Below are 113686 nucleotides of genomic sequence, written 5' to 3'. Positions count from 1 at the left end.
CAAAAAAAAAAAAAAAAAAAAAAAAAAAAGAATGAAAGAAAACATATTTATTTCTTTTTTCAATTTATGTGTATTTTTTTTTAGCAGTTACTGTTAGGATATACATCCTTATTAAATTGTTTGGACATAGCTACTTATTAAACAGAATCATTAGGTATTTCTTTTGGCTTAAGAGTTACTGTGAAAAAAATTAGAGACACCAAAGGCATTGACCAAGAAAGGTTGGGAACCTCTGCTGTTGTGACATCTTAAGTTTTAGCTCCTTTTTTTTTTATTTTGGTAAAGTCTGAAAGTAACTTCTCTCATCTAGAATGTTTCAGAAGACCAAGTTCGCCCTCTAGAGGCAAAACAGTGGTCTTGCTACTGAAGGTTTATACAGGTATTTTTGATTTTTTTTTTTTTTTGGAGACGGAGTCTCGCTCTGTCACCCAGGCTGGAGTGCAGTGGCGCGATCTCGGCTCACTGCAAGTTCTGCCTCCCGGGTTCACGCCATTCTCCTGCCTCAGCCTCTCTGAGTAGCTGGGACTACAGGCGCCCGCCACCACGCCCGGCTAATTTTTTGTAATTTTTTAGTAGAGACGGGGTTTCACCATGGTCTCGATTTCCTGACCTCGTGATCCTCCCGCCTCGGCCTCCCAAAGTGCTGGGATTACAAGCGTGAGCCACCGCGCCCGGCCTTTGATTTTTTATGGTAGTTTAAATATGCATGCACATACATTTTTATATCTTTATATAAACTAACGTTCTATGATATTTTCTTACCATAAGTCTCTGAAAAAATTACTGGTTGGGTAATTATCTTTGCTGATATGCTGTATACCTTTAATCTGCTATTTTCATTTTGGAAAACCAAGACCTCACATTCTCTTTTTTTTTCTTTTTTTTTTTTTTTTTTTTTTTGAGACGGAGTCTCGCTCTGTCGCCCAGGCTGGAGTGCAGTGGCATGATCTCAGCTCACTGCAATCTCCGCCACCTAAGTTCACGCCATTCTCCTGCCTCAGCCTCCCAAGTAGCTGGGACTACAGGCGCCCGCCACCACGCCTGGCTAATTTTTTTGTATTTTTAGCAGAGACGGGGTTTCACCTATTTTTAGTAGAGACGGGGTTTCACCATGTTAGCCAGGATGGTCTCAATCTCCTGACCTCGTGATCCGCCCGCCTCAGCCTCCCAAAGTGCTGGTATTACAGGCGTGAGCCACCGCGCCCGGCCCCTCACATTCTCTTTTTTATATATGTGGTATAAAAACTTGATGAGTGGGCCGGGAGCGGTGGCTCACGCCCGTAACCCCAGCACTTTGGGAGGCTGAGGCGGGCAGATCACGAGGTCAGGAGATCGAGACCATCCTGACCAACATGGTGAAACCCCGTCTCTACTAAAAATATAAAAATTAGCTGGGCGTGGTAGCACGTGCCTGTAGTCCCAGCTACTTGGGAGGCTGAGGCAGGAGAATCACTTGAACCCGGGAGGTGGAGGTTGCAGTGAGCCAAGATTGTGCCACTGTACTCCAGCCTGGCAAAAGAGCGAGACTACGTCTCAAAAAACAGCAACAACAACAATAAAATTTCATGAGTGGTCAGGAAAAGAACAGTTCTTTTTTATTTGAGAAGAAAGGGTAGAGTTGAAATGTAGTTGCTGCTTCTGCCTCTGTGGCCCCTTCTCTGATCCTTTAACTGATGATTATTTCTCTGTGCCACTTATTTTAGTTTTTGAACTTTCCAGCTATGTCACAGCTATTAGTATATGTTTTAGTGCCCTTTTTGTGGTTATGTTTGTTCTCTTGGAGGCATTATGTATAGTCAAGTCATTTTTCTTCTGACCCTTTTCCACCTTCAAAATATGTATCAGCTGGGTGCGGTGGCTCACACCTTTAATTCTAGCACTTTGGGAGGCTGAGGCTGGTGCATCACCTGAAGTTAGGAGTTCGAGACCAGACTGGCCAACATGGTGAAACCTGGTCTCTACCAAAAATACAAAAATTAGCTAGGTGTGGTGGCAGGTGCCTATAATTCCAGCTGCTTGGAAGGCTGAGGCAGGAGAATCACTTGAACCTGGGAGGCGGAGGTTGTAGTGAGCCAAGGTCGCGCCCTTGCACTCCAGCCTGGGTGACAAGAGTAAAACTCTGTCTCAAAAAAAAAAAAAAAAAAAAACAAAAAAAAACAAAAGTATTACTTTTACCATGTGATGGAACATGTTTCTACCTCTTGTTTTCTACTATCTCTGCTTCAGTGTGTGTCCTCTACTCCCTATTTGTCTAATTTTGCTGTCCTCTTCCCTGCAATTCTCATTTTTCAAAGTGGGCATGATTTTCTTTTTATAGTAATGGTACATTTACAATTTTATGTCTCTGTTCTAACTTAGAAACATTTTTTCAAAGCACTGATTTTTGAATTCTCTAGAAGATTATGAATATAAAACTGTATCTGAGATCCTTTACCATGTATGCTTTCAGATAGATGTTATTATGTTTGGAATCAGAAACCGAAAGTGAATGTAGTATCAGTAAAGCCATGAGGAATGTTAGGACACTTCTGTCATGTTTTGGGATAGGGTCTTAAGCTCTTAAGGCTTTAGGAAATGAAGAGATAGCTGGTAATTTAGGTGTAAAAAACTGCTTGGAGAAATGATGCCTCACTTGCTTTTTGAATGGAAAGCAGTAAGATTTATTAGGAGATTAGAGTAGTAGAAGTTGTCGATTCTTTTAAAACATTTTTTGAAAAAAAATTTTTTTTTTGGTAGATGGGGCTCACTATGTTGCCCAGGCTGGCCTCAAACTCTTGGGCTCAAGCAATCTTCCCGTCTTAGCCTCCTGAGTACAGGGCACTACAGGCGCACACCACTGTGTCCTGCAGAGTTGCCATTTTTTAAAATACATTATTAAACCAAACATTTCTTTAATGGAAAGACATCTGTAAGATTACACACTAAGTAAAGAAGAAAAGATTTAATTTACAAAGTTTTTGCCGGGTGCGGTGGCTCAGGCCTATAATCCAAGCACTTTGGGAGGCTGAGGCAGGTGGATCACTTGAGGTCAGGAGTGCCATACTAGCCTGGCCAAACCCATTTCTACTAAAAACACAGAAGAATTAATGGCCATAGTGGTGCTTACCTGTAATCTCAGCTACTTAGGAGGCTGAGGCAGGAGAATCGCTTGAACCTGGGAGGTGGAGGTTGCAGTGAGCCGAGGTCGTGCCACTGCACTCTAGCCTGAGCTGTTTCAAAAACAAACAAACAAACAAAAAAAAAACCTTTTTAATCTATTATTAGTGACACAAATAACACATGATTATATTCTCTTTATAAAATATAAAACAGAATGATATACCTCAGTTCACTTCCACGTTTTTAGGCCTTTTAAAATTCATTTTTTTGTGTGGAAAACACGTAATTATTTTTGCATGTATATGTTTTGCATATGTGGTATTATATGTTTTTTTCTATTTCAAGAATGAAATGTCACCATATTTAATTATATAGATGTGTGTGTGTGTGTATATATATATACACACACGCACACACATCTATATAATTTAACTTTACATGTTTTGTACCTGTAGCTTTTCAGAGATACGTGGGTTCATAAGTGAAAGGATATGTTAAATATTTTAAAACTTTTTTTATTCCTGCAATAACTTTTATTGCAAGTCTAATCAATTTTAGTGCTTTCCATGTTAACAGTAAAGAAACATAAAAAACATTTTAGGATTATAGCAAAGTCAAACTGACTGAAGTTTGGCATTTAACTTGATGATCAATTCCCAAATCACAAGAACATTGCTAGTATTACTTTTTGAGGATTATCACATGTGTTCTCTTGCAGATGTGAAATTCCGCTTGTGGCCTTTTGAACCAGTTGGTGAGCCATGTTAAAAATTGCATCTGTTAATTATAAATAGTATTTCAGTTAATATCATAGTTCAGTTGACCTGAGGTTTTTTTTTTTTTTTTTTTCTAAGTTAGTAGGTAAAGTTGGAATACAGCTACATGGTTTGTCTTAGGAACTCGAAACTGCAAGTGAGAATGATTTCAAATGAACCATGTTATATATAATTATTATACAATTGCATACTAGATTGAATATGCACTATTTATGCATATTTATGTCAAACTGATAATCTCTCAGTGAAACTTATCTTTTTTTGCTAGGCACTGCTTTTATATTGGCATCTTTAATGTGAAAACGAAATTGTAGTACTTAGATGATCAAGTTTTTCATCAATACACATGCCATTTTCTGGTAAAGTTTAAGTTGAGTGGTTGAATCAGTTTCACATAACTTTTGACAGGAAAGGAAAAAAGTTGTAAGATACTAATTTCTTAATAAGAGAGCTTCAAATTGTCTAAAAGTAGAATAGGTCACTTTCCTCAGTTAAGGCTTTGCTTTTGAAATTTTTTACAGCAGGAACAACATTATGGAAAGGACTAGCATACATGTGTTTTGTGAGCAGGAGTTAATGTTAAATACATAACACTTAGAACATGTTAGAGCTTAATTTTCTGGTTTCTGATTTTATTGGTATGTGTAATAGAATATTTGAAAAGTTTATTGGTTTTAATTATGCTTAAATATAGATATTCTTGCTGTAAAATTTGATTAAGTACTGCAAAAACAAAACAATTCTTTCACTGATGTTAAATTGTAGGGGGTCTGGACTGTGTTCAGAAATTATTCTTTAAAAATTTTGTTTTTGAGACAGTATCTCACTCTGTTGCCCAGGCTAGAATGCAGTGGCACAATCATGGCTCACTGCAGCCGTGACCTCCTGGGTTCAAACAATCCTCCCACCTTAGCCTCCCTGGTAGCTGAGACTACAGGTGCATGCCGCCATGCCTAGCTAATTTTTTTATTTTTAGTAGAGACAGGGTCTCACTGTGTTTCCCAGGCTGGTCTTGAACTCCTGGGCTTAAGTGATCCTCCTGCCTTGGCCTCCCAAAGTGTTGGGATTACAGGCATGTGCCACCATGCCTGGCCCGAAAAGTTTAAAAAATTGTTACACTCTTGCATGTTTTGTTTTCACCTTTGTTTACCTTATCTGTTATCACCTTGAAAAGGTAGTGAATAACTACATTTCCAGTTGTGTGTGTGTTGTTTATTGATGGTTGATAAATTATTATGCATTTCTATGTATAAATGGATTTCATAAAAAATAATTTGTGTGGTCTAAAGATTGGAGAGGTACTAGTAATATTTCTGGGCCTGTGCTTCTGGGAGAAGGGAGAAGTATGAGCCTAAAGAGAGAAGCCTAAATTATTAAAGAAAATTAAAAGAATAAAGATACGTTTTCACAAATTAAGCAGGGTAGAATTTGAGGGGACGTTTTTTCATTTTATCGGAAACAGAGACTTGGAAAGGGTTACATTTGAAAATACCCTGAATATCTATATTTGATTACAGGAATACTGTTTTGCTTATCAACATTATATTAAAAGTTGTATTCATCCTGTCTTTATCTCAGACTTGTATATTATGGCAGGCTTCAGACTAAACAAACAAGATTGTGCTAGTAACTTTGCAAAAATGAAGTTTACTACGGTACTCTTATATACCAGAAAGTGATGAAATGCATTGCCCCGAGACTGCAATTGAGCTTGAAATACAGGATGGGTTTTTTGTCTCCTAATTCATAGATCTGGAATAAAATTTATAATCTATAAAGACATCATAATCAGCTAAATCCTGTCTATCCCAAGCATAATGGTTTCCTCAGCTCTTAGATCAAGTTGAGTAAGAGACTCTCTTTATCTTGGGCAGACATGGTCTTGAGATAGTAGAAGTGGGGAGTTTTTCTGCTTCTGAAACATTATTCTGGCTCTCTATAAATTGTTCACAGCATATAGAAATAGAAGGATTTACTCACTAATGTGGTTTAACACTAACCCCTTTAAGGGGAGTGTTCCTACGGTCCATTGAACCTCAAAGTCAAGTCAGTTAATGGATATATCAGTGTATATATCAGGCAATTTTGGCTCTCTCCTTGTCTTTGAAGGAGAAGCTTCTATGCTACTATTCTTTCTTCTTGTCAATCTTCATATTTTATTTATTTAGGCAGCTATTCAAAGATTCTTGCCACCCTCCCTTTGAATCCAGTCCGATCTTTTCACATATTTCCCTCCTGGTACACTTCTCTGGTAAATCGCTTTTGCTACAAAACGCAAGGCATCAAAGTGTGGTAGAATACCATTCGCTGCCAATTCAATGTGTGACCATCTGATATTAGCAAACTCTAGGCTTTTTCTATAGCAGAACTTGAAGGACAGAATTCTTGAATTGATCTTAGATTTTCTGGCTTATTTCCATGAATTCTTTATTCAAAAAATATTATGTATAATGCAATAGGTATAATTTAGGTTCTTGGTGCATATATCTATATCTATATGTATATCTATATCTATATCCTAGCCTTTGAGTTATTTCAGTATAACTGCAGGGGACAAGGGGTAGAAGAGAATTTCGTATGTAACTATAATATTGTGTTGTAAGTGCTTTAGTAGAGTTGTGACAGGGTATGAGAGTACAGTTGAAAGAGTGATTTATTTTTCTCAGAGATGACATGCAAATTGTGTTCCTAAGTGTATCAGTAGGAATTAAGCAGGCAGACGAGATGGGGAAAGCCATTCTAGATAGAGGAAATTGAAAAAGCAAACAGGAATTAATAGGATCTGTTTAGCTAATAGGACAGTATATCAAAGATACAGTGTAGATGGTGAAGGCTCATTAGCCACGAGGCTAGAGAATTGGGTTTTATCTAAAATACTTTTAAATAAGGTACTGAGATATCAAATTTATGTATTAGAAAAATAATTCTGGAGGCATTATAGGAGCCGAATTAGAAAACAGTAAGGATCCAGCAATCCCGCTACTGGACATTTATCCAAACAAAAGGAAATCAGTATGTCAAAGAGACATTTGAAACCCCGTGTTTATTACAGAACTATTCACAATAGCCAAGATATGGAATCAGCCTAGGTATCCCAACAACAGATGAATGGATAAAGAAAAGATGGTATATATACACAGTCATATACTATTCAGCCACAAAAAAGAATGAAATCTTGTCATTTGTGGCAACATGAGTGGAACTGGAGGACATTATGTTAAGTGAAATAAGCCAGAAATGGAAAGTTAAACACCACAAGTTCTCACTTACATGTGGGACCCAAAAAAGAAAGTTGATCTCATAGGAGTAAAAAATAGAATAGAGGATACTAAAGGCTGGAAAGGGTAGGAGGAAGGTGGTGTTGGGGAGTGCATGTTAGGGAGAGATTTGTTAAAGGATAAAAAATCATAGCTAGATAGAAGGAATAAGTTCTAGTGTTTCATACCACTGCTGAATGACCATAGTTACCAATAATATACAGTTTTAAATAGCGAGAAGGAGGATATTGAATATTCCCAACACAAAGAAATGATATATGTTTGAGGTGATCGGTATGGTCATTACCCTGATCTGATCACCATACATTATATGTATCAAAACATCACTATCCCATTAAGTATGTAAAATTATTATATGTAAATTAAACAAATAAAAAATCTTAAAAAGGTTATAAAAAACGGTGGGTTTGAGGACAAGGTTGTTAAGATTTTTAAAATAATAATCTATTATTTTTATTTGTAAACACATTGAATGATTAGAACTACCTAGAGAATGTGTTAAGAATACATTGGCTCCATACATTGAGTTCTTAATGTCAATTTTGTGTGTTTTTAATTCTTGTGTTCCTAGCTGGTTCTTTTTCAAATCTGCTGTATCACTTTTTACAGTTTACTGTTCCCTGCTGAAATTTCAAGCTTGGCCTTTATCTCCTTGAATATAGCAAGTATAGCTGTTTCATATGTCTGGAAATTCCAGCATCTGGAACTCCTATAGGAGTTCAAATATTGTTTCTGCTAGTTTTTGCTAGCAGGTGATATCTTATCTCTTTGTGTGCCCAGTTACCTTTGCTTGAGTACTGGGTATAAAAACATATAATATTTGAGACATCATGTATGGAAAACAGTTTGAAGGCTAACATGATGTCATCCTTCAGAGATTTGATGAATGTTTCTTGGGCATTATATGTCTAGCTTTTGGTCCATTCATATGAGGCAAAACTCAAGTGCCAACTCTTTTGATCATTTTTTTAAATTATTAAGTTGTATAAGTTAGTTTGTGGTTGTTAAACCAACTTTGCATTCCAGGAATAAACTGTGATCAGTCACAGTTATTATTCACCTTGCATATTTCTGGATTAGATCTGCATATATATATTTAAATGCATATATATATTTAAATATATGTATTTAAATGTAAAAACTATGGCAGTTGTAGGTTCATAGCAGATTTGAGGAGAAAGTACAGAGAGTTCCATATAACTCCTGTCCCCACATACACACAACCTCCTTCACTGTCAGCATCCTGCACCACAGTGGATCATTTTTTACAACCAATGAACTTACATTGACACACAGTCACTCAAAGTCCATAGTTTACAGTATCATTCATTCCTAGTGTTGTACATTTTATGGCTTTGGACAAATGTATAATGACATGTATCTACCATTGTAGTATTACACAGCATAGTTTCACTACACTAAAAATTGTGCTGCGTGTATTCATTCTTCCTTCCCCCAATCCCCTGGAAACCACAGATCTTTTTCTTGTCTCCATAGTTTTGCCTTTTCCAGACTATTATGTAATTGGAACCAGACAGTATTTAGCTGTTTCAGGTAGGTTTCTTTCACTTAGTAATATATACATTTATATTTCCTCCATGCCTTTCCATGGCTTGATAGCTCATTTCTTTTTAGTGCTGAATAATATTCTATCCTCTGGAAACACCACAGTTTATTTATCCATTCACCTACTGAAGGACGTCTTAGTTGCTTCCAAGTTTTGGCTATTGTTAATAAGGCTTCTTTAGACTTCTGCGTGCAATTTTTTGTGTGGTTTTATGTTTTCAGTTCATTTTGGTAAATACTAAAGGAAGTGATTACTGGATCATGAGAATATGTTTAGTTTTGCAAGAAGGTAGCAAGATATCTTCCAAAGTGATTGTCCCATTGTACATTCCCAGCAGCATTGAATGAGAGTTCCTCTTGCGCCACATTTTCTCCAGTATTTGGTGCTATCAGTGTTTTGAATTTTGGCCATTCTCATAGCTGTGTGGTGGTGTTTCATTGTCTTAATTTGCAATTCCCTAATGACATATAATGTTGAACATCTCTTCACATGCTTACTTGCCATCTGTATATCTTCTTTGATAATATACAGGTCTTTTGCTCATGTTAAAATCAGATCGTTCAATTTCTTTTGGTTGAGTTTTAAGACTTCTTTATAGCTGGGCACAGTGGCAGGCGCCTGTAGTCCCAGCTACTCGGGAGGCTGAGGCAGGAGAATGGTGTGAACCCGGGAGGCGGAGCTTGCAGTGAGCCGAGGTCGCACCACTGCACTCCAGCCTGGGCGACAGAGCGAGACTCCGTCTCAAAAAAACAACAAAAAAAACTTTTGTATATTTTGGATAACAGTCCTTTGTCAGACATGCCTTTGGCAAATATCTTCTCTCTTTCTATGGCTTGTCTTTTCACAGAGCAGAAGTTTTAAATTTCAGTGAACTCCAGCTTATCAATTATAGTAGTCTCCCCTTATCACAGTTTCACTTTCCACAGTTTTGGTTACCCATGGTCAGCTGCAGTCTGAAAATATTAAAATTAAAATAAAAAATAAAAATATTTTGTGTGTGTGTATGTGTGTCTGTGTGTGCATATGGGAGTGTGTGTGTGTGTGAGCGAGAGAACACATTCATATAAATTTTATTATAGAATTTTGTTATAATTGCTCTATTTTATTATTAATGTCTTACTGTGTCTAATTTATAAATTTATAAAGTTTATAAAACATTATCATATGTGTAGGAAAAAAGCACATACAGGGTTCAGTATCAGGCATCCACTAGGGGTCTTAGAACATGTTTCCCAAGGATAAGGGGGGGACTACTGTATTCTACTTTTTATTTTTTTGTAGATCATGCCTTTAGTGTTGATCTAAAAGTCACCATACTCAAGGCCATCTAAATTTTCTATGTTATCTTCTAGGAGTTATATAGTTTTGTATTTTACATTTAGGTCTGTAAACCATTTTGAGTTAATTTTTGTGATGGATGTAAGGTCTGTATGTAGATTGATTTTTTTTTTCATGTCGATGTCCAGTTATTCCAGTACCATTTGTTGAAAAGCCTATCTTTGCTCCATTGTATTGCCTTTGCTCCTTTGTCAAAGATCAGTTGACTACATTTATGTGGGCTTATTTCTGGGATCTCTATTCTTTTCCATTGGTCTATTTGTCTGTTCTTTCACCAATGCCACACTGTCTTGATTATTGTAGCCTTCTGGTAAGTCTTGAATTTGAGTAGTGTCAGCCCTCTGACTTTGTCTTTCTTCAATATTGAAGTGGCTATTCTGGGTCTTTTGTCTCTCCATGTAACTTTAGACTCAGTTTATCATTCCCAAAATAATTTGCTGAGATTTTGATTGGGATTGTGTTGAATCTATAGATCAAGTTGAGAAAAGCTGACATCTAAATGACATTGAGTCTTCTTTTCTTTTGAGACAGAGTTTCGCTCTTGTTGTCCAGGCTGGAGTGCAGTGGCGCCACCGCAACGTCCACCTCCCAAGTTCAAGTGATTCTCCTGCCTCAGCCTCCTGAGTAGCTGGGATTATAGGCATGCGCCACCATGCCGGGCTAATTTTCTATTTTTAGTAGAGACAGGGTTTCTCCATGTTTGTCAGGCTGGTCTTGAACTCCTGACCTCAGGTGATCCACCCGCCTCGGCCTCCCAAAGTGCTGAGATTACAGGCATGAGCCACCGTGCCCGGCGAGTCTTCTTAATCATAAACATGGAATATCTCTTCATTTGTTTTGTTCTTCTTTGTTATCTTTCATTAGAGTTTTGTACTTTTCCTCATACAGATCTTGTATATGTTTTGTTAGACTTATACCTAAGTATTTCATTTTTATGGTAATGTGTTTTGAATTTTAAATTTTACTTGTTCATTGCTGTTATATTGTAAGAAAGTGATTGACTTTTGTACATTAGTCTTCTATCTTGTAAACTTGCTGTTATTGCTTATTAGTTCCAGAGGTTTTTCTGTTAATTTTTTTGGACTTTCTCCATAGACAATCATGTCATCTGTAAACAAAGACAATTTTATTTCTTCTTTCCCAATTAGTGTAACTTTTATTTCCTTTTTCTATTGCATTAACTAGGACTTCCAGAACAATGTTGAAAAGCAGTGGTGAGCGGGGATATCCTCGCCTTGTTCCTGACCTTAGAGAGACAGCTTCTAGCTTCTCACCATTAAGTATGATGTTAGCTATGGGTTTTTGTAGATGTTCTTTATCAAGTTGAGGAAGTTCCCCTCTATTCCTAGTTTACTGAGAGGTTTTCTTATGAATGGTGTTGGATGTTGTCAAATGCTTTTCCAACGTCTATTGATGTTTTATCATGTGATTTTTGTTCTTTAGCCTTTTGATGCAATTGATTAAATTAATTGATTTTTTTTTTGACATTGAGCCAGTTGTGCATACCTAGGATAAATCCCACTTGGTCATGGTATAGAATTCTTTTTATACATAGTTGGATTAGATTTGCTAATATTTTCTTGAGGATTTTTTGCATTTATGTTCATAAGAGATATTGGTCTGTACGTTTCTTTTTTGGTAATGCCTTTGTCTAGTTTTGGTATTAGAGTAATGCTGGCTTCATATGAGTGAGGAAGTATTTCCTCTGCATCTATCTTATGGAAGAGATTATAGATAATTGATACAATTTCTTCCTTAAATGTTTGGTAGAATTCATCAGTGAACCCATCTGGGTCTGTGCTTTCTATTTTGGAAGATTATTAATTATTGATTCAGTTTCTTCTTATGTTAGTTTGGGTATATTTCAAGGAATTGGTTTATTTCATTCCAGTTATCAAATTATGGGCATAGAATTGTTCATAATAAGCCAGGTGTGGTGGCTCAGGCCTGTAATCCCAGCACTTTGGGAGGCCAAGGCAGGTGGATCACTTGAGGTTGGGAGTTCGAGACCAGCCTGGCCAATGTGGTGAAATCCTGTCTGTACTAAAAATATTAATTTTCAAAAAAATTAGCTGGACATGGTGGCATGCACTTGTAGTCCCAACTCCTTGGGAGACTGAGGCAGGAGAATCGCTTGAACCTGGGAAGCGGAGGTTCCAGTGAGCCAGGATGGCACCTGGACAACAGAGCGCAAGACTCCATCTCAAAAAAAAAAAAAAAAAAAAGAATTGTTCATAATACTTCTTCATTATCCTTTTTAATGTCTTTGGGCTCTGTAGTGATGTCTCTACTTTCATTTCTGATACTAGTAATTTGTGTCTTCCTTTTTGTTTTCTCTTAGTTGTCGTGGCAAGAGGATTATCAATTTTATTGATCTTTTTAAAGAACTGTTAGCTTTTGGTTTTGTTGATTTTTCTCTACTGACTTCCTGTTTTCAATTTTATTGATTCCTGCTCTTTTATTTATTTCTTTCTGCTTACTTTGTAATTAATTTGCTCGAATTTTTCTTGTTTCTTAAGGTGGAAGCTTAGATGATTGATTTTAGATCTTTCTTCTTTTCTCATGTATTCATTCAAAGCAATACTTTTGCCTCTAATACTGTATTTGCTGCATCTCACAAATTTTTGTAAGTTGTATTTTCATTTTCATATAGTTAAAAATATTTTTAAATTACCCTTAAGATTTCTTCTTTGACACATTTTTTTTTTTTTTTTTGAGACGGAGTCTTGCTCTGTCCCCCAGGCTGGAGTGCAGTGGCGCGATCTCGGCTCACTGCAAGCTCCGCCTCCTGGGTTCACGCCATTCTCCTGCCTCAGCCTCCCAAGTAGCTGGGACTACAGGTACCCACCACCACGTCCGGCTAATTTTTTGTATTTTTAGTAGAGACGGGGTTTCACCATGTTAGCCAAGATGGTCTCGATCTCCTGACCTCGTGATCCGCCCGCCTCGGCCTCCCAAAGTGCTGGGATTACAGGCTTGAGCCACCGTGCCCAGCCGACACATGTGTTATTTAGAAGTGTGTTGTTTAATCTCCAAGTATTTGGGGATTTTTCAGCTGTCTATCTCTGTCAATTTCTAGTTTAATTTAATTGAGATCTGAGAGCAGACATTTTATGATTTCTGCTATTTTAAACTTGTTAATGTGTATTTTATGGCCTAGAATGTAGTCTGTATTGGTGAATGTTCCATGTTAGCTTGAGAAGAATGTTTCATCTGATGCTGTTGGATGCAGTAGTTTACAGATGTCAATTACATCCAGTTGACTGACGGTACTATTGTTCAGCTATGTCCTTACTGATTTTCTGACTGCTGGATCTGTCCATTTCTGATAGAGGCATTAAAGTTTTCCAGTGTAATAGTAGATTCATCTATTTCTCCTTGCAGTTCTATCCGTTTTTGCCTCATATATCTTGACCACTCTGTTTTTAGTTGCATACATGATAAGGATTTTTGTGTCTTCTTGGATTATTAACCCCTTTATTATGTAATGCCCCTCTTTATTCCTGATAACTTTCCTTGCTCCGAAGTCTGCTCTGAGATTACTATAGCTATTCTTGTTATCTTTGATTATCATTGGCATGGTATATCTTTCTCCATCCCTTTTTAAAAAATCTATATGTGCCTTTATACTTAAAGTGGGGTTTTTAAAATTTTAATGTAATTTAATTTAATTTTACTTTAAGTTCCAGGATACATGTGCTGACCGTGCAGGTTTGTTACGTAGGTATGCATGTGCCATGGTTGTTTACTGCACCTATCAACCCGTCATTTATGTTTTAAGCCCTGCATGCATTAGGTATTTGTTCTAATGCTCTCCCTCCACTTGTCCCCCCACCCCCTGACAGGCCCCTGTGTGTGTTGTTCTTCTCCCTGTATCCATGTGTTCTCATTGTTCAACTTAAAGTGGGTTTTTTTGTAGACAACACATGGCTGGGCCTTGTTTTGTGATACACTTTGGCAGTCTGTTTCTTCATTTGTTTGTTTTGTTTTATTTTTGAGACAGAATCTTGCTCTGTTGCCTAGGCTGGAATGCAGTGGTGCAATCATAGCTCACTGCAGCCTCAAACTCTTGGCCTCAAATGGTCCTCCTGCTATTGCCTCCAAAAGTGCTGGGATTACAGGCATGAGCCACCATGCTTGGCCTCTCTGTGTTTTAATTGGTGCATTTAGACCATTGATATTTAAAGTGATTATTGATATAGTTGGATTATTATCTCTCATTTCTGTTACTGTTTGTTGGTTGTTGCCTTTATAATTTGTTTCCAGTTTTGTCTTCCACATCTTTTCAGTCTTTAGTTTTAATTGAACATTTTATATGATTCCTTTTTCTCCCATTTCTTAGCATATCAGTTATGCTTCTTTTTTAAAAAACTTTTTTTAGTGGTTGTCCTGGAGTTTGCAGTACGTATTTATAGCTAAGCCAACTCCACTTTCAGGTAACCCGAAAGTGGAGTTTCATGTGTAATGCAAATAACCCTATAATAACAAGACATTCCTAATTCCTTCTGCCCATCCCTTTTATTGCTGCCATTCGTTTTACTCACATATGAGTGTACACACATGAGCATACATAATTGAACACATTATTAATGTTATTATTTTGAGCAAACTGTTGCTATGGTTTGATTGTTTATCCCTTCTAAAATTTACGGTGAAAGGCAATCTCCACTGTGGCAATATTGAGAGTGGGGGCCTTTAAGAGGTGATTAATTCTTTAAGAGGATTAATCTATTTTATAGGATTAATCCATTAATGGATTAATGGATTATTGTGTTATCATAGGAATGGGCCTAGTGACTTTATAAGAAGAGGAAGCAAGATCTGAGCTAGCATGCTTAAGCCCCTCACCGCATGATGCTCTGCATCACCTCAGGATTCTACAGAGCATCCCCATCAGCAAGAGGGCTCTCATTAGATGTAGCCCCTTGACCTTGTTCTTCTCATCCTCTGTAACTGTAAGAAATAAATTCTTTTGAATTTTAGGTATTCTGTTATAAGCAACAGAAAATAGACTAAGAAAACTTTTTTCTGTTAGATCAATTAAGAATAAGAAAAATTCTTGACCAGCCTGACCAATGTGGTGAAACTGTGTCTGGAATTGGTGAGTTCTTGGTCTTGCTGACTTCAAGAATGAAGCCACGGACCCTCGTAGTGAGTGTTACAGTTCTTAAAGATGGTGTGTCCGGAATTTGCTCCTTCTGATGTTTGGATGTGTCTGGAGTTTCGTCCTTCTGGTGGGTTTGTGGTCTCGCTGGCTTCAGGAGTGAAGCTGCAGACCTTCACGGTGAGTGTTATAGCTCTTAAAGGCAGCGCGTCTGGAGTTGTTCATTCCTTCCATCTGGAGTTGTTCGTCCCTCCCCGTGGGTTCATGGTCTTGCTGGCTTCAGGAGTGAAGCTGCAGACCTTCACGGTGAGTGTTACAGCTCATAAAGACAGCGCAGACCCAAAGAATGAGCAGCAGCAAGATTTATTGTGAAGAGCGAAAGAACAAAGCTTCCACAGGGTAGAAGGGGACCCAAGTGGGTTGCCGCTGTTAGCTCAGGTGGCCTGCTGTTTATTCCTTTATCTGGCCCCACCCACATCCTACTGATTGGTCCATTTTACAGAGAGCTGATTGGTCCATTTTACAGAGAGCTGATTGTTCCATTTTGACAGGGTGCTGATTAGTGCGTTTACAAACCTTGAGCTAGACACAGAGTGCTGATTGGTGCATTTACAATCCTTTAGCTGGACACAAAAGTTCTCCAAGTCCCCACTAGATTAACTGGACACAGAGCAGTGATTGGTGCATTTACAAACCTTGCGCTAGACACAAGGTGCTGATTGGTGTGTTTACAAACCCTGAGCTAGACACAGGGTGCTGATTGGTGCATTTACAAACCTTTAGATAGACATAAAAGTTCTCCAAGTCCCCACCCGACTCAGGAGCCCAGCGGGCTTCGCCTAGTGGATCCTGTGCCGGGGCTGTGGGTGGAGCTGCCTGCCAGTCCCGCGCCTTGCGCCAACAGTCTTCAGCCCTTGTGTGGTTGATGGGACCAGGCGCCATGGAGCAGGGGGTGGTGCCCGTTAGGGAGGCTCGGGCTGCAGGGGGGTTGAGGGGAGCTCGGGCATAGCGGACTGCAGGTCCTGAGCCCTGCCCCATGGGGAGGTGGTTGAGGCCCAGTGAGAATTCGAGTGCGGCCCGGGTGTTCCGGCAGTGCTGGGGGACCCGGCGCACCCTCTGCAGCTACTGGCCTGGGTGCTAAGCCCCTCACTGCCCAGGGCCAGTGGCACCGGCCGGCTGCTCCAAGTGTGGGGCCTGCTGAGCCCGCGCCCACCCGGAACTCGCACTGGCCTGTGAGCACCGTGCGCAGCCACGGTTCCTGCCTGCACCTCTCCCTCCACACCTCCTGGCAAGTAGAGGGAGCCAGCTCTGGCCTCAGCCAGCCCAGAGAGGGGCTCCCACAGTGCAGCAGTGGGCTGAAGGGCTCCTCAAGCGCGGCCAGAGCGGACGCTGAGGCTGAGGAGGCACCGAGAGTGAGTGACGGCTGCCAGCACGTTGTCACCTCTCAAGTCTCTGTCTGTACTAAAAATACAAAAATTAGCTGGGCATGGTGGCACATGCCTGTAATCCCAGCTACTTGGGAGGCTGAGGCAGGAGAATCGCTTGAACCTGGGAGGCGGAAGTTGAGGTGAGCTGAGATCATGCCATTGCACTCCAGCGTGGGTGACAGAGCGAGACTCCATCTCAAAAAAAAAAAAAAAGAAAGAAAAATATCTTCTTTCAGAAGAAATTCTTTTAACATTTTTTGCAAGGCAAGTCGACTGGCAAACAAATTCCTTAATAATTGTCCCAGAAAGTTTTTTTCCTTCACTTTTGAAGGATAGCTTTGTAGGGTACAGAATTCTAGGTTTGCAATTTTTTTTCTCTTTGCACTTTAAATATTTCACTCCACTCTTTTCTTGCATTTCTGAGGATAAGTTCATATCTTTGCTCCTATAGGTAGGGTGTTTTTCCCTCTGCCACCTTTGAAGATTTTTTGATCTTTGATTTTCTGAAATTTGAATATGATATGGCTAGAAGTAGTTTTTTTTTTTTTAATGTTTATCCTATTTGATGTTCTCTGAGCTTCCTGGATCTTTGGTTTGGTGTTGACATTAATTTGGGGGGAAATTCTCAGTCCATATTGCTGTAGATATTTCTTCTTCCTTCTCTCTGTCTCTCTTCTCCTCTCCTCTCTCTTGTTCTTTGTAGTTTTCCCAGTGTTCTCGGATATTCTGTACTTTTTTCCCCAGTCTTTTTTCTCTTTGCTTTTCAGTTTTGAAAGTTCTGTTGTCATATCCTCAAGTTCAGACATTCTGTCTCAGCCATGTCCAATTTCCTAATCAACCCATCAAAGGAATTCTTTATTTCTGTTCCAGTTTTTTTAATCTTTAGTATTTCTTTTTGATTATTTCTTAAAATTTTCATCTCTTACATTATTCTTGCATGTTGTCTACTTTTTCCATTGAAGCCTGCAGTGACTACTCATAGTTCTCTTTAAAACGAATTCTGGTTTGATAATTCCAACATTCCTATCATATCTGACTCTGGTTCTAATGCTTGTTTAGTCTCTTTAGACTGTGGTTTTTACCATTTAGTATGCCATATAAGTTTTGCTGAAAGGTAGATATAAATGTGGTGGGTAAAAGGAACTGGTAAGTAGGACTTTAGTAAGGTTGTGGTAAGGTGTGGGAAAAGGGGAAGCATTCTATAGTCCTATGATTAGGTCTTAATCTTTTGGTGAACCTGTACCTCTGGTACCTCTGGTACAGGTTCACCAAATGATATGCTTCATAGTGCTTCTCAGTTTTGTTTTTTTTCCCCCATTGACAGGACAGAATGGCCAGAGGGAGCTGGAGTTGTGTATTTCCCTTCCCCTAGTTAGGTTAGAGCAGGTTAGGCTCTGGTAAAATAGTTTCTCCCGAGGGCAGACCTTGTTAAGAACAGAATGTAAAGGAGTATTTCAAAATAATTACTTTTCCTCTCCTGCTGAAAGCACAAGGGGATTTCTTCCCCACAGTACTCACTCCGAGGACCTGGTAGAGTTCCTGGAAATAAAACTCACGAAAGTGTATGCAACTGGGTCTTCCTGGAGTTTTGTTTTATTTTTATTTTTTTCCTTTTTTAAATAGCTGCATACCCCCTGGAGTTGTAACACTCAGTCTTGTCCACACTCAGCCTCTATCAGTTTGTCATTTACAGTTTATGTTTTCCTACTCCAGCACTGCCAGAGGTTTCAGCTTCTGGGTTTCTGCTCTGCTAAGTTGTGATTCTTTATGTGTTTGTTTCTGCAGTTCTGGGGCAGTGGTTTGCTCTGTGGCTTCATGCCTCTGGTGAATCTAAGAATAATTATTAATTTTTCAGTTTGCTTAGGTTTTTACTTGTTAGGATGCAGTGGCAACTTCTTGAACTCTTGGCCTCAAAAGATCCTCCCACCTTGACCCCCACAAAATGTTGGGATTATAGGCATGAGCCACTACACCTGTCCTGGTATGGCAATTTCTAAGCTGTGTACATGCTGGAGTAGAAATCCAGAAGTCAGTTTGCTAATACTATGTTAGGGATTTTTGCTTCTATATTCATGAGGGATGTCAGTCTATAATTTTCTTTTAATGCCTTTGTCAGATTCTGGTATTGGGATAATACAATCATCATTTAGTAAGTTGAGAATTGTTTCTATTTTCTGAAATAATTTGTGTAGAATTGGTGTTATTTCTTCCTTAAATGTTTGACAGAATTTACCAGTGAAATAATTTAAGCCAAGGTTTCTCAACCTCAGCACTTTTGACATTTTAGGTCATGTAAATATGTAATATGTAATATGTAATATGTAATATTTACATGACCTAAATGTAAATATTGTGAGGGGCTTTCCTGTGAAATACAGGATATTTAGTAGTATCCCTGGCCTCTAGGAATTCCAGTAGTAATCCCCCTTCACTTCTCATTGTGACAACCGAAATGTCTTAGACATTGTCAGATATCCTTAAGGGGGCAAAGTCAACCCCAGTTGAGAATTACTGATCTAAGTGAAGTGTGGAAGTTTTTTGTTGTTGAGCATATTTTTAGTTATAAATTTAATGTTTTTCTTGACATCAGCCTGGGCTACTCAGGTTTTCTGTTTCTTCTTGAGTCAGTTTTGGTAACATGTCTTTCAACAGATTTTTATATGTCATCTATGTTGTTGGATTTATTGCAATTAAATTATTCATATTTTCTTATCTTTTTAATTTCTGCTAGGTATGTGATAGAAATGTGGATAGTGATGATCTCTCTTGCATTCCTGATTTTGGCAATTTTTATTTTCTCTTTTTCATTCATCAGTTTTACTAAGAGTTTATCAATTTTATTATGTTTTAAAAGAAACACCTTTTTTGACTGATTTTTGCTTCTCATTTTTTGTGTGTTCTGTTCATTGATTTCTTTATTATTTACTATCCACTTGCTTTGGATTTATTTTGCTTTTTTTCTAGTTTTCTAAGGTGGATCATTCATTTTAGACCTTTTATCTTTTTAATGTATTTTAAGCTACAAATTTTCCTCTAACTGTGCTTTAGCTGCATTCCATAAATTTCAGTGTTTTCATTTTCAATCAATGAAAGATACTTTTCCTTTTCTTTTGTTACTGCCTTTACTTATGATTATGTAGAAGTATGTTATTTTACTTTTAAAATGTCTTGGGATTTTACGGATGTGTTTTCGTAAATGATTAATATGGATGGTCAGTGTCTCAGTCCATTTTCCGTTGCTTATAACAGAATATTGGAAACTGAGTAATTTATAAAGAAAGGGAATTTATTTCTTACAGTTACAGAGGATGAAAAGTCCAAGGTCGAGGGGCTTCATCTGGTGAGAGTCCTCTTACTGATTGGAACTCTGCAGCGTCCCAGGGTGATGCAGGGCGTCATGTGGCAAGGGAGCTGAACATATAAGCTCAGGTCTCTTTTCCTTTTCTTATAAAGCTACCAGCCCCACTCTCATGATAATATGTTAATCTGTGAGCAGATGAATCCATTCATGAGGGCAGAGCCCTCCTGACCAAATTACCTCTTAAAGGCTCCGCCACCCCCACCCAGTACTATCACACTGGGGATTAAATTTCAACACCAGTTTTGGAAGGGACAAATAGACAAATATTCAAACCATAACAGTCAGACAATATATGTTATGCAATTTTAGTTTTTTTCAATTTATTGAGACTTGTTTATGCCCCAAATATAGGGGCATTACTGAACGTTCCTTGTGTACTTTAGAGCAGTGTGTATTTTGCGATGTTGAGTGAAGTATTCTATAAATGTCAGTTTAGGTCATGTTAGATGGTAGTGTTAAATTTTTTATATTTTTTAAGTTTTCTGCTTTTTCTACCACTAACTGAGAGAGGAGCGATAAAATCTCTACCATAATGTACTTGGTTATTTCTCCTTTCATTTCTGTCAATTTTTGTTTCCTGTTTTTTGAAGCTTTGTTTTGAAGTTGTCTTGGTGAATTGGTCCCTATATCGTCAATGATGTGTCCTTTTTGCTTTGGTAAGATTTCCTTTTATGAAGTTTTTATCTGACTTTATTAGCCACTAGGGCTTGTTTCCAGTTAATATTTTGCAGACATTTCTGTTTTCATCCTTTTATTCTTGTATCTGTCTTTATATTTAAAGTGGGTTTCTTATAAATAGCATATAGTTGGGTCTTGCTTTTGTATACAATCTGATACCCTCTATTTTTTAAATGGCATGTCATTTACTGTCATTATTGATATGATCAGATTTAAATTTACCATCTTGCTATTTCTTTTCAAATTATTTCTTCTGATCTTTCACTTTTTTTTTCTCCTGCCCTCTTTTGGGTTGAATGAGTATTTTTGTCACTGCACTTTATCGCCACTATTAGCGTATTAGCTTTGCCTTTGTTTTACTTTTTTGGTGGTCGCTGTTGACCAACAGTTTTCAAACATCTTAGTCTCAATCCCTTTGGATTCTTTTTTCTTTTTTTCAGACAAAGTCCGGCTCTATTGCCCAGGCTGGAGTGCAGTGGTGCAATCTCGGCTCACTGCAACCTCTGCCTCCTGGGCTCAAGCCATCCTCCCACCTCAGCTTCCAGAGTAGCTAGGACTACAGGCACATACCACCATGCATGGCTAATTAAAAAAATTTTTTTGTAGAGATGGGGTCCCTTTGGATTCTTAATTAACAAAAACCTCAGAGGGGTTTTGTTTATGGGATTATCAGTTATTACTATACCCCCAATTAAAACTGAAATGTTCAAATATTAATTATTTAAAAATCAAAAGAATAAAGCTATTATATGTTAACAAAAACAACATATTTGTGAAAAAGGACTATTAAAAAACAAGTAGTGGGGAGAGTGGTATTGTTTTACATTTTTGCAGATCTCTTTAATGTATGGTGTAAATGAAGGCTGGATTCTCGTGTCTACTCTTGCATTTAGTTTTTTGCTTTATATTGTTTTAGTAAATTTAAGTATATGAAGAAAATCTCACAGTTATATATGTGGTAAAGAGAAGAACTTTTTAATAGTCTTTTCAGATAATTGTGGGCATTCTTCTTTGATGCCACTCCAAAATTCATCAAGTGGTTGTTTCTTAAAGGTAAGTTATAGTGTGGAATCTGAAACCATATAATTCTGTTATAGAAAAATCCATTGGTCTTTCTTGCACTTTGCATGGATATGTATATTTATGCATGGTTTTATAATATCATGCATTGGTCATTTGGAAGGTATTGGTGCACCAGATATGTAGATCTTCCAAATGTTACAGCATTGCATTATAAAATATCAAAAAACGACAGTATTATCACCACTGATCTCACAAAAATCTAACTCTGGGAAGCTGTTAAATATATGGTGGCATAGGCCTGGGCGCAGTGGCCCATGCCTGTAATCCTAGCACTTTGGGAGGACGAGGCAGGTGGATCACGAGGTTAAGAGATGGAGATCATCCTGGCTAACATGGTGAAAACCCATCTCTACTAAAAATACAAAAATTAGCTGAGCGTGGTGGCACGTGCCTGTAGTCTCAGCTACTTGGGAGGCTGAGGCAGGAGAATCGCTTGAACCTGGGAGGTGGAGGTTACAGTGAGCCAAGATCATGCCACTGCACTCCAGCCCGGGCGACACAGCAAGACTCTTGTCTTAAAAAATATATATATAGGCCGGGTGCGGTGGCTCACGCTTGTAATCCCAGCACTTTGGGAGGCCGAGGTGGGTGGATCACGAGGTCAGGAGATCGAGACCACGGTGAAACCCCGTCTCTACTAAAAATACAAAACAAAAAATTAGCCGGGCATGGTGGCAGGCGCCTGTAGTCCCAGCTACTCGGAGAGGCTGAGGCAGGGGAATGGCGTGAACCCGGGAGGCGGAGCTTGCAGTGAGCTGAGATCATGCCATTGCACTCAGGCCTGGGTGACGGAGCGAGACTCCATCTCGACAAAAAAAAAAATATATATATATATGTGTGTGTGTGTATATACATATATACGTGTATATATACGTATATATACGTATATATATGTATATACATATACATGAAGTTTTTATCTGGATTTATTAGCCGCTAGAGCTTGTTTGCAATTAATATTTTGCAGACATTTCTGTTTCATCCTTTTATTCTTGTATCTGTCTTTATATTTAAAGTGGATTTCTTATAAATAGCATATAGTTGGGTCTTAGTTTTGTAAGAACCTTCCAACAGTGTACTGCTGTTACCTCCTTTCTAACTTTTGTGCTGTAAACTCCTTATTTACATTTGCCAGTATATTTCTGTATTAAATGACCAAATATTCTCTAAAACTTTAAGAAATGAGAAAACTGTCTTTTTTATTTGTCCATATTTATTATTTCTGGTGCATTTTATCTCTTTGTGTATATTCATGTTTTCATGTGATACACACTTTCTGCCTGAATAATTTCCTTGAAATTATATTGCTGTCTATTGACAACATATATACATACACACATACATAGTGGCATTTACAAGTTCGCAGCATTTTAATTCTTACTGAAAGGCTGGATTTTATTATTGGCAACACTTATTTTCAGTTGCTTTCCTTAAAAATCACTGGCACACTTCATCCTTTTTTGTTTGTTTTAATGAGCTTTTTATTTTGGAATAACTTTAGATTTACAGAATAACTTTAGATTTTGGAATAACTTTATTATTGTGATACTGAAAAAATAATACAGAGAATTCATAAATACCTCTCATTCAGTTTCTTCTAATGTTAGCATCTATTACCCTGTACATTTGTCAAAACTCAGAAAATTGACTTTGGTAGATTACTATTAATTAAATTCCAGACTTCACTTGGATTTCACCAATTTTTCTATTAAGGTCCTATTTCTCTTTCAGTGTCTAATCCAGAATATCACATTATATTTTGCTATCACAATTCCTTAGTCTCTATGGCCTTCGACAGTTTGTCATCTTTCCTTTTTTTAATGAACTTGACACTTTTGAAGAGTACTGGTCTATTATTTTCTACAGTGGTCTTCAATTTAGGTTTCTCTCATGATTTCCTTATGACTTGAGTGGGTTTATGGTTTTCTGGGAGAAATATCATGGAGATGAAGGGCCCACTTTGTCTAATTTTTAGAAAATGACTGCCACTGCAGTTTGCAGTCAGTTTTTCTTTTAAATAAAAGCAGTGTTCTTGAAAAAGAGATTTGTTCAGTTTAGAACTCAACTGTATTGCACAAGTGCTTTTCCTTTGCACAAGTGTGTAGTGGAGTTTTGTTTTTTTTTTTTCTTTTGAGACAGAGTTTCGCTGTTGTTGCCCAGGCTGGAGTGCGGTGGCGCTATCTGGGCTCACTGCAACCTCTGCCTCCTGGGTTCAAGCGATTCTCCTGCCTCAGCCTCCTGAGTAGCTGGGATTACAGGCATGCACCACCACACCCGGCTAATTTTTGTATTTTTAGTAGAGACGGAGTTTCTCCATTTGGTCAGGCTGGTCTCAAACTCACAACCTCAGATGATCCGCCCGCCTCGGCCTCCCAAAGTGCTAGGATTACAGGCATGAGCCACTGTGCCCGGCCCTGTACTTTTCCTTTTGTCTCGCAGAATGTTAAGATGTTTGCTCATATATAAATATTTAATACAATTAATAATTTTTACTGTTTTGTCACAGACATTCTTAAATGAATCTGGCCACTCCCCCTCTTTTTTTTAAACCTTCAATGCATGTCCTGAAGAATACAGTCATCAGTAGTGCTTATTGCTTTGATTTGTGACGGGGCACTGACAGTTTTTGTTTTTGAGACAGGGTCTCTGTTGCCCAGGTTGGAGTGCAGCAGTGAGCTCATAGCTCCCCACTCCCATGCGCATACAACCATACTTGGCTAATGTTTTTATTTTTTGTAGAGACAATGTCTCACTATATTGTCCAGGCTACCTATAGTTTTATTCAACATTGCTGAGCACCATTAGTACAAATGTCAATGCAGTGACAAACTATTAACACTATTAGGAATATAGCTCTGACTTTGCAGACCCCATGAAAGCATCTCCTGAACACTTAGGTCTTCTGATTACACATCGAGAAACTGCAACACTAGGGCTTTTATGATATTTATCTTTAATTTATCATGGTCTACCTTCAAATAACTTTATAGCAATTGAGTATAATGGAAGAAACTTACAACAGTGTACTGCTGTTACCTCCTTTCTAACTTTTGTGCTGTAAACTGCTTATTTACATTTACCAGTATATTTCTGTATTAAATGACCAAATATTCTCTAACTTTAAGAAATGAGAGAACTGTCCTTTTTATTTGTCTATATTTATTATTTTTGGTGCTTTTTATTTTTGTGTATATTCATGTTTTCATGTGATACATACTTTCTACCTGAATAATTTCCTTGAAATTATATTGCTGGTCTACTGACAACAAATTCTTTTAGCTATTGCTTGTCTGAAAATATTTTTATTTTGCTTTCACTTATGAAAGATATTTCCTCTGGTATAGGATTCTAAGTTAATAGATGTTCCCTCTCCATTTTTTTTTCCTTCAGCAATTTAAAGATTTTTCTATTGTCTTTTGACTGGAATAATTTTAGGGGGAAAGTCTTGTAATCCTTTTCACATTCAGTCTTTTCAACATAAATGCTTTTTTCTGGCTGCTTTTAAAATATTCTTCTTAACATTATATTTTAGCAAATAATTATGATGTCTTTTGGTGTGGTTTTATCTGTATTCCGCTTAGAATTTATTGAACTTCTTGGGTCTGTGGGTATAGTTTGACAACATTTCAGCCATTATTGTCTTAAATATTGTTCTCCCTCGTACCAAGACTCCAATTACACATAATTTAAGCTGCTTGATATTGTTCCCTAAAGCTCTGCTTATATTTCTTCAATTTTTTTCCCTTTCTTTGCTTAATTTTGGATAGTTTCTGTTGCTCTGTTCTCAAGTTGATTGATAACAGTGCTACAGTTTTTAATATGCAAGATCTGAAGTGAATATTTTACTGGGTGACATTAATCACAGATTAAACATTGCAGAAGAAAGTAAGTTCATTGATAATTTCTTAGTTATGGGATAAATTAGCTCCAAAGAAAAAATTACGTTAGATGTGAACTAAAAAAGTTTATAAATAAGCCATAAAAGATTCAAACTGATGCACAAGAAGCTTAACTTCTGGATAGAACAAAATCAAACATTATTCAGCCCTCAGCCATCCAAAATTCACAATGTCTTACATCCCACAAAGAAGAGACCTTCTGGGTTTCTCCTGAATGTTTTGTGTATTCCCAGTGATGACTTTTTATTCTGGTGGGTGATAATGTGAATAATTCTCACCCCTGGGTAAGCTCTGGGAAGTGTTTTGCTTATAGCTCCTCAGGTTATTGTTCTTTTCCCAAAAGTTCTTCTTTGCCCAGCTTTGTAGGGTTTTATTGTACACATGTGTAGATCAGTATTCAGCTAAAGATTCAGGAATACTGCTATGCTGGTTTCTGGAGTTTTTCCTTTTTTTTTTTTTTTTTTTGAGATGGAGTCTCATTCTGTCACTCACGCTGGAGTGCAGTGGGGTGATCTCGGCTCACTGCAACCCTCCGCCTCCCGGGTTCAAGTGATTCTCCTGCCTCAACCTCCCAAGTACCTGGGACTACAAGCACATGCCACCATGCCCAGCTAATTTTTGTATTTTTCATAGAGACAGAGTTTTAGCATGCTGGCCAGGCTGGTCTCGAACTCCTGACCTTAAGTAATCCATGCGCCTCAGCTTCCCAAAGTGATGGGATTACAGGTGTGAGCCACTGTGCAGGACCTGGAGTTCTTTCTTGATGGAGCACTTCCTTTTCTACTACTGTGTCCCCAAAATTCTAGCCCTTTGGCCTTTCCAAACTAACAGCCAAGCTTCCTTTGGGGTCCTCCTTCCTGCCCTGATGTTCAGTATTGCCTCCAGGCACAACAGTTGAGTGGTCCTCAGGCTTATCTTGTTTGTTCCCCCTTTGTCAGGGACTGCAGAGATTGTTTGCAGCAAGAAAGTTGGTGTGAGTTACCCAGTTCACCAAGTGGGAGTCTACCCTATGTCTCTGAAGAATTTTTTTTTTTTTTTTTTGCCAATTTGTATATACCGAACTTTTAGGAATGTAGATGAAAATCAGTACTTACTTAAATTTCCCATTACATCTTCAGATCACATGGAGGAGGGGAGAACTGAGAGAACAGTAGAGAAATGGAGTTGCTGATTGATGTTTATGCTGTGAACCTCTTGGTCAGAGTCCAAAGTTAACTGATTGTATGGAATATTCAGTTTTAAGAGCTCATAAATTTGCCTAAACCTGTTTGAGTTGGATTTTCTGTTATATATAATCAAAAACATCTTAATAAATAGCATATAATCTTGTGATGAATTTTGAAAGTACTAGTGTTAATATTTGATGATGATGATGATGATGATGATTTTTTTTTTGGAGACGGAGTCTCGCTTTGTCACCCAGGCTGGATTGCAGTGGCGCGATCTCGGCTCACTGCAAGCTCCGCCTCCCAGGTTCATGCCATTCTCCTGCCTCAGCCTCTCCGAGTAGCTGGGACTACAGGCGCCCGCCACCACGCCCGGCTAATTTTTTGTACTTTTAGTAGAGACGGGGTTTCACCATGGTCTCGATCTCCTGACCTCGTGATCCGCCCGCCTCAGCCTCTCAAAGTGCTGGGATTACAGGCAAGAGCCACCGCGCCCGGCCTATTATTATTATTTTTGAGAGAAGGTCTCACTCTGTCACCCAGGCTGGAGTGCAGTGGAATGATTATGACCCACTGCAGCCTCCACAACCTGGCTCAAGTGATCTCCCACCTCAGCCTCCCAAGTAGCTGAGGACTAGAGGTGCATGCCACCATACTTGGCTAATTTTGTATTTTTTGTAGAGACAGGATTTCACCATGTTGCCCAGGCTGGTCTTGAACTCCTAGGCACAAGTGATCTGCCCACCTCGGCCTCCCAAAGTGCTGGGATTATAGGCGTGAACCTCTGTGCCCAGCCGTATTATTTCTAATACAATTTGTAATTCGGTTTTTTTTTTTTTTACTTTTTATTTTATTATCCAGGAGTGCTGCTATATAATTTGTAATTCTGATTGCATTAGGATGGCATGTTTAATTTATTCAGCAAATATTTAAGTTATTTTGATATGGAAATCTGTGCTATTTTCTGATAAAGATGAGCTCATGCAATGTTTTAAAGCTTTTTTATTATTATTACTCTAGAAATTTACAGCACTTTTATGACAAGGATGTATGTGGAAAGTGCTAGAATACAACTTCTTATGTGAATGATGTTTGAGTGACGATTCTGTACAAAACTTATTCCTAGGTCAGGTGCAGTGGCTCACGCCTGTAGTCCCAGCACTTTGGGAGGCTGAGGTGGGTGGATCATCTGAGGTCAGGGGTTCGAGGCCAGCCTGGCCAACATGGTGAAACCCTGTCTCTATGAAAAATACAAAAATTAGCCGGGCATGGTGGCACATGCCTGTAATCTCAGCTGCTCAGGAGGCTGAGGCAGGAGAATGGCTTGAACCCTGGAGGTGGAGGTTGCAGAGAGCTGAGATTGTGCCACTGCACTCCAGCCTGGGTGACAGAGCAAGACTCTGTATCTCCAAAAAAAAAAAAAAAAAGCTCATTCCTCTTGTAGATACATAAATTATATTCTAGCTGCTTCATTTTGAGTTGCTTCATATATTAAATGTATACTTAGTTCACGTTTTATAAAGGACAGCTTTCATCAAACTTGGCTTTATCCAAACTTTCAGTGGTTTCCCATTTTGTTCATGATTAAGTCCAAATATTTTAGCAGTGAAAGGCCCTGTAATTTAACCCACACCTTTCTAATCTTATTTCTCATCATTTTTCCTATTCAGTGAGATTAATGTGTTTCCCTGATCCATGCCTTTGTTTGCTCCTGCTGACCTGTTCTTTTAATTTTTTCTGCCTATCAGTACCCATCATTTTTGCTCAGTTCTGATCCCACCTCTTTAGTAAGATCTTTGTCCGTCATCCACCATGGCCATGAGTGAGCTCTCATAAGATATACTTTATTTTTTGTTGTTTACAAAGCCAATCAACACTGGTTTCATAAGGTGAACCAAAAGCCCTTCATTTCTAGTCTCACTCTCCAGAGAACCTCTTAATACTTCCTTGATAATTTTACGCATATTTAAATATGTATTAGCTTATTTGGTTATTACTAACTTTGGCCACAATATTGGAGAACACAATTCTATAGGCTTAATTATATTTAACTTTGATTTTTCTTTTGGAAAGAATATTTCAAGAATGGTAGTGTATACTTCATATTGTATCATACAAGAAATATACTGTCTGGGGGTCTCTTTTTGTGATATTTAAGTGGATTGGGGATTCAGGCATTGTCAGTCTGATTTACCCCAATGAGCCTTTCACTGAATGATTTTATTAATCTCATTCTTTTAAATTTTCATCAGCCAGGCACAGTGGCCCATGCCTGTAATCCTGACACTTTGGGAGACAGGGAGGGAGGATTGCTTGAGCCCAGGAGTTCAAGAACAGCCTTGGCAACCCTAAGGAGATCCCATCTCTACAAAAAAAAATTTTTTATGTTATACATAGCTACTTTACTGCCTGTTAATATAGCAAGATAATAGATTGTTAAAAGGCAGACTCTGGAGCCAAACTGCCTGCTAGTAATGACCTTCAGCAAGTGAGTATACATCTTTGTGCCTCAGTTTTTCTCCACTGGGAGGGCCCTAACAGTGCATGGTTACACAGTGTCAGTCAATGTTAGTTGTTATTAATATATTGGTTTAAAAGTTTGATTTTGCTGTCTATGTGCTTGGCCTTTGTTTGCATGGAAAATGTTTTATTGGATACTATTCATGGTATTCTGTTTGGCAGTGAAACCAGGTTACCTTGTAGGAAAATAAAACACCATTGAAATTATAACAAATTTATTGTTTTTCTATAATTTTTAGTAAGAAAAACATGAGCAGAAAAGGGATTTATTACATTGGAGTTTGTAATGAAGAAAAGAGACATTGAACTTGATTATATATTCTGGATATTAGGAAAGAAAATTAGAAAAGACAAAAAGAAATGAGTGACATTATTGTTTTTGATTATGAACGGCTGTATGGTTCTTTGAGATGAGAGTTAATAAACATGAGTACACACAATCCTGAATAATTTGATAGAGGAGAAGTTTCTAAAAACCCAATGTGGTGATGCAAGGGAACTCTCAGATAAGCAGAGCATAGATATAGTAGATGGAAGGGAAGATGCAGAACTAAAGATGAATATGAAACTTTATAAACAGTGGCTGGAACCACAAGGTAAGCTGAAGTTTATAAGACAACATAAGTTGTTTTTTAAAAGTAATATCTCAATTAAGGTTAAGCTTCAAGAAGATCATCAAGGCCGGGCGCGGTGGCTCACGCCTGTAATCCTAGCACTTTGGAAGGCTCAGGTGGGCAGGTCACAAGGTCAGGAGTTTGAAACCAGCCTGATCAACATGGAGAAACCCTGTCTCTACTAAAAATACCAAAAAAATTAGCCAGGCATGGTGGCACATGCCTGTAGTCCCAGCTACTCAGTAGGCTGAGGTGGGAGAATCGCTTGAACCCGGGAGGCGGAGGTTGCAGTGAGCCGAGATCATGCCACTGCACTCCAACCTGGGCAACAAGAGCAAAACTCCATCTCAAAAAAAAAAAAAAAAGAAAAGAAAAGAAAAAAAGATTATCTAATTTTTAAGAGGTATGGAACTATCAGGTCTCATTTTACGATTGCCCAATTGAGTAAGGAGAAATAGGCTTTGAGTTGAAAAAGATGTAACAATAGTATTAAAATAATTATAGGCAATTGTAGTTAAGCAACTAAAAAGTAAAATATCTGACCACTTTAAGTGCATTTTATTTTCTTCATATAAATCAGTATCTTCTCTAGCCAACAGTGGACTTGCATAGTTCATGAAATCATTGAGTAATATTTGAGAAAGTAATGAAAAATATAACTAGTGCCTGGAGATGATCAGATGCTAGCTTGATTTTTTAGAAAGGAAAAAATGTGGGTACTGAAACTTGCAAGCTGGTAAATTTCGTATTGATCTTTGGCAAATTTCTATAAATAAATTTCAGAAGTTTGGGAACATTTATGAAAGAATACTTGAATGGAGAAATTTAAATGTGTTTACCATATATTAAATTAATTTATTTTAATTAGAATTATCAGGTTGGATGAATTAGAAGAATACTATGGAAAGTTTCTTAATTTTAGTGAAATGTTTGACAGTCTGTGGCTATATTTTTGAATAAAATGTGTTATCAAAGTGTTGTTTAAATTTAGAGTAAGTAGATCTATTTGTAATAGTAGATTGAAATCCAAAACTATCATTTCATTAGAGGTTGAATGTAACCCTTGAGAGGGATCTTCAGAGCAATACAGTGGCATTATCTGTATCTTGTCTCAACGTTTTAATCACTGATCTAACTGAAGGTTTAGGAAGTAGGCTTATCTGGCCAGGCGTGGTGGCTCACGCCTGTAATCCCAGCTCTCAGGGAGGCAAGAGGCGGGAGGATAGCTTGAGCCCAGGAGTTCGAGACCTGCCTGGGCAATATAGCGAGACCCCGTTCTCCTGAAAAAGAAAAAAAAAACAAAACGAAAGACAAAAAAAGGAAGTAGGCTTATCTACTTATAGATTATTCAAAGATGGCCTGGATAGCTGATATCATAGAAGGCAATTAAGCATGTCTCCCTAAAACTTTAATTAATCTAGTGTATTTCTGTCTTTCCTTCTCTTACATTTTGATACTTTGTATGTAATATGTATTTATAGTTTAGGTTGCTTCAGGAAAAAAAAACAACTTTTTTTATGTTTTGTTTTTAGTAGAGGTGAGGTGTTGACCCTTGCCCAGGCTGGTCTTGAACTCGTGAGCTCAAGTAATCCTGCCACCTCAGCCTCCCAAGTGCTGGAATTATAGGCATGAGCCACTGCTCCCAGCTCCCCTCCACCTCCAAAAAAAAGAACTTTTATTTTTTGTCTGCTTGATATTTTTACCAAATTATTTTTTGAATTGTATGTATCGCTCATTATAGCATAATATTTTTAATGATACAGATTTAATAATACAAGCTATGTTGGAGCAGTTTCTGCATAAGGTATGTTTTAATTTACTCTAGGAATATGAAGCACGAACAGGGAGGACCTGTAAACCACCACCTCAGTCTTCAAGACGCAAGAATTTTGAATTTGAGCCACTTTCAACCACTGCCTTGATTCTTGAAGATCGACCATCGTAAGTATTTTAGTGATAATCAGTAACATTGTTTATATTTTAAAGTTAAATTTAATTTTGTTCACTATTTTAAAAGATAGCGAGAAAGATATTGGGAAAGGATTTAATTTTTACAAAATTTAATCCCTGTTGTCTATTCTAAAACTATTTGGGGAGAATATATTTTTCTTGGGTTTTTTGTTTGTTTAGAGACAGGGTCTTGCTATGTTGCTCAGGCTGTTCTCAAACTCAAGTGATCCTCCTGCCTCAGTCTCCCCTTCCAGGATTGTAGGCATGCACTGCTGGCCCTAGTAGAGAGTATATTGTTGTTGTCTAAGACTTACGCATATTTTCTGGAGGTCTCTGTGAGTTAATATGCGAAACATAATAAAGTATTGGCTCTTTATGTCTGTTTCTATTTCAACTCTCTGCTCCTCCATCTTAACATGATAGGGCAGTTATTTTTCCTTTCTTGACATTTAGTATGTATTTAAGATGTGCTTGTCTTTGCCTTTTGTACTATGTAACTACTTAGGTAAGCAAAAGTTTTATTAAGGAAGTAAGAGTACACTCCCAAGAGAGGAGTGAGCTGACCCGGCTGGGAGCCTACTATTATTATTAAGAATACATTTCTTATTTATTTATTTATGTTTGTTTGTTTTATTTTTAATTTTTAATTTTTGAGACAGAGTTTTGCTCAGTCACCCAGGCTGGAGTGCAATGGTGCGATCTCAGCTCACTACAGCTTCCGCCTCCTGGGTTCAAACCATTCTTTTGGCACAGCCTCCTGAGTAGCTGGGATTACAGGCACGCACCAACATACCTGACTAATTTTTGTGTGTGTATTTTTAGTAGAGACAGGGTTTCGCCATGTTGGCCAGGCTGGTCTTGAATTCTTGACCTCAGGTGATCCACCCATCTCAGCCTCCCAAAGTGCTGGGATTACAGGTGTTAGCCACCATGCCCAGCCTAACAATACTTTCTTAATGCTCAGCAAAACATCTTAAATTATTCTTTTCCTGCTGTACATCAGAACATTGTCTGATTTATTATTAAACAAAACACATCCTAAAGCAAGACCACTTGGTTCTTAGCTATTTTTCTTCTCCTTGGGTTCTCTGGATCAATTCTTTTTCTTTTACTAGAATTCTCTCTCTGTCCCTCTCTTTCTTTTTCATTTAATTTAATTTGTAGAGGCAGAGTCTTGCTCTGACATCCAGGCTGTAGTGCAGTGGCACAATCATAGCTTACTGCAGCCTCGAACTCCTGGCCTCAGACAATCCTGCCACTTCAGCCTCCCGAGTAGCTAGGACTACACGTGCACACCACCGCACCTGGCTAAAGAATTCTTTCTCTCTGTTTTTTTTTTTTTTTTTTAATGTAAAACTTCCTAGCCTTTCTTGCCATTTTCCTAATCTGGACCTTTTTCTACCCATTTTCCTGATGAACATAATAAAAGAGTCTGGAGCCAAATAGAAGAGTGTAGAATATTTTTTGGACATTGCAAGAGAAAAAAAGCCGGACTTATTAAGTACATTATTCTTTTATTCTGGTTACATTCCCTCATACTAATGAATTGTGGTTGCAATGCTCCTCTTTTAGGATTTGATGAATATGTTTATAATCGTCTTTTCATTGTTTAAAAAAAATGTTTTAGAAACTTAGTTATGAGAACATGTGAAATTTTATTTCAGACTTGCTTCCAGGGATGAAAATGAACCAGGCCAATTCAAAGATTCCTTTCTTGGTGGAGACGTTTATAGGAAAACAAGAGTGGTTAGATAAACAAGAAAAGAATAACTTGTTAAAGATCTTTAGACTTTGCAGCTGTCAGCTGAATACATAGATAAGTTCCCAAAAGAGCTCTTGCTTAAGCTTGATAAAATTTATCTGAAATGGATTATGCTTTTTACCGGGAATGTTAATTTATTCCCAGAAAGCGTTTATGAAAATATCACTCAAAAAGTTCTGTTCTAGACAGTGTTGGGGACAAATCTTTCTTTACACCATACTCTATTTCATATCATATCTGCCTCTTTAGGTTCTGCCTCCATGCCTTTGCTCATGTTATTCCCCTCTCTTGGAAGGCTTTTGTCTTATTTCTACTTCTTACTTACTCAATCCTTAAGGATTAGGCTTTATCTTTTCTATCAAGTCTTTGGTGATTTCTTCAGCCTTCCGTTGTATCTACTTCTCTTGTACCTTTCTTGTCACACACAAACAATTCTTTGAAATAATGTTCAATGAAATTGGCTTGAAATAATATGGTAAGTACAATAACATTATGAAAAGAACTCAGTGTACAAAAATATATAAACAGCTGAAAAAAAGTACTTTTATTTTCACTCTCTTGAACTATCTGTAGTTATATTAATTATAATATATGTTATAGCTTTTATTCTGTTTCTGTGTGTTTGCTCCTCTGTAATATAGAGACTGAATTTGGTTTCTAGTGTTCCACTCAACACTGAGATGCTGTGGTTAATTAACAATTTTGTTCACCTTTTTAAATTTGAAGGGGTCTTTTTGGTGGGGGGAAGTTATTTGTATGACTTACATGTATGTAACTAAAACAAGCCAACAAAGTGTCTTCATGGTATTGGAGTATGAGGGTGTTTAATCACTTGTTTCTTCTTCTTCTGCTTCAACCAGTTGAAAAATAGATAATGGAGAACAGAAGAGAATGAAACCTTCAATTTTATTGAGTATAAAACCAGATGAGGGGAAGAAAACTGTACATGGGAATACGTGGGTACAACCTGAGTACTAAAGTGGAACTTTGTACTTTATCTCCCTCAGAATACTCTTCTAGCAGACTTGGGCCAGCTAACATCTACCTAGTTATAGCCCAAGAAGCTAGAACAGAGATCTGAGTAATCTTAGGTTTCTTCTGTTTATGGATGCAGGCAGGTTCAAGAGGCCTGTTCTGCTTTTGTGTCTTATCTACTGGTAATGCCACTGCTTCGACCATGAGGTGGCATCTGGAAGAAGATAGAAATTATTCTACAGCAGGGTTCCCCAAACCCCAGGCCACAGACTGATTCTGGTTAGGAACTGGGCTGCACAGCAGGAGGTGAGCAGTGGGGTCTAGACCATATGGGAGGTCTAGATGTGGGATGTGAGGTTGTGCAGAGAAGAGGTCTATTTAGATCTGCAAATTTCACCTTATTAAATAGAAGACTGGATCTCCTAAACTGTGCCCAGCAAATCATTTGCCATGACTTCTAGAAAAGAAACAGAGGAGCTAGGCATGGTGGCTCACGTCTATAATCCCAGCACTTTGAGAGGCTGAAGCAGGAGGATCACTTGAGGCCAGGAGTTCAAGACCAGCCTGTGCAAAATAGTGAGACCCTGTCTCTGCCAAAAATAAGCCAGGGTATGGTGACACATACCTGTAGTCCTAGCCTACTTGGGAGGATTTCTTGAGCCCAGGAGTTTGAGGTTACAGTGAGCTGCGATTGTGCCACTGCACTCCAGCCTGGGTGACAGAGTGAGACCCTGTCTCAAAAATAATAAAATAAGATGACAGAGATTGCAATTGCAAAAGGGATTAAGCTTCACACCAGTAGCATTTCATCTTATGTGAAGAGAAGGATCAGGCCTATTTGGTGGAAGCCAGTAGGTGGTTAGAAATCTTAAAGGCGGGATTTGTAGTTAAACTGGAAATGTAGGCCAGGCGTGGTGGCTCATGCCTATAATCCCAGCACTTTGGGAAGCAGAGGCGGGGGCAGATCATGAGGTCAAAAGATCGAGACCATCCTGGCCAACATGGTGAAACCCCATCTGTACTAAAGTATGAAAATTAGCTGGGCATAGTGGCATGCACCTGTAGTCCCAACTGCTCAGGAGGCTGAAGCAGGAGAATCGCTTGAACCCGGGAGGTGGAGGTTGCAGTGAGCGGAGATTGTGCCACTGCACTCCAGCCTGGTGACAGAGCGAGACTCTGTCTCAAAAAAAAAAAACTGGAAATGTGATTTCAATTAAGCTGTTTCTCCAATGATAACATGAAAATTTCTAAAGGTAAATGAAATACAGCTATCAATCAAGCAATTTTCTGTATCTTAAGGGCTCAGAGTCCAGTCAGAAAAACAAATCAATGTAGTAATTTCAAACAGAGGAACTTTAATAGAGGAATTCATTGCAAGGTTGTTAAAAGGACTACAAAAGCAAAAGAAGGGAATATAGGTTCAAAAGATTAATAATTCCAGAAAGGTGTATACTGCTCTGGGATGTAGAAGCAAAAGAAAAAAATAATATTACCCAGAGTCCAGTATCACTATTTACCTGAAAACTAGATTTATATTTAGCTTCTATTTTTTCCTGTGGTCTTATTTTCTTTACAGTGAATAAAGTTTTTTTAAGTATTAACATCATGAAAAGGGATATTGTAATTATTTTGTATGGAACTATATGGAATCCATCATTGCTTTTATCTTCACAATTCTTTGTAATTCTAGGAAGCACTTTATCTGAAATTTAGGATCAGTTAAATCCATTATTCTTTTACAGAAATCCAGAGAGGCAAGCAGAATAGCTTGTAAAAGGAAGTAAGAGAGACTTAAGGCTAGGATTTTGGAGTTAATAGTTGGTCCTATGACTTAGGTAGAAAGCAGCTTTGGACAGAATCAATTTGCAAGATTTAAGGCGGTTAGTATGTGTAGGCAATACTAGGAATTAAAAGATTCAATGGATCTGGATGTGAGGACTAAACTCCATGGATTTTAAATGTGGTTGGAGTTTGTGATGGCTCTTGACCTTTAGAGCACCTTCATTGATTTATTGGTATATGATTAAGCAATTACATTCAGCTACACATAAGAGACTCCCCAAATAGTAGCCTAAATATGCAAGAATTTAAGTATGTAAGTAGCCCAAATTAAGTAGTTCAGTGCTAGTATGGTGGCTCCATGCATCAAAGACAAGGGTTGATATCTTTCACCATATTCAGAAAAAACCTCATTTTCATGCTGACCTTATGCTAACCACAGAATGGGCTTGGGGACCCACTGGGCCCACAGTAAAAAAGACTGGAGCTAAGACTCCACTAATCGCCTGACCTCTACATACCTCTACTTTGACTCTGGACTATGGTAACATTTTGGGTCTCTTGCAATTAGTGTCAGATCAGAGCTGATATCCAGTAGTCCCTGAACGATCTGATTGTTTTCTTTTACCTAATGAATAGTTACCCTGGTAAAAGGCTGTAAGCCCCTTTGGGGAAGGCTGGGAGAAAGATTAATAGTATAAATTTTTGGTAGTGTACTGGAGTCCTCTCAAGGGGACCCATCATCTTCTGCATTCAAAGGATTCTGGGTCTGTAAACTGGCTCAAATCTGGGGAGTGATTCAGGGGCCATTAGTCTTCATGATTCAGGATAGACTTTTGTTCTCTTGACCTAGCACTTTTCTGCTTATATAGATCAAGTAAGAATGTAGTAGGCTTCTTTTTTTCACTTCTAGCAACACCATATCAACTAGCCAACACAATTGGTCTGTGCAAGTCATACTATTCTGTTAGTGGCTTTGACTCTGCTGTTCATTATGGTAATTCTGCTCGCCTTGCTTTGATGGTTGAGTGCTGCCACTTGGTCCCTGCCACCCCAGGATTCAATTATTCCCTTTGCATTTAGGTTTCCCAGTTCAGTGACCACAGTTCCCACTGGAAGGTCTGGCCTACAAAAAAGTGATCACAGAGTTCTTCAAGGATGCTGGGGCTTCCATCACAATTTCATTTCTCACAATTGCAGTGAAAAATATGTCATCTGTGCCTGTAATCCCAGCACTTGGGGAGGCCAAGGCGCACGGATCACGAGGTCAGGAAATCGAGACCATCCTGGCTATCACAGTGAAACCCCATCTCTACTAAAAATACAAAAAATTAGCTGGGCATGGTGGCAGGCAGCTGTAGTCCCAGCTACTCCGGAGGCTGAGGCAGGAGAATGGCGTGAACCTGGGAGGCGGAGCTTGCAGTGAGCTGAGATTGTGCTACTACACTCCAGCCTGGGCAACAGAGCGAGACTCCCATCTCAAAAAAATAAAAAGAAAAATATGTCATCTGTGGGGTACAATAGCTCATGAGTGTAATCCTAGCACTTTGGGAGGCCAAGGTGGGAGGATCACTTGAGCCCAGGAATTTGAGACCAGTTTGGGCAACACAGGGAGCTGCTGTCTCCATGAAAATTTTTTTTAAATTAAAAATAAATTTTTAAAAGAGACAAGTATGTTTTCTGGACCATCCCTGTGTAGGTGAGTGGGTTTTAAATGACAAACCTGTTCTGACCTTCCCATCTCCCTAAGCCTTTGAACTCCTTCCTCTACGTTAAACCAAAGCAGGTCTGACATTTCCACCTCACTCACTGTAGGCCACCTTTTGGTTCATGTTTTAGCCAATCAACCAACCAAACTATTAGAGCCCCTTTCTAATTCTCTGGGCTGTAGCATTAAGTACGGCATCTCTGCTTAGTGAGCCCATATAAATGTGTCCTGATTCAACTTTATCTTACGTAAGTCCTTGTTCCTTCCACCATTATCTTATACTCTTAGTGTCCATTCCCATACTTGTTCCCCAGATTTCTGTGTGTATAAATTTAAAAACTCTTTTGGAGTATATTATGCCTCCTCATGGGTCTTACTTTGTAACTCACCTTTAGGAGCCTGCTGAGTCCTGAGTTTAGTTATAGGCCTAGAAGCAAAAGTGTAGTAAGGGTAGGTCCTGAGGAGAATCATCATTGTCTTGCAGGGCAACTGCCTCAGGGAAGGCCATTACCATTTCCTTAGGCAATGCAGGGTTGATCACCTTTAGATGGTGTAGAGAGGCCTCTTCTACTGGCAAAGAAAATTCAACAGAGTTTAGAGGCTCAGTGTCCCCAGCTTCATCAAGGTCTTCCTATGTATCGCTATCTCAACTTTCAGGATCCCATTATTTCCCAAACACTGCCCTCACTTTAACAGTAGACACCTTGCGAGGCTGGGAGTTCAAATTTGTTGTAGGTTAGCCAGTCACGGAATGAGATTCTATATTTGATTTTCAGCATTTGCAACCTGCTGCTATAGGATATGAGGGTCCTCAAGGTGCATAGAAGCTTTTAGTCATTTATGTGGTCCTTTAAGGTGGGAATTCAAATCTCTGAGTTCATCCTTTTCTTTTTCTACTTTGTCTAATGACATTAGGAGCAACCAGCCAATCTCATATTTTTTAGTTTTCCAAATATGTTCAAAAGTAACATGTACATAGTCACCCAGCTTCTTGTTTCTTATTAGTGGTTGACTAGGAGTATCCAGTGGGGCTATTTTGCTAATCTCTGTTGCCAGGTCACACACCATGGACTACCAGTGCTCTCTTTACTACTGCAAATTTCCATGTGGTATCATTTTTCTTCTGCCTGAAGAAGATTCTTTTAACATTTCCTATTGTATTAATACTAGTCTGTTGGCAGTGAATTTTTTTTCTTTTGAGTGCTTTTAAGAATTTTTCTATCTCTGATATTCCTCAATTTGATTATGATATGCTTATTGTTTTCTTCATTTTCCTTCTCTTTGGGGTTTGTTAGGCCTAATGTATCTTTGCATTTGCATTTATAGTTTTCTATAAACTTTAGAAAAAGTTTAGCCTTTGTTTCTTCTTCTGTTTTTTTGTTCTGCCCCCACCCCCCTTTCTTCTGAGATGCTATAAATGTATGTTGCTTGATAGTGTCCATGTCCCATAGCTCATTTAGATGCCCTCACTCTCTCCCTCCCTCCCTTTTTTTTTGGTCTTTTTCTCTGTGTATTTCATTTTGTGTAGTTTTTCTATTGTATTTTCAAGTTCACTGAATTTTTTTCTTCTGCAGTGTATACTTTGCTGTCAGTCCCATCACTCTATCTTGTGTGTTTTTCATTTTAGAAATTGTATTTTTCATTTGTTACATTTTTATTTGGGTCTTATTTCCCTTCTCTTTATGTTCATACTCGCTTCTGCCTATATATATAAAAAATATATATATATATAAACCCTGATTGCCCAGAACCAGTAGAAGAATCACGATCTATGGCAGCTACAACCTTACAAAATGTATTTCTTTGGTAATAAGAGTTGAGGCTAGGCTCAGTGGCTCATGCCTGTAATCCTCTCACTTTGGGAGGCCAAGGTGGGTGAATCGCTTGAGCCCAGGAGTTCAAGACCAGCCTGGGCAACATAGCAAAACCTTGTCTCTACAAAAAAAAAAAAAAAAAAAAAAAAAAAATATATATATATATAATATATATATTATAATATTAATAAAATTAGCCAGGTGTGGTGGCTTACTACTGTATTCCCAGCTACTTGGGAGGCTGAAGTGGGAGGATTGCTTGAGTCTGAGAGGCAGAGGTTGTAGTGAGCCATGATCACGCCACTGCACTCCAGCCTGGGCAACAGAGCCAGACCTTGTCTCAAAAAAAAAAAAAAAAAAAGACTTGAAAGTCAAAATTACTTCTTGATCCACAGGCTGCAGAATGAATGTTGTGTCGGCAGGCATGAAAACAACATTCATCTTTTTGAACATCTCCATCAGAGTTGGTAACTAGGTGCATCGTTAATAAGCAGTATTGCTTTGAAAGGAATCTTTTTTTTTTTTTCTGAGTAGTGGGACTCATCAATAGTCTTAAAATATTCATTTAACTGTGCTGTAAACAGATGTCCTGTCATCCAGGCTTTATTGAGCACAGGTAGAGTAGATTTAGAATGATTCTTAAGGGCCCTAGGATTTTCAGAATGGTCCATGAGCATTGGCTTCAACTTAAAGTCACCAGTTACATTAGCCCCTAAGAAGAGAGTCAGCCTGTCCTTTGAAGCAGGCATTGACTTCTGTCTTGCTTAGAAAGTCCTAGATGGCATCTTTTTCCAGTAGAAGGCTGTTTTGTCTACATTGAAAATCTGTTGTTTAGAGTAGCCACCTTCATCAGTGATCTCAGTGTATCTTCTGGATAACTTGCTGCAGCTTCCCCATCAGCACTTGCTACTTCATCTTGTACCTCTATGTGTGTAAACAGCTTTTTTTTTTTTTTTTTGAGGTGGAGTCTCGCTCTGTCACCCAGGCTGGAGTGCAGTAGCACGATCTCGGCTCACTGCAAGCTCCGCCTCCCGGGTTCACGGCATTCTCCTGCCTCAGCCTCTCCGAGTAGCTGGGACTACAGGCGCCCGCCACCACGCCCGGCTAATTTTTTGTATTTTTAGTAGAGACGGGGTTTCACCGTGGTCTCGATCTCCTGACCTCGTGATCCGCCCGCCTCGGCCTCCCAAAGTGCTGGGATTACAAGCGTGAGCCACCGCGCCCGGCCCAACAGCTTTTTTTTCTTAAACTTCATTAACTAATCTCTGCTAGATTCCAGCTTTTCTTCTGTAACTTCTTCACCTCTCTCACCCTTCATAGAATTGAAGAGAGTTAGGGCCTTGCTGTGGACTGGGCTTTGGCTTACGCAAATGTTGTGGCTGGTTTGGTCTTTTATATAGACCACTCACACTTTCTCAGCAATAAGGCTGTTTTGCTTTCTTATCATTTATGTGTTCATTGATTAGCACTTTTAATTTCCTTCAAGAATTTTTCCATTACATTCTCCACTTGCCTAACTGGCTGAAGAGGCCAAGCTTTTGGCCTATCTTGGCTTTTTTTTTTTTAATTTCATTTTTATTTTTTGTGGGTACGTAGTAGATAAATATATTTATGGGATAAATGAGATACTTTGATACAGGCATGCAAGTGCATAATAATCACATCATCGTAAATGCAGTATCCGTCCCCTTGAGCATTTATTCTTTGTGTAATAAGCAATCCAATTATAATCTTTTAGTTATTTTTATTTTCTCGTTTTTCTTTTTGCTTTCCAAATTTTATGTTAGGTTCCAGGGTACATGGGAAGGTTTATTACATAGGTAAACTCATGTTATGGGGATTTGTTGTACAGATTATTTTATCACACAGGAATTAAGCCCAGTATCCAATAGTTATCTTTTCTACTACTCTCCCTCCTCCCACCCTCCACCCTTAAAGTAGACCTCAGTGTCCGTTGTTCCTTCTTTGTGTTCAGAAGTTCTCATCATTTAGCTGTCACTTATAAGTGAGAACATGTGGTATTTGGTTTTCTGTTTCTGCATTAGTTTGTGGAAGATAATAGCCTCTAGCTCCGTCAATGGTTCCCGCTTTTGTTCCCTCAAAGGACATGATCTTGTTCTTTTTTATGGCTACAGGGTTATTTTTAAATGTACAATTACATTATTATTGACTATAGTCACCCTGTTTTACTATCAAATACTAGGTCTTACTCATTCTGGTTTTTCTTTTTCTTTTTTTTTTTTTTTGACGGAGTTTTGCTCTTATTGCCCAGGCTGGGGTATAATGGCACGATCATGGCTTACTGCGATCTCTGCCTCCCAGGTTCAAGCAATTCTCCTGCCTCAGCCTCCCGAGTAGCTGAGATTATAGGCATGCACCACCACGTCCGGCTGATTTTGTATTTTTAGTAGAGATGGGATTTCTCCATGTTGGTCAGGCTGGTTGTGAACTCCCGACCTCAGGTGATCCGCCCGTCTCAGCCTCCCAAAGTGCTAGGATTACAGGCATGAGCCACAGTGCCTGGCCCATTCTTTCTATTTTTTAAAATCTATTAACCATCCCCACTTTCTCCCTGCCCCACTACTGTCATTCCCAGCCATAGGTAACCATGTTTCTACTCTCTATCTCCATGATTGCAATTGTTCTAATTTTTAGCTCTACAAATAAGTGAGAATATGTGATATTTTTCTGTGCCTGGCTATTTACTTAACATCATGATTTCCATTTCCATCCATATTGTTGCAAATGACAGGATCTCATTCTTTTTTGTGGATAAATAATACTCCATTGTCTATATGAACCACATATTCTTTTTTTTTTTTTTTTTTTTTTTTTTTTTTTGAGTCAGAGTCTCACTGTGTCTTCCAGGCTGGAGTACAGTGGCACAACCTTGGCTCACTGCAGCCTCCACCCGTGAACCACATTTTCTTTACCCACTTGTCTGTTGATGGACACAGGTTGCTTCCAAATCTTGGCTACTGTGAATAGTGCAGCAATAAACATGGGAGTGCAGATATTTCTTTGATATTCTGATTGAGTTTCTTTTGGGTATATACCTAGCAGTGGGATTGCTGGATCATACGGTAGCTCTATTTTTAGTTTTTTGAGGAACCTCCAAACTGTTCTCCATAGTGGTTGTACTAATTTTCATTACCACCAACAGTGTACAACGGTTCCCTTTTCCCCGTGTCCTCTTCAGCATTTGATATTGCCTGTTTGTTTGATAAAAGGCATTTTAACTGGGTTGAGATGATATTTCATTGTAATTTTGATTTGCATTTCTCTGATCAGTGATGTTGAGCACCTTTGAATATGGCTGTTTGCCATTTATATGTCTTCTTTGAGAAATGTCTATTCAAATATTTTACCTAATTTTAAATTGGATTATTAGATTTATCCCTGTGGATATATAAGCTTGAGCTCCTTATATATTCTAGTTATGATATTAATCCCTTGTCAGACAGGTAGTTTGCACATATTTTCTCCCATTCTGTTTATTGGTTTTGTTTTTGTTTTTTTGTTTGTCTTGCTGTGCAAAACATTTTTAACTTGATGTGATCCCATTTGTTCATTTATGCTATGGCTGCCTGTGCTTGTGAGGTATTAATCAAGAAATCTTTGCCCAGTCCAGTGTCCTGGAGAGTTTTCCCAGTGTTTTCTTCTGGTAGTTTCATAGTTTGAGATCTTAGAGTTAAGTCTTTAATCTATTTTGATTTGATTTTTATACATGGTTAGAGATAGAGGTCTAGTTTTATTCTTCTGCACATGATAATCCAATTTTCCCAGTATCATTTATTGAAGAGACTGTTTTTTCTCAAATGTATGTTCTTGGCACCTTTGTCAAAAATGACAGATTATCAGTAGATATATGGATTTGTTTCTGGGTTCTCTGTTCTGTTCCATTGGTTTATGTGTCTATTTTTATGCCAGTACCAGCTGTTTTGGTTACTGTAGCTCTGTAGTATAATTTGAAATCAGAAAATGTGATTTATCCAGTTTTGTTCTTTTTTTTTTTTTTTTTTTTTGAGGTGGAGTTTTGCTCTTGTTGCTCAGACTGGAACACAGTGGCACGATCTCCAGCTCACTGCAACCTCCGCCTCCTGGGTTCAAGTGATTCTCCTGCCTCAGCCTCCCAGCAGCTGGGATTACAGGCCACCACACCCAGCTAATTTTGTATTTTTAGTAGAGACAGGGTTTCCCCATGTTGGTCAGGGTGGTCTCGAGCTCCCAACCTCAGGTGATCCGCCTGCCTTGGCCTCCCAAAGTGCTGGGATTACAGGCATGAGCCACCACGCCTGGCCAGTTTTGTTCTTTTTGCTCAAAATAGCTTTGGCTATTCTTGGTCTTTTTTGGTTACGTATAAATTTTAGGATTGTTTTTTCTATTTCTGTGAAGAATATCATTGGTATTTTGATAGGGTTTGCATTGAATGTGTAGATTGCTTAGGGTAGTATGGACATTTTAACAATGTTGATTCTTCCAATCCATGAACATGGAATATTTTTCCATTTTTTGGTGTCCTCTTCAATTTCTTTTATCAGTGTTTTACAGTTGTTATTGTTTTAAGTAAAAGAAGATCTTTTACTTCTTTGGTTAATTCCTAGGTATTTAATTTTATTTGTGGCTATTATAAATGGGACTACTTTTTTATTTTTCAGATTGTTCAGTGTTGGCATGTAGAAATGTTACTGATTTTTGTCTGTTGATTTTTTATCCTGCAACTTTACTGAATTTGTTTATCATTTTTAATAGTTTTTTGGCAGAGTCTTTGGATTTTTCCAAATATAAGATTGTCTCATCTGCAAGGATAATTTGATTTCTTCCTTTACAATTTGGATACCCTTTATTTCCTTCTCTTGTCTGATTCCTCTAGCTAGGACTTGCAGTACTATGTTGAGTAACGGTGGTGAAAATCTGCAGCCTTGTTTTGTTCCAGATTTTAGAAGAAAGGCTTTCAGTTTTTTCCCATTAAATATGATACTGCGGGTCTGTTGTATATGGCTTTTATTATTTTGAGGTACGTTCCTTCTGTCCCCAGTTTTTGAGGGCTTTTATTATGAAGGGATGTTGAATTTTATCAAATGTTTTCTCAGTATCAGTTGAAATTATATGGTTTTGCCGGGCGCGGTGGCTCACGCTTGTAATCCCAGCACTTTGGGAGGCCGAGGCGGGCGGATCACGAGGTCAGGAGATCGAGACCACAGTGAAACCCCGTCTCTACTAAAAATACAAAAAAATTAGCCGGGCGTGGTGGCGGGCGCCTGTAGTCCCAGCTACTCGGAGAGGCTGAGGCAGGAGAATGGCGTGAACCCGGGAGGCAGAGCTTGCAGTGAGCCGAGATTGCGCCACTGCACTCCAGCCTGGGTGACAGAGCGAGACTCCGTCTCAAAAAAAAAAAAAAAAGAAATTATATGGTTTTTGTCTTTCCGTTGAGGTGATGTATCACATTGATTGATTTGCATACATTGAAATGTACTTACATTCCAGGGATAAGGCTCACTTGGTCATGATGAATTATCTTTTCAATGTATTGTTGAATTCAGTTTGCTAGTATTTTGCTGAGGATTTTTGCATCCATATTTCTCAGGGATATTGGCCTGTGGTTTTCCTTTTTTTTTTTTTTTAATGTGTCTTTGTCTTGTTTGGGTATCAAGGTAATACTGGCCTCATAGAATGAGTGCGGTGGCTCACGCCTGTAATCCCAGCACTTTGGGAGGCCGAGACGGACGGATCACGAGGTCAGGAGATCGAGACCATCTTGGCTAACACGGCGAAACCCTGTTTCTACTAAAAATACAAAAAATTAGCTGGGCGTGTTGGCGGGCGCCTGTAGTCCCAGCTACTCGGGAGGCTGAGGCAGGAGAATGGCGTGAACCCAGGAGGCGGAGCTTTCAGTGAGCTAAGATCGCGCCACTGCACTCCCACCTGGGGGACACAGCGAGACTCCGTCTCAAAAAAAAAAAAAAAAAAAAAAAAAGAATTCCCTCCTCTATTTTTTGGAGTAATTTGAGTAGGATTGTTGTCAGTTCAATTCTTCTTTAAATGTTTGGTAGAATTCAGCAGTGAAGTCATCAGGTCTTGGGCTTTTCTTTACTGGGAGACTTTTAATTACAACTCTGTAATTAAATGTTTTGTTTCATTGTGACTTGCTATTGGTCTGTTCAGGTTTTGTGTTTCTTCATGGTTCAATCTTGGTAGGTTGTATGTGTCTAGGAATTTATCCATTTTCTCTAGATTTTCCGATTTATCAGCACACAATTGCTCATAGTAACCACAAACGATCCTTTGAATTTGTGTGGTATCAGTTATAATGTCTCCTTTTTCATCTCTGATTTTACTTATTTGAGTCTTCTTTTTTTCTTAGTCTGGCTAAAGGTTTCTCAATTTTGTTTTTCTTTTCAAAAAACCAACTTTTTGTTATGTTGATCTTTTGTATTGTTTTCTTTGTTTCAATTTCATTTATTTGTGCTCTTTTTCTTTTTCTTTTTTTTTTTTTTTTGTTGTTGTTATTGTTGAACATGGTCTCACTTTGTCACCCAGGCTGGAGTACATTGGCATGAATATGACTCACTGCAGCCTTGACCTCCTAGGCTTAGGCCATCTTCCCACCTCAGTCTCCTGAGTAGCTGGGACTAAAGGCACGTGCCAACATGCCCAGCTAATTTTTGGGTTTCTTTTCTTTCACTAATTTTGGATTTGGTTTGCTCTAGCTTTTTTAGTTCCTTAAGATGCATTGTTAGGTTGCTTATTTGAAGTTTTTCTTCTTTTTTGATGTAGGCACCTATAGCTATAAATTTACCTTTTAGTGTTGCTTTTGCTGTATCTCATAGGTTTTGGTATGTTTTATTTCCATTAACATTTGTTTCAAAATATTTTTAAATTTCCTTCTTAATTCCTTCATTGACCCACTGGTCATTCAGGAGGATATTGTTTAATTTCCATGTGTTTGTATGGTTTACAAAATTCCTCTTGTTATTGATTTCTAGTTTTATTCCATTGTGATTGGAGAAGATGCTTGATATTATCTCATTTTTTTTTTAATGTTTTAAGACTTGCCTTGTCTTTAACTAAGGAAGCAACATATGGTCTATCCTTGAAAATGATGCATGTGCTGAGGAGAAGAATGCATATTCCGCCATTGGATGAAGTATTTTGTTAATATTCTGTTAGGTCTGTTTGTTCTATAGAGCAAATTAAGTCCAATGTTTCTTTGTTGATTTTCTATCTAGAAGATATGCCGAGTGCTGAGAGTGGTGTGTTGAAGTCTCTATTATCGTACTGAGGTGCATCTTTCTCTTTAGCTCTAATAATATTTGCTTTATGTACATGGGTGCTCCAGTGTTGGGTGCATATAGATTTACAATTGTTATATCCTCTTGCTGAATTGACCCCTTTATCATTATATAATGACCTCCTTTGTCTCTTTTTGTAGTTTTTGTCTTGAAGTCTATTATGTCTGATATAAGTATAGCCACTCTTTCTCCTTTTTGGTGTCCATTGGCATGGAATATCTTTTTCTCTACCTTTCTTTTCAGTCTACATATGTCTTTATAGGTGAAGTGTGTTTCTTGAAGGCATCATATCATTGGGTCTTTTTTTTTTTTAAATCTATTCAGTTACTCTATCTCTTTTGGTTGGAGAGTTTAGTCCATTTACATATTCAATGTTATTGGTAAGTAAGAACTTACTCTTGCCATTTTGTTATTTGTTTTCTGGTTGTTATGTGGTCTTCTCTTCTTTCCTTCCTTCCCGTCTTTCTTTTAGTAAAAGTGATTTTTTTTTCTGATGGTATGATTTAATTTCTTGCTTTTTATTTTGTGTTATTTGTCTTACTTCTTTTTATTTGAGGTTATCATGTGGCTTGCCAATAGTACCTTATAACCCATTATTTTAAACCGATGACAACATTGATTGCATAAGCAAACAAACTAGCAAAAAGAAAACTAATGAAAACTTTACACTTCAACCTCATCCTCCTGCTTTTTTTTTCACTTTTTGTTGTTTCTTTTTTTTAACTTCTGTTGTTTCTCCTTTTTTTTTTTTTTAATTTTTTTTTTTTATTTTGAGACAAGGTCTTGCTCTGTCGCCCCAGCTGGAGTGCAGTGCTGCAGTCATAGCTCACTGTGGCCTCTATCTCCTGGGATCAGTTGATCCACCCACTCAGACTCCCGAGTAGCTGGGACTACAGGTGCATGCCACCATACCCGGCTGTTTTTTTTGTTTGTTTGTTTGTTTGTTTGTTTTTTAGTAAAGATGAAGTCTTGCTATGTTGCCCAGGCTGATCTTGAACTCTTGGGCATGAGCAATTCTGCCATGGCCTCCCAAAGTGCTGGGATTATAGATGGGAGCCACCATAATGGCTGACTTGTTGTTAGTCTTTTTTTTTTTTTTTTTTTTTTTTTTTTTTTTTTTTTTTTTGTGGGGAGGTTTGCTTGCTCTGTCGCCCAGGCTGGAGTGCAGTGGCGCGATCTCGGCTCACTGCAAGCTCCGCCTCCTGGGTTCACGCCATTCTCCTGCCTCAGCCTCTCCGAGTAGCTGGGACTACAGGCGCCCGCCACCACGCCCGGCTAATTTTTTTGTATTTTTAGTAGAGACGGGGTTTCACCGTGGTCTCGATCTCCTGACCTCGTGATCCGCCTGCCTCGGCCTCCCAAAGTGCTGGGATTACAAGCGTGAGCCACCGCGCCCGGCCCTGTTGTTAGTCTTTATGTCTTATTTTACTGCCTATGTCTTGAAAAGCTGTTGTAGGTATTATTTTTTATTGGTTCATCATTTGATCTTTCTACTTAAGATAAGAGTAGGCTGGGCACAGTGGCTTACACCTGTAATCCCAGCACTTTGGAAGGCTGAAGCAGGTGAATCACTTGAGGTCAGGAGTTCCAGACTAGCCTGGCCAACATGGTGAAACCCTGTCCCTACTAAAAACAATACAAAAATTAACCAGGTATGGTGACACGTGCCTGTAATCTCAGCTACTCGGGAGACTGAGGCAGGAGAATCGCTTCAACATGGGAGGCGGAGGCTGCAGTGAGCTGAGATTGCACCACTGGGTATTGCTGTTTGTTATTCAGGGCCCAAGGGTTTTTTTTTTTTTTTTTTTTTTTTTTTTTGATGCAGTCTCGCACTAGCCCAGGCTGGAGTACAGTGGTGCGATCTCGGCTCACTGCAACTTCCGCCTCCTGGGTTCAAGCAATTCTCCTGCCTCAGCCTTCTAAGTAGCTGGGCTTACAGGCACATGCCACCCACCACACCTGGCCAATTTTTTGTATTTTTGGTAGAGATGGGGTTTTACCATTTTGGCCAGGCTGGTCTCGAACTCCTGACCTCAAGTGATTTGCCCGCTTCCACCTCCCAAAGTGCTGGGATTACAGGTGTGAGCTACCGGCCCAGCCTCCAAGGGGTCTTTAGTCAGCATGTGATGAATCCTGCCAGGACTGGATTCTTCCCTTCAAGGCAGCAGGTTCACTTCTATTCTAGGGTGTCTCTAGAAATGTCATCCAGGAGCTAGGACCTGAGATGGGGGCCTCACCACTGCCTGGTGCCTTATCCTACTGTGGCTGAGCTGGTATCTAAGATGCAAGACAAAGTCCTCTTTACCCTTCTTTCTCCTCTCCTCAAGCGGAAGAAGAAAGGAGTTACCTTTGGTGCTGCAAGCTTCACTGCCTGGGATTGAGAGGGGAGTGGTGTAAGCACTCCCCCAGCTGTCCTGTCTGGTGTCTCACTGTGTCATCTACTGCCCCAGTCCACCGGCTCTAAGCCCAGCATAGCATCAGGACTTGCCTAAGAATTGCAGTCCTTGTGTCCTAGACTATCTTTCAAGTTCACTTAGGATCCCAGAGCACTTTAACCTGCAATTGCGAGGCTTGCCGAAACTCAAGTTTCAGCTGCTGGGATGGGCGCTTCCCCTCTGGCTAGTGCTGTTCAAAATGCGCCCTCCATGGGCAGGTGCTGGCTGAGTTCAGCATGATTTTGCTTTCCATGTGATAGGGCAGCATTAAGTTCAATGCAAAGTTCCTCAGTCACTGTGTTGTTCCTCCCCCGAGTGCATGAGTTCTGTCTCCTAGCCAAGAAGCCACTGCCAGGGGTTGGGGGAGGGGTGGTGTTGGCAATTTAAGACTGTCTTTCCTACCCTCTGCAATGCCTCTTTCAGCGATATGAAGTTAAAACTAGGTACTGTGATTGCTCACCTGATTTTTGGTTCTCATGAAGGTGCTTATTTGTGTGCAGATAGTTAAAATTTGGTGTTCCTGCAGGATGGACAACTGGTGCAGGCTTCTATTCTGCCATCTTTCTTCACCCCCCTATCTTGGCTTTTGGCATGCCTTCCTCATTAAGCTTACTCATTTATTTCTGGCTTTGATTTTAAATTGAGAGATATGGGACTCTTCTTTTCACTTAGATGTCATTGTAGAGTTATTAATTGGCCTAATTTCAATGTTGTTGTATCCCAAGAAATAGGGATGCCTGAAGTGATGGAGAGAGATGGGAATGGTCAGTCTGTGGAGCAGTAAGACACACATGTTTGTCTTGGCACACAAATTTGCCATCTTATATTAGCACTGTGTGTGGTGTCCCAAAACAATTAGAATAGTAACAACAAAAATCACCTATCACAGATCACCATAACAGATACAATGATAATGAAATAGTTTGAAATATTGCAAGAATTGGCTAGGTGTGGTGGCTCACCCCTGTAATCCCAGAACTTTGGGAGGCTGAGGCAGGCAGATCACCTGAGGTCAGGAGTTTGAGACCAGCCTGACCAACATGGTGAAACTCCATCTCTACTAAAATTACCAAAAAATGTAGCCAGGCATGGTGGCAGGCACCTGTAACCCCAGTTACTTAAGAGGCTGAGGCAGGAGAATTGCTTGAAACCAACCGGGAGGGGGAGGTTACAGTGAGCCAAGATCGGGCCTTTGCACTCCAGCCTAGGTGACAAGAGTGAAACTCTGTTTCAAAAGAAAAACAAAAAAAGAAATATTGCAAGAATTACTATAATGTGATACAGAGACGCACAATGAGCACATTGTTAGAAAAATGGCACCCATAGACTTGCTTGACATTAGGGTTGCTACCAACCTTCAGTATGTAAAAAATGCAATATTTGCAAAATGTAATAAAGCAAGTCACAGTATAGTAAGGTATGCCTATAGTATATTTATAACAGCTATTTTATCATCCTTGTGTTATAATCCTATTATCTGTGACATTTTTATATTGTGACTGTTGATTAATTTTTCTTCTCATTATGCATTATATTTTTCTGCTTCACATCTCTGTTTTTATTGAATGTCAGACATTATGGTTTACATAGGTGGATGCTGGACTTTTTTATGTGTTATTTTAGATACTTTTTGGCTTTAGTCTGGTTTGCAGTTTTTTGGAAATGATTTGATCCTTTTGACCTAATCTTTGTTGGAGTGGTTCCAGAATAGCTTTTAGTTTAGGAGTAATTTGTCCTCACTACTGAGGCATTATTCTTCTAAGCACTCTACCTAGTACTCTTATCTATCAGGAGGTCTTTCCACTCTGGCTGATCTTGTGTGAACTTTAAGAATGTCCTGTTTTTTTTTTTTTTCTCTGGTGGTTCTTTCTCTGGCTGTAGTTAATCACACACATGCACAGGTCAGTACACAGCCAAAATCTTGAGAGGACTCTCTGCAGCTCCCTTCTTTTCTGGTTTTCTGGTTTATAACTTTTAGTTGTCTTGGACTCTCCAACTCTAAACTGTCTCCTCACCTTAGGAGGATTGATGGACCGCTGAGACCTGGAAATGTCAGGTACTTGTAGGGTTACCTTGCTTATTTCTTTTCTCCTAAAGATCACTGTCTTGTGCTGCCCAGTGTCTGTTGTCTGGAAACTATAGTTTAATATATTTTGTCAATTTTCTAATTATTTAAGGGGAAAGGGTAAACCTGGTTTCTTTTATTCCATTATGGCCTGAAGCAGAGGTCTTAACTTTTATTCCTTCCTCCTACAACCTACCAGATCAATTGACTAATTTGAGAAGTGGAGGTAGAATTTATAATTTGAAAATTTTTCACATACCTTTTTCCACACTAGCCTGTTGAAAAGAAAAAACTGACTCCTAAAACTGGACACTATTATGATTATATTTGGATAAGTGGTAATATACCAGTGTATTTCTTTTTGCATTTTTTATATCTACATCACTGACTCTGTGAAGCCATTGATTTAGTAAACCAAAATACGGTGTAGTAGTTACCCCTTATCGGTGGTTTTGCTTAAGGCAATTTCAGTTACCTGTACTCAGCTGTGGTTTGAAAACATTAAGTGGAAAATTCCAGAAATAACTTTTAATTTTTAAATTGCGTGCCATTCTGAGTAGCATGATGAAATCTCACACTGTCCTGCTCCATCCTGCCAGGGACATGAGTTCAGTTTATCTGCACTACATACACTACCCACCTGCTAGTTCACTTAGTAACCTTCTTGGTTGTCAGATCGACTGTTGGTGATACCACAGCGCTTGTGTTCAAAGAACCCTTATTTTATTAGTAATGCCCCCAAAGCTTAAGAGTAGTGGTGCTGACAATAAAGATATACCAAAGAGAAGCTGTAAAGTTCCTCATTTAAGCAAAAAGGTGAAAGTTCTCAAATTAATAAGAAAAAAATCATATGCTGAAGTTGCTTAGATCTGTGGTAAGAATCAGTTTTCTATCCACGAAATTGTGAAGAATGAAAAAGAAATTTATGCTACTGTTACTGTCGCACCTTAAATTGCAAAACTTACTGCCATAGTGCATGGTGTTTAGTTATGATTGAAAAGGCATTAAATTTATGGGTGGAAGATATGAACAAAAATGTGTTTCAATTGATGGCAACATATTGTGCTGGGTTAACTTAATTAAATTAAACTTTATCATAGTTATGTATGTATAGGAAAAAACCTGGTATATATAGGGTTTGTTACTGTCTGAGGTTTCAGGCATCCACTGGAGGTCTTGGAACATAACTCCTAAGGATAAGGGGGGACTACTATGTATGCAAATGATGGATGATCCAGTTTTTAGTTAAAATGTTGTCTTAAAACTCTAATTAGTGGAAAGCAGTTTGACAGTTTATTGTAAAGGTATATCCGCACTTACTATATAACCCAAGACTTTTGTTTAACTAAGGGAAATGAAAGCAAATGTCTACACAAAAACTTGATGTTAATTTTTGTAGTAGTTTTATTAATAATGGCCCCAATCTGGAAACAATCCAAGTGTCCACCCACACGGATAAATGGAATACTACTCAGCAATTAAAAGGAATACATTACTAATACAACAACATGAATGATTTTCAAAACTATGCTGAGCAAAAGAAGCCAGACATTAGTCCTTCAATGTAAACTAAAAACAAAAAAAGCCAGACACAAGAGTCTATAAAATTCTTGAAGAGAAAACAGATTAATCTATAGTGATAGAAATCAAAGAAGTAATTTTGTGAGGGGTACCACAAGGAAACTTAGTGGAATGATGGAAATGTTCTATATCTTGATTGGTTAGTTAGCTGCACAGGTATATACATTTGTCAAGACTCATCAAACTACTCTTAAAATATGTTTATTCATTTTATTATATAAAAATTGTATCTGAAAAAAGTTGACTAAAGAAAACTCTAGTAAGTGAGTTTAACAAATAACCTAAAAATATTGACCGAAATCTGAAATGGACTGGGCTCAGTGGCTCACACCTGTAATCCCAGCACTTTGGGAGGCTGAGTCAGGAGGATTGCTTCAATCCAGGAGTTTGAGACCAGCCTGAGCAACATAGTGAGACCCCCATCTCTATTTTTTTAATCTGAAATGTTTAAATATATACCAACTTATATACACATGACATAGAACTACACACACACACACACACACACACACACACACCCCACATATTAACAACCTGGATTCTGATTCTGTTCTAAAATGCACAGTTCTTTTCAGCCTTTCACTTCCTTAATGTATGAAATGAGGTTAGTTTAGAAATTCTTTGCATCTGGGTGTAAAAACAAGTAAGTTAGTAAGTTTAAAGTTAATCTTTTAAAAATTGTCTTGACTTAAGTAATTTTTTTTTCCAGAAATCTTCCTGCCAAATCTGTGGAAGAAGCTTTACGTCACCGACAAGAATACGATGAGATGGTGGCTGAGGCTAAAAAACGAGGTATAAAATTTAACTCCAAATGGTATAATTTTCTGGTTTTAATAAGATGGATGGTAAAATTCATCAAGTCTGTCTTCAAGATGATACTGAATTCTTTTTTTTTGTTGTTTGTTTTTTTTTTTTGAGACAGGGTCTTGCTCTGTTGCCCAGCCTGGTGTGCAGTGGTGCAATCACAGCTCACTGTAGCCTGACCTCCCAGGCTCAAGCAGTCCTTTTACCTCTCAGCCTCCCAAGTAGCTGGGACCACAGGCACGTGCCACCACGCCTGGCTAGTTTTTTGTATTGTTTGTAGAGATGAGGTTTTACCATGTTGCCCATGCTTTTATTCTCTACTATTTTTATAATTAAGTTTGTTCTAAAGGAGGAATAAAATGACATACCAAGATCATAGTTTTTCTGCATGTACTTTTACAGAATAGGAGGAATCTTGAAATTACAGTCATAAAACTTGGACTACTACTATCTTAGTTTATAAATAAAGATAATTCATGAATCTATTAATGAATTTCACTTTTTACCATTTTTATATTTTATAATTATTAATTTCTAATTATTTTATAATTTAATAATTTTAACTTTCTATATGGCTGTGAGAATATGATTTGAAACTCAAAATTTTTTTGTGATTTACAGAGTCTCTCTAGAGGCCCAATTGTGTCATTTGATTAGGCGCATAAAAGTATACTCTTGTGTGTATAAATTTACACATTCATTCATTCTCTTTTCCAACCAAAAAAATAATATCAGGATAATTTAACAGCGTTTATTTCCTGACAATTGTTATTTTGGGATAAACATACATTTTTAGAAGATATTACACAGCTGTATACATTTTTAGACTTAACATCTAACACCTTATTAACAACTGATATTTTTTCCTTTGACTTAAGTTAATGGAACATTATAATAGTATACAGTTCTGCTTTATGGTGCTATTTTGGAAATGAAGTTACTTCTTTAATGTTAAGTAAACATAGGATATATAAGGCTAGTTATATCGTTCTAGAAGGTATTTAAACATTAGTTGAGTGTATTTTACTATACAGAATTTGAAATATTTCTGACATATCCAATTAAGTATTTATTTATTTATTATTTTTATTTTTTTGAGACAGGGTCTTGCTCTGTCACCCAGGCTAGAGTGCAGTGATGCGAACTTGGCTCACTGCAGCCTCAATCTCCCAGGCTCAGGAGATCCTCTCACCTCAGCCTCCCAAGTAGCTGGGACCATAGGCATGCATCACCACGCCCAGTTAATTTTTGTATTTTTTGTGGAGACGGGTTTTGCCATGTTGGCCAGGCTGGTCTTAAACTCCTGACCTCAAGTGATCCGCCCACCTTGGCCTCCCAAAGTGCTGGGATTTTAGGTGTGAGCCACCACATCCAGCCTAAGTTTTTATTTTTTATTATGTATTTATTTATTTTAGAGACAGGGTCGCACTCATTGCCTAGGCCAGAGTGCAGTGGTACAATTATAGCTCACTGCAGCCTCGAATTCCTGGGCGCAAGCAATCCTCCTGCCTCAGCTTCCCTGGTAGCTGGGATTGCAGGTGCATGCCACCACGCCCAGCTCTTTTTTTTTTTTTTTTGAGACAAAATCTCACTCTGTCACCCAGGCTGGAGTGCAGTGGCGCAATCTTGGCTCACTGTGACCTCTGCCTCCTGGGTTCAAGTGATTCTCCTACCTCAGCCTCCAGAGTGGCAGGGATTATAGGTGCCTGCCACCACGCCCGGCTAATTTTTGTATTTTTAGTAGAGACAGGGTTTTGCCATGTTGGCCAGGCTGGTCTCAAACTCTTGACCTCAAGCGATCCACCTGCCTTGGCCACCCAAAGTGCCGGAATTACAGGCGTGAGCCACCATGCCCAGCCCCAGCTCAATTTTTAAAAGTTATTTTGTAGAGATGATGTATCTCTGTGTTGCCCAGGCTGGTCTCAAACTCCTGGCCTCAAGCAATTCTCCCACCTGGGCCTCCCCAGAGCATTGGGATTATAGGCGTGAACCATTGTGCCTGGCTCCAGTCAAGTTTTTATTAATTCTAAAATTTTTACTATATGATTACTATGTAAGATAGCTATTGGTACTGGATGATCTTAAAAGCATGGTATGATAGGAATAATATTGAACTGAGGAATCAGAAGGCCACAGCTTTAACCTTGTTTGATACTACCTTGGTGTGATACTCTGAACAGGCCTGATGTTAGTTTTCTCATGCGTAACGTTTGAGAGGCAGGTCAGCTTAATCAGGGCCTTGAAGCTTCTCTTTCATCATTTTTTTGTTGTTGTTGTTGTTGGTAAAGCAGTGGAACATTCTTCCAAGAAATCTTATATAGAATATAAATACATAAAACAAATAAAAGAAAGTAAAGATTGTCGGCCTGGTGCAGTAGCTCACACCTGTAACCCCAGCACCTTGGTAGGCCAAGGTGGGCGGATTGCGAGGTCAGGTGTTCGAGACCAGCCTGGCCAGCATGGTGAAACTCTGTCTCTACTAAAAATACAAAAAATTAGCTGGGCATGGTGGTGCGAGCCTGTAATCCCAGCTACTCGAGAGGCTGAGGCAGGAGAATTGCTTGATCCCGGGAGGTGGAGGTTGCAGTGAGCAGAGATCGTGCCACTGCACTGCAGCCTGGGCAACAGAGCAAGACTCCGTTTCAAAAAAAGAAGAAAGAAAGAAAGTAGAGATTGTTTACTTGGCCTTCTGCTTGCCCCCCAAGATGGTCTGAGGCATATCTGAAAAAACAATTTGAAAACAGTTTGGCTAGCTGGTCTCTGACATCCTCACTGGTTCTAAAATTACATGAAGTTTTGATTTATGACTCACTTTCCTCTGTATTTGAGACATCTCTTCTTCTGAAATTGTCACCTTTGATTTTCAGAGATATATTTTCTTCCTCTAACTTTTGCCTCAGAATCTAAGAGATGTACTGTTAATATATGTGTTTTGGGGGACATTTTAAAATTTCAAACCAGTAAAGTGAAACGCCATATTAGAAAACTTAATATACTAATAATGCTATTGACAAAATCATTTTGGAATGTCATGTGGGTTATGTCAGAAAATTTATAAACCCTTGTAGGAAAAATGGGTATTGGTTAGTTGCCCACAGTTGTTTGTTTTTTATATAGTTAATTCATAAGAAATTTGACTTCATAGATTTAGTGTAAATAGATATATGTGATAAAGTAATCTACTTAAATTATTTTTCTGACCTTTTATTCCACTTACTTTTATAGTAGAACAGGAGATGTTATTTTAAAATTATGTTAATAACTGGGCATGGTGGCACACATGTGTAGTCCAAGCTGTTCAGAAAGTTGAGATGTGAGGATTTATTTAAGTCCAGGAGTTCAAGGCCACCTGAGCAACGTGGTGAGACCTATCTCTAAAAAAAGAGAAAACAAAGAAAAGAAAATTATGTTGATCAAGTTCATTTACTTTCACCTTTTCCCTCCCTTTCTTTCCCCGTCCCTCCCTCCATTATTTCCTTCCTTCCTCTTATGATAATATTCTTTTTGAGAAAGTCTATTTTGTAGAGTTTAGGTAAATGGAGAAGAGGATTTTGATCTAGCTTGTTTGTATTGAAATAATTTTTACTTGTTTAAAACAGAAATTAAGGAAGCACATAAAAGAAAAAGAATAATGAAAGAACGATTTAAGCAGGAAGAAAATATTGCAAGTGCAATGGTAATTTGGATCAATGAAATACTGCCCAATTGGGAAGTAATGTAAGTAAGCAGACTTTTCCTAAATTCCCATTTGTCTCCGAAGATCTCATGTTTCTGATTCTGTATTTTTATTATTTCCAGCATATATTTTATGCTTTGGCTAAATTATACTATTAATTAATGCCTGAAAATTTCCATATTTGCGTCTGTGCCTTTGCTTTTATAAATCCCTCAGTGTCTACCACCTACTTCCCTTACTGAGCATCCTCTGCGTCTGCTAAATCTTTTTTTTTTTGAAACGGAGTCTCGCTCTGTCGCCCAGGCTGGAGTGCAGTGGTGTGGTCTCAGCTCACTGCAAGCTCCGCCTTCCGGGTTCAGGCCATTCTCCTGCCTCAGCCTCCCGAGTAGCTGGGACTACAGGTGCCCACCACCACGCCTGGCTAATTTTTTTTTTTTTGTAATTTTAGTAGAGGCAGGGTTTCACGATGGTGTCTGCTAAATCTTACCTATCCTTTGGGACCCAACTGAAATGCTAATTGATTTGTGAAACTTTTAATGTCTTTGGTTACTGTATTTTTTTTTTTCTTTCTGAGATGGAGTCTTCCTCTGTTGCCCAGGCTAGAGTGCAGTGGCACAATCTTGGCTCACTGCAAGCTCCGCCTCCCGGGTTCACGCCATTCTCCTGCCTCAGCCTCCCAAGTAGCTGGGACTACAGGCACTCGCCACCACACCCTGCTAATTTTTTATATTTTTAGTAGAGACGGGGTTTCACCATTCACAGGATGGTCTCGATCTCCTGACCTTGTGATCCTCCTGCCTCGGCCTCCCAAAGTGCTGAGATTACAGGCGTGATCCACCATGCCCGGCCTAATTACTGTATTTTCTTGATGCTAACATACCATCAATTGTAAGATGCACTATTGATGTAATAGCAGCTATTTGGAAAGAAAATATTAAATATATAAATGCATTAGAAGATGCATTTATTAATATTAAAATGATTTTTAAAGTGCTTATCTCATAATCAAGGAAATATGTATGATCTTTCCCTTATGTAAATGTCCCATCATCATTCTTTGAGACTAATATACTTATCTTGCCTTTGCATTTATTTATTTATTTATTCATTTTTAAATTTATTTTGCCAGCATCTTTTTTTTTTTTTTTTTTTTTTTTTTGAGACGGGGTCTTGCTCTGTCCCCCAGGCTGGAGTGCAGTGGCGCAATCTCGGCTCACTGCAAGCTCTGCCTCCCGGATTCACGCCATTCTCCTGCCTCAGCCTCCTGAGTAGCTGGGACTACAGGCGCCCGCCAACACGCCCGGCTAATTTTTTTTGTATTTTTAGTAGAGACGGGGTTTCACCGTGTTAGCCAGGATGGTCTCGATCTCCTGACCTCGTGATCCGCCCGCCTCGGCCTCCCAAAGTGCTGGGATTACAGGCTTGAGCCACCGCGCCCGGCCTGCCAGCATCTTTTTAATGATAAATAATAATTGTATATATTTATGTGGTACAGTGTGATTTGTTTTTTGTTTTGTTTTGTTTTGAGACAGAGTCTCCCTCTGTCACCCAGGCTGGAGTGCAGTGGTGCAAACTTAGCTCACTGCAACCTCTACCTCCTGGATTCAGATGATTCTTATGCCTTAGTCTCCCTAGTAGCAGGGACTACAGCCACCATACCCGTCTAATTGTTTTGTGTATTTAGTAGAAACAGGGCTTCACCATGTTGGCCAGGCTAGTCTCAAACTCCTGGCCTCAAGTGATCAGCCTGCCTTGGCTTCCCAAAGTGCTAGAATTATAAGTGTGAGCCACTGCACCCTATCGTGATGTGTTTTTTGAGGGGTTTTTTTTTTTTTTCAAGACGAGGTCTCACTGTGTTGCCCAGGCTGGGGTGTAGTGGCGAGATCACAGCTCACGGCAACCCCGACCTCCCTGGGCTCAGGTGATCCTCCTGCCTCAGCCTCCTGAGTAGCTGGGACTACAGGTACGTGCCAACACGTCCAGCTAAGTTTTGTATTTTTTTATAGATATGGGGTCTCACTCTGTTGCCCAGGCTGGTCTTGAACTCTTGGGCTCAAGCAATCTGCCTGCCTTGGCCTCTCAAAGTGCTAGGATTACAGGTGTGAGCCACCTGCCTGGTGCAATGTGATGTTTTGGTATATGTTTACATTATGGAATGATTAAATCAAGCTAATTAACACATCCATCAGCTCACATACTTCTCAGTATTTTGTGGTAAAACATTTAAAATCTCATTTAGCAATTTTGAAACATACAGTTCATTATTATTTATTATAGTCACTGTTCTATGTAAAGGTCACTAACACTTATTTCTTCTGATGGAACTTTGTACCCTTTGATCAACACCTCACCTTTCTCCACTCACTTTACTCCCCCCTCACCAGCCATAACCACCATTCTACCCCCTACTTTTATGAGAGTGACTTTTTTGGATTCCACATATAAGTGAGGTTATGTGTTGATTTTTCTGTACCTGATTTATTTCACTTGGCACAATATCCTGCAGGTTCATCTGTGTTGTTGCAAATGACAGAATTTCTTTCTTATTGCCTTTTTACATAACATTTTAAAATATGCCTTATCTTCCCTCTCGACTGGAGGATTGGGGATATCTTCTGCAATACCTACTGTAGTTTGTACACTGGGAATTTGTTGAATATTGGCACCGTGTGACGTATTGTCTGAGGCACTTTACATAAGTAATTGCATTTGATTCTTAGAACTTTTATAAGGTGTATGTATTTTTACTCCCATTTATCTTATAAGGAAACTCAAGGTCAGAGAGGTTAAGTGATTTGCCCAAGGTTATACATTTGATTAATGGTTAAACTAGATTGGATCTCAGATCTATCTGACTTTAAAGCCGACATTTTTTTTTAGCAGACTTTACTGCTTCTCAAAAACTAGGGCCTTACCCACTGTAGATTCTTAGTTGTTTTGTTTTTGGTGCTGAATTGGTGACACATTTTTATGTCCCTTTTATCCTGTTTTTTAAATAATTGACCGCATATTTCTGATTCTCTCATTGGCATTTATAAAACGCAGTTCCCTTTAGATTACTGTTGCCCCTTTGGGATCCTATACATCTTATAGGCTGTTGTTGCCTGCAGCATGAACTCAAAGAAAAGAATGCATTACGTACTTAATTCTCTATAGTCCTAAAAATGATTTGATCACTTGGCCACAGACTAAAGATAATCCATCATGCAACTGGTATTTTTGGTATAACAAGTAACTTTCTCCTTTTTTCTCCTCCTTTAATTCTAGGCGTAGTACAAGAAGAGTTCGAGAATTGTGGTGGCAGGGATTGCCCCCTAGTGTCCGTGGGAAAGTTTGGAGTCTAGCTGTAGGAAATGAACTAAATATCACTCCTGGTTTGTATTCTACGTTCAGTTACTCCCACATGTACAAATAGCCATCTACAGAGTTACCTAGCAGATTAGTAGAGTGACCATTAAAATAAATGGCCTTTATCATATATAATGTCATTTTAAAAGCATGCTTCATCCCCCCAAAACCTGTTATGATTTAATAAGTTATTACATTTTATATAAAGATTTATGGTTTTCCCTTTAGTTTACAACTATCAATAATCTTGGCATTCAAATATCAAAAACTTCTGGGATTCTACTTGGCAGTGGATAATAAGTATATATAAGAAAAAAGAAAATAGTCAATTATGAAAAGGCTCCACTTTTATACAGAAAACACATAAATACTGGAGGAAGGCTAAAAGTTTCTTTTCCTCCTTCTTCACCTAAACCAGTCATTTTGGGATTTTTTTTTTTAATTTAAAAAGTTTAGGCCAGGCACAGTGGCTTATGCCTGTAATCCCAGCACTTTGGGAGGCCAAGGCAAGTGGATGACCTGAAGTCAGGAGTTCAAGACCAGCCTGGCCAACATGGCGAAACCCTGTCTCTAGTTAAAATACAAAAATTAGCTGGGCGTGGTGACACACATCTGTAATCCCAGCTACTCGGGAGGCTGAGGTGGAAGAATCACTTGAACCCAGGAGGCAGAGTTTGCAGTGAGCCGAGATCGCGCCTGTGCACTCCAGCCTGGGCAAAAGAGCGAGACTATCTCAAATGAATGGATGAATAAATGAATGAATGAATGAATGAATGAATGAATGAATAAATAAATAAATAAATAAATAAATAATTTTAAAGTTTATAACTTGATTAGCTGTATAAAGAAAAAACTTTAGCCGGGCATGGTGGCTCACGCCTGTAATCCCAGCACTTTGGGAGGCCGAGGCAGGTGGATTGCCTGAGCTCAGGATTTCGAGACCAGCCTGGGCAACACGGTGAAACCCCTTCTCTACTAAAATACGAAAAATTAGTCAAACATGGCAGCGTGTGCCGGGAGGCTGAGGCAGGAGAATCGCTTGAACCCGGGAGGCGGAGGTTGCGGTGAGCCGAGATCAAGCCACTGCACTCCAGCCTGGGCTACAGAGCGAGACTCTTTCTCAAAAAAAGAAAAAAAAAAACTTTAAAGAACAGAAAAGAAGTAAGACTTTCAAAGAGTTATATTATTTTCTTAAGTTTCTTAAACTTTGGTGGATAGGAGCAAAATGTAGAGTAGTTTTTTTGTTTTTGTTTTTGAGATGGAGTCTCGCTCTGTTGCCATGCTGGAGGGCAATGGCGCAGTCTCGGCTCACTGTAACCTCTGCCTCCCGGGTTCAAGCGATCCTCCTGCCTCAGCCTCCTGAGTAGCTGGGACTACAGGTGTGTACCACCACGCCTGGCTAATTTTTTGTATTTTTAGTAGAGATGGGGTTTTGCCATGCTGGCCAGGCTGGTCTCCTACTCCTGGCCTCAAGTGATCCGCTTGCCTCAGCCTCCCAAAGTGCTGGGATTACAGGTGTGAGCCACCATGCCTGGCTTGCAGAGTAGTTTTGATGAATTTTTAAAAAATTAAGCCGGACGTGGTGGCTCATGCCTGTAGTCCCAGCTACTTGGGAGGTTTAGACGGGAGGATTGCTTGAGCCCAGGAGTTAAAGGTTACAGTGAGCTATGATTGTGCCGCAGCACTCCAACCAGGGCTACAGAGCATGACTCTGTCTCTAAATTAATAAATAAATAATTTGGTCAGGCGCGGTGGCTCACGCCTGTGAGGAAGGCTAAAAGTTTCTTTTCCTCCTTTGGGAGGCCAACGCTGGTGGATCAGCTGAGGTCGGGAATTTGAGACCAGCCTGACCAACATGGAGAAACCCTGTCTCTACTAAAAATACAAAATTAGCCGGGCGTGGTGGCACATGTCTGTAATCCCAGCTACTCCAGAGGCTGAGGCAGGAGAATCGCTTGAACCCAGGAGGCGAAGGTTGCAGTGAGCCGAGATTGCGCCATTGCACTCCAGCCTGGGCAACAAGAGCGAAACTCCATCTCAAAAGTAAAATAGAATAAATAAATAAATAATTTTTAAAAATTAGATAAAATTAGAATAATATCAAATAGAGGAAAGTAAAATAGTTTATAGGCCAGGCATGGTGGCTCATGTCTGTAATCCCGGCACTTCAGGAGGCTGAGGCAGATAGATCTCTTGAGCCCAGGAGTTTGAGACCAGCCTGGGCAACATAGCGAGACCCCGTCTCTACAAAAAAAATCCCAAAATTAGCCAGACAGCCCGCATGTGGTCACACCACTCGAGAGGCTGAGGTGGGAGGATCGCTTGAGCTCAGGAGGTGCAATGAGCTGTGATTGTGCCACTGCACTCCAGCCTGGGCAACAGAGTGAGACCTTGTCTCTAAATAAATAAATAATTAATAATAAAATGTGCTAAATTGGTCTAAATGATAATGTTAATGCTAGACAATGGCACCATATAAAGACTTAAGGACTTTAATACTAGAAATAATATATTGTCACTGTTACTTCTAAAATTTTTCTTTTTATATTTATTGGAAAAAGTTAAAGTAATGAGAAGGTACAAGTGTCTGCTCTTCCACCTGAACTGCTATTCCTGATCCTACTGTAAACACTGTTAGCAATTTGGTGTATATTCTTTCTGGTCTTTTTTCTATGTACATAAAGTGTGCATCTACATATGATCAATTTTAAAGCTTTTCTTTTTTATTTTTTCCCCCACAATTTATGCCGTCAGGTTATTCTGTGGCTTTCTTTCTTCACCCTATAATCTATCTTGAACATCTTCCATGTTAGCACATACAAGTCTGCCTCATATGTACCATAGCTACATTGTATTCCACAATTTGGCTGTACTGTAATTTATTTAACCATTTTCCTTGAGATACCCAAATCAAAGACATATATTTTTTCCTGCCATTCTATAAAAAAGACATATATGTTAACATCCAAGTACTGTTTTTCATCCCTCAAAAGAGATTAAAATGAATGAGAATTACCCGTATGAGGATGACTGAAAATCATTCATAAATATTAACCAAAGGTCTCAAACAAATAACCTTTGACTGTTTATTTATTTTAGTTCTAAGAATTTACTCTGAGGAAATAACCAAGATTGGATGCAAAAGCTTTTCTACAAAAATGTTCATTGCAGCAATCAGCATTATATATAATTGGACAAAATTATAACAAAAATTTAAATGTTTACCCTTTGTCTGAAAAACGATGCCAACTTTGGATATTACGATTATGTATTATTTTAAAATTTGATTTTCACAAGTCTCCTGTAATAAACATATTATTTTATTTATTTATTTTTATTTATTTATTTTTTTAGATGGAGTCTTGCTCTGTCACTGAGGCTGGAGTGCAGTGGTGCTCTCTCAGCTCACTGCAACCCCCGCCTCCTGGGTTCAAGCAGTTGTCCCTGCCTCAGCCTCCCAAGTAGCTGAGATTACTGGCGCCTGCCACCACACTGACTAATTTTTGTATTTTTAGTAGAGATGCGGTTTCGCCATGTTGGCCAGGCTGGTCTCGAACTCTTGACCTCCGGTGATATGCCCACCTCGGCCTCCCAAAGTGCTGGGATTACAGGCGTGAGCCACTGTGCCCAGCCAACATGTTATTTTCAAAGAACTTAAAAACTTTTAGAATAGAATTTAAAGGAAGAATTAAGTTTTTATTTAACTTAGAAAAAGTTAGATTTTATATGACTTAACTGTTCTCTCCAAATGTAAACAGAGATTACTTTTGCTTTCTGAGTTTGGAACAGATTGTTTTTAAATTATAGTCAGAACTTTCAGTTTGATTTTCTAAATCCATAATAAGAGTTTTTGAACATACCGTATTGTTTAAAGTCTTAAGAATCAATTTTGCAAACAGGTAATGAGGTATTGATGGTTATATGAAGTTTTGTTTTCAATTTTTATTGATAACTGGCTTTAGAATCTGAGTTATCTTGATAACTTAGACATTAAAATATTGGTTAAATTGGTGTTAACGTTTTGTGATACTGTAATCAAAAGGTTCATTTTTAGCTTGAAATTTATAGTTTTGTAACATAACTGAGTCATTTATTTCCAACATAATTTTCGATTTTCGTTGCTAAACATTTATGTATTCGAGAATGGAATGTGTGTTTATTCTCTTCTTTTTTTATTAGTGTGGAAAAGATGCTAAAATTGGATTGAAGTACATTTATTTTTGTTAATCTTGTTTACTTTTGAATGGCTTTAGTAATTTGACTTGTTTTAGTCATGAAATTTATAATCATTAGAGAATAGTAGCTAAGAGTAAGGGCTCTAAAGTCAGTCAAATATGGTTCAAAGCTTGGTTCCACCATATATATTAGGTTTGTGACCTTGGGCATATTACTTAACATCTGGAAATCTTAGTTTTTCTTCATCTGTAAAATAGGGGTAAGAATATGAAAGGATTGTTCTAACAGTTATTCATGATAATATAAAACGATAAAGTGCATTTTGCTGAGAGTATGGATAATATCATAATTGTCACAAAATCAGAAAGCAAAATATACACTGAAATCAAAGTATTCTCTTTTCAAGTCCAAAGTATCTTTAAGCCTGCTTCAAACTCTCCCTTTGCAGATTCAAAGCAAAGTAAGTGTGATATGAGGATCCAAGCATCAAATTGAACTGAGATGCAGGTCTTCTTAACTGTAAATCTTACTGGAGAGATGTCCTTTGATGTTTTGAAATGCCTTACCACATTTTTATTATTAGATCAATTTTATGAGTTCTAAAACTGATGGGTTTGTCTGGTGAGCCCCCTTTTTTTAGATAGTTTTAAAATTTGGGTATGATATTGAAGCTGACTGTCTTAGAACCAGTTTGAGTTTTTTTTTAAACTTATAATTTTATACCTAATAACCCCCAAATAATTATATGTATAAATTTTAACCTTATATTCGTCTCTTCTATGAAATCAGTGATGGAGCCAGGCATAAATAATAGGCATTTTGCCTGGTGTGGTGGCTTACGCCTGTAATCCTAGCACTTTGGGAGGCTGAGGCAGATGGATCACATGAGGCCAGGAGTTCAAGACCAGCCTGGCCAACATGGTAAAACCCTGACTCTACTGAAAATACAAAAAATTAACTGGATATGGTGGTGCATGCCAGTAATCCCAGCAACTCAGGAGGCTGAGAATTGCTTGAACCCGGGAGAGGGAGGTTGCAGTGAGCTGAGGTCACACCACTGCACTCCAGTCTGGGCGACAGAGAAAGACCCTGTCTCAAAAAAAATAATAATAATAATGATAGGAATTTTAAGTTTTTTTTTTCTTCAATTTTCTTCTTTCCAAACCATTAGTAGTAATGAAAAGTAAATAGAAGGGAGAAAATATTAGAATAGTAAGAGTCTGTTTGAAATATATCTAGTCAGATATTTGATAATGATATGCTTCTTGGCAATATAAGAATACTTGTTATGGTATAGTCATTACTTTGGAAAATTATGCAGTTGTTTAAAAGAAACAAAAGCAGATCTATATCTACTAATGTGGAACAACCTCTAATATAACAAAGTAAGATACAGATCAGTGCATGAAACATGTTGCCACTTTAATTTTTTTAAAAAGGATTATATATTTATGCATATACTTGTGCATGCATATTTTCATTCTTGGAAGAATTAGAGCTCTGATAACCACACTTGCATCTGAGGATAGGAAATTCATTTTTCTCTCTATACTATTTTGTACTTTGTGAAATTTTTTTTTTTTTTTTTTTTAAACGGAGTCTCGCTTTGTTGCCCAGACTGGAGTGCAGTGGTGCGATCTCTGCTCACAGCAACCACCACCTCCCGGGCTCAAGCGATTCTCCTGCCTCAGCCTTCCAAGTATCTGGGATTACAGGCATGCACCACCATGCCCAGCTAAATTTTTTGTATTTTTAGTAGAGACAGGGTTTCACCATGTTGGCCAGACTGGTCTCAAACTCCTGACCTCAGGTGATCCACCTGCCTTGGCCTCCCAAAGTGCTAGGATTACAGGCATGAGCCTGAATTTTTTTTTTTTTTTTTTTCTTTTTTTTTTTTTTTTGGCGGTCTCATTTTCACCAGGTGGAGTGATGGGATCTTCATGCAAGTCCGCCTCGTTCAGTTCTCCTGCCTCAGCATCCGGTAGGCACGCCCGGCTAATTTTTTGTATTTTTAGTAGAGACGGGGTTTCACCGTGGTCTCGATCTCCTGACCTCGTGATCCGCCCGCCTCGGCCTCCCAAAGTGCTGGGATTACAAGCGTGAGCCACCGCGCCCGGCCTACTTTTTGAAATTTTTTAAAACCATGTTCTTGTATTACCTTTAAAAATGAATAAAATTTTAAAAAGAATTAATTGAAGCAAAAAACTTATTTTGGACAACATACAAACTTTGGTGTTTGGGCAAGACATATCTTTTCTATTCTTCTGTCCCTGAAATGTCCTATTTTTATGTAGTTTCAAATATCTGCAATAGTTAGTTACAAAATAAAGACAAATAAAATTTGGGAATTGAGAAAACTTTTTAAATCTTTCGTGTCCTGAAGTTTTTATGAGATCCTGCATATAGGAGTGCAGTGACTAGGCACTTAAATTAAAAAGATAGGGGTAGAGATTTTGTTTGCTGGTGACACACACCAAGTCTGTGTGAAATATAAGTAGCTTTAGATAGCAATATCATAATGGAGACACCAGTTTCAGGAGTGATAGAAAGCAAGATCGAGCATCTATTGAAGTGCTATGAGGTTTCAGGAGCTTTACATGTATTTTCTTATTTAATCATCAGTAACCCTATGAGTAGGTGGTGTTTTTCTCTGGTTTACAGATAAAGAAAGCTGAGTTCCAGGGTAGCTCAATAACTTTCTTGAAGTCCCTCAGATAGTAAATGGCAGAGCTAGAATTTGAATCTGGGTCTGATTGACTCCAAAAATCATTTTTTTCTGCTGTTCCGCAATGATACTTCTTAGCAGAAGCATCTCTTTCTGCCTCATGTGTACATTCTGTATGGATGATTGCTATGCAGTAATTTTATTTACTTTCTTTCTGGGTATATAATGAATAGTTTTGGTAGAATCAAGTACTTAGATTTGCCACTTTTTTGATGCTTGCTACATCAGAGAGACCTGACCTGTAATAGGTAAAGAGTAAAAATTAAAATTTGCAAATATATTTCTTTCCTGTTATTCATACATTTTTGTTCTTCCCCCACCCCCCAGAACTTTATGAAATCTTCCTCTCAAGAGCAAAAGAACGGTGGAAAAGTTTCAGTGAAACAAGTTCAGAGAACGATACAGAAGGTGTGATTTCTTTTTTTAAATAAGAATTTTAGGATGAAAATTCAGCTGCTGAGCATGATTTTGTACCATGTATCAGAAGCTGTAGTAATTGCTTTACATATATCATCTTATTTAATCTTAATAACGCTTTCAGTAAACAAGGCTAGAAAAAAGACTTGATTTGCAGAAGAGTTCATGTAAGTATCATCCTAAGACCTCTTAGCTATGTCAGCTATTTGTGGAGAACTAAAAGTACGTAAAAGGTAAAGAAGTTTTGTACTGGCAGACAGCAGCTATTTCATCATTTTTAACTCATTTTTATGAAGCATTGAAATTATGAGAATTAAAATTATAAGTATTCACTTCAGAAATATTTTTTCAATAATAAATGGTGACGCTGGGCGGATGGCTCACACCTGTAATCCTGGCACTTTGGGGGGCCAAGGCAGGTGGATCACCTGAGGTCAGGAGTTCGAAACCAGCCTGGACAACATGGCAAAACCCCATCTCTACTAAAAAAACAAAAATTAGCCGGGCGTAGTGGCAGGTGCCTGCAATCCCAGCTACTTGGGAGGCTGAGGTAGGGAGAATGTCTTGAACCTGGGAGGCAGAGGTTACAGTGAGCTGAGATCACACCATTGCACTCCAGCCTGGGTAACAGACTTCATCTCCAAAGAAAAAGAATAAATGGTGAAAGTTGCACTTCAGTAGAAATTAACTGAATGTAATGAAGAGTTCTAGTCAGAAGCAGTGTCTACATAAATTACTGTTTTCTTATTTCTTGGATATGTATAATTTGCATGTGTCATTTAACTTTTTGGTCATTGTCTTTTTAAATATTGCTTCTGCCCTTTCTTGCCTGTTTTCCTTCTGGACTCCAATTACATGTATAGTAGACCATTTAACAGTGTTTCACAAGCCTCTTACACTCTCTTTTTTTTTCTTTTTTTGGTGGGGGATAGATGTAATTTTATATAATTGAAAAAAAATTAGGCCAGGCGCGGTGGCTCACGCTTGCAATCCCAGCACTTTGGGAGGCTGAGGCGGGCGGATCCCGAGGTCAGGAGATCGAGACCATGGTGAAACCCCGTCTCTACTAAAAATACAAAAAATTAGCCGGGCGTGGTGGCGGGTGCCTGTAGTCCCAGCTATTTGGAGAGGCTGAGGCAGGAGGATGGCATGAACCCGGGAGGCGGAGCTTGCAGTGAGCCGAGATTGCGCCACTGCACTCCAGCCTGGGCGACAGAGCGAGACTCCGTCTCAAAAAAAAAAAAAAAAAAAAGAAAAAAAGAAAAAAAATTTTAATTCATCATATAGGGATGGGGTCCCTCTATGTTTCCCTAGCTGGTCTCAAACTCCTGGCCTCAAGCAATCCTCCTGCCTTGGCCTTCCAAAGTGCTGGGATTGCAGGCATGAACCACTGTGCCTGGCCAATTCTTTTTTTTTTTCTCTTTCTCTGCTTCAGTTTCATTGATTTTTACTGATCCATCATCAAATTCACTAATCCTTTCTTCTGGTTTATCTAGTCTGCTATTAAATCTAAATCTGTGTAATGGGCTTTTAATTTCAGATATGCTTTGTAATTGTAGAATGTTCACTTGGTTCTTTTTATACATTCTGTTTCTCTGTTGAAATTCTTCATCTTCTCATCCCATGTTCCTTCCACCATCTTTTCGTCTATTTTCTTTTTAAAATTTATTATTATTTTTTTCTCTAGCGCATATCAGCCAGATATTTTCTTTAACATATTTATAACAGATAGTGTCGTTGCCTGTTAATTCCAATACTGTATCATCTGCAGGTCTGCCTCTGTTGGCTGTTTTTCCCCTTATTTCCCCTTTAAAGTGGTTGTAAGTCACATTTTCTGCTTCTTTGTGTATCTTAAATGTTTAAATTGTATGCCAGACGTTGTATATAAAAAGAATGTAGAGTGGCTCCAAGAAAAAGAGGAAATTTTCCAAAGAGGAGCCGGTCAGCAGTGGGCCTGAAGAGGCGGCTGGCAAGAGAGCTCCAAGAAGAAGAAAAAGTTCCATAAAGCATCTTAGGAAGATTAGAATGCAAATGGACATTCTCTGGGAGGTGGGGCATACCATAGCCCAAGGTGACATTTCTCACCCTGTGCCATGTTCCCCAATGAAAACAAATTCACAAAAAAAAAAAAAAAAAAAAGAGAATGTAGAAACCAAAGCTGAGGTTTCCCCTGCAGAGGAAGCTGCTCTTTCCTGTTAGGCAGTTCGATTAAGGGCTTATCACCTCAATTCAACCATTAATTGATCTAGGTTGGGGCAAGGTTGTAGCTTTAGATAGACTTAGTTTATCTTGAGTTTCAAATTTCTTGATGGGAAAAAGTGGTTTTTTTTTTTTTTTTTGAGATGCTCTGTCGCCCAGGCTGGAGTGCAGTGGCACAATCTTGGCTCACTGCAACTTCTGCCTCACAGGTTCAAGCAATTCTCCTGCCTCAGTCCCCTGAGTAGCTGGGATTACAGGTGCGCTCCACCATGCCTGGCTAATTTTTAGTAGAGACGGTTTCACCATGTTGGTCAGGCTGGTCTCAAACTCCTGACCTCAGGTGATCCACCCACCTCGGCCTCCCAAAGTGCTGGGATTACAGGCATGAGCCACCACACCCGGCCCAAAGTGTTCTGTTTTGATTACAGGTATCTCCCTCCAATGATATGCCCTCTCAAGACCTTGTGACTTTGGGTGATTTTATTCTGCATTTCTAGCCTGGCCTTCTGCATTCAGAAAAGTCCCATAGGGAAAACTAGATACACATTCAGGGCTCCTCCAGATTCCTGTCTATCACATCAGTTTTATTTGGCCATGTGTAGCTCTTCTGGTTTCTCTTCCTCCAACCAGAGTGACTTTGTCTTTGGTGAGCTCGATCCTAAGCCCATACCCAGACCTGGCAGATACCCCTAGGAAGAAAAATGGACACTAGTGTCTACTCACCAAGGAAAGACTCTTACTTTTCTGGAATTGTATCCTATTGATCTCTCTATATCCATAGCTCTCTGATGATTTTTTAAATGTGATATTTGTAATTTTTTTTCCTAGTTGTTACCATGGAAATGATGGTCTGCCCCTATCTTCTGTAAAAACTGGAATTAGAAATCCTTTACCATATAACTTTCTGATAAATGTATAGCTATTTTCTTTGTACAAGAGAATAACAAGTTCTAACAAAAGCTATGTGACATTTCTTATAATTTCTTGATTATTCAGTTTTTAACTTAAATAACACATGCTGTGTGATCGTTCTGTATTTATAAAATTGAACTTGTTACAGCCAAGTGATCATTTAAATTGTATCTGCTTGGTAAATGCAGGTGTATCTGTTGCTGATCGAGAGGCCAGTCTGGAATTAATTAAGTTGGACATATCCCGTACATTTCCATCTCTCTACATCTTTCAGAAGGTGAGGGTTTCTAATCAGCTTGTAATTACTTAAAAAAAAAATCTATCAATATCCAAGGCAACAGATTCTTTAAATGAATAGCTATTACTTTAAAAAAGGCAAAACTCTAGAAATTGGGGACCCTATGTAAAAAGTCTAAAACTAGGTATAAAATTATAAAGGAATTTCTATTATTTTATTCCACTGACCGAAATACATTGTAGTTAGCATAGCATTTAATACCTTTTATGTAGTAGGCACTTGATGAATTTTATTACAGTGAATTTATTTTGCTTTTTGTTGTGTAAGATATATGAATTCTTAATATTTTGTCCTAGTAAATTGTTAAAGTATAAAGAACTTTGTCACAAAACTTAAAAATTTTCAGAATTATCATTAAAATAGGAAGAAATGGTTTTCTTTGTACATAGGCTATTATGAAGTTGCTTATATCTTATGAAAAGAGAAATAACTACATTATATATACTTTATCTTTGACTCAAGTCTTTATTTTTATTTCTTTTTAAATTTGAGATCAGGTCTTGCTGTGTTGCCCAGGCTGAACTCAAACTCCTAGGCTCAAGCAATCCTCCTGCATCAGCCTCCTGCATCAGCCTCCTGCGTAGCTGGGATTATGGGATTACAGGCATGTGCCACCACATCCAGCTGATTCAAGTCTTTATACATGGAATTCTTCTATCTTTAGATTGATAAAAATAAAATGAGATAAAAATTTTTACCATTAAGATTAAAATTATTAACACAGTTTAGTGTAGCTTGATGGTTTTTTTTCTGCTGACGCTGTATTACATAAAATGAAACTGTGTGTATTCATCATACTCTCATACTCTTATTATACCAAATCTAGAAGATTTTAAAACTGTTGACAAATTATATAGCTTGTATCCATCAAGTAAGTTTATTTGGCTTTTTTTTGTTGTTGTTATTTAGTACTAAATATTTCTTTTTTTTTTTTTTTTTTTTGAGAGAGATTCTCACTTTGTTGCCTAGGCTGGAGTGCAGTGGCACAATCCTGGCTCAGTGCAACCACTGCCTCCTGAATTCAAGCGATTCTTGTGCCTCAGCCACCCGAGTAGCTGGAATTACAGGCATATGACACCATGCCCAGCTCATTTTTGTATTTGTAGTAGAGATGGGGTTTTGCCATGTTAGCCAAGCTGGTCTCAAACTCCTGGCCTCAAGTGACCTGCCCATCTCGACCTCCTAAAGTGCTGGGATTACAGGCATGAGCCACCGCACCCATCTGCAGTATTAAATATTTCTTATTAATAATTTGGAAAACATCTTGGCAGAGTACATTTATAATATTTTTTATTAAATATGCTAAAACTAGTCATTTAGGAAATGCTACAGTTTATTAACATATGAAAATTAACTTAGAGACAATTATTTGTACAGTTTCAAATTTCATTTTTCTCTCCTAAGGGTGGCCCATATCATGATGTCTTACATAGTATTTTAGGGGCATACACATGCTACAGACCTGATGTTGGTTATGTAAGTATTTGTTTCAATCTATTTTTTGAATATAAGCATTTTATCTACACTCTTTATCAAAATATCCTATGTTGTATTAGCTCCCAAATGTCTGTATTTCTATGTCTGTTTTTCTTGGGCTTATCAATTTAGCCAGCGAAGAATCTTTCCATCTCTTGCCAGGAGCTTATATGTACTTGAGGCTGCCAGCTTTCTGGGGGAGCTGCGGGAGATTTCACCATGCAATTTATAAACTTTTATCTCATGCCCTGATGTCACTGTGATGCCTCGTCCCCCTCTTCCTAACCCTCTTTTCCATGACTGTGCCTCTAGACAGTAAACCTCCTATGTTCTACCAGGTTAAGGGAAGGATAGGTACCTGTCCCTAAAGGACAGGGGAGGGGATTTGCTCCTTATACAGACTTTCACCCAATCCTATTTTTAGCTCTATTTCTCAATTTCACAGGTACCTGACAACTTCAGCTTCTGAGCCTTCAGGGTTTTACAGCTGAATTGGCTTGCTGATTATTGGCTTCCTCCTCTGTAGATATTTTAGTTTTAACGTTCTACACTTATTTAATTTACAATTTCTAAAATACTATTAACTATCTACTATATAATTTTTCATTCTTGTAGTCCTTGTGGGTTAATATTTATTTTTTTCTTTACTGTATTTTTAGTTGGATTTTGCAGGAGAACAAAGAAAGATGTGATGTTCAATTACCATTTTTAACTAGAAGTTATAGAACTTTCATCTCCTCACCTTTGCCTTAAAATAGAAGAATGTTAGACCTCTCTATAGGGTGGCTGTCTGGTACAAGTTACTTTGTTCTTTTGCATGTTCATTTCTATGTTTGTTTACTGAACAAATATTTATTGTGCTCTTATGACTATATGTCAGGCATTGTTCTAGGCACTTGAAATACCTCAGTGAACAAAATGATTTCTGTCCTTATGATGCTTACAGTTTAGAAGAAAGAAACAGACAATAAACAACAAACAAATAAGTAAATCATGTTATATTAAAAGATAAGTGCTGTAGAAAAGTGTGAGATGATAAAGGGGGAAAGTGCTAGGTTTAGGGTGGGGCAGGTTGTAGTATTTGAAAAGATCATAAGATAGTCCTTATAGAGAAAGTTAGATTTGAGCAGAGTCTTTAAACTCTCTTACTCAGGTATTCTGTGAATGAATTGTAAGAATACCGTGTATCCCCTTCACATGTTTAAGTTGAAGTTTAAAGTTTTTCATCGTAAGTTAACTTGTAAATAATTTAATTTTTTAGCACTGGTTAAATGATAACATCTTATAGTTTTTTAAAAATGTACCCAGGCAGGCCGGGCGTGGTGGCTCACGCCTGTAATCCCAGCACTTTGGGAGGCCTAGGTGGGTAGATTACATATTCAGGAGTTCGAGACCAGCCTGACCAACATGGTGAAACCTCGTCTCTATTGAAAATACACAAATTAGCCGGGCATGGTGGCACGTGCCTCAGGAGGCTGAGGCAGGAGAATCACTTGAATCTGGGAGGCGGAGGTTTCAGTGAGCCAAGATCGTGCCACTGCACTCCAGCCTGGGCAACAAGAGCGAAACTCTTGTCTCAAAAAAAAAAAAAAAAAAGTCCCCAGGCTGGGCACAGTGTCTCATGCCTGTAAATCCCAGCACTTTGGGAGGTTGAAGCAAGAAGATTGCTTGAGCCCAGGACTCCCAGACAGCAGTGAGCTAGGATTGGACCACTGCGTTCCAGCCTGCACAACACAGCAAGACCCTGTCTCAAAAAAAAGAAAAGAAGTCTGTAGTGGAGTTTAAATACTGTAATGAATTTACCTATATCATAGTCCATTTAAAGAAAAATATATTAACAAGCTCTTCATTAATATTTTACATTTTTGCTTTTTCTCTGAACTTGTATTTCTTTTTTTATTTTTATTTTTTTGAGACAGGGTCTCACTCTGTCACCCAGGCTTGAGTACAATGGCGTGATCATGACTTACTATAGCCTCGACCTCCTGGTCCTCTGGTCCCTGGTGATTCTTCCACCTCAGACTCCCAGGTAGCTGGGACTGCAGGCACAAGCCACCATGCTTGGCTAATTTTCTGTATTTTGTGTTAAGACAGGGCACTGTTTCCCAGGCTTATCTTGAACTCCTGGCTCAAGTGACCCGCCTGCATTGGCCTCCCATAGTGCTGGGATTACAAGTGTGACCTACTGTGCCTGGCTGATATTATGATTTTTTAATATAATGTTGTATAATTAAAACAAAGTAATTAACCTGCTCAACATCTGAAATATCTGACATTTTTTGTAATGAGAGTATTTGAGATTTACTCTCTGAGTGATTGTGAAATGTGCAGAACTCAATTATTAGTTGTATTTGCCATGTTGTGTAATAGATCTCAAAAAAAAAAAAAAAATCAGGCCAGGCATGGTGGCTCATGCCTGTAATCCCAGCATTTGGGAGGCCAAGGTGGGAAGATCGCTTGAGCCCAGGAGTTTAAGACCAGCCTGAGCAACACGTTGAGACCTCATCTCTGCAAATAATAAAAAATTAGCCAGGTGTGGTGGTGTGCACTTGTAGTCCCAGTTACTCAAGAGGCTGAGGTGGAAAGATCGCTAGAGTTCAGGCTCTTGAGGCTGTAGTAAGCCGAAATTGTGCCTGGGCGATAGAGTGAGACCCTGTCTCAAAAAAATTAAAGTTACTCCTCCTTTCTAATTGGAGCTTTTTGTACTCTTTGATTATCATCTTCCCCACCCCCAAGCCTCTGGTAACCACCATTCTACTCTTTGCTTCTATGAGTTCAGTGGTTTTAGATTACACATTTAAGTGAGAACATGCAATATTTGCTTTTCTGTTTTTTTGCCTTATTTCACTTAGCATAATGTTCTCCAGTTCCATCCATGTTGTCCCAAACGACATAATTTCTTCCTTTATTAAGGCTGAACAGTATTCTTCTGTATACACACACACACACTGTCTCATCCCATTCATCTGTTGATGAACACTTATGTTGATTCCTTAACTTGGCTATTTTGAGTAGTACTGTAATGAACATGGGAGTGCAGGTATCTTTTTGATATACCGATTTCAAGTCTTTTGGGTAATAGCCAGAAGTGAGATTGCTGGACCATATAGTAATTCTATTTTTAGTTTTTTTGAAGAACTTCCATACAGTTTTCTATAATAGCTGTACTAATTTACATTCCTATAAACTGTGTGCAAGTTTTTTTCTCAACAACCTCACCAACACTTATGTTTTGTCTTTTTGGAAATAGCCATATACAGCAGTCCCCACTTATCCTCAGGGGATATATTCCAAGACACCAAGTGGAATATATAGGTTTGGTTGTTTTTGTTTTTGTTTTTGAGATGGGGTTTCACTCTTGTTGCCCAGGCTGGAGTGCAATGGCATGATCTTGGCTAACTGCACCCTTCACCTTCTGGGTTCAAGCAATTCTCCTGCCTCAGCCTCCCAAGTAGCTGGGATTACAGGCGCCCGCCACCATGCCTGGCTATTTTTTGTATTTTTAGTAAAGACGGGGTTTCACTATGTTGACCAGGCTAGTCTCAAACTCCTGACCTCGGGCGATCCACCCGCCTCGGCCTCCCAAAGTGCTGGGATTACAGGCGTGAGCCGCCCTGCCCAGCCTATATGGGGTTTTGTACTTGCCCTGAAACTGCAGATAGTGCAGAATCCTATATATACTGTTTTTTCTATACATACATAACTATGATAAAGTTTATTAATTAGGCACAATAAGACATAAACAGCAGTAACTAATAATAAAGTAGAACAATTATAACACTATTTTAACAATTTAGGTGAAAGAAGCATTACTCGAACACAAGCTCTACAATACCACAACAGTTGATCTTATAACCGAGATGGCTACTAGGCAGGTGGGTAGCATATACAGCATGGTTACACTGGATAGAGGGATGATTCCCCTCTTTGGCAGGACGGAGCAGGACCGCTCCAGCTTTTACCACCCTATTTAGAACAGCATGCAGTTTAAAACTTATGACTTGTTTATTTCTGGAACTTGCCATTTAATATTTTCAGACCACTGTTGACCACAGGAAACTGAAACTTCAGAAAGCAAAACTAGGGAAAGTGGAGGACTACTGTATTTTATTTCATTTCTCTCACAGAATTTTATTCTAATGTAACACTTTTCTGCCCAAAAGTCTTTTAGTAATCTCGTTATACTTCTGCTACAAATATATAAATTAATTAAAAATGAAAAATTAGCTCTATTTCTGATATACATAATATTCTAAATGTTAAACTTTTTTTCTAATTGTGTTATTACAATTATTAGTGTAACTGATCAAAACAAATAGAGAAACTACATACATGAAAGAAACAAACTTTTTTTTTTGGTTGGGCATATATAAATTTTCAATCAACTTTTTTTTTTTTTTTTAAATTAGTATCTAAGTTCTAGGGTACATGTGCACAACGTGCAGGTTTGTTACATATGTATACAGGTGCCATATTGGTGTGCTGCACCCATTAACTCATCATTTACATTAGGTATTATCTCCTAATGCTATCCCTCCCCCCTCCCCCCACCCCACGACAGGCCCCGATGTGTGATGTTCCCCTTCCTGTGTCCAAGTGTTCTCATTGTTCAGTTCCTACCTATGAGTGAGAACATGTGGTGTTTGGTTTTTTGTTCTTGCGATAGTTTACTGAGAATGATGGCTTAATTATCTCAGTAACTCAATTAGATTCTCCTTTAGCTTTATTGAAAATAGAAGACTGTTAACTACTTGAGTTGCAAAAACATTTTGTTACCAATCATTAGAATTGTTCACTTTCTCAGTTTCTATAAAGTATCCCAAAAGCCTTTATTGAGACTAGTCAAAATATCTATTACTGACATTTTAGGCTAAATTTTATTTTGTGTTTTGTGTTTTTTGAGACAAGGTTTCACTATGTTACCCAGGCTGATCTTGAACTCCTGGGCTCAAGTGGTCCTCCCACCTCAGCCTCCCAAAGTGCTGGGTTTATGTATGAGCCACTGCACCCAGCCTACACTAGACTTTAAAAAAATAAAAAAAATCTATTAAAATTATATCTTCAGGCTGAGTGCAGTGGCTCATGCCTATAACCCTAGCACTTTGGGACACTGAGGCAGGCGGATCACTTGAGGCCAGGAGTTTGAGACCAGCCTTGCCAACATGGCAAAATCCTGTCTCTACTAAAAATACAAAAATTACCTGGGTGTGGAGGCGCATGCCTGTAATCCCAGCTACTCAGGAGGCTGAGGCACGAGAATTGCTTGAACCCGGGAGGCAGAGGTTGCAGTGAGCTGAGGTTGTGCCACTGCACTCCAGTGTGGGTGACAGAGCGAGACTCAGTCTCAAAACAAACAAACAAAAATCCTCACTTAAAGGCACTTGTTTAACCTGGTATACTGAGAAAAATTGGGGAAAATTAAAATACTGTTACTTTTATTACACTTATGATAATGATTTTTTTAGAATATGTTTTAAATATTTTTTTTACCCTGGCTGCAGACTTACTAGGTCACTGTATATTTGCTGCCGAAATGAGCTCTGTTGGGTCATTGAATTTATGTAAAATGACCACCATATAACTTAACTGGTGGTATCAAGGCTCACTGACAAACCAGTCAGTTAAATCACACTTACTTTATAAGTTAAAACTAGTGTAGATTATATTGGAATACCTATTTCATGTCATGATTTGACAAAATACATTTTTAACTATGTTAATGAATAACATATGCTGAATCTATAAATAACTCATGAAAGTTTTATCTGTAGATTTTATTCTTGAAAAAATTTGATAATCTTGGTTCACGTTTCAGTTATACTTATTTAAAAGAACCACAGGCCGGGTGCGGTGGCTCATGCCTGTAATCCCAGCATTTTGGGAGGCCAAGGCAGGTGGATCACCTGAGGTCAGGAGTTCGAGACCAGACTGGCCAACATGGCGAAACCCCGTCTCTACTAAAAATACAAAAATTAGCCAGGTGTGGCGGCATAGGCCTGTAATTCCAGCTACTCGGGAAGCTGAGGCAAGGAGAATTGCTTGAACCCAGGAGACAGAGGTTGCAGTGAGCCGAGATCCCGCCACTGCACTCCAGCCTGCGTGATGGAGCTCTGTACTGCAATTGCTGTTCTCTTTGTTCTCCTGGGACTCTCCCTCAAGGACTATGCATTCTTTTTTTTCTTTTTTCTTTTTTTTTGAGATAGAGTCTCGCTCTGTCACCCAGGCTGGAGTGCAGTGGCACAATCTCAGCTCACTGCAACCTCCGCCCTCTGGGTTCAAGCAGTTCTCCTGCCTCAGCCTCCTGAGTAACTGGGATTACAGGCACACGCCACCATGCCTGGCTAATTTTTGTATTTTTAGTAGAGACCCAGTCAGGGTCATGTGTGGTATTTAGTTGTTCTTTTTAGTTTCCTTTAAAACAGAACAGTTCCTCAGCCTTTTGTATGTGTTGTAACAATGTCACTTTTCAAAAGTTAAGGCTAGTTGTTTGCGGAATGACCCTCAACTTGAATTTGATTATTTTTTCATGATTAGATTCAGGTTAGACAGTTTTGTCAGCAATACTACATAAACAATGTATGTTTTTCAGTGCATCACACGAGTCAATAAATAATGCAAAATATTTAGAAGAATTGGACTCTGAAGAAATTATAGAAATAACTGTTTTTCTTATTTTCTTTTCTTATATGAACAAGAGTGATATATGATAAATCTGAATGAGCTATAAATAGCTTTAAAAATATGCATAACATAAATATTCTGGGCTGGACACGGTGGCTCACACCTGTAATCCCAGCACCTTGGGAGGCCAAGGCAGGCGGATCACCTGAAGTCAGGAGTTTGAGACCAGTCAGGCCAACATGGTGAAACCCCGTTGCTACTAAAAATACAAAACTTAGCCAGGCGTGGTGGCAGGTGCCTCTATTCCCAGCTATTCGGGAGGTTGAGGCAGGAGAATCGCTTTAACCTGGGAGGGGAAGGTTGCGGTGAGCTGATACTGTGCCACTGCACTCCAGCCTGGACGATAATAGCTAAACTCTGTCTCCAAAAAAATTAATTAAGTAAATAAATAAATATTCCAAGTGATAAGGTATTATGCCATTGCTTAATTGGCAGCATTTTTTCTTTTTTAGCGGTATGTAAAATAACATTACTTAAACAACATCTTAGGTACAATTAAATGTAATTTTAATTCCTTCTATTTACTTTGCTACCATTCTATTACAGATGGTTAATACTTTGCCCCTTGTATTCATTCAGCAAATATTGTGGTACTAAGAATACAACTATGAACAAACAAACATGGTGTGGTCTCTGTACTAGTTTCCTATGAATACTGTAACAAACTACCACAAACTTAGTGGCTTTAAACAACACAAATTAGGCCAGGCGCAGTGGCTCATGCCTGTAATCCCAGCACTTTGGGAGGCTAAGGTGGGAAGATTACTTGAGGTCAGGAGTTTGAGGCCAGTCTGGGCAACATAGGAAAACTCTGTCTCTACAAAAAAAATTTAAACAAACACACATAAAACAACAACACAAAGTTACTGTTTGACGATTCTGGAGGTTAGAAGTCTGAAATAGACTTCATTGGGTTTAAGTCAAAGTATTGGCAGAGTTGTGCTTCCTCAGGAAGCTCTAGGGGAGAATCCATTTCCTTGCTTTTTCCACCTTCTAGAGGCTGCCTACATTCCTTAGCTCATGGGCCTATAGCTCCGTCTTCAAAGCCAGCAGTATAGCATCTTCAAATCTCTCTCTGACTAACCTGCCTTCTTCTTTCACTTATGAGGAACCTCATGATGATTACTTCAGGCCCACCCAGATAATTCAGGATAAGCTCCCTATCTCAAGATCCTTGACGTAATCACATCTGTAGAGTCCCTTTTACCATGTCCAGCAACATTTTCATAGCTTCTGGTAATTAATAAGGACTTGGACATCTTTGGTGGGCAATTATTATGCCTACTACAGTCCCTGTTTTCATGGAACTTAAGTTCTAGAAAATCAAATAGGCAATTACTGTAGAATCTGCAAAAAGTACTCAGAAGAAGACAGAGAAATAAGATGAGAACAAAGAAATAATTGGATTGCAGAAGCTAAGGGAATGCTGTTAAGAGAGGTAGCACCCACTGGGTTTTTCAATAAGTATCATTGGTCATGCTGGCAAGAGAAATCTCAAAATAGTATGGTAATGGAGTGGGAATACATACTGAAGTGTGTGAAAGAGTGAAAAGGGGGCTGAGAGCCGGGTGCAGTGGCTCACGCCTGTAATCCCAGCACTTTGGGAGGCCGAGGTGGGTGGATTACCTGAGGTCGGGAGTTCAAGACCAGCCTGACCAACATGGAGAAACCCCGTCTCTACTAAAAATACAAAATTAGCTGGGGTGGTGGCACATGCCTATAATCCCAGCTACTCAGGAGGCTGAGGCAGGATAATCACTTGAACCCGGGAGGCCAAGGTTGCAGTGAGCCGAGATCACACCATTGCACTCCAGCCTGGGCAAAAAGAGCAAAACTCCGTCTCAAAAAAAAAAAAAAAAAGAAAAGAAAAGGGAGCTGAGAAAGTAGAGATAGTGATTGTAGGCATCCCTTTCAAAACACTTGGCTGGGAACAAGAGACAGAGTTATCATTGCAGTTGTTCTTTTTTTTTGAGACGGAGTCTCGCTCTGTTACCCAGTCTGGAGTGCAGTGGCGTGATCTCGGCTTACTGCAAGCCCCGCCTCCCAGGTTCACGCCATTCTCCTGCCTCAGCCTCCCGAGTAGCTAGGACTACAGGCACCTGCCACCACGCCTGGTTAATTTTTTGTATTTTTAGTAGAGACAGCGTTTCACCATGTTAGCCAGGCTGGTCTTGAACTCCTGACCTCAGGTGATCCACCCACCTCAGCCTCCCAAAGTGTTGGGATTACAGGCGTGAGCCACCGCGCCAGACCCATTGCAGTTATTCTTAATGGTCTTACTGTGTAAATCCATTATACAAATCTCTTCCAGAAGTAAGTGTTTGATAACTGTTTTTTTTTAATTAAAGAAATGTATGGGCTGGACAGGTGTGGTGGTACACACCCATAGTTTCAGCTACTCAGGAGGCTGAGGCAGGAGGATAGCTGGAGTTGGGAGGCAGAGGTTGCAGTGAGATGATACCATGCCACTGCATTCCAGCCTAGGTGACTGAGTGAGACACTGCTTCAAAAAAAAGAAACAAAAAAAAAAAAAGGAGAAGTATATGATAGCTGCCAGTAACTCATAAGCAAGAAGCAAACATCTATGCAGCTTAGCCTTTTACTCAAGGTCTTTCACAACATAAACACATCCTACCTTCTCTAAATGCCTTTCCTTACTCCAGCTGAGTTGGTCCTATTGTTCCCATTTTTGTGTCTTAGTTCATGCTTCTTTTCCATTTTAGGTTTTTTCCTATTTCCGTCTCTTGCTTTTCCAGTACTCCAGGCTCAACCCCCACAACGTCTCCTTTCTTGGTATTTCAGCAGCACTTCTGATAGATCTCTTTTATTCTGAGTTCTTCATTTTTTACTCAGATGTGTTATAACAATGAAAATAATCACCTGATTTTTATTAAATTTTGTGATTCTGTACTCTATTTTGAAAGAATTCAGACTGAGAGGAAATGAAAACTAGGTAATATACTGAGATAGCCTTTTGTAGCAGTAAAATCTGATGCTTTTTTCTTTTTTCAAAAATTCTCCCTAATGTTGAAAAACCACACCATATGAACAAGAAATTAGGGAGATTTCATAATCATTAGGGGCTCTCTGTATTTACCTTTGCTGGGAAGGAAAAAAGAAATCTTGGTTAATTCTACTTTGTAATGTCACTGTAATTTTTTAGGAGTACAATAAAATAAACTATATAGATTTATTATTGTAAGTCCATTTTGACTAATTTTTTCTCCCTTTGAAGGTCCAAGGGATGTCCTTCATTGCAGCAGTACTCATTCTCAATTTGGAAGAGGCAGATGCCTTTATTGCGTTTGCCAATCTCCTGAATAAGCCATGCCAGTTGGCCTTTTTTCGTGTGGATCACAGCATGGTATGAATGGATCATGTTTTCCTTTGTTTGTTTCTGTAGTTTGAATGCCCTCTTAGAGTGAAAAACAATAATTAGAAGGCCAAGATAATCTGACCTAATGTAAACTTATCATTATATTATAGTTTATTAATGCATGTTTGCTGAGAAGACTCAGAAAAAGATGAGATTCTTAATGAGCAAGATTTCCTGTTAGTGTTTAAGCATTTAATTTCTTTATTTCTAGAGTATATACTTTCATAATTGTATTGATTTTTTAATCTTTAGATGTTGAAATATTTTGCAACATTTGAAGTATTTTTTGAAGAAAATCTCTCCAAATTATTTCTTCACTTCAAATCTTACAGTCTTACACCAGATATATACTTGATAGACTGGTAAGTCATAACATACATAATATATAATAATGAAAAGGAAATAAAGTATAACTTTTTGTGTGTTTTAGGAACTAGAGTAAATCTCATGTGCAGGATTTTACGTATAAAGAGCCTTCTTTTACAAATTTAGAAACTTCCAAATTTTTGTGGGGATGCATTTGATTAAGAGCATGGACTTGGCTGGGCGTGGTGGCTCATGTCTGTAATCCCAGCACTTTGGGAGGCTGAGGTGGGCGGATCACCTGAGGTCAGGAGTTCAAGACCAGCCTGTCCAACATGGTGAAACCCCTCTACTAAATATACAAAAACTTAGTCTTGGCCAGGCACGGTGGCTCACGCCTGTAATCTTAGCACTTTGGTGGGTGGATCACAAGGTCAGGAGTTCGAGACCAGCCTGACTAACATGATGAAACCCTGTCTCTACTAAAAGTACAAAAATTAGCCAGGTATAGTGGCATGCACCTGTAATCCCAGCTACTCGGGAGGCTGAGGCAGGAGAATCGCTTGAACCCAGGAGGTGGGAGGTTGCAGTGTGCCAAGATTGCGCTACTGCACTCCAGCCTGGTGACAGATCCAGACTCCGGCTCAAAAAAAAAAAAAAAAAGAACTTAGCAGGGTGTAGTCACAGTAGGCTGCAGCAGGACAATTGTTTGAACCTGAGAGGCAGATGTTGCAGTGAACCGAGATCACACCACTGCACTGCAGCCTGGGCAGAGCGAAACTCTATCTCAAAAAAAAAAAAAAAGCATAGCCTCTGGGTTGAAATCAGAATCTCTCAGTTTGTGTTTCAGTTTTTTGTCTATAAATTGGGAATAATATTATCTTTATAGTTGTAGCGAGGGTGTTTTATGTGGATTATCTCATTCGATGCCTAGCACATACGAAGCTCTCAAAGTTGCTATTTATTTTATTATTAACACACAAGGGCTTATGATATTTATTATAGTGTTTCTTTACTAAGGGCTTCATATTGTTTCTTTTTATTTCAAGGCTTTATCCAGCTTTTTTCCCCAAGATGACACCAATTTGAATTTTTTAATTTGATCTCCCTTCTTATATATTGTCTGAAATTTTTTAAAAAATGTAATAAATGTAAATACAATATACTTTCTCCAAGTTACACATATGAATAGCTCAGATTTTTACTGTTCCACACACAATTTTATTTCCTAGACTTTCTCTAGCTTAAAAAAAAAAAAAAGGCCAAGTGCAGTGGCTGATGCCTGTAGTCCCAGCACTTTGGGAGGCTGAGGCGGGAGGATTGCTGGAGGCCAGGAGTTTGAGACCAGCCTGGGCACCACAGCAAGACCCCATCTCTACAAAAAATAAAAATAAAAAAATTATCCAGACATAGTTGTGCATTCCTGTAGTCCCAGCTACTCAGGAGGCTGAAGTGGGAGGATTGCTTGAGCGCAGGAGTTTAAGGTTACAGTGAGCTATGATTGCACCACTGTCCTCCAGCCTGGGTGACAGAACGAGACCCTATTAAAAAAAAAATTATGTATGTTGCCAAATCATGTATACTGCAGACAGGATCACCATTTTATTACTTGTGTTTAAAGTTCAAAGTTTTTTAGACTTTTCATTTGTCATATTAAGACTAATGATATTAATGGTGTTCCTAATAGGCATACAGCTCTCCTACAAACTGTAATTCAGGCACCAACGTTCCTTCCATTTTGTACTTCCACCATCTTTAACAAGGCATTTCCAGGGTTTTCACAGAAGGGGAGAGGACAAGGAGACTCACAAGGGGAGATTTTGGGAAGCTAAGCCTGGAGGTATTACGCATCTCCTCCTCTCACATTCCACTGGCCAGGACTCAGTCATGCGGCCACAACTAACTGCAAGTGAAGATGCAAAATGTGGTTTAGCTGTTTGCCCAGAAAGAAAAAGAAATGGTTTGGTAAACAGCCAGTTTCTACCACACATACTTTTTTTCTGTTTAATCAGAACAACCACATAAGATATGTACTGTAAAGCTGGGCGTGATGGCTCACGCCTGTAATCCCAGCACTTTGGGAGGCCGAGGCGGGCACATCACGAGGTCAGGAGATCAAGACCATCCTGGCCAACATGGTGAAACCCCATTTCTACTAAAAATACAAAAATTAGCCAGGTGTGGTGGTGCATGCCTGTAGTCCCAGCTACTTGGGAGGCTGAGGTTGGGGAATCCCTTGAACCAGGGAGTTGGAGGTTGCAGTGAGTCGAGATTGTGCCACAGCACTCCAGACAGAGCGAGACTCCGTCAAAAAAAAAAAAAAAAAAAAAAAAAATTTTTTATTTTTTGAGACAGAGTCTCGTTCTGTTGCCCGGGTTGGAGTGCAGTGGCACAATCACAGTTCCACCTGGAACTCCTGGGCTCAAGCATTCCTCCCACCTCAGCCTCCTGAGTAGTTGGGATTACAGGTATGCATCACCATGCCTGGATAATTGATACTGAAATTTTGATAGGCTTGAGTACCATACCTAATATTTCACAGTTAATAAATGGCAGAATAGAAACTAAAACCTCAGCAGTCCAGTTCCAGAAACCATATTCTTTATAAAGTTAACTACAACATGATCAATACTGATTTTACTGAAGAAGAATATTTAGGGTTTTTTTAGTTGTAAGAGAGGTGGGATTTTAGAACTGGAAGTAATCCAAATTCATCATTTTAGAGCTGAAGAAATTGAGATGTGGAAGTAGGATGTCATAGTGAAGGTCGAATCATTGCTGTTCAAGTATTACACAATATAAAGAAACATTTTTTAAGGAAAATATAATGGCTGGGCATGGTGGCTCATGCCTGTAATCCTAGCACTTTGGGAAGCCGAGGTGGGCAAATCACCTGAGCTCAGGAGTTCCAGACCAGCCTGGCCAACATGGTGAAACCCTGTCTCTACTAAAAATACAAAAATTAGCTGGATGTGGTGGCCCATGCCCGTAGTCCCAGCCACTCGGGAGGCTGAGGCACGAGAATTGTTTGAACCCAGGAGGCCAAGGTTGCAGTGAGTCGGGAGGCTGAGGCACGAGAATCGCTTGAACCCAGGAGGCCAAGGTTGCAGTGAACCGGGATTATGCCACTGCACTCCAGCCTGGGCTACAGAGCAAGACTCCGTCTCAAAAAAAAAAAAAAAAAAAAGCAAAACAAAAAAACCATAATTGCAACAATGTAACAATGTGTATTACATTTTCTAAAAGTTAATTTCTTAAGCTATGTGGTTTAATGGAATTAAAATAAGATTTCTTTTTCTTTTCATTCTTTTGAATTTAAAAAATTTTTTTTTAGTTGACACATAATAATTGTACATATCCATGGGGTACATAGTGATGTTTCTGTACATATAATGTATGGTGATGAGATCAGGGTAATTAGCATATCCATCATCTCAAACATTTATCATTTCTTTGTGTTAGGAACATTCAGTATAGTTGTCCTATTTGAAACCATGTGTTATTGTTAACTGTAGTTACCCTTCAGTGCTATAGAACACTAGAACTTATTCCTCCTATGTGGCTGTAATTTTGTATATTTTAAAAAATTTCAGCCTATCTCTTCCTTCTCTCCACCCTTCCCAGCCTCTAGTATCCTCTGTTCTACTTTTTACTTTTATGAGATCAGCTGGCCAGTGCAATGGCTCATGCTCATAATCCTAGCACTTTGGGAGGCTGCAGCAGGCTGACTACTTGAGCTCAGGAGTTTGAGACCAGCCTAGGCAAGATGGCGAAACCCCATCTCTACAAAAAGTACAAAAATTAGCTGTATGGTGCATGGTGGCATCGCCTGTAGTCCCAGCTACTTGGGAGGCTGAGGTGGGAGGATGGCTTGAGCCTAGGAGGCTCAAGTGAGCTGACATTGTACCACTATATTCCAGCCTGAGCGACAGAGCCAGACCCTGTCTCTGAGAAAAAAAAAAAAAAGAGAGCGACTAGCATTTTTTAGCTTCTACATATGAATGAGAACATGCGGTATTTCACTTAACATAATGTCCTCTGGTTCTATGCATGTTCTCACAAATGACAGGATTTCATTCTTTTTTGTGGCTTAGTAGCATTCCATTGTGTGTATGTACCACATTTTCTTTATCCATTCATCTGTTGTTGGATACTCAGGTTGATCCCGTATCTTGGCTATTGTGAATAGTGCTGCAATAAACATGGGAGTGCAGACCTATCTTAAACATACTGATTTCAATTCCTTTGGGTATATACCCAGTAGTGTCATTGCTGGATCGTATGGTCGTTCTATTTGTAGTTTTCTGAGGAATCGCCATACTGTTCTCCATAGTGGCTGTATTTTACATTCACAACAACAGTGTATAAGAGTTCCCTTTTCTTTGCATCTTTGCCAGCATTTGTTATTTTTTGTCTTTTTGATCATAGCTATCCTAACTGGGGTAAGAGGATACCTCATTATGCTTTTGATTTGCATTTTCCTGATGCTTAATTATGTTGAGCATTTTAAAATATATCTGTTGGTCATTTGTGTATCTTCTTTTGAGCAATGTCTGTTCAGATCATTTGGCCATTTTTTAGCTGGATTGATTGTGTGTGTGTGTGTGTGTGTGTGTGTGTGTGTGTGTGTGTGTGTGAGTGATGGAGTCATTCTCTGGTCTCTGTCACCCAGGCTGGAGTGCAGTGGCACGATCTCGGCTCACTGCAACCTCCACATTCAGGGTTCAAGTGATTCTCATGCCTCAGCCACCCAAGTAGCTGGGACTACAGGTGTGTACCAGACCTGGCTAATTTTTGTATTTTTAGTAGAGATGGGGTTTCACCATGTTGGCCAGGCTGGTCTGGAACTCCTGACCTCAAGTGATCCACCGTCTCAGCTTCCCAAAATGCTGGGATTACAGGAATGAGCCATGGTGCCTGGCCTTTTTTTTTTCTGCTGTTGAGATGTTTAAGTTCCTCATATATTTTGCCTATTAATTTCCTGTCAGATGAATAGTTTGCAGATATTTTTTCCCATTCTGTGGGGTTTTTTTATGCTATTGATTGTTTTATTTGGTGTGCAGAAGATTTTTAGTTTGATATAATCTAAAATGGGAATTTGTTTAATTTTGGTTTTGGTGCCTATACTTCTGAGATCTTACTAATAACATTTTTTTCCAAGACTAATGTCCTGAAGCATTTCCCCTATGTTTTCTTCTGATAGTTTTATAGTTTTGTGTCTTACATTTAGGTCTTTGATCCATCTTCAGTTGACTTTTGTATAGGGTGAGAAGTGGGGGTCTAGTTTTGTTTTGTTTTATTTTCATATGGATATCCAGTTTTTCCCCCAGCGCCATTTATTGAAGAGACTGTCCTTTCCTGAATTAGTGTTCTTGGCACCTTTTTCAAAAATCAGTTGGCTATAGATAATGTGGATTAACTTCTGGGTTCTCTCTTGTGTGCCATTTTTCTATGTATCTGTTTTTTTGCCAGTACTATTCTTTTTGGGTTACTATGACTTTGTAGTGTATTTTGAGGTCTGGTAGTCTAATGCCTCCAGCTTTTTTTTTTCTTCTTTTCTCAAGATTACTTTTGTTGTTTGAGGTCTTTTGGGGTTTTATATAAATTTTAGGATGGTTTTTTTATTTCTGTGAAGAGTGTCACTAGTATTTTGATAGGGATTTTATGGAATCTATAGATTATATTGGGTAGTATTGTCATTTGAACAATATTAATTCTTCCAATCTATGAACATGGGATGTCTTTCCATTTGTTTGTATCCTCTTCAATTTCTTTCATCAGTGTTTTCCTTGTAGAGGTCTTTCACCTCCTTGGTTAAATTTACTCCTAAGTTTACTCCTTATTATTTTTGTACCTATTATAAATGTATCCAGTTTTCTGATAGAAGAATGATGTCTTATTTAGGCACTAATGTCTTTCATCATCTTTTCTGTTGAAAATCTTTTGTTTTAACTTAGAGAGCTTGCCTTTTAAGCAATACCCAGTAGATTATAGAATGGTGGGTGAATTTTGCCAAAGAGATGGAGCAGTTGATCTTAAGACAGGTTGTTGTTAAGAATATACATGGGTGCAGAGGCTCACACCTGTAATCCTATTACAGGTGGCTCATACCTGTAATCCCAACACTTTGGGAAGCTGAGGCGGGTGGATCGTCTGAGGTCAGGATTTCGAGACCAGCCTGGACAATATGGTGAAACCCTGTCTCTACTAAAAATACAAAAATTAGCCAGGTGTGGTGGCAGGCACCTGTAATCCCAGCTACTCGGGAGGCTGAGGCATGAGAATCTCTTGAACCTGGGAGGCAAAGGTTGCAGTGAGCTGAGATCCTGCCACTTCACTCTAGCCTGGGAAATGGAGCAAGACTGTGTCTCCAAAAAAAAAAAAAGAATTCCCATGATAATTTGAGGAGGGGGGAAGAGTACAGATGACATATTTAAACTTTAATTCTTAACAATTCACAACCAGTGGGTTTCATGTAAATGGTATTAAGCTTTAATGTAGAAAAATAAATAATGGCATTGGTCAAATGTGTCTTCTCAGATCTTCTTTGCTTTAGGATTTTTTTTTTTTTAATTTTTTTGAGACAGAGTCCCACTCTGTCACCCAGGCTGAGTGCAGTGGCGTGATCACAGCTCACTGCAGCCTCAAAATCCCAGGCTTAAGCAGTCTGCCCACCTCAGCCTCTCCAGTATCTGGGGCTACAGGCAAACCACTACACCCAACTAATTTTTGCTATTTTATAGAGATGGGGTCTCACTATGTTGCCCAGGCTGGTCTTGAACTCCTGGATGCAAGCGATCCTCCCACATTGGCCTCCCAAAGGCGTGAGCCACCAGACCCGACTGATTTAGGCTTTTTTAAAAATTAAGTTATTGGCTGGGCACAGTGGCTCACGCCTGTAATCCCAGCACTTTGGGAGGCCGAGGCGGGCAGATCACCTCAGGTCAGGAATTCGAGACCAGCCTGACCAACATGGAGAAACGCCATCTCTACTAAAAATACAAAATTAGCCGGGCGTGGTGGTCCATTCCTGTAATCGCAGCTACTCAGGAGGCTGAGGCAGGAGAATTGCTTGAACCCAGGAGGTGGAGGTTGCGGTGAGCTGAGATTTTGCCATTGCACTCCAGCCTGAGCAACAAGAGCAAAACTCCATTAAAAAAAAATTAAGTTATTTTTCAATGTATTCTCTTCCTGTCCCCTAAGAGCATTAGAGTTACTCAGGGAAGGACCCAAGAAAATGAGAGAAGGGTTTTTTAATATTATGGGACTGAGATCCAAGTTAAAATACTAATCCCATTAAGAAGGAAAAAAAAAAATCCTCCATTGTCAGTCTTGAGAAGTGTGAGCATGGGGGACAGCAGGATCACAATTGATGTGGGGACAGGAGAGAACTAATAAAGAGCAAGTACAGGCCGGGCGCGGTGGCTCACACTTGTAATCCCAGCACTTTGGGAGGCTGAGGCGGGCAGATCACGAGGTCAGGAGATCGAGACCACCGTGAAACCCCGTCTCTACTAAAAGTACAAAAAAATTAGCTGGGCGTGGTGGCAGACGCCTGTAGTCCCAGCTACTCGGAGAGGCTGAGGCAGGAGAATGGTGTGAACCCGGGAGGCGGAGCTTGCAGCAAGCTGAGATCGCGCCACTGCACTCCAGCCTGGGTGAGAGAGCGAGACTCCGTCTCAAAAAAAAAAAAAGTACTGTATACTAGAACCTGAGCCTAGGCACTCCTCATTTTGAACACTGAGTTTTGTACTACCAAAAGTGGTTTTTGTCATATGATTACATATGTGTTTGTAATTTAAGAAGTAGGGACGGACTTTTGTTTCATGTCTCTGTTGAGTTTATTATATACAAATCCCAGAGACATTTTTGTGGGATGGGAATGAATAAGTGGCAGTGCAAAAGGATTTTTTTTTTTTAATTATTTTGGCGAGGAAGCTTTTAGTTCCCTTCCTTAAATCCCATCAGCACTACCTCAAATAAACACACAATCGGTGTAAACAATTGTGTACTTTCTTTGCCAAGGCAACTTCAAGACAAGTCCTGTAATACTTACTCTCCCCACTTCCCCCAACCAGAATGGCTCCCAGAGAACCACTGGATAAAGAATTACATGGTCAGACATTGTCAGAAAGTTTGGGAAAAACCATTTTGGTGATTCTACTGGAAGGTATACATGCTTCAAAAGAAGTAGTAAATAAAGCTGGGTGGAGGAAAAAGACAAAACAAAACCGGATGTTTGTGCAAGGGGAAGAGAAAAGAGAGAAGTCAGACTTTGAGTTTATATTAGGTTACTAAAAGATGATATTTGGGTTCTTCATACAATAATAATAGTTTTTATTTAGCATTTCTTACATGCCAAACACTGATGTAAACACTTTTACATTTATTAACTACTATAATTTTTAAAACAATCCTGAGAGGTAGGTAGTTTTCTTATAGTTTACTAATGAAGAAACTGAGGCACAGTAAAGACAACTATCCTGCTCAAGGTAACACAACTAATAAGTGGCAAATTCAAGATTCAAATTCAGGCATTCTGGTTTCATAGCTCATACCCTTAACTACCAGACTGTTCTACCACTCTAGTATATATTAGGCCTTTCTTCTACATAAGGTTGTAAATTCACATAATTTTGTTATTTATTATTTAATTTCCCACTACTCAAGTTTGAGGGACGAAGCCTTTTTTTTTTTTTTTTTTTGAGGCGGAGTCTCACTCTATCACCAGGCTGGAGTGCAGTGGCACGATCTCGGCTCGCTGCAACCTCTGCCTCCTGGGTTCGAGCGATTCTCCTGCCTCAGCCTCCCACGTAGCTGGGACTATAGGTGTGTGCCACCATGCCCAGCTAATTTTTGTATTTTTAGTAGAGATGGGGTTTCACCATGTTGGCCAGGATGGGAAAGCCATTTTTATTTGCCTTCTTATCCCTAATTAAGCACTGTTCTTTTTTTATAGAGATGCATACTGAGTAAATGAGTTAATGAATGAAAAATTTCAGTGACCATTTTTCCCTCTAATTTTAGGATCTTCACACTATATAGCAAATCACTACCACTTGATCTGGCCTGTCGAGTCTGGGATGTATTTTGCAGAGATGGGGAAGAATTTTTATTTAGGACTGGATTAGGAATCCTCCGATTATATGAAGATATTCTCCTGCAGATGGACTTTATTCATATAGCACAGTTTCTAACTAAATTGCCAGAAGATATCACATCGGAAAAGCTGTTCAGTTGTATTGCAGCCATTCAGATGCAGAATAGCACCAAAAAATGGACTCAGGTAGAGTGATATTTTCCTATCTTTAATAGATGTGTTAAAGCAGTTGACTTATTGTAAAAAAGTTAGGTATTTCTTAAAAGTTAGTGCTTAAAAATATGTCTTTTAAAAATAATTTTTGACTTCTAAGAAGCAAGAGTTTAAATCAAATTGCCCACTTTTCAGCTATCCAAACATAGGGCTTATTTTATTTTTTGAGACAGAGTCTCGCTCTGTCACCCAGGCTGGAGTGCAGTGGCATGATCTCGGCTCACTGCAAGCTCCGCCTCTTGGGTTCACACCATTCTCCTGCCTCAGCCTCCCAAGTAGCTGGAACTACAGGCGCCCGCCACCATGCCTGGCTAATTTTTTGTATTTTTAGTAGAGATGGGGTTTCACTGTGTTAGCCAGGATGGTCTCGATCTCCTGACCTTGTGATCCACCAGTCTCGGCCTCCCAAAGTGCTGGGATTACAGGCGTCAGCCACTGCACCTGGCCTGTTTTATTTTATTTTATTCTGAGATGGAGTCTCACTCTGTAGCCCAGGCTGGAGTGCAGTGGTGTGATCTTGGCTCACTACAACCGCCATCTCCCGGGTTCAAGCGATTCTCCTGCCTCAGTCTCCCGAGTAGCTGGAATTACAGGCACGTGCCACCACGCCCAGCTAATTTTTTGTATTTTTAGTAGAGACAGGGTTTCACCGTGTTAGCCAGGATGGTCTCAATCTCCTGACCTTGTGATCTGCCTGCCTCAGCCTCCCAAAGTGCTGTGATTACAGGTGTGAGCCACTACACCCGGCCGGGCTTTATTTTATGTAAGTCCAATAATATCAATTTAGTGAAGTACAACCCACAGTAGTCATTTATTTGCCAGAGTAGTTATTACTTTGGTATTTCAAATAGACAACAATTTTATTATATTAAATACCTACTGTGTACTAGGGTTTGTAGTTGAAAGAATATATAATGTATGGTCCTGGCTTTTAGATGCTTAGTCTTGTTAGGAAAGTAAAAGTATTGGCAATCTAAGTTAAGTGACATAAAAGGATAGCAGTATCACTCAATCCATGAATGATATAAACAATTGACATTATTAAATTCACAGTCTTATTGGTTCAGAAAATGTTATGTTACCAAATAGTAATTTCAGAATAGTTAGCAATTGGTAAAAATTGGAATCTAATCATATTTCATGATTAGAAAAAAATAAAGGGGATTTGAGAATGGCACACTTGCGGGGACAGAGTTAAGTATAATAAAGCTTTTTCATGTTTATAAACTATAGTTATTTAAATCTCTTTAATCTGGGTGGTAGTTTTTGAGGATTAATCTTTATTTCATATAATTTTCAGGTCTTTGCATCTGTAATGAAGGATATTAAAGAAGGAGACAAGAACAGTAGTCCTGCTTTGAAAAGCTAGTCTTCAAAATTGACAGACTAATTGACATAGAAAAAGTGGTTTTTGGATAAAGGCTTTTTGTTTCCTATGTAAAAGGCATGGAAGAAAATGTTGGAGATACCTAAAAGAATCAAGAGGTGGAAAACTGCTGATTTTACATTTTATGGCTGAAGTAAATGAAATAAGTAACTTATTGACAGTATTAATAAACTATTATTTTGTAGGTAGAGTCATTTTTCAAAGGAAAAAGTTTAAATGGTGAGTTTATACTCCACAATTTGAAGTAAACAGTTTAATGCAATAAATTTTTTAAATAGCTTTGAAGATACTTCAAATTTTTACATCTTTTCTTTTGTAACAGTTACCACAAAGATACTCTGGAGGCTAGAGTAGGATTATTAAATACTACTGTTAACCTCCAAAGTACTATAGTACAGACATTGTTTCTAGTTCTGACCTTTTGAAGATATTATAGACCAGTAATGAACAAAATTGGTTGTAAATGATTTAAGTCACTGAAGATGTCATTTATCTTCATTCACAAGTTGGGGCAAATTCGAGTTACCTAGGAACTGGAAATGTTGGTGGGAGATTGTTTATTGTTTGTTTAGATGTTTTTCCATAGTATCGTGTCCATTTGTTTTTTAACGGAAATTTGTTGTCTTCCTTAAGGAATTCCTTATCACTTAGAGAATTTTAGCCATTCTGGTTCTAGTCTAACAAATTATTCATCTAATAATTTCACATTAAGAAAACTATAAATAACTGGTAGAAGGAAAGTTCTTTGCACTTTAGTGGATTGAAGACTTGACTTTGAGAGTAAGTCCAAAAACATATGTGATGTTTCTCAGTGATAAGAGTAAAAAGCAATGAATCCTGAGAGTTCTTAAATAGCATGCTACTTGGCAAGACTTCATATTTTTTAGTTACAATTCTTCCACTGTCTATAGAAACAAAATTTGTTAACTCCAGTTTGAAATTTGAAATCTAATATGTAGCTAAATCTGTGACTTGTAAAACTCTATGTATAATTTTTCCTAATCAGTGGAAATAAGAATAAAAGAAAAAGGTAATTTTTTTTTCTAAGTCTACATCTTATCTCTTGATTCAGTTGCCTGAGGAAGCTGTATAAGGAGATCGGTCTTGTTATTGATTCCTTTATGTGTCAGTGCCATCTTAATCTCTTCACATGGTACACTAAATGCTGCCTATAACCCATCCTCATCTTCTTTACTCATCATTGCTTTCTTCAAGGAAGGTCTTGATACTGCCTCATCTACCTCATTATACGCTAGTCTAGATAGTGACTCTTTGGAAGACTGGTAGCCTCTGAATGAGTTATCCAACTTCTGCGTCCTCACATTGGCCACTTTGTATAGGTTCGGGAACTTAGCAGGTTTTAAATCCTCATGCCCATGGAGGTGAAGTACTTTGAGGAACGGGAACATCTCTTCACTGTGTTTTTGGATCAGCCTTCTGTCAACTGCCAAGAAATGGGTGATTTCCCTGACAACTCTAGGAAGTAGTGCTGCATGATTGAATCATTCTTTGATGAATTCTTTCATTGTAACATAGGGAGTCATTTCCAAAAAGGTAGATATGATCTTAATTAAATTGACTTATGAATGCTTTGCCTGTGGGCCCAACAGTGTCATGACCCTCCAATTGAAACATAGCATGAATTATTTTTATGTCGAGTTCTTGAACTGCTAATCAGGTGTATGTTTCCTTGAAGTCTAGAGCAGGATCCAGGTCAGATGAAGGAGGTGGTATGCCTGGCTTAACTGCTGAAAATAGAGCATTGAAACTCTTCACAATGTGCTGCGTTGGGTTTCTGCTTGGCTTTCTCACTGAATAGTAAATTGGGGAAAATGCTGCTTTTACTATTTTGCATTTTATAGCAACATTAACAGTCTTTTCCCAGTCAGGTGCTGTCCAGGGAACATGTTTCCCTTGGGAGGTCTGAACAGAGTGATCTGGCTTGATGTATTTCTTTTTTTTTTTGAGACGGAGTCTCACTCTGTCACCCAGGCTGGAGTGCAGTGGCGCGATCTCGGCTCACTGCAAGCTCCGCCTCCCAGGTTCACGCCATTCTCCTGCCTCAGCCTCTCCGAGTAGCTGGGACTACAGGCGCCCGCCACCATGCCCGGCTAATTTTTTTGTATTTTTAGTAGAGACAGGGTTTCACTGTGGTCTCGATCTCCTGACCTCGTGATCCGCCCGCCTCGGCCTCCCAAAGTGCTGGGATTACAAGCGTGAGCCACCGCGCCCGGCCTTGATGTATTTCCTGAGCTCTAGTACCATATCATAGAATTAGTTAAATGTAGCCAACAGCAGTGTCAGAACAATTGACATTGTCCTTCTAAGAGTGAATGCATTGGCTTTCGGAACTGCTACTAGATACATATATGAGGCAGCAAACGCATCTTTAGGTGGCCGCAAGGCTGTATCTGATTGACAGAGATCTCTGATCTCTAATGACATATTGCTATTGTCCTATTATGTTTAAATTTGAACCTAAACTAAATGACTTGAGTGTTATGAGTGATGGCTATATAACATGCCATTTGGTTAGATTTACAGTGTGTTTTTATGTTGCAGTTTAGTTTGAAACAACACTTAAGCACACTATTTCTGTTAGTGGTATATAGTTTTCAAACTAACAAGCCTGCGATCCTTGTTAGTGTAGTGACTGCCTCTTTAGGAGTATGGGGCCCTAGGGTGCCCATATATTTTTTGCCCCATGGGTCATTCTAGTCTAGGGACTACTAGTAGAACCCTCAAAAGGTAATTGCTATTACAGGGACTTACTTACTGGAAACTGGTAATATAATAAAATATTGAAGGAGTGGCCATGATCTTAGCAGGTTTTAGAATGACCTTTTAACTCCAGTAACTACTTCCTTGGTATTGGTATCCTTGATAGAGGGAATATAACCTCTGGCAGTAATCTCATTCAGGTTATACTACCTGACTAAATTTAATCATACTTTCATGTATTTGTTTCCTCAGTTGTACCTAAGTTACTGTATTTCTTTTTCTTATTTTTTTATTATTGTACAGTTTCTTTACCTTTCTAGTATAAATGTGTATATAAAATGTAAATACAAGGAATTCACTAAAAACCACTCATAACAATTACTGTGTAAATAAAACTGGTAAGCAGAGTAATTACTTGAAATGAGTCTTCATTACTTTGGGGATATCTGTTTTATTTAACTGCATCTCAAGGAAACAAAGGAAATAATCTTTGTTTTTGTTTGCCAAATTTGTCTTCCAAGGAATGCACTAAGCCTTCAGTCTTTTTAGACTGGCAGTACTGGCAGCTAAAATATTGTACTGTATCTTCTCTTGAGCCCAGTATGTAGGAAATATGTGATAATTCACATGGTTAGTATATGGCAGTTTTTGTTGTTGTTGTTAAAGTATATTTTCAATTAAAAAAAACTTTTCCTAAAATACTCAAAATAATGTGAAATTTAATATGGTGTTTCATTTGTTTGTCTACTCAATATATATATTTCTTACTTAATGTTCCTTTAGTCCAGGTCTACAATGCCTTATTTAAATGCTGTTAGAAAAAAAAATGCTGTTAGAAGACTCCAGTAACTCACATAGTTTTCTGTAGTCAGCTTTTGCTGATGTCTTTTGCATTTGTGACCTTTGAGTATATTTGTTTGACTTTATAAAATTAGGTAGCATTTGCAAAATGACATTGACGTTTTCAAAATCTCTGACTTCAAGATAATAGCGTTCCTTGCAGCTTAGGAACTAATGTTATTTTGACCTAGGCCAGTCAACTCTTTAGAGTCTATACTACTGAAGGGTATAATTCTAAAGCAGATAATCATGAAATAATTTATCTTACTTCATAATATCATATGATTTATTTTTATTTTTCATTTTATGTTTTTGTTTGGGTAAGATAAAATTGTTTTATATTCCAAGAGTGTATTCAGACAGCAGGGACTAGTATAAAAAAGAGTCAAAAAAGTGTGAGGTAGCATTGGACAGTAAGTTACATTAAAATTAAAGTTTGTCATGACTAATTGATAGTGTAAGAAAACAGTCTTCTGAGAGGAAGAATATGTTGTTTTTGTATTGAATCATATTATTTTGCTGTTTGACAAGCATTGTCTAAAATATGAATTCTCAACTCTAATAAAACCTCATTAATTAGAACTTCACTGCTTTACAACATGTAAAAAAAAAAATGAAATCCGGGATTTCAGGGAAACTAACCACTCCAGAGAAAGCCCTGCTCTTTAAAAATATTGTTTGCTTGGTAAGAGCGTAATTGCAATCCCAGCACTTTGGGAGGCCGAGGCGGGCGGATCATGAGGTCAGGAGATCGAGACCACGGTGAAACCCCGTCTCTACTAAAAATACAAAAAATTAGCCGGGCGTGGTGGCGGGCGCCTGTAGTCCCAGCTACTCGGAGAGGCTGAGGCAGGAGAATGGCGTGAATCCGGGAGGCGGAGCTTGCAGTGAGCCGAGATTGCGCCACTGCACTCCAGCCTGGGCGACAGAGCCAGACTCCATCTCAAAAAAAACAAACAAACAAACAAAAAAGAGCGTAATTGCAAACATGGGAAATTTGAATTAATACACTTATAAATCTTAAGCCCTGATTATTGGCAAGCACTGCCTCTTAATATTTTGTTAGGCTACATAAAGTTTTAAGGTTTGGGAAATTCCAAAATTGCCTTTCTTTCCAGATATTCTGCTGTTCATATTGATCATCCCTTTATCTCAATTAATGAGAATTTGCTTATGTGCATTTTATTTTGTAGATTCATTTCTAGTAAACACCAGGAAGGAAATTTGACTAAAATTACATTATGAAAGTGTTTCATTTGAACATTTACGTAAACAATAATGACTTTATTAAATTTAAAGTAAAATGACTTTTGTACTATTGCAATGTATTTGAAAAATCATTTTTGTAATAAATATGTAAATGATAAATGAATATAGACTTGAAGGAGTATATAAAATTGACAACAATGGGGTATATATGTTCTCATTTTTCATCCTCAGGCATAATGCTATACACAATGGTATAAAAGCAGAAAGTGAAGCTTCAAATTCTGGTCACAGCTGAGCATGGTGGCTCATGTCTGTGATCCTAGCACTTTGGGAGGCTGAGGCAGGAGCATCACTTGATCTGAGGAGCTCCAGATTAGCCTGGGCAACATAGTGAGACCATCTCTACAAAAAATTTAAAAATTATCTGGGCATGGTAGCATGTGCCTGTAGTCTCAGCTACTTGGAAGGCTGAGGTAGGAGGATTGCCTGAGCCTGAGAGGTTGAGGCTACACTGATCACACCACTGGACTCCAGCCTGTGCAACAGAGTGAGACACTTTTTCAAAAACATTAAAAAAAAATTGGGCTGGGCACGGTGGCTCACGCCTTTAATTCCAGCACTTTGGGAGGCCAAGGCAGGCGGATTACCTGAGGTCAGGAGTTCAGGACCAGCCTTACCAACATGGAGAAACCCCCTTTCTACTAAAAATATGAAATTAGCCAGGCTTGGTGGTGTATTCCTGTAATCCCAGCTACTCGGTAGGCTGAGGCAGGAGAATGGCGTGAAACCGGGAGGCGGAGCTTGCAGTGAAGCGAGATTGCCTGCCGCACTCCAGCCTGGATGACAGAGCGAGACTCCGTCTCAAAAAAAAAAAAAAATGGGGGAAGTTAGACAACAAAAAAGCCTCTTATGTGAGCCCTTGAAAAGCAAACACATGAAATTTTTAATTAGATTACATGTTTTATTACCTTTTAACAGTGTAAATCAGCTGGGCACGGTGGCTCGCACCTGCCATCCCAGCACCTTAGGAAGCTGAGGTGGGCGGATCACTTGAGGTCAGGAGTTGAGACCAGCCTGACCAACATAATGAAACCCTGTCTCTATTAAAAGTACAAAAATTAGCTGGGCATGGTGGTAGGTGCCTGTAATCCCAGCTACTTGGGAGGCTGAGGCAGGACAATCGCTTGAACCCAGGAGGCGGAGGTTGCAGTGAGCCGAGATCGCACCATTGCACTCCAGCCTGGGTGACAGAGCAAGACTCCGTCTCAAAGAAAAAAAAAAAAAGTAAATCAATTTCTTTCATTTTTTTATTCAAGATCCTCTAATGGCATTCCTCATATAAAAATCCACACTCTTGATCCTAGTCTCCATGGTCCTACTTGATCTGGTCACTGTGCATCTTTCCAATTTCAGCTGCAATTTATAAACATTCTGCCTGTAGACACAGTGGACTTACTGCCATTTTTCAATTTGTCAGCCTTCTATCTACCTCAGTTCTTTTTTCCCTCTGAAGTGTTTTTTGTCTAGGTCTTTGTATGGCTTATACTTTATACCGCTGCTTAAAGTCACTTCCTCAGAGGACTTTTCTCTAAACATGTATCCACTATTCTCATGACCTTACTCTGTTTCATATTTCTTTATAACTTCTATTATATATCACCAACTGACACTGTTTTACAGTGCTGTCTATTGTTTCCACTACAGTGTAAACTCTGAGGTCAAAAACATTGTCTTATTTACTACTGAAGTGCTAGTACCCAAAATAGTGCATGGCACTACCCTGTGGTAGATATGGATGATTGGATTGTTTTTATTTTGGTCCATTCCTCACTGAACTTACTTTTTCATTTAAATTTTTTTCTATTATAGATATTATGCAGTTGACCAGAAACTCAAATAGTTTCTGGTTCACTCGGGAAGTTAAACATTTAAAGGTTGGGTAGAAGAGAATGAACTAGTAAAAGTCAGGAATAGGAATATCAAGAGAGTGTGGGGTCAGAAAAGACAACGGACAAGAGTGTTTCCATAAAGGAGTGATTAACAGTGTTATGTTGCAATGAGGTTCAAATAAGAACTGAGAATGTCCATTAAACTTAGCAACATTGAAGTCATTAAACCTTAGTGGGCTACTTTGGTGTATGCTGAATGTTGCAATGAGACAGAGGGTTGAAGAATCAGTGGGAGGCAAGGAATTAAACATTGCTAGTGTAGATAATTATAAAAGTAAGCTTTAAAGGGGAAGAGAGAACTGAAAATAGTTGGTAGGGAAATAGGAGGTTCCAGCTGGGTGCAGTGGCTTGTGCCTGTAATCCCAGCTACTTGGAGCCTAAGGTGGGAGGATTCCTTGAGTTCAGGAATTAAAGGTTACAGTGAGCTATGATGTTACCACTGCACTCCAGCCTGGGTGAGAGAGTGAGATTTTATCTTTTAAAAAGAGGGAATAATGATTTCTAATCTAAAATAATTTCTGAATAGGCAGCAGGGAGTTGGATCCAGAGCACAAGATGAGAGAGTGAGAAAGGTATTCAGGATGCAGATGGGTTTGTAAATTTGATGTTGGTAAGCTGAGAGGGGAATTCTGTCTTGTAGCTATTGTTTCCTTTGTGAGGTAGGCCAGAAGTGGGGCCATCTGCTGTAACAAGAGGGAGCCGGGGTTTTCTTTTGTTTTGACTTCTATGATTGGATGGATGGTTATGCACATTAATATGAAAAGGATTCTATAAGAGGAAGACATTTTGTGTGGGTAGGGAAAAATGACTTGTAACATCATACTTAGAAGAAAATCCCCAGCGCCTCATCTGGAGGGTCTGCCTCTGACTTTTTGTGCCATTCTCCCTTGCCAATTCGGCTTCAGTCATACTGGCCTTCTCTCTGATACTCAAACATGCCCAAGTATATTCCTGCTTTACTCTCTGTACACGTGTAGTTTCTGCTTGGATTGCTCTTCCCCCAGGCTGGCTAGCTTCTTGGCATTTGGTTCTCTGCTTAAAGTGTCTATCACTTCGGCCGGGTGTGGTGGCTTATGCCTGTAATCCCAGCACTTTGGGAGGCCGAGGCGGGCGGATCACCTGAGGTCGGGAGTTCGAGACCAGTCTCACCAACATGGAGAAACCCCGTTTCTACTAAAAATACAAAATTAGCCAGGCTTGGTGGCGTATGCTTGTAATCCCAGCTACTTGGGAGGCTGAGGCAGGAGAATTGCTTGAACCCGGGAGGCGGAGGTTGCGGTGAGCCAAGATCGTGCCATTGCACTGCAGCCTGGGCAACAAGAGTGAAACTTCATCCCACACACACACACACACAAAAAAAGTGCCTATCACTTCTTCAGACACCCGATTACCCAATCTAAAATAACTATCCAGTCACTCTCATGCCACCCTATTCTAATATTTCGCAATTTCCCCCTTTTCATCCCAACTCCTGGAATGTAAGTTCCATATCAACAGGGATGTAGTCTGTCTGGTTCATTGCTGTACAGCTCCTATGATAGTTCCTGGTATCCAGGAGGCATTTTAATTTTATTTTTAATTTTTGTGGGTACACAGTAAGTGTATATGTTTATGGGGTACATGAGCTGTTTTGATATAGGCATACACTGTGAAATAAGCACATCATGGAAAATGGGGTATCCATCCCCTTAAGCATTTATCCTTTGAGTTACAAACCATCCAATTATACTCCTTAAGTTATTTAAAAATGTACAATTAAGTTATTATTGACTATAGTAACCCTGTTAGGCAATCAATAGTAGGTGTTATTCATTCTTTCTAACCAGGAGCCATTAAAAAAACAAAGAAAAAACAAAATAAATGTAGACCCTTAAATAAAAGTGAATGAACAAGAGTGTTCACAGCCACTTTGAAGGGAGGGTTTGCACAATGGCAAAGACATGCCAGGAAATGCACCAATGCACTTTTATTACCAAGTGTGGGGCCAGATGTCAGTTGAGATGTGTGTTCTTTGAGAATCAGATGAGATTTTCTTGAGCTCTATTTTGTGTATTTGGACAAATTCTCTCTCTTGCCTGTAGAGCAGGAGGTCCAAGGAACAAAGTTTCTAGAGAAAAACAATGAATGGAGGAAAGATTTGGGGAGGTGGGCCACAGTTGAATTTGTATTAGTCTATTTTCACGCTGCTGAGAAAGACATACCCAAGACTGGGTAATTTATAAAGAAAAAGAGGCTTAATGGACTTACAGTTCCACGTGGCTGGGAAGGCCTCACAATCATGGCAGAAGGCAGAAGACGAAAAGCATGTCTTACTTGGCGGCAGGCAAGAGAGAGAATGAGAAACAAGTGAAAGGGGTTTCCCCTTATAAAACCATCTCATCTTGATCTCGTGAGACTTATTCACTACCACAAGAACAGTATGGGGGAAACTGCCGCCATGATTCAATTATCTCCCACTGGGTCCCTCCCACAACATGTGGGAATTATGGAAGCTGCAATTCAAGATGAGATTTGGGTGGGGACACAGCCAAACCATATCAGAATTCAAAAGAAGGAACAAGGAAAGATTTTTCAGTACGTTAGGGAAAAACCCCATAAAAAGTGTTTCAAAAGTCAAATGGAAAGAAATGTCGGAGGATAGGTTGGTAAAGGTCAAAAATCTTTTTTTTTTTTTTTTGAGATGGAGTCTCGCTGTGTCGCCAGCCTGGAGTGCAGTGGCACGATCTTTGCTCGCTACAACCTCCGCCTTCCAGGTTCAAGTGATCTCCTGCCTCAGCTACCCTAGTAGCTGGGATTACAGGTGTGTGCCACCACACCCAGCTAATTTTTGTATTTTTAGTAGAGATGGGCTTCATCATGTTGGCCAGGATGGTCTCGATTTCCTGACCTCATGATCCACCCACCTTGGCCTCCCAAAGTGCTGGGATTACAGGCATGAGCCATTGCGCCCAGCCCCAAAAACCTTAAGTAGAGTGAGGGTGGTGGGTAAAGTGTCTCATGCTCTGGCATGCCTGTAATTTCATACTCTGGGAGGTCAAGGTGGGAGAATCCCTTGAGCCCAGGAGTTCAAGACCAGCCTGAGCAACATAGCAAAATACTGTCTCTACAGAAAATTTTTAAAAATTATCTGGGTGTAGTGGTATGCATCTGTAGACTTAGCTGCTCAGGAGGCTGATGTGGGAGGATCACTTGAGCCCAGGAATTTGAGGTTGCAGTGAGCTATGATTGTGCCACTGCACTCTAGCCTGGGCAACAGAGCAAGACCCTGTCTCAAAACAAAACAAAGCAAATCTTAAGTAGAATGAAACTGACAGCTATGCTTTAGATTAGGAGATGGGATTTAAGAGTAGCTATTAATAGAGGCTACATTTTATCTTGAAATAATATTGAATGAACTAGGAGTAAAAATGTTATCAAGCAAATGGGCTCACTGCCCGTTACACACTAAAGCCAATAACTATGGCACCTGCCTTTGAGAAAAGAAAGGCTTTATTGCAAGTGGTCAGCAAGGAGACAGGAGTGGGCTCAAGTCTGTCTCCCTGATTTAGGGCCTAGGGCAATTTTTTTTTTTTTTTTTTGAGACGGAGTCTCGCTCTGTCGCCCAGGCTGGAGTGCAGTGGCGAGATCTCGGCTCACTGCAAGCTCCCCCTCCTGGGTTCACACCATTCTCCTGCCTCAGCCTCCCAAGTAGCTGGGACTACAGGCGTATGCTACCACGCCCGGCTAATTTTTTGTATTTTTTAGTAGAGACAGGGTTTCACCATGTTAGCCAGAATGGTCTTGATCTGACCTCGTGATCCACCCGCCTTGGCCTCCCAAAGTATTGGGATTACAGGCGTGAGTCACCGTACCTGGCCAGGTCTAGGGCAAATTTTAAGGGATCAGAGAGCAAGGGAAAAGATTTAGGAATGTTGGCTTGGCAGGGTCTGATTGGAGGGCTTCAAATTGTACCATTTAACGTAAGGTACTGTTACAGAACTGAACTGTGGTCCACTTGCCTGGCTCGGGAAGACAAGACTTCCACAGTGAGCTTTTGCAGCTGTAGGAATTGGGGCAGCTCATGCTTAAGACCCAAACTCCCTGATGGCTTGCAGGTAAGGATTTTTAAAGGCAGGGGTAAATTTCAGGAAAGCAGAAATTACAGGCAAAGTCATTGATTAATACATGGAGTCTATGTATTGTTTTGACCGCCATCTCAAAGGGTAGGGGAATGGGGCTTGGGGAACAAGTCATAGATGGATTAAAAGGTTTTCTGATTTGCAGTTGGTTCAGGAGGTGAAGCTTTGTCTAAAAATTTGGGGAGCTGAGTGTGGTAGTGTGTGCCCGTAATCCCAAAATTTCTTTCCCTTTGACTTGGGAGGCTGAGTGGGAGGATGGCTTGAACCCAGGAGTTTGAGACCAGCCTGGGCAATATAGTGAGACTCCATCTCAATTTTTAAAAATTAAAAAATAAAAATTTGGGATCAGCAGAAAAGAATGCTAGCTCTGCTTGTGTGTGTGACCTCCTCCAGGCCCCTAGGAATAAATTTAGAACAAATGAGGCAACAGAGTGCCAGCAGATGTGTTTGGTGGGGCTTGGGGTTTCTAAAAAACACAACTCAGAGACATGTGTTAAGATATTATCTCTACTTTTTATAAAGGAACCAAACATCTCCTGAATCTAACTTCCTGGGCTATTGTTTTAGGCTACCATTACCTTCTTCCTTATCAAGCTGCTTATTTACTTGTCAGGGCTAGCTAGGTTCCTAGAATTTCCCTTGAAGCAACTCAAGATTTTCCTTTATTCCCATGGTTTTTTTTTTGAGACAAAGTGTCGCTCTATCACCCAGGATGGAGTGCAGTGTTACAATCTTGGCTCACTGCAGCCTCGACCACCTGGGCTCAAGTGATTCTCCCACCTCAGCCTCCCAAGTACTAGGACCACAGGCAAGCGCCACCACAGCCGGCTAATTTTGGAAATTTTTGTAGGGACCAGGCACAATGTGTCACGCCTGCACTTTCAGCACCTCCGGAGGCCGAGGTGGGAGGATCCCTTGAACCTAAGATTTCGAGACCAGTCTGGATAACATGGCGAAAAACCGTCTCTACCAAAAAACGAAACAAAACCCCCAAACCAACAAAACCCCCAAACCAACAAAAATTAGCCTGGTGCGGGCTAATGTCCATCACTAAAATGTCCCGGCGTGGTGGCGCGCACCTGTAGTCTCAGCTACTTGCTAGGCTGAGGTGGGAGGATCAACTGAGCCCAGGAGGTGGAGATTGCAGTGAGCAGAGATCGTGCCATTCCACTCCTGCCTAGAGGACAGAGTGAGACCCTATCTTAATAAAATAAAATATAGAGACTAGGTTTCGTTTCTATTTTTTTTGAGACGGAGTCTCTCTCTGTTGCCCAGGCTGGAGTGCAATGGCGCGATCTCTGCTCACTGCAACCTCTGCCGCCCGGGTTCAAGCGATTCTCCTGCCTCAGCCTCCCGAGTAGCTGGGACTACAGGCGCCTGCCACCGCGCCCGGCTGTTCGGTATTTTTAGTAGAGACAGGGTTTCACCATCTTGGCCAGGCTGGTCTTGAACTCCTGACCTCGTGATCCACCCGCCTTGGGCTCCGAAAGTGCTGGGATTATAGGCGTGAGTCACCGCACCCGGCTTGTAAACTCTTAAATTTTGTATAGACACAATAATACAAGTTGTGGGAGTCAAAATGAAGGAAACGGGTGGTTACATGGCAGGTATATTTAATGCCATACATCTTAAGAAATTGGAGGTGGGAAAGGGAGCCCTGGAGAGGCAGACAAAGGAAATACTTGAAAAGGAATGCTAACAAGAAAAGGAGGAATTGAAAGCTGAAGTGAAAACCAGGGACAAGAAAAGCTCCGCTCCTTCCTTCACTGCCCACTCGAATGAATGAATCCTGTTTGGTTTCCTGAATCTTCCTTCTGCTGGCCACTCCGCTTGGTCCATCACTGCTTTCAGCTCGCCCTTATCCTAAACAGCTTTCTTTAACCCAGTCATAATCTTAATTTCCTGTTCCTTCTCTCTCCCGTCCCACCCACAAAAAAGCCCTCCTCTTTGTCATTTTGGGGGATTTTTCACTCAAGATATGAGGCGCACGCTGCGGGTGCGGCGAGGCTGGCCCTATAAAAATGTTCCTGTTTCTGACATCCTCGTGCAGACACGCAGACGTCTCTACCTACAGGATCATGGGCTAGGGGGTGCTCAATCACAGCAGCCAGCGTGGGAAGGCGCCTTGCAAAGTATTAACAGCGCTACCAAATTTTAATTGCGTAGTTCGGAACCAGATATGTGAGGAAACTGGGTCCTCCACGATCGGCCACCTCGCCCAATCTCACAGGATAGTTACAGGCTGAGTTCGGCAGCGGGACCCAGTTTCCTCCTGACAGAGGTCCAGGTTAACGCTTACGGTCGCCACAGGTCGGTCCCTGACGAAAACCGCAAGCTGCGCCAAATCTCGCGCAGCGGGGCTGGAGGGCGGGCGGGGAATGTAAGGTATCGCGAGATGACAGGATTTTCCCGCGAAGGAGAAGCGCGCTTTTTTTCCTGGCGGGGGTTTGGCGAGAAGGCTGGGCCGGCAGCGGCTGTGAGGAGTTAGCTCGCGGCGTTGCAGGCTCTGAGTGTAGGGGACCCGGTTCCCGGGTGAGTGTCCAGGCATGCCAGCGGAACGGCCCGCGGGCAGCGGCGGTGAGTGAGGAAAACCTTCTTTCGGGCGCGGGTGGCAGCATGCGGGGCTGAGGTGGGCAAGCATGGAGGCTGCGGCGGAGTTTGGGGGAGGAAGCCGACCCCGGGCAGGGACTGAGGAGGAAAAGAGGGTTGGGAAACTGCAACGGTGAGTGGAGGACACCCCGGAATCGCACATATTAGCATGCCGGTGAAGATTTCACATAGGGAACTGCATTTTCCCGAGCATCCCGAGTTGTAAACTGTGGTCCGGGCAACTTGTAGACGTTGTGAAGACTTACGGTGTCTTTTGAGAGGGTGATGCTGGCGTCCCCTGGGTCTTCAGCTTTTGCTCCAGTGCATCTCGGGTGGGAGAAAGGCTGTTTCTTGTTGCAGTTGAGTAGTTAGTAATTTTTTTAAAACTGCGATTTGAAAGCTTTCTCCCCCGTCAGGCTCGGAGGCTCCAGCAATGGTTGAACAACTGGACACTGCCGTGATTACCCCGGCCATGCTAGAAGAGGAAGAACAGCTTGAAGCTGCTGGACTAGAGAGAGAGCGGAAGATGCTGGAAAAGGTAATTTAGGCATCAGGTTCGTCGTCGTGAAAGCCTGTGGTAACCTCGGCTTTAACCCGGAGGTGTGGTTTGTGTTCTTTGCTTTCCTATTTAGTGGGCTTTTTCATAAACTTGAAAGAAAACAGCTTTATTACTTGTCCTTTTTGTATGTTTACAGATACTGCCTTTGAGAATCCTTTCGCACGTGCTTTGGTGTGTTTCTATGAGATATAGTCTTGGTAGTCCCATCACTTTTAAATGAGCATTTCAATTTTCAGATTGCTTGTTTAGCCATGAAAAGTATTTCAAAGTCGATAGTGAGTTTTTTCGTTTGTCATCCTTATTTCCTTTAAAAATTACCTTAAATGTAATGTCTGATGGCAAACAGGAATCGTTAAGACCTGCAGAAGTAATGTACTAGACTGAGGGCAGGAGAAGTTAGCATCAATCAAAGGCTGGGCTGGAATCCAAGTCTAATGATTTCCTTTTAGTGTAGTGCTGTTTTCCACCTAAGTGATCAACTTGCTGTTTGTTTTCCTTTTGGTTTCATGGCCTGTGTATTGCTACATAAGATCCTTCAGCTAAAAATGTGCTGTACTTTTTCAATGGCAAGTTGCTGTAGTTTTCTCGTAGAGAGCATTTTGTAAGTTACTAAAAGCAGTTTTTAACCTGAAAAAATTCTTGTTTATTCTAAAGCCCCACCCTGCTGCTTGATTCATATGCAAGAAAAAGAATGATAGTTAACTCTTAAGTACTGCCTAATACGTGGTTTTCTTGTGCTTTATTAATTTATTAAACTCTACCGATATTATGATATAGATTATTTTTTGTTATCTTCATTTACAAATGAAGAAACTGAGGGAGAAGGGCACATAGTAAGTGTTGAAGTCAAATTTCAACTCAGGCTGCCTGCAGAATTTCTGTCCTTAATAATAGTGAATTAACTCATGATTATAAAACTACTTAAGTTGGAAAATAATGCACTCCAAAAACGAGTAATGAGGCCGTTGGTTCCCTGTTATGTCAACAATAATTTTTTTGTCAGCATTGTTAATACTTCATGAACATTTATTAGGAGTCATGCATTGTTTTGAATGCTTTACATGTATTTACTCATTGAATCCTCAACTATTCTGTAAAGTAGATGTTCATTATTACTATTACTGCTATTAAACTTACTAGTTTAATTACTAGTACAAACAATTGCTATTATTGAACTACACAACCAAATAGGTTTTATTAGTCATCTTATTTTACAGATGAGGAAACTGAGGCACATAGAGGTTGTTTGGGTGCCACAGTTAGTAAATGGCAGAGCTAACATTCCAGTGTAGGCCATGTGGTTCTAGAATGCACATTTTTTAACTACCATGCTATACTTTCACTCCAGTAATACTCCTTCTGTTATTACTGATGATCTCTGGTTGACTATAACCAGTTAAGGTAATATGTTAACAAATTTTCTTTAACATCAATACTTCTTGCTTCAGGGTAGATGTGAATTAATAGAATTGAGAGGTCTGACCTGAACCATGTTTTCTCATTCTTTGAATTTTCATACTACTTTATTACATAGAATTTACCATGATCAAATAAGTAATGATAAATACTTCATACTACTTTTTGATTCTTTCTCACTTTGTTTCTTGAGGGTGCATCACTTGCTGTTTTGTTTTTGTAGGCTTTGCACCTGGCACATAGTAGGCAATCAGTAAATGCTTATTGAATAGCTAACGATAAAATGGTATTTTATAATATACAAGATTATATACATATACTAAATATACTTATTAGCTATATAACCTGGTGAATTATAAAGTATAGATTCTGGGGCAAGTGCCCAGAATGGAATCAACTGAAGCGGTCTAAGAGGGATGTGATAATTTTGTCTTGAGTAATGTATCTTCAGTTTTATCTTGTTTCTTCATATACCCATGATGAGTGTTGGGTAGGGAAATAGCATTTAAAGAAAGATATGCCTGAGATATGACAACAGTACATTTTCAGAAGGCATTATTCGTTCAAGGGAAGAAACACTTTACATTTAAAAAGGATAAGTCAAATATGTAGTATTTTATATATTTGCTGAGGTCAAATGACCTGCTACTTTTAATGACATTTTTAAGCTTATGAACAAACATTTTGCAGTTAGTCCTAAATTTAATAACTATGCATCATAGAACCTAAAGAGTAATTTTTAATCCTTCCATTAAAAAAGTATATAGCTGTTTTCATGGCCTGGCGTGGTGGCTCACGCTTGTAATCCCAGCACTTTGGGAGGCCGAGGCAGGTGGATCACCTGAGGTCAGGAGTTCGAGACCAGCTTGGCCAACATGGTGAAACCACGTCTCTACTAAAAATACAAAAATTAGCCAGATGTGGTGGCGCATACCTGCAGTCCCAACTACTCAGGAGGCTGAGGCAGGAGAATTGCTTGAACCCAGGAGGCGGAGGTTGCAGTGAGCCGAGATAGCATCACTGCACTCCAGCCTGGGTGACAGAGCAAGATTCCGTCTCAAAAAAAAGTATGTAGCCATTTTCAATCTTAATATAAGTGTATAATTTGCTAAAACAGTGTTGTGGTTTCGTATTACGTTGTCTTGTTATGTACAGATAAGGAGAGTTTTTGATTATTTTTTGCACTTGACCTTCATAAAAAGTGATTGCCTAGATGACACTAGAAAATTCTAAGAAAAGTTTTCAGATCTCTACCTATTTGAGATTAATAAACATGTCTTTGCAGGCCAAACAATTCACTATGCAAAGGTAGAGATTCCTTTTCTTTTGGGAGAATACAGTCTGTATGGGCATGTATTTAGAAGTACTTAACAGAGGAAGAGCTAGCTTAAGTTCCTTAATGAGAAGCATTTGGCTTTAGGAAATCCTAAGGTTTGTAAGGAGCCTAGAAAATGACTTTGACATTCATTGGCTACAGTTATTTTCTTTGACTTTTCACATGTATTTCCCTTTAAAAGAAGTCATTGTTAGTCTAGGAGATTTGAGTACTGATAATGCCTGTGAAGTGGAGGAGGGGGAAAGTTGGAGTCAGGAGATTTCTTGGAGAGGTAAAAGGATCATAATACGTGTAGGCTAAAATAGAACTCCTCCCACCCCCCAATAAAAAATCTGGGATTGCTGTTGGGAGAGATAATGGGGTAGATAATGAGGAATTTCTGCCCTCGGTGTCCACTGGCATACTCTGTACTGTAGTTATCCAGAGTTGTTTCCTGCCAGGCACTCAGTGCTTTCAACAGATGGAGTTGCAATTTACCATAATATAATAATGAAATTGATAAATAAGGCCGGGCGCGGTGGCTCACGCTTGTAATCCCAGCACTTTGGGAGGCCGAGGCGGGCGGATCACGAGGTCAGCAGATCGAGACCACGGTGAAACCCCGTCTCTACTAAAAATACAAAAAATTAGCCGGGCGTGGTGGCGGGCGCCTGTAGTCCCAGCTACTCGGAGAGGCTGAGGCAGGAGAATGGCGTGAACCTGGGAGGCGGAGCTTGCAGTGAGCCGAGATTGCGCCACTGCACTCCAGCCTGGGTGACAGAGCCAGACTCCGTCTCAAAAAAAAAAAGAAATTGATAAATAAAGAAAAAACAGTGATAGGAAGATTTTGAAATACAGAAGACCAGGTTTAAGGATTAACCACTTATATAGTATTATTTTAATATTAATTGTATATTATTTTTTCCATGATGGCATCTTAAAGCTTTAGTGATTTTTTTTTTTTTTGAGATGGAGTTTCACTCTTGTTGCCCAGGCTGGAGCAGTCTTGGCTCACTGCAACGTCTGCCTTTGGGGTTCAAGCAATTCTCCTGCCTCAGCCTCCTGAGTAGTTGGGATTATAGGCATGTGCTGCCAAGCCTGGCTAATTTTGTATTTTTAGTAGAGATGGGGTTTCTCGATGTTGGTCAGGCTGGTCTTGAACTCCAGACCTCAGGTGATCCGCCCGTCTTGACCTCCTAAAGTGCTGGGATTACAGGCATTAGCCACCATGCCCAGCCGATTTTTTTTTTTTTTTTTTTAAAGAAAAATTTTTCCAGGACCATCAGGCAAGTATTTAGGTTTTTTTTGCTTGTTTGTTTGTTTTGAGACGGAGTCTCCCTCTGTCACCCAGGCTGGAGTGCAGTGGTGTGATCTTGGCTCACTGCGACCTTCATCTGCCGGGTTTAAGCGATTCTTCTGCCTCAGCCTCCCAAGTAGCTAGGACTACAGGCGCGTGCCACCACGCCCGGCTAATTTTTTTTGTATTTTTAGTAGAGATGGGGTTTCAACATATTGGCCAGCCTGGTCTCGAACTCCTGACCTCGTGATCTGCCTTCCTCGACCTCCCAAAGTGCCGGGATTACAGGCGTGAGTCACCACGCCTGGCTGTATTTAGTTATTTTAAAAATATGTGCTGGCCAGGCGTGGTGGCTCATGCCTGTAATCCCAGCACTTTGGGAGGCTGAGGCGGGGTGGATCGCTTGAGCCTAGGAGTTAAGACCAGCCTGGGTAACAGGATGAAACCCCATCTCTACAAAAAATTAGAAAATAGCCGGCATGGTGGCACGCGCCTATGGGTCCTAGCTACTACTCAAGAGGGTGGGGCAGGAGGATCATCTCTTGAGCCTGGGAGGCGCAGGTTGCATTGAGCCGAGATCTCACCACTGCACTCCAGCCTGAGTGATAGAGTGAGACCCTGTCTCAGAAAAAAGAAAAGTGCTAATTCTGTGCAGGATTTAAGGTATCAACTATATCTAAGTTAAACCCACGTTATTTTAACTGAATTTAAATTTTAAAAGTTAAAAATTTAAGAATCCATATATTGTGTAAATAATTTTCATCTCCCTGTTTTCATATCCACCTCACTGGTTGCGTATTGTAACCACAGTAGTATATTGGTAATAGTAAAAGAAACGCTGTCCTAAAAGAACTGAAAATTGAGTTCAAGATGTTAAGAATTATCTGTGTAGGTGGGATTATGGGTGATTTATATATTTTTTGACATTTAGTTTTTCTGTGATGAGTATGCATTACTTTTGTTAGGTCCCTTCTTAGAATCTTACTGTTGCCACTGATTTTATAATAGAAATATATTTTGAGGCCGGGTGCGGTGGCTCACGCCTATAATCCCAGCACTTTGGGAGGCCGAGGCAGGTGGACCATGAGGTCAGTTCAAGACCAGCCTGGCCAAGATGGTGAAACCCCGTCTCTACTAAAAATACAAAAATTAGCAGGGCGTGGTAGCAGGCGCCTCTAATCCCAGCTATATTGGGGAGGCTGAGGCAGAGAATTGATTGAACCCAGGAGGTGGAGGCAGAGGCGAGCCAAAATTGTGCCACTGCACTCCAGCCTGGGCAACAGAGCGAGACTCCATCTCAAAAAAGAAAAA

At 39.4% G+C, this 113686-nt stretch overlaps 2 protein-coding genes across 6 annotated transcripts in view; both read left to right on the top strand.

Annotated features, from left to right (window-relative positions):
• Positions 1-28898: 28898 nt before the first annotated feature.
• Positions 28899-95414, top strand: TBC1D12 (TBC1 domain family member 12). 2 transcript variants are annotated; one of them, XM_032136409.2, is made up of 13 exons: positions 28899-29264; positions 31736-31851; positions 53981-54063; positions 57675-57792; positions 61019-61125; positions 68328-68408; positions 71717-71805; positions 73231-73302; positions 77100-77177; positions 83219-83347; positions 83612-83721; positions 92690-92948; positions 94276-95414. In XM_032136409.2, exons 3-13 carry the CDS (start codon positions 54039-54041, stop codon positions 94342-94344), a joined length of 1137 nt encoding a protein of 378 aa, XP_031992300.1. In that variant the 5' UTR covers positions 28899-29264; positions 31736-31851; positions 53981-54038; the 3' UTR covers positions 94345-95414. The 2 variants fall into 2 exon arrangements, with proteins under 2 accessions (XP_031992300.1, XP_058292182.1); XM_058436199.1 differs by lacking the exon at positions 77100-77177.
• A 12198-nt stretch (positions 95415-107612) lies between these two features.
• The window catches only part of HELLS (helicase, lymphoid specific), a 61860-nt gene continuing 55786 nt past the window's right edge, over positions 107613-113686 (top strand). For 2 of the 4 annotated variants that reach the window (XM_058436196.1, XM_032136375.2), the window contains exons 1-2: positions 107629-107776; positions 108205-108326. In XM_058436196.1, the coding sequence (XP_058292179.1) occupies positions 107746-107776; positions 108205-108326 (153 nt within the window). In that variant the 5' untranslated portion in view covers positions 107629-107745. Of the gene's footprint in view, positions 107777-108204; positions 108327-113686 lie in introns of all 4 variants that reach the window. The other 2 variants (XM_032136385.2, XM_058436197.1) reach the window with 2 other exon arrangements.

This window comes from Hylobates moloch, unplaced genomic scaffold (assembly GCF_009828535.3).
Source record: "Hylobates moloch isolate HMO894 unplaced genomic scaffold, HMol_V3 SCAFFOLD_3, whole genome shotgun sequence".
NCBI classification, from domain to species: Eukaryota; Metazoa; Chordata; class Mammalia; order Primates; family Hylobatidae; genus Hylobates; species Hylobates moloch.
This window is presented reverse-complemented; position numbering and strand designations above follow the sequence as displayed.

Coding starts and splice junctions, on each gene's coding strand:
- TBC1D12 (XM_032136409.2), top strand. CDS start 54,039: ATGGTGGCTGAGGCTAAAAAACGAG. Junction 57,793..61,018: donor CTGCCCAATTGGGAAGTAAT/GTAAGTAAGCAG, acceptor CTTTAATTCTAG/GCGTAGTACAAGAAGAGTTC. Junction 92,949..94,275: donor GCACCAAAAAATGGACTCAG/GTAGAGTGATAT, acceptor TATAATTTTCAG/GTCTTTGCATCTGTAATGAA.